The sequence below is a fragment of the Buteo buteo genome, chromosome 9 (genome assembly GCF_964188355.1).
Source record: "Buteo buteo chromosome 9, bButBut1.hap1.1, whole genome shotgun sequence".
Taxonomy (NCBI): Eukaryota; Metazoa; Chordata; class Aves; order Accipitriformes; family Accipitridae; genus Buteo; species Buteo buteo.
Genome location: NC_134179.1, coordinates 24,678,450 through 24,822,628, shown reverse-complemented (window position 1 = coordinate 24,822,628; position 144,179 = coordinate 24,678,450). Strand labels below are relative to the sequence as shown.

General features: G+C 39.3%; 2 protein-coding genes across 5 annotated transcripts; both read left to right on the top strand.

Moving 5' to 3' along the window:
- The first annotated feature begins 29,844 nt into the window (after positions 1-29,844).
- On the top strand, positions 29,845-94,621 carry HBS1L (HBS1 like translational GTPase). Of its 4 annotated transcripts, XM_075035766.1 has the most exons (18): positions 29,847-30,006; positions 33,391-33,456; positions 35,438-35,575; positions 37,872-38,066; positions 65,764-65,872; positions 75,926-76,182; positions 76,658-76,823; positions 79,024-79,141; positions 81,820-81,966; positions 82,627-82,701; positions 83,488-83,605; positions 83,794-83,862; positions 87,121-87,225; positions 89,251-89,341; positions 90,934-91,042; positions 91,662-91,762; positions 92,721-92,865; positions 93,972-94,621. In XM_075035766.1, the coding sequence occupies exons 1-18, from the start codon at positions 29,964-29,966 to the stop codon at positions 93,981-93,983; spliced, it is 2,064 nt and encodes a 687-aa protein (XP_074891867.1). In that variant the 5' UTR covers positions 29,847-29,963; the 3' UTR covers positions 93,984-94,621. The 4 variants fall into 4 exon arrangements, with proteins under 4 accessions (XP_074891870.1, XP_074891869.1, XP_074891867.1 ...); XM_075035770.1 differs by lacking the exons at positions 29,847-30,006; positions 33,391-33,456; positions 35,438-35,575; positions 37,872-38,066 and adding an exon at positions 49,883-50,014; XM_075035769.1 differs by lacking the exons at positions 65,764-65,872; positions 75,926-76,182; positions 76,658-76,823; ... (9 more) ...; positions 92,721-92,865; positions 93,972-94,621 and adding an exon at positions 38,780-41,771 and having other exon boundaries at positions 29,845-30,006.
- A 1,712-nt stretch (positions 94,622-96,333) lies between these two features.
- On the top strand, positions 96,334-108,409 carry ALDH8A1 (aldehyde dehydrogenase 8 family member A1). Its single transcript, XM_075035765.1, has 7 exons — positions 96,334-97,239; positions 101,360-101,507; positions 101,839-101,994; positions 103,428-103,577; positions 104,235-104,491; positions 105,296-105,457; positions 106,885-108,409. Exons 1-7 carry the CDS (start codon positions 97,102-97,104, stop codon positions 107,335-107,337), a joined length of 1,464 nt encoding a protein of 487 aa, XP_074891866.1. The 5' UTR covers positions 96,334-97,101; the 3' UTR covers positions 107,338-108,409.
- The last annotated feature ends 35,770 nt before the right edge of the window (positions 108,410-144,179 follow it).

The following is a 144,179-nucleotide window of genomic DNA, read 5'->3' as shown; positions in this document are numbered from 1 at the left end:
TCATTTTAGTGAGATACTGTCTTTTTTTTTTTTTCATGATTTATTAGTATAAAGGACAGAATGGGAGATGAATAATTCAATGAGATCTTGTGTTAATTTTGCAAACATACCACAAGAAAATGTATACATCAGAATATTTGCTGGCAATTCACATATACATTGCTACTTCTGCATATGCAGTGAAAACATACAGCATACACCTCTGGCACTGTAATTAGAAAATGTGAATTGTTGAAGAGCTTATTATAAATACAGAGAGAAATATTTCCTTTATTTTAATTTATTTTTAATTATTATCACTTTTCACTGGTTTTTACACCCAATAAAGTATTACAAATGAAATATTTGACTTAAGTGAACTAAACAAGCTAGAAAAAGCTTTGACAAAAAAACCCTATTAATTATTTTTTATTAATTTCCATATCTTTAGGGTTTTATTGTGATGAAAGAAGTAATTAAAGATTTTTCACCAAAGGCCTGATCCAAAGCTTGTGAAAGGTAAGAGGTGCTATCACAGTTTCATTAGAACTAATTGGCAAGGCTTCTCCTTCAGGAGGAGCAAGATTTTGAGCATGGTAACTTGCCTGAGTTTTGAAAATTCAAGCTTTACGTTTTGAGATTAAAATTCCTGTTCATGCAAGTACAGCCTGTAAAAAGTAATGAAGAGAAAGTTGGGTGGAAATCTTGAAGTACTTGTTCAATTAAATAAAAAAAAAAAATTTCATGTGAATGTTCTTTTTTTGTAATACTTTTGCAAGAAATTACCAAAATGGTCTATCGTTTCAATTTTTATATTCTATATATTGATGTACTAAATATGCAGGGCATTCTATACTTACTATTGTAGCTTTTTCTATTGTGGCATTAGCCAAAACCTCAAGGCCTAAAATAAATGTTGTGACTTAATTAAAACAAATACTCACAGCATATTTCAATTTGACCCCCCCCCCCCCAATATTTAAATTTTCCTGCTGATTTGGGATGAAGCAAAACGCTGGCGTCTCTGAGTCTCACAGGGAGTGACCATTCCAAGTTGCACGCTGGTGGCCCACTTTCTTTAGTCACGCACGTGGCTTGTCAGCCAGTCGTCTTGTCGAAGTCAGTGGGAGTGCTGCCAGCGAGTGAAAGAGGATGAGAGCTGGGAACTTTATTTTCTTTTGAATAAATGCATATCTTTCTTAGCTTTTCCTTTTACCTCATCACCTCCTTTCCTCTTAAATCTCCACAACCGTCTCTCATTTCATACTGCTGCAACCATTTCATACTTGCCAGGCCACCGCGGGCTCTGTGCAGCTTGTTACGTGCCACGTGGAGTTTTGTCTCGTGATCGAACCGTCTCCCGTTCAGGAAGAACTGTCTTATTGCAATGCCTCTCAAGGCCCTAACTCTCTGTGATCAGAATATGTTCCTGTTATGTGAATTTAAGCTGATTCTGACCAGCCAGGAGGAAGGAGAAAAGAGGAAGGGCGCCGGTGTGGTTATGGTGTTAGCCAGAGCCTCTGGGGATGAAGGTCTATTTCCCTATTCTGCCACAAATGGCTGTGGCGGCTTCAGACTAATTACTTAAAGAGCTGTACAGGTCCCTAAAATGTTACTTAGGCAGCAAAATAATGCTTTAAAAGTCGTTGTCCTGAAACCACTGCTGGTTGTGGCCTGAGCTTCATCAGGCCCCTGAGCTTCATCAGGCCCCTGAGCTTCTGTGTCTCTCTGCCTGCATCAGAAATGCTTCAGCGTGGACGTGACCGAACAGCTCAGTGCCTGGCTCGTGCCCGAGCTCGCCTGGCCAAAAAGCCTCGGCACTTCTCCACCTCCCTCCCGCCGGGGACGGGGCCTGTCTGGCAGGCTCGCCTGCTGCCAGCCCACCTGGCTGGGTCCCAGGTGAGGGGACAGCGGGTGTCCTCACCGTAGGTTGCGGTCGCACCTCCGAAGCGAACGCCCCGCTCATCCTGCCCCGCTTGCCCCACTCCGGTCTGTGCGGCAGAGCAGCCGGGGAGCGCACGGGCTGGGTGTTCTCTGGGTGGAAGCAACCTGGGAGTGCACGGCAGGAGCACTCCTGTGCTAATCGGCTTTCAGTACCTGGTGCCAGACTACAGCCACTTGCAATTAAAACCTCCTGAAACGCTCAGCGGGTGGACGTGGGGTCCTCAACATCAACCATGACCTGCAGCAAACCCACGCCTGTTGAGCTGCTCTACTTGCTAATGTGGACACAGCGTGGGAATTAAGTACAGAGGTGCTCAGCTGTGTCCCTTTTGTACGTAACCTTCAATGGCTCTGTGGCTCAGGTCCCCACCCAGGAATGAGGATGTCAGTGCTCTTCTACCCATCCTACGAGTAGTTACCAGACTGCACCCTGTGGTTCTAAGCCAGGTATTATCTCGCTTGAATAAGGATTTCATGAAAAGAAAAGAAAAATTCTCTCTTACAAAGATAAATGTTAGGCCAAATTCTGCGCTTAAATACTTGTAATAACCAAGACCTTGGCATTTTCTTCCTCTACTTAAACCTTTGTAAAAAGAGTCAGAAAACCTGTTAATCTGCCCTGATTTCCTTTACTAAAAAGGCAGGCAAATACTGTCCTGTTTTTTCCAACAAGATGGCTGGGGAAGGATGGGAGGTCAACAATCCATTTTCAGTGTCTTATGGACTTTCACATTTCCCTGTTTTTTCTTAAGTGAACTCTTCTCCATTCCTTCTTTCTCACAGGTGTATTTAAATGATGTACATTTGACCTCCTTCCTCACCTCTTGCTTGCACTCTGTCGCTGTCAGGTAGTTAGTCTAACTTCTCCAAAACTGCCTTTCTGTCTATATTGTTAAAGTCTTTTATTTTCACATCCTGACTCTCCTGGTGGTAACTTAAAAAAAATACAGCCTTTTTTTTTTATTAAGAAAATGGATGCATTTCAAGCCATGTTAATTAATCTTTGATAAAATCTTGAGGAAGACAAGACAACTGGAGTTTTAAGCCCTGTTAGCCAGCGAGGGGGAGCTAAGGGTTTTAACAGAGCTGTAAATATAAAAAAAGGTTAAGAGGTTTTGAGTTTTTAACCTTATGCAATAAGTCCTGGAGGGAGATGAAAACTGAGGTAGAAGTCTGGCATCAGAATACTTGAATGGCTGGTATCCAAGTGACACTGATTTTCCAGATTTGTTTTTAGCTCCAGAAAGTCCAAGAAAACTCAGAAAACTAGGTATACTTTCTAAATACCAGTTAAAATTATTATAGTAGGTTCCTTGGGCACTCCTTGACTAGCTGAAAAAGATTAAAGATTGTTTTTTCCTTGGTTTCAGGACTGTAGCGTAGATCATGAATGAACTGGATTAAAACCAGCCTTCACTTACTTTTTTTTCCCTTCTCCTTTTTAGAGAAGACAAGGTCTATATACCGAGTATCTAGCCAGGTGCATAGAAAAGCAATATATAGTTTCAATATGAAAATGACCACCTCTCTGCCTCAGAACTCTGTAACATATGCATTATACTACACAATCTGGCATACGTTGTGATTGCCACTTCCAGAGACATGAGAGTCATACAAGCCGACTGTGTCCTTCAGTCAATTTTGGATCAGGCCCTTGGTTGCCTTTTCTGAATTGAGCACTGGCTCACTCAAAATCCTTGAACAAGTCACTTGGGGAAAACTTTTCTAAAAAGTCCCCCACATTTTGGGTTCTTCTTTTTTTAGATAGCCTAATTTAGACACCTGCTGGTAAGTGTTTAAACCAGACAACCGTAAACAGAGGCATGCAAAGTCAGTGAATACTTTTGAGCCCTTTCACCCTTTCAGCCTTACCTCTGTATGGCTGATTAATTTCTGGTGTGATTTGGGAGGCCCAGATGAGTTACATTAGGGCTAAATTGTGAAATTTAAGTTTGTATGTATAAAATTTGTTGAGGGTTTGTTTGGTTGGTTTTTTTTCAGAAAAGATGATCAAGATCTTCAAACTGTAAGGACTAAAGGTAAGTCCTCAATCTACTTGCCTATCTGTCTATGAAATACGGCTGGCTTTGATGAGGTTTTGTATCTCTTGACAAAAGATGAAAAAGATGCGTATTTGTTAGCTTCCATAACTTCAGGCACTTCAAGTTTAAGACTGACCTGAACTGCTCCTTTCAGACTGTTATTAGCAACAAGAAGTCTTGAATTGCAACTTAGTTCAAAACTACTAAGGAAGATATGATGAGAAGAAAGCACATTTGGTAGCCACCTTTTTACTGCTAAGCTTATCTCTGTCACTGGGAATTAAAAGCAAAATCAAGAAACAAAATATTGAAAACAGAGACATCCACAAGAAAAAAAGAATGACTCATGAAAGGGATGCCCTTAGTTTCCCTATTGGTAAAAATGAATCACTTCTGTGTGTGAGAGTTAAGTGAAAAAAAGATCAACCGTAAATATTGCTTTCTTTTTCCTCCCTTTTATCCTGTTCTTGCACCTACAGGCTGTGGTTGCTATGAAAAATAAGTGACATATTCTGAAGTGAGATCCACAGAGGCCGAGTCCCCACAACACTCAGCCAGCTAACCTGGAAGTTAATCTAGGTTCCCTTATCTTGTTCAGTTGTCCAGGCTTTGGGCCAAATAGCATGAGTCTAATTTTTAAGATTCATTTGATCTGTACTCAGCTAAGATGTAGGGGTGGTGTTTTGCCCGAGCAGGCTTTTGAGTCTTTGATACGGAAACTTTGTGCTTGCCATTTTAGTTTGCTATGTTTGATGCCTGTGAATAAGCCTAGTCTTTCCTCTGTGCAGTCTGTGATAGTAAAATAAAGACATGGACAACTAAAGGTGATTTGACTCTGAAGCTAACAAGAAGTACAGGTATGATGCAGTGACTAAAGGAAATCCTGCCCCTAAGCTTGACTTCAGTGGTTGTTGGCCAATGATATAAACGCCTAAGTATGAGATACATACCAATATTTGGTAAAACAAAAGCAAACCCAACTCCATTGATTAATAGATATATTTTTTTCAATAAAAGATGCCATATAAATCAGAAATGTGTATATATATATATCTATCTATATCTTTTCTAAAAGACTGCTGTAAAACTAAAGAAGTGTGGTCTTTGGGTCAGATCCAGAGATGCATTTATCAACTTCACAATACAATCAGCCTCTTCAAAACTCCCCAGCCCAAGCAATATCATTCAACCTCTTATTTAACAGGAGGAAGAGGATGGCTCCCAAGGTTTGCAAGAGGGTTGAGAAGCAGAGTACATCTAGTATGCAATATGGATGTGACTAGAGTACTTTTGGGGGACCATAGTATCAGCACAGATAGGGAGGGCACCATCAGAAATCTCCCCAGCACAGAATAAACCAATATTTACTTTTTTTTCCTAGCTATGTGATATTGTTGTCTCTTATCCAGTCTGTGAGGCACTCCAGTTGTTGGTCTGCTGCACTGCCCAGATCGTTCCTCCTTTTGTGTTTGTGGTGTTCTGCTCCTGTGCAGCACCGTGCAGGTTTCTTCTTTGATTTTCAGCCCACTAAATTTTGACCATTCTTCCCATTTAAAAAGATTAGTGTGAGCTGTGATCCTTTTCACCAAAGTATTTGTGGCTGCCCACAAGTTTTTAAAGTATGATTTCTATTGTACTGTGCAAGTCATTACGGAAACATTAAATATAACTGGATTCAGAATACCCGTGGCAGAATTGCATCCACTTGAGATACTATCTTTGTTTGGTTGGGAATCACTGATAAGCAGATTTGAAAACATTTTTTCAGCCAACCTTATCTACCTAATGGTGACTATATCAAGACTCTGCTTCCCTCTGAGAATGCCATGTGGACAATGACAAAGCTTTACTGCAGCTGAAATATAGCCTATCTTCTGCTTCTGCTTTCTGTGCTATGTCTATTATCTATCAAAGAAATAAATTAGTTTGAAGTGAGCTGTTCTCGACACACCCTGGTTGCCTGTTTTATCACTTTATTATCTTTAAGGCACTTGACATGGATTGTTCAGTAATTTGTTCCAGGATTTTTATAGACTGATTAGTTTATGATGATCGGCATCTTCACATCTTCCTTTCTCCCTCTTCAAAAGGCTTCTGCCCTTTCTCATTTTCTGGAGCTGCCTTTGTCCTCCCCAGGTTCCCACAGGTGATCACCAATATTTGGGAAAGTATCTTGGTTAGTTCCAAATTCAGCTAATTTGGCTACTTCCAAGTTTTGCTAGTTTTGTCTAGAGTAATTTTCATCTAGCTCTGCCGGCTAGAACATAACTCACTTACCTAAATATGTTCTTTAACCTGCTTTGTTTGTGCTCTGTCTGGTACTCTTCTGTCCTTGTTAAAATATATTTTCTTCCAAGAGCCTGATTGCAATTTATCTTTCATGTTTGTCTGTGTGTGAAGCCGTGCTTGCTTTCTTCCTACACTATGCAGTGGATGTATACATTGTTTTCCTCTTCTTTCTAATACATTCCTAGCTAGGTTTTTTCCTTGCCTTCTATGCCTCATGATAATTTAAATCTGTTTTCCATCTGAAGCTTTCTGACTTTTCCCCACTTGATCATGCTTGGAAATAATGCTTATAAAATAATGTGCCTTTCAAGAGTGCTTGCTGTAGCAGTGGAAATCCTATACCTAAAGGCCAGGAAATACAAGCTTAAGTACTACTTAACTTGCAAAATGAGAATTAAAGTGAATGAGAAACAGACTGCAATCATTGTTCAAAAAGAAAGTGACCTTTTCATCACACTCAGAGCTGAAAACCAGTAGCTGTATGTTATATGGCATTATGAACTAACTCAAAGATATTATAAAATACTTAGGAAAATAATGTTAAGGTTACCATATAAAAATATATTTTTTTTTCTATAGAAGATTATATTGTAGGTTTGACATAGAAATACCATAGCTGTATCATGAGATGGGTTGTGCTGATCATGTAACTGACCTAAAATGTTTGAAAAGTATCATATGTACTTCACAAATAGCTTCTGTGAATACTTATTGTCCCTTGTACGATCGCACACCTTTCTCTCTTCTGTTTAGAAGTGCAGGCTTTTCTAAAGAGGCTGTGTTTTCTTTTAAAAGCTGCCGTGATATGCCTTTGAGCATGTTTCATTTGCTGTTTTGACTGGCTTGACTTCTCACTTCAACAATGCACCTGAATTACAAGTCTTGCATTAATTTTAATTCATCCTTTTGATAACATTAATAATAAAGAAGTCAGTCTTATCAGGGGTGAGGATCAAGGAGGATTAAGAAGCTGAAGCAAGTGGGATAGAATAGAGCATGAATCAGGTCTGCCAGATGGAAAATGAAAAGATGAAGAGAGAGGAGTAGCGGGTGGTGCATGAAATAGAGGAGGAGGATGAAATTGGGGAGCAGAGTGTTACTGTGAAACTTCAGGCTTTGTGGGAATTCACAAGCGATCACACTTGCCTTCAAACATCCTAGCCTTTTCTTAGCAGGTCTATGAGTATAGGTACTGCAGTTCTTCTATTGATTATGATAGAGAAAAGTGGTTAACATCATTACTGTACTGCATGAAATTGGGAGCAGGTCACATGTGGCTGCTATGGTGACATCATGCAATATGAGTCTGTGCTGGGGTTTGAATTGCTGAGTACTCCGGGATGCCTAGTGTAAAAAGGAGGGGAGGTTCAGACACAGGCTGCCTCATGACCTAGCTCCAAGCCCTTTCCCACCCAATCCACGGGGCAGTGGTGGAACAGCTGAAGGAAAAGATGCGTCACCTCCCACTCGTCACCACATCCTCCCCCAGGACCCCTCTGCCTGGTCTCTGGAGATACGTACTGAGCCTCTTGCCCTTGGTCACAAGCAGATTATTCTAAGTGGCCTGAAGGAGCAGGAGAATTGGCTGCAACAGATGGGTATCATACAAGCCAGGTTGAAGACTAGCTATGAATTTCTGGATGCTGTTGTGGTCACATTAACTTGAAATAGAGACTAAGTTATTAGCATGTTACTATTCATAAGGGAATTTTCAAAACACTGAAGGGCAGTTAGTGCCTAGTCCACAGTGAACGTCAATGAGGGCTAGACACCTGACTCTCAGCTGCGCCTCCCTTCTGAATCACTTACTGGTTGACAGAAAATTAAATTAGGGAAGAGGCAGACTACGGAACGTTGCAGGAGTGAGTAGCAATAAAAAGGGGGAGAACAGGAACAGCAAAACTTACCCACATCTTGGGCTTAAAGGAGTAGTACATTGACAGGGATTGGCAATCAGCAATGGGAAGTACGGGACACAAGAAAACACTTCTGCATGCATCTGTGGGTAGAAGTAATTTTTTTAAACAAAAGGGTATTTCATGTAATTGCAGGTTTCATGTGTTAAAATAAGTTGTTTCTTCATCAGAGTGTTTGCAGTGTGGCTGGTCAATCTGTAGATATGTATAGATATCCTTTGGAGTCCAAGCAGCTTTTCTCTGACTTCTAGTGTTATGTTTAAAATAGCAGGATGGCTATTACTATAACACAGTGCACTTTATCATGTGCACTACTTAAGTCTGCCAAAATAAATGGGGATGTAAAGGAAAGAGAGGGACGGTGGCTGACTTAGTAATGTTCAAACTGTCAAATTCCTTATGAACAAATTAGCTGATCCTAATCTAGTTGACATTGGGAAACCATCCAGGATTTTTTTTTTTTTTTAATATAAGATGACTTTTTATTGGAACTGAAACAACTGCTTCCTTGGCTCTGATTACATCCTTCCTCACCACAGAGTGCTTGATATGGCTAGCAGAGAGAAGTCTTGTTCCTTGTCTTATGCATCCTACCTGTACATCAATACAAAGGTTTTGGGGAAGGGGAGAAGAAAAACCTCTTCGCTGAAGGCAGTCCGGAGAGGAAAGCCTATAGTAGGCTGATGTAGATGTGAGAATGTTAAAGCATTGCTAGAAGGCTAAGCTAGAGCTGAGCCATTCCACCATACAACACCAAGCAGGATTTTGTCAGGATCTTTCTGAAATGGGGCCTTTCCTTTCCCATCTACTTGGAATAATTATGTGCTCGTATTTTGTCCTCCTTGAATCTGTTGGAATCAAACCTCTAACAACAAATGCATAGAAGATAGCTTCTCATGTAAAAGACTTCTGTTGTTGAGTTATGTGGGTGAGCTGTGCCAGTTTTCAGTCATCATGGGAAATCTCTTGGTGTGCATATGATGTGCTTAAATGTGGTGCTTAGGAGAGCTCTTCAGAAGTCTGTTCTTCAAGTTTTGTTCCAGCTCCAGCAGACTGGTCCACCAGTTCAGCTTTCTGGTTGAAGAATGAACAATTTGTTACTTTCAAATACCTTTGGGTTACAGATTAAAAGTGAGGTTTGGCTAAGTATCAGTGGTTGGTTGCTGGACCCTGGGGAACTAAAAGGCCACAACCAGAGGGAAGAGAAGGAATCTCACGTCTTCTGTTCAGAAACAAAGACAGAGAAAAAAGAAAACCCTTGAAAGGGGAAAATTAAGAGTTACAGCAACCACATATTAGAGCTAATTGCCCGGACACTTTACGAAATTTGATTTCAATGTGGGGGGAACTTAATTTGCTCTTGGCAACAGGGTAGAATGCTTAATTCAACTTAACAAAAATACGTTTTTTGAAAGAGGAAACAAGACTGACAGAATTTTGGCATGTCAACAAAAGGCAAGAATACAAAAAGAAAAGGATTAGTGAAAATGAAGATCAAGAAAGGATCAAAAATATATTGGCTAGAGTCCAGGAAACATTTGTTACATTTTATAAGCAACGCTATTCTTCCCAAGTGTGTAGAACAGAGGAACTAGCTGATCTTTACCTAAAGCGATATTGGCCACCCTGCGTGCTAATGAACAGATGTCCCCATAGGAATCAGAAAAGCGTTGATCTCCATACTGCAACTGAAATAGCATAAACTGCCAGGTCTACATGCATTAAAAACAAATGGAAAATTCAGTAAGGACTTGAACAATTATATTGATTTATAAGTAAACAATTATGCCTAATACATTAAATATGACACACTGAATTGGTTTCACATTTCGTAAAAGCTTTTCTTGTCTTCTGCTTCTATTTCTTATAACATAAGGACTTGAGCCACTCCATAAAATGACCAGACAGCAGGCTTAAGAGAAGGATAATATTTTTTTCATGGGATGCCCAAATGTATTGTGGCAAAACCAGTGCCACAGGATAGCAAGCATGCCAAAATATAGATTAATAAAAAGAGATCAGTCAAATCAGCATAGGATGGGTCCATCAGGAGGGTTCAGATTGAAAGACCTGTAAACTGCTCATTATTGATTGCTGATACATACCGGCATCACTCAGTAATTGGCCTTGTTCCTTATGTCCTCCCCTTAGCATTTTTGCTAGTGGCCAATGCAGATGTTGCATACTGAACTAGATCAGTCTTAGATCTGACCCAGAATCAATATTTGTACAGCCTACTCTTGCATTCCTATGACCTGATTGTATTTCTGCCATATTTTTCTAACAAACAACTTAGGAAAAATTTACTCTTAGCTCCAATTCCCAGTTGAGACTTGGTAACAAAATATATAAGCATTCCTTTATGAAGTCAAACAGATTAGCTCGAACCAGGCTCAGAGTGGTTTAGTTAGTAGTTAGTCTCTTTGATATTGCACTGAAATGGACTAGGATGTTCACATGGTCAGCAATGATACAAACAATAAATAACCCAAGACGAGCTTTTTTTTACCATGTGGCTGCCATCACTGATGTATGCCTTGGAGTAGAATAAAAACTCAGAGCAGAATTACTGGAAGAATTATCTGACTTTTGGTGTTTCCCATCCAAAATTTTCCTACTACCTATGTGTAATAAGATGCAGAATGAACAGACTGAAGAAATTCTTCCTGTGGTCTAAACTAGGAAGTCTATCATATATGTTATTCAAATAATTTATCTGCAAAGCAGATTAAACTTGAATGACTTTCCAAAACTATTCAAAGCTATTCCAAGACCGTATGTCAATTTTCAAAAGTGTTGCCTGCAAAATTTGCCTGGATACCTTGAGACTGCTGGGAAATTTTTTTATCATGCTTAAATTCAGATCAAGTGAGGACAGAGAATGTTTAGGACAGAAAACTGTGGGAACTGTCAAGACAACTAGTAATTATAGAGCTGAGTATTTCACTGCTAAACTCTGTCCACATGGGCACTGCTGAATGTGTCAAATTACTTTGATTTATCTACATTCAAACAACACACAACCGTCTCTTTCTGATATGGAAAAACTTTTTTTTATTTTCAGTTTATATTATGTCATTTGGAAAGGGATTCATGCTTGACTGGGAGGAACGTTCTCATACCTGACAGAACAACCACTGAGCTATTTTTACCTGAGCAATGATACTGGTGTAAGCAAGTGACTAAACATTCCTGTGTAAGTAAGGCACAAGTCACTACTGAGGCCATGTTAGTAACCAAGAGATGTAATCTGGTGGCATTCCAGTGGTCTACTAGTATGAGCTCTGTTCCCTTGGTCCAGTTCCTGGGAGATGACTGCCACCACTGGAATTACAAGTAATTTATAGCCTGAGATGGAACAGTCAAGACCCTGATGCTCTGCACTAGAAATGGCCTTCCAAGATAAGAGGAGCAAGAAATTTAATCAATCTTAACCTACTACAGCCCACTAATACAGCTGTTGAGAGGCTTAAGAAGAAGAAAACTAAATTGCAGGCTTTTGATATGAAAAGCTGCCCAAGCCATTTGTTTGGAAAAAAAAAAAAAAGTTTTTGGAAACAGCTACGAATTGTTTTAAAAAATGGCAGTGAATCATCAGAAGTCACTCGCAGTGACTCATACTGTGGTCAGAGTTTTCATATGTCAAGCAGGTATTTTTCTCAAAGAATACCTTCTGGTGTTTCTTTTTTTATTTCCAGTTATTCAGGATATTACTTTGTATTTAGTCTTCTACAGCAGTCTATACTATGAGCACATACAGTTCAGTCAGAATAGCTAATAGCACAATGTTATATTCTGTACCCCTTTCAGTTTAGCTATTACAAGCTTTGAATGGTCAAAACAAAGAGACCTGGACTCACCTTTGGACTACAGTGTTTTGAGAGAGAAATCTCTGTGTAGGTACCTAAGAAGCACTCTCTTGCTGATTGCTATAGGATGGGTTGTGTGGGCTTCTTCCCTTCCCAGGCCCCGAATGCAGCTTCTCTGACTCATGCAACCTGGACCTAATCCAATGCCCGCTGAAGCCCACTTGCATTTGACTTCACCAAGCTTTAGATCTAGATTCTCATGTAGAGTGTAGCAGCAATATTGTTCGTTGACATTACCGCCTATAAGATCGCCAGGATGACTTTAGCTCTCTGCTGGAGCAATGCTAAAACTTTTTAAGTAGAAGGATGCAGTTGTTTTCCGGACTTCCTTCTTAGCTCCTGCCTTATTAACCACCTGTGCAATGGCAGTTCTTAGAGGTTCAAGAGCAGCTAGGTGGGTGGGATTTCATTTTCCTGTAATGCATGATTTGGTGTGGTACCATGCTACTTCCTTCAGGTTATAAGCCTAAAACCACTCCACCCCATTTTCAATAACACCTGTTAATTATTCACTACAATTTTTTATTTTGACTGTACTCAGTCTCTGGGGAAGAGTCTTGCTGCTGATTTTAAAGATGATTTTCCATTTGGCTTGGTTTTTAAAATTCTTTTCTGTACTGTAGGTGACATGCTTATCTTTGGAATTTTTCATTATTTTAACTATTGGGGCAGAATTGTACCAAATAAATGTAATTTATCAATGTTATTCCTTATACCTGCAGTCACATCTGGTAGATGTAAACATATATAGTAAAATGGCCAAAGAGATTCTCTGAACATTTCTTTAGAAATTAAAATATTTAAAAAAAAAACCCAACATTTTTTAAAGTTGCTGTAGATATTTTTAAAGAAATTCATTATGGGTTAATTTTAAGGTAATGACTTCATTTTAGAGTAATTCATTGCTGGTTTGTTGATCTGGGTAGAAATATTCTTCACCAGTACAATATAGTCTTTTACATAAAGGGCCTGATCCTTTATGCAGGTTTGATTTAAAATCAGTAAGACTAAAGCTATAATGCAGTTTTGCCAGTAGTTGCCCCCACACTTCTCCCTCCTGGCATTCTTGGAGTGAAATCCAAGGGTTTCCGTAGGTGGAATAAGCATGTCTTGGGAACAGGTCCTGGGGCACCACAGCATCTCTGCTGGGTAGAGCAGCTGGGAGCACAGGCTAATCTGCAGCAGTGACCAAGCTGAGTCCCCATTGCCCTTGTTAATGCTAATCTCATTTACAGACAGTTTTGCCCTTCTGTCCCACCAAACAAGGCTTGCACAGAGTGGCACATGGCTGGACTTGAGGAAGCAGTCATTTGGACTCTCCTGGCATATTAGAATAAAGCTGTGGAGGCATGTATGAAACAGTGTGGTCTATGGATGTGTTATCTCTTTTCTGTTGTTTGACAGACTTTTGATCCCCTGCTGACTCATAAAAAAAAAGAGTTGGCAGAGAAGACATGATGGACCGTGTGCCCTGCTGATGATAGCAGTGAAAAAATAATGTCTTGGATGGAAAGTTTGTTTCAGCCTTTGTATCAGAAGATACCTTTCATTATCAGTCTTTGCTTTGAAACATATATTCTTACAATTAAGTATGTTCAGTTTTGGTCTTGTACTAATTTTGAAAGTCTTACTTTGGTAAATATATACATATACAATATATTAAAATACTTCTGGGACAGTTATTCTTTTTTAACTGGACTTGAGATTTCTGTCAGTAGTCTGGAAAAAGTTGATAATGCTAATCAAACTGAAATGAAAATCAAATTTTCTGGGTGCCTATATTACAAGTGCTGTAATTGTACATTGTATTTGTATATGCAAGTATTGTAATGTTTAGAATTGATGCATATACATATCAACATATTCCTTAGCTATTTTGTACACATATTTAATTGCATTTAAAGATGCATTTGGAGTACTTCTTCATGCATATGCTTACTGAATAGCATACTGCATGCTGAATATTTCTGATAGCAGAGAGGTTTTGTATGAATAATTAATAGGTGGTTCCATAAGCAAAGGTATTGCTGGCTTCCTACAGATTTGAATCCTTTGTCCCTCAACCATTTCCACCACAATAGCCCCTGCTCAACAATAGTTTCTTCAACACCTCCAGTGCGAAGGAGATGTTGATACTGTGGCTGACCTGGAGATATTGATGTGCTTGGTGGCCAGCCACTATGTGCAGGTTCATTGGCCAACGAGGTGAATATTTTTTGTAACTGCTGAGTTCTCCTTCCTTTTGCTCTACTTCAGTATTAATGTGGGATGGTATTCTACCTAGGAGTTGAATTCCAAGAAACACTTAGGATCATAATTATCATTGAGATACTTGCCACACTTTGAAATTTCTAGAAACTGGCCTGTGAAATCAGAAGGTGTGGGGCAGAAGACATACAAAGGAAGAGCTAGGCAGACCTTTGGACAGATAGCACAATCAAATCGTCATTTCCTTAGGAAATCAAGCTAAAAAATAAAGAGAAAATTTATGACATTTGACTTACAGTATCTACCCTAACTTTTAAATAAGTCCAGGACTGATTTTGCCCCACACCCTATGGTTGCCTTGGAACCCATGTCCTGAAAGTAAGCTTTCACTGAAAAAGCAACAACTAAAACAACAAAGTGTTGCATGGCTTTACTGTTACAAGAAAACCTTCCAAATAAAGAGCAGTAAATACAATCTTTTTTTCTACTTAGTCCTAGAGAAAGTCTGATGTAATAGTGTAGGAAAATCTTATAACCACATGAAGATATGGGCTAGAAATACATTGTTCTCGCATAGTGTTTCCTCTGGTCTAGCCAGAATGACCTATAATTCTCTTGGCTTGGGTTGCTTTTGCCTTGAAAATAATTTTTAAAAACTTTTGGTGTTTTTGTATCTCCTTGGCCTGACTTTAGCCTTTCTTTTCTTTCTTTTTTTTTTTTCTTGCTCCTAGTATTCAAGGTCTCTTAGCACCTGTTGACTGTCTCATTTCCCACACTTTGTGTCATCATGTGATAACACCAGCTGAAGGGCTTTTTCTAAAACAACAACCACAAAGGCAGACTGTGGTTTTGAGAAAGGCACATCTTGCAAAGGGTGACATCCAACACTATCGTGATGCCACCTGCATCTATGTTTGAAGTAGTCTCAAAAGTAACGTGAATCATGTCTGACTTTGTATGAGTGCCAGAGGTCCTGTGCATGACCTTGAAATGAAAATTAGCTGGCTTTAAAGAAGTTAGTTATTAGCTAGCAAAAATGAGCACATTTTAAGCACTGAAGTCAATTACATCCCATAAGGTAATTTGAGGCCCTAGCCATATCCTCACATGCCATGACCCTTACTCCTTAGCTCTTTCCCAAAAGCTACAGCCCCAAACTCTGTACCACGTTCCTATCCTACCTTGGGATCCCAGTAGCAGCTGTATCCACAGAAGGTCTTTTTGCTTGGAGCTGCCCCTCATTCAAGTACTGTGAACATCTTCTTTCCTAAGACCTCATTCCCTGCCTTCAGACATACTGAGTGAAGAAGGAAGTGACATCTCCTGCCTACCTGAGAAGAAAACTCACCACCATCATGACAGAATTATGATTGGGCAGCAACAGTCAAGAATTCCCTCCTTCCTCCCCAAACAGCCAGATAAAACTAGGATGGTATCAGGCGTCTCTCAGTGTTCAACTACCTCTGCTTAAAGGGTTGGGTCTTCTCACATCATCACTTTTTACTAGAGGGTATGAAAGCTACTGCCAAAAGGACCCCCAAAACATGAGAAATACTGACAAAACCCAAAAGGTGCTCGGATGACTAAATACAAATATCAAATATTTTCTATTATCCCCCCCACCATGAATGGGAACAATTGATGATCCCCTCTGCCCACCTGAACCTGTGAAGAAAATTCAATGCCATAAAAATTAACACTATACTCAAGTTCATACTGAAAGGTCACCTACATAGTAAATCTTGATTTCCCCCCCATCATGGTCTGGAAATAAGGTTGATTTTAAGACAGATTCAGAAGACAACTGTATAGAGCTGTGACCAGTTTGCCTCCTTCAGAATCATTCATCTTCCCATAAATGCTCAGGATTTTCAATTCTTAAAATGCTACTTTGTCATGTTATTACAGTTACCATGATCTCACAATCGTATGCACCAAAGCATACTCACACATTGTTTTCATGTGGAGTAAAACCAACCTACCATCAGTCAGGATGGACAACACCTGTCCAATTCCTCAGCACATACAGTCAGCTAGCTGTTAGCCTGCTTTTAAGGATAGCTACCACATCACATATTTACTTGGGCAACCAAACAGGAAACAAAACACGCAAGAACTGGGATGCAGGTTGAAACTGTAAGAGCACATGTCTCGGAGATCCTGAGGCCCCCAGACTGCAGTAGGGTGTACTAGATAAGTTTATTGGATACACAGTAGTCAAGACAAATAGAAGGGAAGAGTGAAGGGAGTATGTACACAGGGAGTGTTGCATAAATGACAGAGAAGTAAACTGCAGATGGAGGAACCTAAGAGAATGACTGCAAGCTTAGATAAAGGTCACTGAGCTTTTCTTATGCTTGCAAATAAAACAGGGTCAGAGGTCATACTCATGCACCCTTCTGCAGTTGCTGATACTTTTACAGTTTTACACACTTCCAAGCATAACTTTGGCCCTTGTCAACTAGCACTACTACGCTGGAAAATGTGTGGGTGTTGCTAAGTGGACAGCATGTTACATGAACCTTTCCTGTTAGGAGGTCTGGATAAAATGAATCTGTTTGGAATGGGGTGGTGGAGATTTTCACACCTAGATTCAAGCTATGTCATGTGTCTTCTCAGCCAAAGCACCGTCTCCAGTCTGTTTTACTTGGAAGTATAAATATAGCCCAAAAAAACCTGTCATAGAAAGGGAGGCAGAACAGAGTTGTCAGGGGTTTTTGGATGCAGGCCTTGACCTTTTTTTTCTGGCTTTGAAGCATTTACTCATGAGATTAGGATAAAACAATACATCTAAAAATGATGCACCAATTCAAATAAGAATTGATTCAGATAGTTTACGTAGGAAGGCAGAATGTGTGATAACATTAGTTCTTGATTTATAATCTGTAAAATGATTGGTATTCCTGGACAAGACAGAAAAGTAAGTTTGTCAGAAAGGAACAATAAACTTGCAGAGAAACTATGTATGGCTAAGTTTAATTTGCATGAAGATGATAGCTGCCTCAAGGTTAAAGGTATTTCCATTATTACTGAATGTGGGAGCTAAGTAGAAAATCAGCAGGAACCTGTGTGTGGTCATAAATGAACATGAAGTATTGTTTTCCAGCTCTCACTGGTGTTACCAGGAAAAACCTCACAGACTTCACTGCCTGTCGAATGAAGCATAATGAAGTACAATATTTCTAGTTAAACAAATCACACTTATTACTCTTGATAGATTACTCTTTGTCTTTTGCACACAGACCAGAGGTTTCATTCATCTTTTTGTAAATGTTTTCTTGCTTTTGTGGAGATCACTGTTTCATTTTGCAATTTTTTGAGGGGAGACATTTTGATTTTTCAGAATCAGGTGGGTTGTGAGAGCAGAGATGGAAATACTGAAATCATCTCATTTTTGTTTCTTAGTGGGAGGCCCACAGGGAAGAGCAAAAACAAGTTTCCTCAGCCCAGACAAGTTTAGCAAGATAGTGTGAGGTGAGGGCTGAAACATATTCTCTGATCATCTGCAGGCCATGTATTTGATGAGCATAGAGCCCTTATTGTTGATGGTGTACAAATCCCCCAGGAATTGTCACACTAAAATTGCATAACCAACCACCCGGTGCTCAGTAGAACAAATTTACACTAATGAATGGGGACACTCTTTGAGAAATATTGTTACGTGAATTCTCACGTCCATGAATCAAATAATGAAAAAAAGTTTCCTGCATATAGCTAATTTTTTTTTTGATTGACAGTGCCTTAGCTATAATCCTTTATCAGGAGGTACTGTCATAAGTCATGACTGCACCATTAAGACGATGGCCTTACAAGCTGCCTGCAGATCACCCATGCCTGTCCCCCCACACAGACAGACAGACAGACACCTGAAGGCCAGCATCTGACCCTTGCTTCTTCCCGCGATCCTGTCTGACTCTCCTGTCATTGAGTCATGGCAACCTTGTTGTTCTACTTCCAGCAACCTCGCCACTTGAAAGGCTGGATGCTGGCTTCACCTCCTGGTTTTCAGGGCTAAGTTTAGTTCATGAGAGGCTGCTGAACTACGAACAAGTGACATGGAGCTGGGGCTCTCCACAGTCGTTAAGGTTGAAGCCAGGGTCACTGACAAACAGCAGGAAATCACCAGCTGAAGGCACAAACTCCATTAATATGAGAGCTCTGCAACACTGAGGAATGTACCTGTAGCTGGTTACAGTCACAGAGGATGGATGGATAGATGGATGGATGTATGTACAACACATTCCCCAGGACTGCATGGCAGTCCAGCTTCCCTTGCCACTCATGCCTTCCCAGCCCCTGCAGAGGGTGCCTAACTCCTACCAGCAGAAAGCCTAAGAAAGAGTAATTATAAGCTAATATTTGCACACTCTGACAACTGAGATCTACATCTTGAAGCACACGCTTATTTTTCTCCACTCATCTGCTGAGCTGTGGTTATGCAAGTCTCTCTGTACTTTGTTTTTCATTAGACATTTATCCCTCAAGTTAAGAATGGAAACAGAGTAAACAACTATGTATGTGCTGCAAAGAACTGGTAGAAATTATTGATTTTTAAGTAATCATTTAATCAGTTGGCTTTTAAAAGGCAATTATTTAAAGATTTGGAATCTTTATTATTACAAACCTCCCTTTTCCTTGAAGATTCAGTCATAGGGAAAATGGGTATAGAAGAATCTATTATTCCCTCCTTCCCTGGGGCTGCAATTATAATGTTAGGCCAGATAGTACCTATTACCTGCCTGCTTCCTGTTATTTTTGGAATGATCTTAAACAGGGCAAAAGTGCTTATTCAAGCTGTGGGAAAGGAAGTTTTTATTTCACTTCTCCAAATATAAATGCTGTATTGAGCCAGTATTTTACATGACAAGCTAAGGACCAAAATCCATTGAATTTTATGTGACTCTTACAACAATGTCAAATAAATTTGGAAGAGACCCTGAAATAACAAGAATACACATCCTCTGGGGATCTGGAGGAGATGTTGAATTATCATTCTCAGCAAGTGCCATACACCATGTGGCAGTGCTTGCAAACAGCACTTTTTTCGCTTTCTTACCCTCACAAAGTATTTACTGTTCACACAGTTAAGTGTGTTAGGTCTGTATTATGCTCAGACTATAAATAATCACTTTGCTTGTAACTTGAACAGATTGTGTGTTTGAGCATTCTCATGGAATAGAACTTGTTACATCAAAGCAACACGTTCATCCATTCACCAGCTAAAACAGTGTAACTTTCTCCTCAACATTGCTGATGCAAAGAGATCACATTTAAACTACATGGAAAGTCTGTCCGTGTTTTACTTTTTGCTGCTGATGTAAAGCACTACAAGAGACAACTTTAGTTCCCAATCAGTGACAGGATAGCATAAAGACTAGCAATCTGTTTGGGTAAAACTGAAAGTAAACCTAGTTTTACAGATTTTGCCCTTACTCAAGGAAATATATGCAACCATTTTGACTTCCCTCAATTATTATGTTGCTTTCTGCATGTATACATCTTTCTCATGGCTACATTTTTGCCCTCTATTCTCATTTGTTTGATTATCCCCTGGTTAATTTTAATAGAAAAACATCCCCAAAAGATTTCAAGAGCTCATTTTGTGCCTTGGAAGCTCGGAACCAATGTGACTAATTCAGGCTTCTTTTACTTACATTGGTAAGTAATACAGTTTTCTTCTATTTCACACATAGCTTGGGATTCTCCTCAGAATGAGTACATGATGTAAAAGACAGGAAAATCAGTTCCCCTGGTTCTATACCTGAACAGAATTTTCTTTAAAAAGATATGGTAGTTGCATCCAGGTTACGAAGTGGAAGTTTTAAATCCTGCAAATTTAATGCTCAGCCACATTAAAGGTGTCTGCAGATCAAGAAATTACTCTCATTTGAACAGTATTAATTTATTTCAGAAGCCTTCAGAAACCATGTAACTCACACAAATGCAAAACTGCTGTAAGATTACAATTGGACTTTCAATACAACGACAGTCTTTTGATTGGTCATAAATATATATGTGTTTATATCCATCTTTGAGATACCAATGTTTTACTGCTATTACTGTTGTGTGCCAGTCCTGAAGAAGAACCATGAAGTACTCAGTAGGGTAAAAATACAGAAAAAATAAAGATGATCCTTTTTCCAAAGAGCTTATAACCTGAGACAAGCATTTTTTTTCTGGCTGATGAATAGTTATCTTTCAACATACAAGAAGTTTTCTTAAAAAATTCAAATCAATGGATCACAAACAATCTCTTTTTTCTCTTCTTTTTGAGAGGTGATCATTTTTCTTGATATGCACTCAAAGATAATGTGTCAAGTCTGCTTTAAAATACTGGAAAGCATCATGTCTTTATTCCAAAGTGAAGGAAGTCTCATACAAGCACACAGTATTTGCTAAGCCCCTATATTTTTGTAAACTGGCAGGCTCCCTCACCAGCCAGGGAAAAAAATCCGGTACCACACCCAAGCCTCTTTAAGGCCCTTCCCTCAGGCACAGTTTATTATCTGAAATGCAAACTTTACCAAGCAGCACCACACGAGGTTATTTCCCCTGACTAAAGCTACCCCCAAGGGCCCCTACAACCAGGAGTCAACGGATCCAGCTGAGTTTCTTGGTCCTTCGCAGGACCCACTTGATGCCTTCCCTTTTGGTCAAATGGCTCAGGACCGGCTGGTTCCAGTGCTCCTCTCCCACTTTCTGAGGCTCAAAGGGGCAGCCTTGGTTATTTGCCTCCTCTTTGCTATGTTTCACTTCTTCTTTTTTTTTTACTCAATCTCGTGTTTTCACAGATAACATCCATTGACATTTTCTCACTGCCTGAGAGCACAGATAAGAAATTTTCTATACCTATTATTATCTTTTGCTGCTCAGCTCATGGTTCCTCTAGCAGTAGTAGGGTGTCTCTCTAAAACAGTTTACTCCACTGTAACTCGATGTACAATTTTGCAGTTTTGTTATACCAAAATCCTCTCCTTTTTATGTTGTTTTGTTGGTCTAGTTAGTGTCAAATTGATTCATGAAAGTAAATACAATTATCTCTATTGACTTTCATGAGGTTTGGACCAGGCCCCAAATGAATTTCTGTAAAAAGATGACTAGAATCTTCTAGTTGGAGACTATTAGTAGAATTCTGCTGGAGCATTTATTGAGAATGAAATGTGGATTTCCACATGAGCACAGCTGAATTAAAATGAAGTAGGAATATTTTTTGTTTCTATTGCAAATAATGCTCTTACTGGTCCTGCTTGTAACATTTTCAATCATTCTAAACTTTCTTTTAACAAAGTCAAGTGACCAGTACAGAGTGCTGGCATTGCATCATAGCTGTAAATTATGATCTCAGATTTATGAAATCCAGCAAAGCACTGATGCATCAGCCAGAGTAAGGTTTCTGAATGGCAAGTAGATACTAAAATTTATTGCTATGGGATTAAATTAATTCCTGATTAAATTCCATTGAAGTAATTTCTATGTGCCTTGCCAAATAAATTATACTGACTTAATTCATCCACTCTTAATACTGCTGAGTATAAATTATTAAACACTGAATAGGAGTAATTTTGTTAACTCCTGAATATTCTACATCAACTTAAGTAATGTGGATAGACTGTGACTATGTCTATTAAATACTTCAGGCTCCAGGAATAGTTTCTGCCAAATAAAAAAAGCTGTTCCACAAACAGTGGAGGGATGAAACCCAGATTCTTCTGCACTGTATCTGTTGCCTCCCAAATACCCTTCACATCAGTAACCAGAGCTGTCTCTATATGTCTCTGACACCATCATCGGGCCATACTATGGCTAATGTGAAACTCTCTATACATGCAGAACATGTAACAGTTCTATTTTAGATGTTTTTCCCTCTGAGGCAGCACTAATTTGAGTCCCTCTCTTGTATCTTACCACTGAATTTTATGAAGATTGAAGGAATGTATGAAACCTGTTTTTCCATAAGCCTTGCTTCTGTAGAATTTTGTGAAAAACCCCACCCAGATTACTGATGTAGAAGAAAAATGAACTTAATTCTTGATTTCTATGAGTCCAGAGCAAAGAGAGACTTCATTGCTGCAGGGATCTGTTCCATTCAAAAATTATGTAGAAGTTATTGTAAGTCAGCTGTGTCAGCCTCTTCAGAGGTTGTCTGCAGGAACGATAGGTGCAAGGTACACCTGATTCAGTATGAAGTCTTGTAGGAAATTATTTTATCCATAGCAGATGGACAGAAAGAACCATTTCTTGCCATTGTGTCCATGCACGATTTCGGAAAAACGACTTTAATGCTAACTGAATTTGGCTTACACTGCAACATTGTTGTGTCTTTCAGGGAATTCACTGCATGGATACAAAGTTAAAAAATACATGGACTTCAATGCAAAGATGAAAGGTCACCACACTTCCAATCAGCAACAAAATCACATAAAGCAATTATAATTTTAAGCATATTAATCAAAATTTTACGTAGTTAACCTATCCTCAGAGATAGCTTAGAAAGTGAGAAAATACTCTTTTCAGAAAGGGTTACTTTGGAGGTAGCATAATGTTTAAATAGAACAGCTACATCAGTTAAGCTTTTGAGCCCAGTATTAAAATATTGATTCATAAGGCCTAAGCCATGTTTGTTTTTATAAATAGTGTGGGTATGAAAACTGGGGAGATGAGTAAGATATCTCCAGTTAAACTGAAAACCTGCCGTCACCCACAAGGTAGCTGCTGCAGCACCCTAAGACCAATGTTGGTTTACATAATGTACGGTATATAGACTACAGAACTTTGGACTGGTACTGTGTTTTTTTTTAATTGGTGTTTCTCCTTTACACTTTGTGGCTAATGTTTTCCTATTATCAAGGTCTTGCATATTTTCAGCACCCACCCAGCTCTGTGGTATTATATGTATTTTTTAAAGGTCTGAGTGACAAGTACATTGATATAAGTGAATCATCATTTTACAGGCATAAAATTTTATCAGATTGGTTTTCAAGTAGATTTATACATTTAAGACAGTGCATCTGCCATACAAGATTAGCTCATGGAAGATAGGGCATTTGTTCTAGTAATGAGTGATAGAATTTTATACTTTAAACATGTGAAGCAAACTAGATAGTAAATGAGCATCTTGTTAAGTAGTTCCTGGTTATCAGATAAAGTAAACAAAACTGAACTAAAACGATATTATTGTGCAAGATTAAGCCAAGTTTCCATTCCCTGCTAGCGTCACTGCTTTGTGCTCCAGGTCAACATTTGACTCTAGGATACACAAAATACAACCAGATGACAAAGCAAGAAAGGCAAACCAAAAGAACAGCTGAAGTGCATTATTTCCTGTGATTGTGGGATGAATTAGCAATATCTGCTATGGGATTCTTCTGTCTACAGTACATGAGAATTGATTGAGAGATAAAGAGGGACTTGATAATTTCATGAAGAATTACCCCTTTAAAGTGAAAAAAAATTGGGGGAAGAAAACAAAGACTTTAGTCAAAGTATAGTATAGTTGGAATGAAGCCACATTTCTTATTCATATAATGATGCTTCCTGTCACACTTAATAATACCATACATCTCTTTTCAGGCTGACATATCCCAATTTTACAGATTCAGTTCTGAGTCTCATGCAAAGGAATGTGATTCAGGAAACCTCTGCAGGTAGCAGATTTCCAAGAGAGGTGAGTATAGATGGTTTCCCTGACTCAGTGGCCATGCCATCCCTGCCATTAGGAAGCCTGTAGTTTGCCCCTTCTGCATCCCATAAAAGTAAATGCATCTCGGGCTGCCTGTAGAGTGCAGACAGCTTCACAGCCTTGCAACGTGGACGCACGGCAATGCTCCCTGCTCCCTGGTACGGAGGGCAGCAGACTGTGCACACCACCAGTCAGGCTGTACTCGAAATGAGCCTGATGAACACTGTGTAGCTAAGACTTCTTTTTCAGGATACCCCACGACTTGCCCAGACCCCATGTGTGAGCCTGCACTTCAAATAAAATGGATACATATTCACTGAGTTTGCCACAGCCTCAATTAATATATGAATATCAAATGGTAATTCTTCTGGATGTCTTCTGGAAATCTGAATTTATTCTTCTGCTGGAAGTCTTTGTTGTGTTTTCCATGTGTTAGGCAATTCCTTCCCCCTGCACCCCCCTCCCCCCGCCCCCTGCCCTCCCAGGCCCCAGCCCAGGACAGCTTTTTTTTAGCTCAGTAACCAGAAAGAGCAAAAAATAAGTCTCTGAGAGACTAGCATATGGAGTTTTCTTGACAACGTATTCAGTTTATTCTGCCCAGCATATATAGTTGGGTTTGCCAAAGACAGGTCCCCAAAATTTAAAAGTGCAGAACACAGAAAACAAATCAGAGTAATTTTAAGACAGTGCTGCCTTCCCAAAAAACCACCTACAATTATGCCTCCCACAAGCATATATGTGCAAGCATTTGTTTTTAATTTAAGGTCTGTATGAAGAGATCAGTAGTGGAATATCCTGGTCAGATTTGTGTCACAAATTACTTTATGCAGAAAAGTGAGGGATTTTTCAAACTGTATTCGCCCTGCTTTGATTTGCACCTGTGGATGCTTGTGTAATGTTTCTTAAAAGATATTTTCCAGAATCTAAGTTCTTTTTTTCTACTGAGGCAATAGAAAAAGATCCTGCTGCTGTTACTGGAAGCTTGACTGCATCCCTATGTTCTATAGATATACCTCACCACAGACGTATTGGTGAAGACAGTTCATGGTAGTAACATCCATGAAAAACTTTTTAAAGTGCTTGCTAAATTCATGTGTACAATCACATGTGACAGAATGCTGCCACTACATATATATGTGAGTCATTAAAATATGTTTTAACACAGACACATGCATCATATTCAACCGAGTCATAATGACAGCCTTCTGTTTTGTCTCTTCCTTATGTCTGTAGCTACCATTAATTTATCCTGTCAGTCACCTGTAACAGTTAAAAGTAGATTGAATCACTAATATGCAGATTTCCATACCTTGCAGAACTTTTATATAGATTTAAAATATTTACTGTGATCACGTTTAAGTTTTCTTGTCATCTATGCAAGTATCTAAACTGTTTGAATCCTGCTAAGTTTTTGGCTGTGATCATTTCTTCTGGCAATGAATTTTACAGTCTAATTCTCTCTTGAATGAAAATTGTTTAGTTTTATCCATTTAAAATTTGCCTTCTTTCAATCTCAAGGAATTTTTTCTTTTACCATGAGGGGAAAAAACAATGGCTATTTCTGAGCCATTCCCTAGTATATACTTTGGTCATGTCCCATTTTATACATCTCCATAAGACAAGCTCTTAATCCTTTTAATCTTTCTTCATGTAAGAAATTTCCCATGCCCCGATGATTCTCATCACTTATCTCACTCTGTATCAAGAATATATTTCATAGACCAACTAGAAGTGAGCACCACTCTCTGCTGTAATCATATCTTATTTTTTTATTTGCATTCAGTGGTAAAAACAATTGATCAGGGATTTTCAGTGAGTGCTTCACAGTGGCTATAGCTACTATGCTTTTGGCAACTGTGCTTGATTTGATCCCCTGCTCTCGCAGTTGTGTGGTGCAAGGTGGTTCCCCTCCTTGCAGCGACTGGACTTCCCTTTCTGGGTTGATGTTTGGGTCACTGCAGATGAGAAGCATTCTGCGAGCCAGCAGGGAGGCAGCAGGGTGATGGGGGTTTGGGATTGATCCCAAAGTGTTTTGGGAAGTATAGACCTAGCTAAAGTCACTGAAGTATTTTATTCCTTATTGTAACAGTAAGTTTACATACTTGTGAGGAACACAAATGTGGTGGACTTGGCAGCATTAGGTTTATGGTTGGACTTGATAGTCTTAAAAGTCTTTTCCAACCTGATTCTATGATTCTATGTTAAACCATCCAAATAGGCAACTTTTCCAGATCAAATTGCCATTACATTACCAGTTGCCATCAGTTGCCATCTAACTTAGCTAGATCCTGTTGAAATTATATAAGGGCTTGACTAACATAAATCACTAACTTACATGTGAAACTTGTTCTGCAGACTCATCCATTCCCAAAGAAATACTAAATACATTTAACAAGCTCATTCATACTGTGGAAAATTGGAGACACTTGCTATTTACCACATGTACAAAATGATCATTTATTAATATTCTTTGCTTTCTGACTCCTAAATCAGCTTCTGATCTAGATGGTGTCATTTTCAACAAAACCAGACATGTATTTATTGGGTGCAGTTCTTTTGATCTAGTCAGATCATTTATCAGCTGGAAAAGAGCTTAGTGACATTGATAATATCTGTATTTTAAAACTTAACAACCACACCTCATAGTGTGGTATAACATCTGGAATTATGCTGGTTTTTTCCCAGACTAGGTCTTGCTTAACTTTGGTTTAAAAGGAAACAACATTGAAGTAGACAATGTTTTTTAACTAAGAACTTCAAAACTACTAAAAAGCTGGGTAACTTCACTTTGAGAAGAAATAACATAATTCAAAAGACTTTCTGCTTAGCTAAAAGAAATTATGAAATATTTTATTAATTGATTCTTACTGTTACAAAAAAAAAATTAGTAGTGCTGGGAGTGCCCAGGAGACTGCTGAAAAAAACAGGATTACCATTAATGCTGCCACCTAGATTGAGACTGGTGGTCTTAGTTCACTTCTTAATGCATGTGCCTTAAAGTAATACATAATCTCAGCGGGCAGGCAGGAAATTAATGCTCATAGTGTTTACCAGAAGTGACCTGGTTAGTCATTCCTCAGTCAGAGCTGCTGGAGCCAGACTGACGAGGTTCTCTGATGGTGCTTTAATTGCTGCTGAAGGAATAATGTTTAGTTATAGACTGCTTCACTATCAGATGAATACCTTTCATGAACCTTGCATTCACCTACAAATAGCACTAAGTGAGGTATAACTAGGGCTTGAGGACTAAAACTTATTATTTCTTGAACACCTTTCCCTAAAATATTTACATAGGTGTCAGTTAAGGAAAGGCAAGGAATGATCACAGTGTATTTATGGCTCTTTGAAGATACTGCTGTAATATGAAGTAATTGTGCTTCTGTATGAAATTGTTCTTGTTTTTTTTTTCTCAGGTCTTCATGTGATATAACCTCCTATACTTTAAATGAAGAAAAATAGCAGCCTTCCAAGTTCAATGTTAATGCCACAGAAAGCCTACGTAGTGTATCATCTCCTACACTGGGCTTAGATCATCTTTACATTTGTACAACTATTATTTATTTTCTTCTTTTAAATACTAATTTTGAAATCTTGAAAACAATGTTACATTTGACTATCAAGCAAATGAAATGTGGGTCGTATCTGTGGAGCCCACAGTCACTGAAAATCAAGAGCAATAACATAATAAACGTGAACATAAATTTCAAATGTGAAAAAATTATTATTTGATAAGCAGCTGGTGATTTATGTAAAAAAACATGAATAGGAAGGATAAAAAACATCTTTGCAATCAGGTGATCAGGTGTGAAATGAGCAATGTCACTACTGGAAAGAAAAAAATGCTAAAATTACATAATTAAAATTTACCAGAGTTTTTAACATCTGAAACATGGGATCTAAGTAGTTGTGGAGCCTGGAAAGAGTGCCATTTCCAAAGTAAAGTTGTTGGAGGCAGACTGGCAGGATGCTGTGAGGGTTGTAGTGCTACAGTGTCTTAAGTTACTTCACTAAAGGCTCAGATATTGCATGCTGGATTCAGGTTTTGAATTTATAAGTGTGTCACCCTGGCCATGTAATATTAAATCATAATATATGATAGCAATTCCTCAGTTTTGTATCTTTGACCCATATCAAGAGATCGGGACAGATAAGGATCAAAACAACCTCTGTCAAGCCTCTGCTGTAGAGAACATTTGGGTCACTAAAGGTCAACGGGACACCAGCATTAATTAGAAATCTTTGTTTCCAATTCTATTTTAATCTTAGCACCGTATGAAAGATATTATATAGATCCTAAGTTTGCACAGCTGCATGTGCTGTTCTGTACAAATTAGTTAGAAATATGCAAATAACATAAGGAAACAATCTGCTCATTTGCATACATTTTGTATAGGAACACAAACTTTGGCTTATGTTTAACATGCCCTGCCTCCAGCAGTGACCAGGAAGGATGTGGAGTTGCAGATAGTGACAGTTTTGGCATGTGAGCCAGGATGAGACAATAGTTAGGTGGCAGTTACAAAACCAGGGTATGTGTGTTTGTAGGGATGTGTGGCTACGCAGTGGGATATCGGAGGACACCTGGGGCATGCAGGTGGCTGGATTTCTGGTGGTGTCGAGACCAGAGAAAAAGATGGTAAATAAAGTATTAAGGGTCTTGAAGATGGAGACATCTGACTTGAGAAATATTAATGGGATTGTCTACCTCGCAGCCTCCGAGCATGCAGATGAATGCAGGTATCTGGGGAGCAACTGGGCTGGGGGATGTAGAAGCAGCTGATTCTGTCAGAGCTGGAGCTCAGCAGGGAGCACTGGTAGGTAGGGCGTGTGAACTGGGATCTCTCTCTCATCTCCCTCTGCCACCAAAGCTTATGGTCTTCTCTGCTTGCCCTTCCCTCTCTGATCCAATCAGTGGAGTAGGTGTAAGGACGTTTCTTGACAACCCAATCCCTTGGCACTGCAACAGCACTCGTAGGCTGAAACGCAGTCTTAGATGGTGCCTACAGTAATGTGTCAATGAAGCCAAATCAAGACCTCCATGGAACCTAACACTTTGACATTTTGCTGCTTAACACTGCCAATAGCAATGCTAATTAATACAGTTTGCGTTTACCTACAGCCAGCTCATCTAATCCTGGCCACTCATCAGTCACTGGATCGTAATGGCTACTGGTCACCAACAAGCCAGGTCAATTTGAGCCGTTTCAGATCCAAAACTGAAAAAAACTTGTAGTTAATTTCAAAGCCTTTCAAACTCTGCTCCTGTGGTGGTACACAAATACAGAAACGGTATTTTGAGTGTGCTTAAATGAGCACACCCTTCAGTGAACTTAGGCCAACCCAGAATGCTATGTTGTCATCAATAACGTAACCCTTTTGAATAACCTTAAATACTCTTGCTTACACATGCGCACATATGCTCACAGCAGTTCATCACGTTTTAAGTTTAAGGTGTGAATAACGATACGGCAATGAGGGTTGCACGCCAAGGCCCCCAAGACCGCACCCGACTGTAGGATCACGCTCAATGGCAGCGCTCGTAGCGGGGTGGCTGGATGCCGGCACTCTCAGTGCCGGCTACAGCACTGCGAAGACGGGGATGTTTCCCTGGGGGGGGCAGGCGAGGCCTACTGGCGTTACCCCGGGCCGGGCCGAGCACGAAGCCACCGGAGGCTTCGCGCAGAGGCCTCCCGGAGCGCAGCGGCCGTCCCCTCGCAGCCTCCGAGGCGGCCGGGGGCGCAGGGCGCGGCGCGAGGCCCAGGCCTGGCGCCCAGCGGCCGCCCCAGCCCCTCGGCCAACCCCGCCGCTGACGCGGACACCGCCGGGCGCAGGGGCGGAGCGACAGCGCCCCAGGGCGCGCGGCCGGGCGAGGCGGGAGAAGTCGCGCATGCGCGATCGGGGCGGTGAGGGCGGAAGGGTGCCCGGCGCGCCTGCGCAGGGGGATTCCGCCAGGCCCCGCCGGACATTAACATGGCGCCCTAGGTCCGCCGCGCCAGCGCCACCGCGGGCGACTGAGGCGGCCGCCGCCGCCGCCATCATGTCCCGGCACAGGAACGTCCGAGGCTATAACTACGACGAAGGTAGTGGCGAGCAGGAGCCGGCGGCGGAGCTGCAGGGGCCGCCCCGGACGCCGCCCCAACCGCCGGTCCCTTCGCGCCCCCCCTTGCCCCTTCCCTTCCCCCGGCCCGCACCCCTTCCCCCGGCGGGCCTTTCCGCCCCGCGGCGGTGCGCGGCGGTGTCCGCGGGAGGGTGGCGGGGGGGGCTGTCGGGGCGGTGGGAGGGGAGAAGCAGCCCCCTCCCCTCCCCTCCCCTCCGCGGGGGTTGGACCAGGCTCCGTGCGAGGCCTCGCCCCGCTCCCCCCCCCCGCCCCGCTCCCCTCCCCGCCGTTTCCCGCCCGAGCGGCGGGTCGGGCGCACGTGGCCGCGCCGCCGCCGTCCTTCAGGGCCACGTCCCGCTGCCGGGGGCTCCCGGGAGCTTCCACCCGGGGAAAGCGCGGGCCTGGCACGCAGGCCGAGCCGTGGCCGGGTTCACCTGCGTTGCCTTAAGCTGCCGAAGTTGACGGCTTTCCAGGCGAGCGGGAGCGACTTGAAAACCGGCCTCGAGAGAATCGAACCCGCCCTTCTGTAGTCACGTAAAGCTTAGAAGGTTGTGCTCCCAGTCTGACTGTAGCAAGTCCTTGCTGGTGCTCGCCCGTAGTAATAGATAAGAGGCAACAGCTGTTCCCAGTAGAAGAAACGTAGTTCTTAAAGGTGGAGTTGAGCATCTAAGGAAGAACCTGTTTTTCAGACACCTTTCTGTCATATTTTACTTGAGCTTGCATGGAATGAGTGGGCTCTCGTGTAAGAACATGGCTTGGACCTGCAGTGCTCCAGCTTTCTTTGTGCCCTCTCCCATTTACTTAGGCAAACTGTAAATTGCACCCTTTTTTCTCAGTAGTTTTGTCTGTATTGGCCTGAGCTGTGGAAAAATAGACAGTGCAGACTTCCAGTTGATTTTGGTATGTTAAAAAACCCTTTGGTATGGCAGCAGCTATTTTTATTGCCTCGCTTTGTCAGATTATATACAAAAATTGCAAGAAATACTTATGCCTGCCTCTGGTCTTTTGCTGTTGAGTGGACAGGTGCAATACGTGTGCGTATTATAGTAGCACAGACTGGGTTTGCACTGTGATCTTGGAATTGTTGGGGAAGTCATGTAAATCCGTGTGAGCCATGGCATCTGTGTGGCCTACCTTGCAGGTTTTACTAGTGCAAATTTACCTAATAGAGGCAAAATCTTAGACTGGATTGGGGATTTTACTGCTTCGTTCTTTCATCCTCTAGAGATTTTCTTCATCACAGATTGGTTGAAGTGTTGATTTCAACTGAATCTGTCATCTGTGAAGTTGGGTGCCCAATCTGCAGAATTCATTTTGGTGTTTGTACACTCATTACAGTCTCTTTTAATGAGGTTGCTGAGGTACATAGTAATTCACTGTAGCCATGTGAGGCTTAAGTTGCTATTGCTATTTGAATCTTTGCATTACACATCAGGTTTAATTAGAAGTGTGTATATGTGTGATCTCTATACTTACACCATATACTACTCTTGTAGTCACATATGATCATTTCTGTCCCAAATGAAGTACACTTTTGTGTCTTCTTTTTTTATGTAACATAATGTGATATGTTCTTTTTATGCCACTTAGGATTCTGTAATGGTTTGTCTGGCACAATTATTTGTTTCCTTTCTAGAGTAAATATTCGCAGTATTTTTTAGCCTCCTTTCCTGGAAGGCTTCTGAGGCCTTAGATCCTGTGTCCTTTATTTGACCATACTCTATTTCCACTCTCTCCTTTTTGAGGTATTGTAATCAGAATGTGATATTCCAGCTGAGAGTATGTTGGTCATACAGCTGCTGATACTGTGGAATGCTCCTGTGGCGTGTACTCTATTCTCTGTAATTTCTGTCATTTTTAAATAATTATTTTTATGGTCAATGCAAGCTGAGCCATTTTCACTGAGATATCTTTTTCTTAGGCTAGAAGTTAAACCAGTATGGGATATACAAGTGATTCAAGTAATGCACACTGACAAGACTTACCTGGATTTCACTTACTGTTAACTGTGAATGTTAACCATTCACAGAAATCATCTTGGAGTTCTCCTTGACACTCTCCAAGTATTGGCCAAACTACAAAATGTGTTCTTACCTTGAAAAAAACGATCAGCTCTTCTCTAGACTTTTTATAGATTAATTGGTCCTAGCATGGAAGCAGGAGACAGTGTATTCTTTTCAACATGGTCAAAAAGTAGATAACAATATGCTCTTTTATTAAAGACAAACAACCAAAACAAGCCTATAATATGTTTCCTTTATCCTGTGGTACTTAATTTCCAAAGTAGCTTCCTGGCTCTTTCACTAAACTTTTCACAGACTTATGCCAGCCCTTTTAGCTACTGCTTTTGGTTGGCACTTTTTTTGAAAATTACAGTGGATTATAGAATTAAGTTTACTTTGATTTTCTTGGTCCAGGTTGAGAGATAAATGAACCTTTCATGCCCCAAATTCTGAGTCTTTTATAGATGGATACAGTGTTTGTAAGTTGGTATCAAAGTGCAGATTTTTTTTTTTAGCTGTTAGCTACTTTTTTCTCTCGCTCTTTTAAAACAACAACAAACAGCACATGTTATTTGTGAAACTGCCAAGTGTATGCAGTAATATCTGTAAAACCATTTCATTACTTTTTTCATGTATTTTGTTATTATGCAGTGAAAATTAGAAATTTTTTTTCAAGATTCACATAATACTAGGATTTGGGGGTAGGGGGGCCTAATTTACTTTCTCTTTTTGTTTCCTGATAACTGATTCCTGATACTTTTTTTTTAATAGAGACAGTATATGGTTATGTTTAAGTAACTGTATAAGATTCTTGCTTCTTGGCTGAAACAATGTTGCTATTCAAAGGTAACTGTGAACTGTGTTTTCGCTTGCTGAACTTGAGTTGAAAGGTAGATGACACTGAGGATGGACCAGAGAAGCAAGCTAAGAAGTAGATAGGTGTGGAGTAGCAATGCTGATCCTGAGTTGCTGGAGTAGAGATTGTAATTGAACTGTCTGTGGTTAACACTATTGAGAGGTCAAGCAGAAATATGAAGTTCCATGGGTAAAGATTTGTGCAACTGTAGAAAATTGGGTTTGGACTGCGAGGGCAGCCTTTCAAAGGAGATGCTGAAGGAGGAGGTGTGAAGCATGGCAGCTCTTGAAAATTTTCAGCTTTCCTAATGCATAGAGTATTAAATGTTAAAATTATATTATTGTAACTTAGAATTTCTTACCTAGGTAAATAAACAGTACTTAACTGCACTTTTGGAATACTAGAGATGCATAACTAGTTAAAACCTTGTGTAAAAACTACCCTTTCAATTATAATATTGAAGTATTTAGAAACTGTGCAGCCTAATCTTACTGTTTCTGCTTCATAGACTTTGAAGATGATGATGTGTATGGCCAATCAGTAGAAGATGATTATTGCATTTCTCCTTCAACAGGTTAGTTCAAATGATTGCATATAAGCATTGTCCATTGATTCCTACTCTGATATTTATTTCTAGAATAAAACAATATTTAAAAGCTAGTGAAACTTTTCAAAAGTGCCTAGCGGCCGTAATCCTGTTAAAGTCAGTTAGGTAATGTTAATAAGCATTGTTGTACTTTCGGAAGTCATGTTAGACAACTGGGCATATCTTCAGTTGTACAAGTGTATTATCTTGGATGGTCAGAATGTACTTGATAATGTAAAAATCTGGTTTATGGGAATGTGTTGATAGTCTTGAAACGTTTGGTATCTTTTAAAATTGTTAGTAGGATCTAGCAGGGCTTAAGAGTTGTGATTCTGCACCTGATAGTTGATGTCTTTTACACAACTTTGAGTAAATGTGGGGAAGGGAGTCTTATTGTTGGATGCAGCACTGGTCCTCACTGGCTTCTGTTCTCATGCAAGATCATATGGAGCTAATAAGTCTTCTGGCATTTGTAATGTTGCAAAGTAGGTGTAAAAATAGTGATGCTGTGTGCTCAGGTAAGATGTAATTGGAGAGGCCTAGCCCAGCTGAATTCAACCCAACTGTAGAACCATTAGGTTGTGTTCTCCAGTCAAATCTCTAGCAAGATTATCAGTTCAGGGTTTCCCCAGATTTGGTGGCAGTGCCTCTAGACCTAAGCAGGCCCTGGAAATATTATGGCTGATGTTGATGTGAAGCTGTACTGCTGCAGGTAACTAGGCTGGATCTAAATCCACTGCAACTGTGACGTAGTTTGTGACCTCTGGCCACAGGTACTTGAGTTAATTAGGTCTTTAAAAATCTGTTCCTCTGTCATCTTGTTGATTTTACATAAGCAAATTTAGGTGTGTGTTTTTATTATATGTAGTCACATGCCCTGATTTAAATTCAGATTGTCTTGCATTCAATTTCTAAGTTTAATTGCTAGAATTTTTCAGTCCTTTTCTAAGAATTAAGGTCTAAGAATTAAGATAGCCTTGTATTTTGTGATGAAAATGTGCAATGTGTTTACTTTTTAATCAAGTATAAACTGCTGCATTGCAAAACTAATTCTTGCTTGTGCACAGTAATTTTCTGAAGAATTCTTTTTACATAAGCTTCATTTATAAAATAATGCGATGTAGATTGTGTAGCAGTCTTAATATTGCTTCAGTTATGGTGATTGAATATGAAATGGTATGCATTTGGGAAATAGTTGCTAAGGCTATACTACTTCTGTGTATACATATGCTTTCAGTATGTATTTCAGAGCTGGGGAGAATATTACATAAGATAAGGAAATTTGTTTACATTTTGTACATTTCTGAGAGTATGTAATGACTGGGGCTCATGTTCAGCAAGAAGTTTTATCTATATATGCCTTAATGTGTGGCTAAATCAGAGTGGAATTAGGCATTTGTTTAAAGTTTTGTGTGAATATACATTTTAACTTATAGGCTGGATTTCTAATGAAATTCCAAGAAGAGAAGAATGTGTTCAACTTCATGAAATTGTTATCAGTAGTTTGACAGTGCCATACTGTAAAAGCAAAATATTTTCATGCTATTTTTTTTTAACTTGTAACTGAGGTGAAAAAAAAAAAATTGTGGAGTAAAGTTCTGAAGACATTAGGCCATAGATGTAATTTGGTATAGAAAACACTATTTTTCAAACCTGTAGTATATTCTTTTGTTTGAATACTGAACTTTGCAGAATTATTGCATTACATGGATACAAGGATATTGAATAGCCTGTGGTTTCACTGTGATGATGACTTATTTATATTCTAACATGAAGTGCTATATGCTCTGTACAGTCTTCAGCTAGTAGTCATTGTACAGTAGTATCCCATTCTGCGCCCTGCCCCCCCTCAAACCACTGCAACAGGTCAGCGTCCTAACTTTTTTTTTCCCCTTTAGATATGTTTTGTTTTTAAAGGAGGAAAAAAAGTTTGACTTTTTTTTAATACTTTGTTTTTTACCTAATGCAGCAGCTCAATTTATCTACTCCAGACGAGACAAACCAGCAACATTTGCTGAGCCATTAGAAGAAGAATATGGCTATGAAGGTGCAGATGCTGCTGCTGATTATTTTACATCCAATCATCAGTTGACTGAAGTTGATAGAGGTAATTATAGAAAATAAATAATTCTCAGAACAATCTTTTATGAATTAAGGACTTACTAAAACAGTCTTACATTAATGTTTGTTACTTGACTGACACTGCTCACAGTTGTATAATCTTGTAGAACAACACCCTTCACGAGCATAGCTTCAGTGGTGATTCTTCAAGTTCGTAACTACCTTTTGTATACTACTTGTAACTTGGTTGCATATATTGAAATATGTTCCTAGTTTCTTATTAGAAATAATGAGATTTGATATGAAATTCAGACATAAGAACAGCTGTACTGGCTCAGGCTGAGCATCCATGTAGCTCAAGGACTTGACTCTGCAAATGATGCTTAGGGAAGAGTATTAGAAACAGAGCATTTGTAGAATGATCTTTTGCTTGTATTGCATTCTGAATTATGGCAATTAGCAGTATTTGAGAGGTCTTCGAAGTCAAGAATTTCCTTGAAACAGTAGCCAATATCTTTAGATACCTGTATCCTCCACAATCTTTTCTTATCCTGTTTTGAATTCTTTGGTTTCCATTCAGTCCTGTAGCCATGAATTCCACATTACAAGCCGAGTTCTGAGCTGAGTGGTTGGGGAAAAAATACTTGCCTTTTGTTTTTTGTATTTTTTTTTAAACTTTCTGCCTGGTAGCTTAATTACATGCTTTGTGAAAAAGATTCACAAGTCTCTTTCCTAAGTATTAATAGTTAACTTAGTTTTTAATGATTTGGAAGTAATCAGGGTTATTTTTAAAATGTTGATAAACTCAGAATAAAGTGTGTTGGTGAATGAATAGACAATAAAACGCATGAATGAAATTTGGTATTTAAAACAAGTTGCAGAAAATTCAGAAACAATAGATAGAATAGAAACAGTCTAGATTCCATGTCAAGTAAATGGGAAGAAGCTATCCTAATGCATAGACATATGAGTAAATATGATAAATTGGGGTGTCATATGCATGTTTTTACAGCAGGAAATAATACTGTAGAGGGCAATTTGAAAGAATCAGACAGTGTGTTGCTACAGGTGATCTAAACAATATGGTACCCTGGCTTTTCAGAGTGCTTTTGACAGACTCGATCAGTTAAGAATTGGTATTGAAACAAGAAGGAAAGTAATATTCTGGACTAAAAAAAGATGGAAAAGAAACCTAGAAATAACCATTTCTACTGTGAAAACAGCAGTGGTCCCATAAGACCTGTTATGTTTGGTATAGTGTGCAGTGTTGGCCTTTAATACAAAATTACTGATTGCAGTCAATCTGTCTGCAAAGAGTTTGTCAAGATTGTCCTTGTTGAGTGTTGTATAATAAAATGGCCAGCCAGCACAATGTACAGGGCTCTACCAGTACTTGTTTTGCAGAGCAAATGTCTGGGGAACTTTGACTTGCTATTTGGATTATGGGTTGAGGGTGCTGATTTAAGTAACCTTGAGGAAGCTGGAATTCTGTGGTGTTGAATTCCCTTAGCAAAGTTCTTTAAATGTCACCATCTTTGAGGAGGTGTTCAAATAAAGAATCTGTAGTCGTCTTCCTGTTGGTCAGTTACTGTTTTCTAAAACCTGAACTGGCAGATGCTGTGATATTCAGGAGGATTTTCTTCTGTTCTCTTGTGTTTGTATGTCTAATCAGCGCACTACTTCCAATGAGTGACAGCCTGGTGAATTTTCAGTCTCTTGTGTGGCAAGTCAAGACTTAAGAAGCTTACCTTAGTCAAGGCTTATACTAGTTGCAGAAATATGCTCCAAAGAAAATTGATTTTTATCAGCCAAAAAACGTATTACAGTTTTAGGAAAGTTAAAGATTTCAGGTAGTTTCAAGCCTGGCGTGTTGATCCAGAGTTTCCTCTTGTTAAGGCCCAAGGCCCCCGAAAATGCTGTTTTACTTTGGGTATTAATTATAGCATCTGTAAACACTGAAGATGTGTTGTTCAATGGGATTCCACGTTGACTTACTAATTTACTTTGAATAATTTTAAGGTGACTATTTGTATTACTTCTCTGCAGTGAAGACAGTTAACTTTACAACATAAAATCTCAATATTGAAATACTTCTATGGACTAATAAGTAGCAGTCAGTGATATGTTCCTTATAGCAATATTTGAAATTAGTCAAATATTCTGCAGGGTTTGGAGGCAAAGTTTATCATGGCAATAAGTGAGATTGAAATTAATTTCTAAAGGTTTTATCTCTTACTGTGATATTTTTCTTCTGTTTTTGTTAGTCAGATGTGTGGTGCTAGTGGTTAGGCCGCTTAAGACATTTTTTTGTGCAGCTTGTAACAGTAATATGTCTCTTTTAGCCCGTCTTAATTCATGCCTTGATCAAATGAGAGAAGTTTTGGCAGAGTCTGTAACAGAGCAAACAATGGTGCAAGCAGTACTGGATAGTAAATTTGATGTACAGAAGGCTTTGGATCTTGTGCTTTCACAAAGCAGTAAGAAAAATGTGAAGACCAAGAATGAGAACGCTGTGATTGTAGGAAACACAACAAAAGGTATACTTCTATTTAATTGTTTACATTTAAAATGATTCATTTCTATGTACAGTTTAATTTTGGCTTTACAAGCTGTGAAGATGCCTTAGTCATTTATTAGAAAATTAAAAAAAGACCAACTTACTCTTCTATTTCTGTGTTCTCAAAACATTTAAAGGAAACAGTAGCTTTTCTTGAGCTAGAAGTCAAAATAAAACCTTAGTGTCAGCTTAAATTCAAACTGCAACCATCTGCATTTCACAGTAAATTTCTGGTTTCTAATATTTGTCTTAGCTGAATAAATACATGTCTTAAAAGTTGGACAATGTCTTTAAGTTTTATGCACTTCTATTATTTGTTTGGTGAACTGACATCTGTCATCCCTAATATCTCCCTTTTTTGGGAGCATCTATACAGTAACTTTGATTTATGCTTAAATGTTCATAATCTTTACTGGCATTCTTTGCTGATTCTTAAAGTTTCTTAGGTATTTCAGTATATACTTGTAATTTAATTGTAGAACATTGCATATCTTCAGATAACACTTAGTAATTAAATGCCTTTTCATGTTTCCGGTTTTTTTTTTTTTGTTGCTGCTGTCTACTTTAAAAAAAAAAATTGGATATTTCATTGTGACTGCACTTCCATCTGAAAATTACTGGCTATTGTAAGGTAAGGAGACTTAATTTGTTCTCTGGAAATGTGTATTAATACAGACAATTTCTCTTGTGCAGTAGAAAATGTTGCTGACAACACCAACAAACCTGGGTTTGGAAACTTGACAGCCAAAAGTGGTTCAGCTTGTTACTCTTTAATTACAAATGACAAAATGCTCCTTAATGCTGAAAAATCCAATACACCTTCATCTGAAAGGAAAGGATTGAAATCCCCCTCGTTTGTTCTGTCATCTTCTTTCAGTGATGATTTGTGTAAAGGATCATTTTGTGAACCTGTGAATAAACAGGCAGAGAATCGACTACCAGAAAGTGCTAATGCAGTAAGTTCATTTCCTGACAGTGAAGATGTTCACTGTAGCATAGGAAGTAACCCATCTGAAAATTCTTCCTTTAAGAAGTTGGAATGCAATGAAACAAAGGACTTGAAATCCTTGGTGATGGAGAATGTGGTTTGTGATTCTCTGAGTCCTGAAGACAGCATTCCTCTTGTTTCCTCAAGTCCTTCTGTTTGTAATAGTAATGCAAATTTTTACAGTCCACCATGTTTAACAAGTGCTTTAGGAAAATTGGCTCTTGCTAACGAAGTCAGTCATACTGTAAATAGGAAGAATGAACTTCTTGAAAATTATTCTTCACTTGTGCAAAGTAGAAAACAAGAAAGCCCCTCTTCAGACATGGCTGCTTTGCCAGTGTTAAGGTCTGGAAGTACATCATTGGCTGACTTACTTCAGGAGCACCAGGAAAGCAGTGCTAGCCACTGTTATTCTTTGACTGATCTTTATACCCAGTCAATAGCAAGTCTCACTGATATGAAATTGGGAACCTCACCATTATCACAACTAGTAAGTCAACCCCAAACTTTGTGTGGGATGCCAGAGCTAACAGGATCTTTGTCTTCTCTAGCCCTCTCTAAAGTTTCTCCACTAAAGGAGGTTGAGAATTTATCACTCTCAGATTTAATAGCAGAGACTATCAAAATAGGTAAAACTCAAGAACAGACAGACTTCCCCATGCTCAGTGTAACTGAATTGAGGCCCTCTAAAAGAACCAACATTGATTTAAGTGTCCTTGTAAAAAATGCAGATGTATCTGCAGAACAAAATGTGGTGAGACAGTCAAATATCTTAAGCCCTGAAACTAAACTTTTAAAAGAAAAACAAGGAAAATGTTCTGGTTCTGCCAAAACAAATAAAAAACCCAGAAGAGGGCTTATTCCTAAGAGGCAGGATTTGTCCCTTTCATGGATGAAGGCGCTGTGTGCAAGACCGTCAGCTTTTGCTTTAACCTTGTGTCTCCGTTATCCTCCAAAAGGTTATAAGCGGCGCACAATTGGTATACATAAAGCTTTCCTATACAGTAGACAAGTACAAGACGTAAAACCTAAGGAAACTGGTCCTATAATAACCATAACACCATTTGACTTCAAATCAGCTTCTCCGGATGATATTGTGAAAGCTAACCAAAAAAGGGCTTTTACAAGACAGTAGTGCAAAAAAAAAAAAAAGAAAAAAAAATTGTGTTTATAGCTTGGTATATTAAAAAAAATTCATTATATAGGACCTATTTATATTACAGAATTGAATTTTTTTATTTTTTTAACAGACATGTTACAGTTCTCACTGTTTGGTAGCAAATTTATATGTGAACTTTTAAGCTGTTGCACTGAGTATCTTTATTTTTGCCTAATTTTGACTGACAATTTAACATTTTTAACTTTTGCAAAGTCTTGAACTTTAGTATATAGATATTGTATGTACAAAATTCTATAAACACCATTAGACTTCTTGAAACATCTCTAGGTATTGAAGATGCAGTTCATTGGGAAGAACACTGAATTATTATTTTGTAAAGTAATTTAGTTGTGCTATATGGTGTACAGATTGGGGAGTGGGAACCTTAGTTCATATTACGACTGTTTTATTAAATGTTCTTAAAGTTAGATTTTCTCATAAGGTATGTTATTAAACTGCTAGTCTTGTAATTGATATTTCCAGTCAATGTCATTATTCTCTTCTATCTTTATACTGATTACTATTACAACAGAAATACCTTTAGTTTTTAAAAGCCTCACTAACCTCAGGTTTTGACAGTTTTTGCTGTGGTAGGACATGTATAGTTTTTGATAGGACCAAATTTGTAGGGGAGCAAGCAATTAAAATTGTGTGCTCCCCCTCTCTAATCAGCTGTCAAAACATGATATTCAGAATTTTAAAACAGCTACTTTGTAAGCATATACTTGTTGCATGTATTTCATGAGAAGTTTCACTAGCATTCTATGGTTTATTCTCAAGTCTTTCAGAAAAGTATTGGAATAACAGTTCTTTCAACTTTAGCATGAGAGTCTTTGCTCAATGGAAAAAAAATTGGGCAAAGCGTAAGTGCTGTTTGTGTCTGCCTCTTGTCTGTTTTGAAGAAAGCTTCCTTTAGTAATGGAAATATAGTCTCTTCTACTGTTTGCACCCATTGCTGTTACTTTGAATCTTTAGATGGAAGATCAGAATCAGGACATTCTGGATTTATTTTTTTATCTGATAATTACTAGATTGTGGTGCCCCTGTTAGTCAGATTAGTAACTGCATGTATGTTTCAATTTTCCTTTTACTACACATTACTACTTTTAATAAATTTCCAGTGTCAATGTCAGTATTTTAGATGCTGAACAGCAAGAAGTGCAATAAAGATACTGCTGCAACTAGAAAAATATGTTTGTTCATGTACTGCCATACACTTATTCATGCTAAGTTTGGCAGCTAGTATGAAACAGTAGATACAATTTTCATCTAGTTTTAATCTAATTTTTATTGAGCATATTACATCAAAAAGAAGGCAAAAACTAGGTTTATTCCTGACTTCAGGTTGCACTACAATTTTGTTTCTAAATAAAAAATAAAACATCTTCCAGTGCTCTCAGGTACAAATTCCATGTTCTGTATATTTTGTTTGTTTGTCTAGTTGATGCTATTGTCATTCAGGACTATGAGCAGTGTGACCTCTGACCTTTTGAATGAAATTAATGTTTCTTACCCTTGCTAATAAAAATTTTATATAACGACAGTGCTGCAGTGTTTATGTTCTAGTTGACATGTTAATCCAGCCATCTCTATCCTTACCTATTTTGAGTGCCTTAAAGCATTGAAGTGTAAATAATCCAATCCAGTGTACATATTATGATCTGATAAGTTCATGAGCAGGAGCATAATTGGTTTATTTCCTCAGAAGACTTCCTGTAGAAGTCTGGCTGGTACTGACTGTATACTGGTTGTTTTATTAATTAGTCTTAATAGCATATTCTGCTTTTTGGACAATATGAAATGCTTTTCAGTGATCAGTTTCTCTGTAGTTAGTCCAAATATTAACTTCCTACTGCATAAAAGGCCAAGTCTGTTTTTCCACTGAGGCAAAATGTCCTATTTGGAGAGTGTATAAGTGAAGTTCAGTTTTTCCAGAATTGTGTGTATTCTTCTAGTAGAGAAATTCTAACTTTTAAAAGTAAAATATTAGTGCAAAGTTTGGCATTGTCATACCTGGTGTGTTTTTAGGTGGTTTTGCTTTCTTATGTTCCAAGTACTCTTGAGGCCCTAATTAACGTATGTAGAGATTTCTAATACGTGCAGGTTTTTCTAAATTTTCATTGGAATAGCTTTGGTTTTCCCTCTGAATTTTTTCTCTTATTCTTGTTGAACTTCTCTTTGGTTTTGGTCTGTTTTTCCGTTCCCCTGGCTGCTCTTCTTTGCATAAAACTTCATAGCATTTTTAAAAATTTTGGAGCCTGAACTAGACATGCACCTAAATGTATGTGCTATGGATTCCATTGGAAAGTATGTACAAGTAGTAGGTGGCAATGTGTAGTACCTGGAGCTCAGTTTTGCCATAGGTTTCATGCAGATTAGAGTTCGAACAAGTGACTGCAGCCAGAGGGCACGAGCATTATATGTTTATCGCGGATCTTACTGTGGGATTGATACCTTAGTAGACAACTTTGGATCTTGTTAGGTAGCTAGATTTTCATATATAAATACTTTTTTGTTTGCATTTGTCTCAGTGTTGTTAGTGGTCTTGAAGAAGCAGTACATGCTGTTCACTGTATAAGGAATAAGGGAGGGATTTTTCTTCAGTTTGCAAACCTGAATCCTGAAGTGAGCCTTGAATTAGTACAGACCTGCAGGCTGAGCACTGCAGAAGGTGCCTAAGTGGTGGATAAACCTGTATTCCAATTAATTTTCAGCAGAGATTATTTATTTCCATGCTTGGAAAATTTAACAGTTTTGTTTTTATAAACAAAAGGTAATGTGTTACTGTATTTGCTTTTTAAATGAAACGGGTATTTTAATAATTTCCTTAATTATTCCTTAATTTCTTTACTGAGGACTGGGTTTGTGTCATAATGACAGGTTTGTCTTGGGATACTGCATGATATTATGGTATGTGGCATTTTTGTATAACAAGTCTGTGTTTGGCCTTTGCGCTGAAGTGTTTCTGCCTAATGAATGTTAGAATTCTTGTTAACTGAATCTGTCTATTTTATGCTTAACACAGTGAGCCTATTTTATTGATGTATGTATATAACTTTTTTCCCCCATTTCGCATCTAGTGTGTATCTTTGTCTAATACGGGTTAATTTTGTTATTTGTTTTGGAATTCACATATTAACATTGCAAAGTACTTGTGCCTGTGTTTGCATATGGACATAAAAAAGACAATGTTAAACTACATAGACATACTGCTTCTGGTATTCAGACTGTATACTCCTAGGATATTTTGTATTAAGTTTTTGTACATAATTTTTAAGTGGCTGCTGAATATTTTTAATACAGAATTGACTTCCAGATGTTGCTTTATGTACCTAAATAAAATGCATATTCTTAAAGGACTGACTTTATTTCTGTCAGATAAGTTAAGAAGAAACTGTAATTTAGTTGTGATTGAATGTTCTGTAATGATTGTATCTATTGTGGAAACAGGCTGCAGTTCTTGTCTAGGTTTGCATGGGCATACTTCTTTCCATGGAATATTCCTTTGGAGAAAGTAAGGCAAAAACTGGCATCTAGTAGTGTGTCTTCAGATACCATACTGAGGCTCCAGTTTGCATGTGGTTAGAAATGGGTTTGTAAATTTTTTTTTTAGATGGTTTTGATAGCATTTTTTTAAAGCTTATTTGGATTTTAAAAAGGAAAGGACATCAGTGAAATAAGAAAAGAGCAACTGTCTAAAATTAGTTCTCAAGCTCTTTGTTACAGTAGAAATTAGAACTATGACAGCTGATTTCTTAAAATCAGCATTCTTAAAAATGTCTCTAAATACCTGTTCCATTTTTCTCTTTTAGGTTTCCTTTTTCTAGATGATTTCTATCTGAACTTGTTTTGGAAAATGAGGGCAAATTGAAAGTCAAAGTATGAGAAGCGTAGGAAAATAACAACCCCCATTGGGATATCAAAAATTATTCATGTTTTGTACCCTTTGGGATGTGATTTAATGTAATTATATTTAGCTGGTTTTAAATTACAGCAGAAAACACTTTTGTTTTGAGAAAAGTATAGAATGTTAGGAGCACAAACCTTCAAATTTAAAAAACCCCATGGGATTAAAACTTCACATACCTGTTTTTTACTTTTATTCAGAAATAACTATATGAGTAATTTCTCATTGACTTGTTCAGACAATTCTCAGGATCTTAAGCTTCAGAGGCAGCAAGCTACTTGAATTTCTGGAACTGTTGCACAATAGTATTTCAAAATCTTATTTCTAAGAGACTAACTGGTACAGTGAGGTAGTCTTTGCAGTTTTGTGTTTTGCCCTATTTCCTCTAATCATGTCATTCAAATACATTTTTCAGTAATCAACAATTTCTGAAAATCTACACTTCTGCAAAAAGTTAAAAAGCAACTACTACTACTGCAAAAATGAATAGCTATATAAAAGATTTGTGTGAAGATAGGGTATAGGTTGTCTTTATGAAATGTATGTAGTTTATTACAGTACCTTTATAGAAGGGCAGTAGTTTAGGGTTATACACACAATCATTCACATCTCTTTCAAATCTAAAGTGCTCACCTTTTCAAAGTTGTCAAAACATTTTTGTATTAAATGTTGATTATGAATTGTGGTTGGAAGAAAAAAAACAAAGCAAAAATTTCATCACATTGTAATTCATGCAGTAAAAATAAACTTCCTAAAGCGCTGAAGGGGAGTGCTGCTCTGCTTTTTTTGTTTCTTTGGAAATTGAGTTGAATTTTTATGGATAACTTGCATCCTTTTTTAGTTTGTGTGAAGTGTAGACAGCTGGTAAACTCTTAAGTAGATTTTATGTTCAATTCACTGTGTACAAACTGCCATTTAAATGAGGAGGAAATGCCACTAGTCCAAATTATTTATACTTCGGTGTGTGCTAACGGTTTTGATCTTACAGGATTTTTTGTGGGGAAGTAAGAGAAACTTTTTTGGTGAAACTGGTGTATTTAGTCTGCAGTAGAAAACAATGTGATAAAACAAAAATCAAAGCCAATGGTGATTTATTTATTTATTTATTTATTGAAGCAAGCTCTTTTGTTCTTCCCAAATTGCTATCTTATTGCAGTTCAGTGGGAATGGGTCTCTATTTTAGTATTGCTGTACTATAAAATCAGTTGCTCCTTTGTACAGACTGTTTGTTGAAGTATGTATTTTTACCAAAAGTAAAAGCTAATTGCAATTTGTGATTTTAGGTGATTGTTGAGATGAATGATTCTTATGAAATGGTTCATGGGTTTCTGGTATCTATGTCATCATGGAAGTGTTCTTTAACTGGTCTGTGGACATGTTACATTGCATACTTAAAAACAATTGTCAGTGACTTCTGAGGTATGTCAGTGGTTTGTTGGTCAAATAATTGATTTGGATGCTTAGTGTTGGTAGGATTCCTTTAGAAAATAACCCATTGCCTTTCTCTACAACTTTCTAGTAATAAAATGACTAGAAGATGACTAGAACCCGTAAAATGGTTGTAGTCTGCAGAGATTAAAATGATACATTTTGAAAGAGAACTCATGAACAATTTGTTAAGAATTACAGACTTATGAAGGCTTAAGAAGTGAAAATTGTCTTTTTTTATAATGAGAATATAGAAATTTTAGAGAAGAGTTGCTTGTGAAATATTTACTCATAATCGTGTCAATACATGGAGATAATAGCTGACAAAGATGGACATTATTTTAACATTTCAGTTGGCTATTTTGAGTGTTTTTGTCCATAAAGTCAAAGAACGAAATCTTAATATAAATTTTTTTTAAACTGGTGACATGTTCTTGATATATGTAGCATTTCTCAGGAGTCCTTTGCTTCTATCTCAGCAGTGGGTATTAGTGATGTTCAGAGATTGCAATTTGAAATGCACTATTGTAATAAGTTTCCTTTCACTATCATCAAGGTAAGCAAGGGTTTTTGATGAAATTTAGCCAATATTTATGGGTTCTCTGAGAAACTTCTCTTAAAGTTCAAATTTCTAAAAAATACTTATGTAAAAATGGTACCCTCAGTCAAAAGGATCTGCATTCTCCGCATGTTTGTTTCATTTCTGCTTGCTTTTGCTGGCTAAACTACATTTCGTTTTGCTTGTGTTAGAATTGCAGAACAAATACAGATACTGGTGAGTGAGCTAGATTCTCTTCCATTTCAGGCACCATTAACGGAATTGTTAACCACTCTATGACACTAAGATTTTTGATTTTAGTGATGCATGAACAAGAAGGAGGTCAGATGTCTGTAAATGTGCAGTCCTTGCAGGAAATAAAAACTACTGTGAACTGAGCGTGTTTGTTGTAGGGTCGCAAGGAATCTAGTCTATTTTTAATGAAGTCATTCCTGTAGTTGAGCTGTCTTTGTGGGAGCGCTAGCTATTTTGTTTTATGGTAATTTCTCAGGAATAGCACCAAACCCAGGGCCTTTATAGGGCTATATGTATAAATATTTAGTAAGAAACAAGCTTCACAGTAAAGAGTCAAATTTGAAAGTAAGGCACAGGAAGTTGAAAAGCCTTACTCATGACAGGCCAGATAATCTAGGAATAGAGCACAGGTCTCAAACTTAAGTCTAATTTTCTATTTATTGGACTATACTACTTTGCTTCCAGCTGTTAATAGAGAAGCAGGTATTTCTTCACTGGCATTTTTGATTTGTGATTTTTATTAATACTGCATGTATTCACGTTTTTGACATAGCTATTAAGACAGTGTGGGCAGTTTCAAGAATACAAGCCAGAAGTAAAATTAGTAGGTACTTAGCTTGCGTTTTGTTAATGTTGTTAATCTTTCAATTTTCTAGAGTTCTTTTTTTGCCTCTCCTGTATAAATATCTTCCGTAACTTTTGCTTTACACCAGTAACAAATAAACAAAAATCCCATGAACATCTCCACAACGTGAGTTAATGTAATTGGCTTTTTCTTTTCACTTAGTTGAATGTAGCAAGGTTTGGTTTTGGTTCAGTGTGATGGGCGTTTCTCAGTCCATGGACAAATACTCATTTGTCTTCTGTCTTTTTATGCTACAGATAAACACTGTGATAGCAGTTGCTTCCTAGTGCAAAGTGTCAGAATGCAGATTATTGTGCTTTAACAGATAACTTTTATCGCTTCTGCTTTGTGGTTAATGGACAAGTGAAGTTGGGAGTCTTAAATGAAAAAACAAACTTATACTCTTGGATTTTATTTATAGGGATAGTTCCAGAGAAATCCTGGAGGAGCATACATTCTGAAGTTTAATGGTGATGTACAATATATTTTTCATTAGTTTAGGGTCCCTCAGGTTTTATTTCTATTTATCATGCTAGGCTCTAATGCTTTGATTTTGCACATTTGAAAATCCATTATTTATACCTGGGTAGCTCAGAAGAAATTTTTGTCCTCAACTTCAATTGGCTATGCTAACTTTTCAGTAACATGACAGTTCTCAAATGCCTGCTGTAGTGGTGAGAGCCCATTGCACCTGATGATACTCAAATATGGCATATATTCAGTCTGTGACAAAGAGAACGTGTTCTTTACTGAATGGAAATGTTTGAAATCTGACATGATTGATGATATAGTTATATCTTAAATCATGGAAAGTAATGAGAATTTAAGACTTCCGTGTTTTGTGTAAGAAAAATATATACACAGACTTCGAGAAGTTACTGAATCTTGACACTGAGGTACTGAGTGGGTTTTAGAAAGGAAGTGGCTTATTTCAGGGAAAAATGTGTCACCAGAAATGAAAAGCTTTTTAAAATCCTTTGAGATACCTTTTTGAGATTCTCCTCATACATGCTGTACACCTACACTGGAAAAAGTGACACTCCAGGCTTTCTCTGAGTTTTCTTTTATGGTCCTTTAACACTAGTTTGGTTTACTTTTTTTTTGGACAAAGTGTAAACCAAACCAATACAAAGTTAATCATTTTCATAGTTAGCTATATTGTGTATGAAAGTTGGGTGTTTTGCTTAGAAGCTAAGAGAGCTTAGATAAAACTCAAAATGATTGTGCCCTTTTTAGAACTTTGGTATTCCAGATGAACCAGAGATCCTAGGGGAAACAGTAGCTCCACTTGTTCCTACAGTGGCCCTCTATCTCAGTCCTTTCAGGTCATGGTAAAGATCAACCATCAGTTGTTTTTCTCTGTCTTTAGAAGGTAAAGTGAAGAATTTACTAAGTTCTCAGATGTGATTGCTGGAGTGCCAGGAAGGTATGGTTGGAGTCACTTTTTTTTTTTTAAATCCTGTTAAGTTTTAAGGATGAATGATTGCTGTAGTGCTGTTGTATATCAATTCAAACATTGAGTCCTATCTGAAGTTTGCACTTGAGTACTCAAAGCAAGGCTGTTGACAAGCCTGAGACAGTAGTACTTTGCAGTTGTAAACCAATGTGTTTAAGCTCTAGAAACTAGTAAGACATCTAAACATTAAAAGTATAGTCTTACCAAATCCCAAATTGTGGGAGCAGAAGAAACAGTTTAAAATATAAGTTACTGATGAAAAGGAGCTTGAATGCTAATAGGCAATACATGTAAGAATTCAGAAATGAAGTTAAAAGCCAGGAAGGTGTAAAAAATCCAAGCTTAAAACACAGAATTACTATGATGTCTGTTTATGGTAGGTGTGTTTCACTACAACTATTATTCTTCCTTCCCTGTAAAATTTGTGTTATCAATACCTTCTTTATCGCTGTACTGTCTTCTGGATGTGTTTCTGCAGTATCATACTGTTTTTTATTCTGTGTCATTCAATATTGTTATAAAACATACTAGTTCCATAGTCTAGTGTATTATGTCACATACGTACCAACAGAAATGCCATCCACCCACTACTTGTGTGCCTCTATTTGCACCCGAACTGGTTTGTTCTTGGGTGACAAAATATTATCTGCTTTTCATCATCTTAGCTTCTGTATTCCTTCATAAAACTGGCATTTCAGTCTTCAGAGTGGACAGTTAAAAATGCTTGAAGTACCAGGTTCCTTCCTTCTATTATACTTGTGACACTTGAAATGGCCATTAAACTTAAAAATCATGAGTCCACTGTCAGAACCCCTGGTAGAAATTCATGCTTAAAATGCCAACAGCTTGGAAAGCTAGATGACTTTAATATGGAAGATACCTGTGTCTGCAGAAGCTGTGATGCCCAATTGGCAGAGACATGGAAGAGCTTTGACTGGTTGTTGCTTCAGTTTTTCTTCCATATTTTTACTGCATATAAAAGCTCAGCCTAAATGGAAATTTTATATCTAATTAATTCCAAAATATGAGTTGAAGTTGTTTTGGGTACTCCTTGAGTCCTCATTACTACTTTTTGTGGTTTTAGAATCACATTTTCCTATTTTTAATGTTTTCCTCTTCCCTATTGCTGACCCACAAAAACAGGAAAATGACTAACTTTGCTTGTCAACTATGCAAGATGGTGAAACTGTGTATACACCAAGTGCTATGCTTAAGTTGAAAAAAGGAGGAAAAGTGTCACTTAAAGCTTTTAAGTAAACATTTTTCAAGGCAGAACTGATTTGAATTGTATGCTTCTAATGCTGTTTTTCTGATAACATGTATACAAACAAACTATTGCAAGGTTGTGGATGCTATCTGTGTGCTTGCAGGTACTACTGTAAATGTGAAGTGTCTAACTACTCTTTCACTGCATCAAGGAGGAGGAAAACATCAAGCAATGAACTTGAGTCCATGCAAGTTCCTCTCTAAAGTTACAACAGAGTGAAATGCAGTGCTTCAGACTGGCAAATGAACATTTCCTGGCACTCATCTGCATCTGATAAATCTTGCAAAGCTTATTTAAAACTACAGGTTGTATTTTACTGTATTCAGTTTTTCTTCTAAACTCAGATACGCCGTTTTTTATAAATCAGTTTGTGTCTCTGAATGATTTTGGCAATGAAGAATAGAGCCCCCAGTGCTGTGTTTCACATCACATCTGTACATAGGTTGTTATTTTCTGAATATAGGTCTCCCTTATTCAGATTATGGCAATGTTCAGTCTCCATTTTTTCCAGAATTAATTAAGCAAGTTCATCTTTGATAACTCTGGAATTCAGATATATGTTTGGCTGGTGCCAGAGGAGTTAAGAATAGGAAAACATGGAATAAAGAAAATTTCAGAGTAATAATATATATAAAAATAATGCAAGTGTAGATAAGTAATGCACATAATGTAAAACATGCTGCAATTAAAAAGGGAAAACTTAACTATATAAGTGAATACATTTCTTAGACTGAAAGGTGGGGCAATTTTTATAAACTTTTCCTAAACCTTAATGCATAACAGATTATTTTTTTTAATGTTTTTTGTGCTTCTCAAATATATGTTGCCATGTATGTCAAGTAGCTTACTTTTACCTTACTTCAATTTGGCCAGTATCTGCACTTCTCCTTGCAACGGTATCCCAGATAAATACAATTAGAGCTTAATACTACGATTTTCTGTCAGTTAGCTACTGAAAGCCCTACTGTCAGCTTAATCCTCTAATTAACATTAGATTAACTAAATCTGTAATAATATCCATGGTTACTGGTAGCATCCATAATGTGTTTCTTATGGAATGATGTCTTTCTGGTGCATAATCTGTTATAGCTAAGTGTTTGAACAAACAGTGTGGTATACAGTGGTGGTCCATGAAAATTGTAGTAATAGATGTGTGAACTTGTTTGCCTTTTTTTTTTTTTTTCCTGCTAATATGTTGTTTTTAATACTGTGGAAGTTCTGGACTGCAGATAAATTAAGTACATTTGATCAGCCTACTGCATTGATGCAGCTTGAGTTTGTTTTGCAAGTTAGATTCAGAGATCTTTAGCAGTTTCACACCTAGGTTTCAAAGATTCTTTATAAATGTGTTGCCACTAACACGTTTAAATAACAAAGAATGCTAAAGCTTTTTTTTCCCCCGTATTCTTTGTATTTTTTAATAGCCATTGCTTCCTCTGCATTTTTGTCCTTCCTCAAATGTACTCTGTATATGAACAAGGCAAGATAGCAGTGTGGCAAACTAATTTTGTTTATTTAGGAAACGAGCAGAGTGCTTACAATTAGAATTAAAGGAAGCAGCAAAAGTAGATATTGAAGCCTGTTGATATGACAGAGAAGACAAATAGAAACTTTGACAGAAACAAACTCAAAATTATGTGGCAGTAAAGTATGCCTTAGTAGTTTCAAACTGCTTTATCTAACAGCTTGCATCTCAAGCCATGCTTTGAGAATGTGGTCATCCTCTCCTTTGGATGTATTTGGCTATTATTTGTCTTCTATTAAAGACAGCTGCTGTTGAGTAGGTTTGTGTATTATCTATTGAACTTTCATCTGTGTAGCACTGAGGACAAAACTAAGATTGTAGTCTTTTTTTTTTTTCCAAATGGCAGGAGTTGCTCAAGTTTAGGAGGTACATACAGAAGAAGTCTTTTATAGCACAGGAGTATCTGGAAAGTGTACCAGCAAGAGCTGCTAGTCATGATGTAGTTAGCTATAGCAGAAAGCTGAGCTTTGAATCCGAGTAGTAAGGTAGAATAAAATGCTGGTTCTCTAGAATAATTATGACCAGTCAAGGCCTCTTCCATTAGAGAGAAGTCACGTATGGAGTAACACATCTTCATATATCCCATTATTATGGACATAGAACCAACAACTGGTAGATAAGGACGTGACCAGACTTTAAGCCCCATTTCCCTTTGTTTTTCTTCTGATGTTCTACCATAAGTGGAAAATTGAATTAAGGAGAGGAGTAAGATTCTGGTGATGATGGGAAGATGTTCTGATATAAAGCAGTATCTTAATTGAGAATTATGTTCCTGCAGTTAAATTTTTTTAAAAAGCTACTTAATATTTTGTAGTTGGAATAACGGAAAAATTGATCTAATGCCATAAAACACCACCCCTTAATCTGAAATCTTGGAATAGTTAAGGAGGGGAAAAGCCTGTACTTGATCAATATTAGCCTCTAATTTGGAGGAAAAAAACCCAAAGGAAAATCAGCACCTTGTTAATTATTTTGCTTGGTTTTGATAAGTGTATATGTTTTGCTTCATTAGTTTACATTTAGTCCTAGTACAACGAGTACTATAAAAGGTGTACGTTCAGTCAGCAAATTTCCTTTGAACAGATTGTGTGAAATGTTTAACTTTACCTAATTTACATGTGCAAAGGAGCACAATGCATTTTTAATGCCTTTTGTTTCCAACCTGTCCTTTCTTAACATTTATTCTTTCCGATACATTAAAAACAATAGAAATCTGAACACATCTAACATTTTTATCTTCAAAGTAATTGTTCAGGTGGCTTCTAAATGTATGTATTAAACTATTTAAGATTCACAGCTTTTTAAAGTAAACTCAGTTAATGTATCAATTTAACTTTTTACAAGGTTGTACATTTCCAGTAGCTGCTTAAGGTTTGGATATTAAGAGACTGGTTGGAATAGCAAAAGAATAGGATTTTCAGCTCACAGTACCTTTGAGCTATGCTGTTCTGTAAAACCCTGTAAAATATCATATCTTCTACTCTATCCTCCATCTTTTTAATACAGCTCTTTTGTAATCAGGGGCTTATCAGCTGCTAGGTGTGGAAGTTCTTCTGTAGTTTGGGCTCATCAGCTATCAGAGGTACCTTTTGCATCATTTTGTCAGGTGTATTATTGGTTCATGTGAGCAAACGTTGTGTTTTTTTCTTTAAAAAATTTATTTACAATACTTAGCTACTTATCTTAAGTAAAGGCATCCATGTGCAAAGCTACAAATACTTGCTCTGAAAAAAATTCCCATTGTCTTGGGGGCACACGGGCAGAAACTGTTCTGCTAGACTGCCTTAAAAAGTGAGAGCACCTATTACATGTAACATGCTGGCTCCCATTTCACAGCTTATTCATGTTTCTTTGGAAGCTTTTTTCCATCCAGAGTAAAAGGCGTTGCTTATTCACTGAGCTGGAGGCCTTGCATAGAATGTGACCGTTTCTGCACAGCAGGCAACCTTGTAAAATGTCAGTCTTGTGTTTTACTGGTTTCATCTTCATTGGAGCATGCCTTCCAGCATCATTATTTCCATTCTGGTGAATACTGTCAGCTTTTTCCTTGTCAATTTCCTCAATTTATTAAAATCACTCATGGTCAAGAAGCACAAGCACTAGACATTGTTCTGTGACAGTTTGGAAAATGACTGTGTCTAATTTCTCTGGTCAAAATAATATCTTTTAATGATTTTTATTTTGGGATTTATAATAGCCCAACAGTTTTCACCATATTACAGTTTGGTTTTGTTTGGTGGTTGTTTGTGGGGGGGTTTTTGGCTTTTTTTAGGCAACAACTTTTTGTTTGTGTTCTTGTATCTAATTGTAGTTTTCAATATAGAGTTGCCATACTCTTTGGTACATTGTTTTTTATAAGAATATGTATGGTTCATGTAGAAAAAGTTCTGTAACTTTGTTCATCTTTGTACCTTAGTATCTTTTTCTTCAATAGCAATTTTCTGTCTTAATGGAAGCAGACCAATGTCCTGAAGCAGTTCTTGTTGAGTTCAAGTCTCTGCTATGGTTATGGACCATAGAATTTAACTAGCATTTAAGTATTTGTACCTAAAATGCAAGATAGGTCTGCTTAGAATTTCGTGTATGAACAAATACTGAACATCCCCCAAAGAAGATGGTTGTTGAGGCTCAAGCCTAAAGCTGTTTAGTAGTCTGTAGTGAAATAAATTTTAATTCAAGATTGTAGCTCACCAAAGTGCAGAAAATGCCCAAACCCGAAACTGTCAAGAGTCTGAACATTTACTGTGGTGTGGATAATATATGTATCATCTACAGTTTCTGTTGGTTATAGTATAAGGGCTTTGTGCCTAGTTTTACCAGATCTGAGAAGTGCCCTAACTACTAGCTTGGCAATATGTCTCTATCTTTATTGATTAGGAGGTGGTGGGCATGGTGAGGATGATCAAGAAGTCAGTTTTGTCACGATGCAAAGTAAAAATGCTTGAAATATGAACTGTTGCACATAATGTGCTTCCATCTTTCCAGTCCCCTTTGGGTGGCAATCCCGTGCCACCATTCCTACTGTCTTTACCTTTAATGAAACTCTAATGCATACTGTCACTTCCTTTCACCTTCATTATAGGTAAGGCTTTCAAAATTGGAGTCTTTGGCTGACTTTTTGTAAAATATGTAAGTAGAGTATGTCTATCTTTTGTCTTTTTAAGGAAGAGACCACAGACTAAAAGGGGACATTTCTGAGGATTTACTATTTAATTACCATAACCTTGCAAGCAGAAATGCAAAAGTTAACGTCAGTCAGTGAGTCTGTCTCCCTTGTACTCATGAACAATTCCTGTGTTTTTTGTTATTAAATGCATTTGTGTTGAATTTACAGTAAGGGGGTGTGTGTGTGTATACATAGTGTTTTCAATAATTGCTGTACTGCTGGACCTTTTTGATTTTGGGTTTGTTTATTTTTTTCTTTTAAACCATACTCAGTCTGTTGAACATCTTTTGATTCTTTGAAATCATGTCTTACAAGTTCCTAAACTGCCTTTTTCAGTAGCTGTTAAATTCTTGATATGATTAGGTTTTTCTTTTGGTCCTCTGAAGCCACAAATCTTCCACTCTGAAATCTGCTGTATGCTGTGACACTGCAATCTGCACTGCCATCCCTGAAATCAAGGAGAGGCATCAAGTAGGTGTATTTTTCTTATATGGGGCTAACTTTGCAGAGAAATAAAAAAGTGAATGTGTGGACAAGTCAAAACTTGCAAATTTGACTGACTTTTAAGAAAAAAATTCATTGATTCTCCCACAGATATGTCATCTCTCTGGCCCAATCAGGGTCTAGTGTGGTTATAATTTCACCAGTGGAGTGGAAGAGTTGAGAATTCACAGAACCTAAATTAAGTAAGGTTTTAGCTTATCTTACCTTGAAGTTGTCACTGCACTAGAAGTTTGCAAAATACAATTTTCCAGAACTTATAAACGCTGAAAATACTTGCAGCTTCAACATACTTAATTGTACCGGACTAGTAAATACATTTTGTTTTTTTCTTCTGCAACTTTAAAAGGCCACCTCATTAAGCTTTTGGAGAAAGTTTGCAGAATGGTTGTGGAAGATTTGAACAGATGTAAGATGATTTTACTTTTTTATATACTACCAGTTTGCTGGTATGCTTTTCTTGTTCACTATTCTTATATTTAAACTTCTCTTTCATACTGAAGTAATTTTGGTGCATAAATAGAAGTTGTGGATCAGGAAAGCTTTATTTTGCAAAGTGCCTTGCACTCCTGCAATACAATCAACAAGAATGTACTTGCATAGGGAACGTCAACATGTAAAAGGCATGGTGGTGTTTCTGAATTACCTGGATGATGTGCAGGCAAATAGCACCATCCTCTGGCATTATAATATTAGTTAAGAATTAAACCTGAAATTGCTCTCTAGTTATTTTTGGAAATTCAATATAATTGTAATAGAATGTACATGTTGTACTTTCAGTTTTACATACTCATTTTGGGCCAGGGTTTTAACAGAAATTCTGGTAATTTGCATGGACTCTGTGTATTCTGTTCAATTCAGTGACTGGCTAAAGAGGATATCTTTTTAGGGTTATCCTGCCCATAGTGCTGACTCTGCTCTTTACATGACCATTTATGGTAGGAAGTTGCACTTCAGAAATATCAGACTGAGCTTTTTCTAAATCTCGGTGAAAGACAATTCACAGTCATTTAAGAAAAATTCGTTGAATTAGAAAACACCACCAACGACTTACGGTTGTGTATGTGTGGGAGAGTAAAGGTGCTGTTACAGAACAACTGCAAATGTCTAATAAATTATTTTTACAGCAGGTTGTAGCTTCGGTTACGGATTGAGAAGGAGCATCATTGGCATTGCTAGAGTGCAAAGCAATATACCTCCCACAAATAAGGTTTCAGTAGTTACAGGATGAGCTGTACTGAGTTATGATTATGTGAAGGACTGGATTTTAGTCCATTTAACTGTAAGTGGTAGGCATGAGAAATACCGCAGGGACATTCTTTTCAAAAACTTGACGGATGAGAAAGTCACTGTTTTTATTGTTGTGAATTCCGATTGGACCTTTACATGTTTACGTATCAGAAACATCAAAAGGAGGCAGCTGATGTTTGTGTAATCTCTAGAAGAAAACAGGCACCCCTCCCCAGTCTGCCTTTCTGTACAGCAGATCTCCGTTCTTTTACACAGGAGGCGTGCGCTTAGTGAAACTGGAAATCTTGAGAGTTTTACTCCGGTGATAGTGCCTTTCTTTCCCCTAATATATTAACTGTGAATGTAAACTAGACCAATTATCCATGTTTCTGGAAAGATGATACCAATGGTCTGCATATATAGCTGAACTATACATTCCTTTGTTGACCTGTGTTGCTTAAACATAACTTCTTAGAGACAGATGCTGATTGAAATGTCATATTAAGCATCCAGATATTGAGACATACGAGTTTAATTTGCTAAGACACTGAATGCTTCCAGTTGTAATAGAGGTCAGTAAAAAGTTTTATATAAAAATATATATTATACCATTCTCTGAGATATTAGGTTTCTGTGGGACATCAGATATTCTAAATTAAATGAACACCATTCAGTGGAATGATTGAAATAAAGAGGCACAGAGAAAAAATAGCTTTAATAGGTACCATTAATTTTGTGTTGTTTGAGTATTTGAATACACGTAACTTGACTAAGTCCTGATGGCCAGAAAAGTTCCATGGGAAGGTGTTTGTTTCTGGTAAGAAGAGCAAGAGAACACAGCACTAGCTGACTGCTGTATTCTGTATCATTTGACTTCAGTCGGGGAGGAAATGTTGGTGACAAGAGAAATGGTGAGACTCCAGAAATTTTGGCTAAGTGCCGGGCAGGAAAGAAAATGTGTTATTGCCTTGTTCTAACACATTCCAGCACATCTGCTTCAACCTGATCTAATGTCAGTGTCTGTGTCCTGATTCTCTAATTTAGTAGTGTTCCAGTTTTTTTGCTTAATTCCTGTTTGTGTCCTAAACACAACATTTCCTCATGTAATTCCAAGTTTTTCACTGCAGTTCTATTTTTTCCACTTTATCATTCCAAATCCCTCATCTAGCTATTCCCAGTTTCCTACCTATTCTCCAGTCATTGGCCATGATTATTTTCCACGTTAATTTTTTTCCACCCATAGTTTGTGTTCATTTTCAGTTCTGATACTCTTCTGCTTCCTTTGTTCATGTTTAGCTCTGCATGTAACTTGTTACTCTCCTTTACACACAGTGTTTCCCCAAGTTAGGTTGTTAACTAATGTCAATTTTTTCATGGTCACTGCAGCTCTCATTTCATCTTCTCTGCTTTATTGATTTTCATTCTTGTATTCCTTGTCTGTTTTTGATAATCTGCTTGTATTGCTGCTTGCCAATGCTCACTATACTGTTTGTTTTTTCTCTTGCTCCCAGTTTTCTTTACTTTTTATGATTATCTGAGCCAGATTCATGCCTCCAGTTTACTGATGTGGTAGGAAACTACGGAGACCACAGGAGAGGTAGGATTTGCTCTCATGACACAACCGAGTCCAGCCTGGTCATAAACAGCCACAGCAGCTACATATTGAATGCTGATGATGCATTTTGGGGATTTAGTTATTAAAACTTAAGCCATAAGAGCATGTGCAAACTGTTTTCTATGGCCTAATTGAGTGGATTTTCAGAAGGTGAAAAGATCATTTGAAGGATTTAATTTATGCAAGTAATATTTTCTTCAGGTGCCTTTGAAAATAAACCGTTTTGTCTGATCTTTTATCTTCCAGTTTCCTTGTTCTTCCTGTCTGGAAGGAAAAAAAAAAAAGTCAGTCCCAGGCAGGTACCTCACTTGAACAAACTAATTTTCGACTAAAGAGTTCAAGTTGCTGAAAGTGGCAAGCATTGAAAATAAAGCCTGAGCTATGAGAAGTGCCAGCTAACTGTAACAGGCGAGGCTGCCAGCCCTTCTGGTTGTGCCTACTGCCTATCCAGTTGTTGCACCTGCATGTAGTGAAGCAAGCTGTTTCTGGAACTTCAGTCTTGGGGTAGCAAGTTGTGCTGTTTCTGTGTTGTGGGCCACAGACAACTGGCCCATCTTGGAGATACTCTGGAATATCACTCAACAGTCTCCTGTATCCCTCCTTCCTCCTGCTGTATCAAACCTTAAAAACGAAACAAAAAATATTTGTAGTCAGGTGCAAGTACACTTTTTTCCCAGCATTTTTCAGTGAAAATGCCTACTCCCAGTTTATGAAAAAAAAAAAAAATCATATTCACCATCTAAAACTTTGTAGAGAAGGTAATAGTTATAACAACAAGACGAAGTTACCTGGAAAACCCCTGACTGTGGTTTCTATTAGGAAATAACCTTTCTTTTAAAAAGAAAAAGTTCAGTGTTCTTGTTTGGAGAATTGTTTTCAGTAGTATCTTTAGAATGGCTGTGTCTCAGCACTGCGGGGTGACTTAGCAAGTTGCCTTTTCTGTTACTTGGGACTGCTGCATTATTTTCATAAGTGCTGTGGATGATCGGTAGCATCCATTTGTATATTGCGGTTCATAGTAGTATAATGGCATGCGTTTTCCTAAAAATGTGTATTTTGAACTCTATAATTTAAATACTAAAGTAACATTTTATTTTGAGTTTTTTTCACATGTGACATTTTTATTAGAGCTAGGTGGTGTTTCTTTGCTATGAGAGGTGCTCCTTGGAGGGCTGCTGATGTTTCTAGGATCATAGAAGAGTGGGAGACTTTTCTAAATAATTTAATTTTTCCTTTCCCAGTTATCCTGTATTGCTTTCTATATTTGCATAAGAAAGGATTTCTGTATGTTGAACTCCTCACACGTGCAGCAGACTTTGTCACTGGTCTGTTACATCCAAAGAAATTTAAATGATGGGCTATAGGGATGAGTGCACGGCAAATTATATGCAGGCAGAATGTTTTAAGGGTTAGCAAACTGTGTAAATTTAGGACGTCTGGGCTGTTGTAAGTTCAGTAGTTGTGTTATGTACTGGTAGGACGTGGTTGAGAGTCCTGGCCTTCTGATATTCCCAGCACTGTGATTTGTTGATGATACTAATACCCAGTACCACTGCCACTGAAGATCCAGTATGCTCTGTGGCAAGCTTAACTAAAATGTGCTGCAAGTTGCTGCTGTGTCCCACAGCATTTTGTAGAATTTATGAGTGTCAAATAATTAAGTTGAATTATTAAAAAAAATAAAATTCAATAGTGTATCTCTAACAACAAATTTTTATATTCCCTTCTGTTATTGTTTTTCCTATGTGCTGTGAAATTTGAAGGGAGAAAAATACAATTCTACTGTTTTCAAGGCAAGTTAAAAGTTTTAATTAAAGGCTAGAAACTCACAAGGTTTATGGCATAAATAGAAGGATATATGGTTTGAAATTTGTCAGCTGGGGTTTGTTATAGTCAAAATGTTCAAATAGCTGATTACAATGATGGATATATTAGATGTTAATATAAACCTGCATATGTGTGGGCAAACAGGTGATACATGCTTCTGAGCATGAAATTGTATGTAATCAGGCTGGCATCTGTGCATCTGTTTGTCTCGTGTAGTCCATATTTGGAATATTTTCACAATTATAGGGCCTTAAAATTAGTTTAAAATCATAGCACAGCATATAGGAAGGGAAGTATTATCTTGATAGAGGCCTCAGTTATTAAATCTTCTTTTCAGACAGGTTCTGTCTTGTCTGTGCTTCTGTTGTTACTAATACACTCAATAGTTGCACTGCCAGTAATGTATGCAAAAAATACATTGCTTTTTTTAATCAGTGAGTCACGAAACATACTTAGAACAAGCTCATGACATGGTGCACAAAACCAGCACAAAAAGAGTGCACTCTCTTTTTTTCTTTTATGCAATTGGTGGCTATTGCTGTATAATCAGTAGATAAAGGTGTAAGTGGCTTGCTTGTGGTTATATAGAAAGTCTGCAGCAGAGTAAGGGATGCAAACCGTATCTTCTAGATCAGAAGGCATGGTGTTACATGTATATTTTTCCATGGCAGTGCTGGTTTAGACAGTGCTAGGAGGACCTGCTCAAGTAAATTAATTCTGTTATTAACTGTCAATAGTATCTAGGCTCCCCAGCCCCATTCAAAATTGAAATAGCATGCAGCTGCCTTTTTTAAGTGCTCATACCACTTTTGAAAATAGAAGAATCAATATAAACCAAGTAAAAACTTCAAAAGCATGTAAATGCCTTAAAGTTTTAAAGAAAAAGAAACTGCAGTTGGCCACAGTTAATTAACACATCATTCCCTTGGAGGTGCATTCCTTTGCCTGTGCTGGTACACCGCTAGCAGTTGTTTTGTGTGTAGACATGGATTTATTTAAATGGGATTGCTATCTGAAAAAGCATGGACTCAAGACATGCCTAACGTGTTGACGTTCTTCCTTTCTTGTTTTTCAAGCTGAATTCAGGCATATTAAAAATCTGGTTCATCTTATCAGAAGCAGGCTTCTTTGTGCAATGGTGTACTTGAGCTTAAAGTTTCAGTGTCATTATACAGTTTGATGAGGGGAAGACAAATTGGGAGGAGAAGCCACTATGTATAGAAATCAAAAACAGTGGCATTTTGTTTCTATTGTTAAAAAGGTATGGCCATCTGAATGAAGCCAGTGTGGATTTAAATACCCACTGCTAATGTGCATTTCTTCAATATGCCAATATCCCTGCTTCACTTGGTATCAACAAGCCTTTCTTGAGGCGGTGGTTGTTTAACAAACTCCTGTTGTTTTTATGCGCCTCTAAACTACCTGGGAACAGAGTAGACTGACAATCAACTCTTCCAAGAACTGAAACATAACTTCCATACCTGCAACAGAATTAGAGAAAAGACCAATTTTTATCTTCTTGTCACTTTCAATGTAAGTATATAAACGAACTAAAACTGAAAAAAGAACTTCTTAAGCCTGTTATGTATGATAAAGAAGCCAATATAATCTCTTGATTTGTTTTTTTGAATCTTTTACAGGTACTCCTTACAACCATTTTTACAAAGGAAATCCAAAATCTAGGGAGTTATTACAGTAAGGGAAGATGATTGACTGTGTCCATACACTTTTGCTATTCCAGCTTGAACACCCAGAGAGAGTGTTTTCATTTTTAAAGACTGTCCCTATGTTTTACTTGCTTCCTGCATATATATGTGTCTGTGTCCTGTGTATCAGTCTGCAAATAACTTTATTGTGCCATCAGATTTTGGGGTTGTACTTTTAATAATTTTGAAGTTATAGCAGGTGTCATTAGTAATACTTTTTGACTAAATCAAAAGGCCTTTAAGTCAGAAGACCAACTGGCAGTCACAGGAAGGGTAAAAGCAAAGAGAAGAATAATGAAGGGAAGAGAGCTTTGATTGTCAAGTTGTCACACACTGCCATAGTTGTACTGGAGTACCGTCAGTGCAAGTCTGTCCCTTTTGGTATTAGGCTCATCCTAATTTAATACTGAGACAAGGTGCATCAGTGCATGTTCTGTTTTGTAATAGTGTTTGACTTGTAGCTACAGTATGCTTTAGTGTAGGTACTCTGTCAGAGCGGTCTAAATACCAAATACCTGTCTGAAAACTGCTTAAAATAGGCTAGAAGTTTGGGGTTTTAAACATTCTGAATTGTGAGAACTATTATGCTGACAAGCTTTTACATTTTTATAATTGATGAATGTATGCTTTGTTTTCATGGAAGGAAAATTTCTTTAATTTTCCTAGTATTAAGTTAGTGAAATGCCAGAATTTTTATGGAGTGTCCTGTTCAGTAAAATCTCTTGCTCTGCAATTTGACACCATTGGCCAATCAGTGAATTTACTTGCATGTAATCCACTCTTATTTTTACTTTCTGCAATGCTAGAGTAGTGAAATATAGCAAGGAGCTGTTGGGGCTTCTTCAGGAGTTTTGAAAGATATGTCTGTCTTTTGTTTTTATTTTATGTATACTCTTCATTTAGGAAACGTATTGTCATTGAATTACTTAGGTATGTGTTTAAGAATGTCCAAATGGCAGTAAGCATGAAGAACTTTATGAAGCTTTTCTTGGCAAAAATTTATATATTCTTTATATCCTTTCCCTTAAGAGGTTGGTTTTCTTCACAGCTGCTCTTGTCCTAATCAGATTGGGATTACTGCAGCTACATTTTTCCAGGTTTGTAGTGCACTTCAGTTTCCATAGGATACTCTGCTTGTTGATTAAGAAGTGTTTTAAGAATCATATCAGCATTGTGCATTGACTTCCTTTTAGTTCCAAGGTGCAGTTTAAGGATTTGCATACGATCTGTTAAGTGCTGAATAGCTTTTGCTTTGCCTGACAAAGCAGATAAGAATTTATCATGTGGCTTTTTTCAGTGCCCTGTGGATTAGATAGTGAAGTATACTCCTTTCCTGGCCTTGTGTCATTTGTAATGAAGCCCATAATTATTAATCTTTAATGGTGCCTGCAGTGCACAACGCGCTTCTTGAATGTTGAAGTCAGAAAATTATATTTGACACTTCTGTCAGTAGTGTTACTAATAATCTTGTGTTGTTTTTGCATCTATTTGAATGTCACCATTCTAGGATTATCTTCTATGGTTTGGTTTGTCTTTACATGATCCTGGTCTGCTTCCTTGTTGTGTCTATACTGAAGTATTGGAGCTTTATAAAAATAAATAATTAAAGAAGAAACCCTGCTGTCGATGGACAATTACTTTTCTTTTTCTTGCTCTTTGTAATTTTATTTTTGTACCTGTTGTGGTGTAACTCCAACCAGTAACTAAGCACCACACAGCCACTTGCTCGTTCCCTTCCCCCTCTCCCCCCAGTGGGATGGGGAAAGAATTGGGGGGAAAAAACCCAGTAAAACTCATGGGTTGAGATAAAGACAGTTTACTAGGACAGAAAGGAAAAAAAATAATAATAATGGTAATAAAATGACAATAATAATAATAAAAAAAATTGGCATATACAGAACAAGTGATGATGCACAATGCAATTGCTCACCACTTGCCAACCGATGCCCAGTTAGTTCCTAAGCAGTGATCCCCCAGGCCAACTCCCTCCACTTTATGTACTGGGCATGACAGCACATGGTATGGAATACCCCTTTGGCCAGTTTGGGTCAGGTGCCCTGGCTGTGTCCTGTGCCAGCTTCTTGTGCCCCTCCAGCCTTCTTGCTGGCTGGGCATGAGAAGCTGAAAAATCCTTGACTTAGTCTAACCATGACTTAGCAACAACTGAAAACATCAGTGTGTTATCAACATTCTTCTGGCACTGAATCCAAAACATAACACTATAGCAGCTACTAGGAAGAAAATTAACTCTATCCCAGCCAAAACCAGGACAGTATCTTCTTTCAACTTTCGGTGTTTCCTAATCTCTAGTTTTAAATTTCTGTGTTTTCTGAGTCAAATAGCTGATTCATTGAATGTATTTTGTCTCCTTGCACATTTAACTTTGAATCAGTGTCAAACATCCCAACAGTATTTGTACAGAGTGAAGCTTAATTTCTGAATTGATTAGAGAAGATGTATTTTGTAAAACCTTTGACTTGGTTTTGGATCATAAGTAGCAAATATTGCTAAAAGATTGCAAGTTATTTTCAAGTTATATGATATGAATTGTTATCTTGGTGTCTTTCAACTAACCTCATTTCAATTTCATTGTGTTTTTTGTAATTTTTAGTTCCTAGCAGCCAGATTTCAAACATGGTATTTTCTGAGAAATAACTGTAATTCAGCTTTCAAATGACATGTAAAGCATTCATGTTTAACTGGCAGTTGAAAATGATGGCTGCTTGAAAATTGTTAGAATTGAAGTGGGAAAAAACATACCAAGTTGGCAACAAAAGTAATGTAATTTTTACTGTAACTGAAGTGATTACTTATTAAAAAAATGCTGTAGGTGATCTATGTAGGAGCTTGAAGATGAAACAAAATATTTGTGCTTAACTAGTAGTCCTTGTCCAGTGATCTGAGAATTTCATATTCTGAATCTTCACTATCTGTTTGTCAGTTACATAATTTATGATTATTGTAAACCATGATTTGTGCTGTTGCCTTTATTTCTCTTACTCTTTTGCCTTATTTACAGTGTACTTGGTGTGCAACTATTAATAATACACACACAGACTATTTCTTCCAGAGATGTTCAGGTGGCATATAAATAAAATATCAGCAGATAAGACAAATGAGGGAGATGAAGACCAAGTCATCAGTTAAATAAGAATGTCTCAATCTGTAGTGTGATTGTTTAGAAAAAGTTGCACAACAGCTTTTTTGGTATGCTGTCTATTATAGACACGTCTGTGGTATTCTGTTTCCTTGCCTGAAATCTTCAGCAGCATTGACCACAACTTTATATATAACCTGTAAAGCAATATGATTCTGTGGTTTTAAAGGTGTAGCTGTCATACTTTAGAACGCAGGAGTTAACCTAAGTGAGTAGGACCAAGTGACTCCAACAGTTCATCTTACAGTAGTAATCTAAAATACTTAAAAGATTAACTTGTTATTCAAAATAAGTTTTCACTTGGCTCTGACTATCCGAATTGAACTGTTACTGGAGGAGTAGCATCATTTTTCTATTTTTGAAATACAGCTGTAGGTGAAAATTGTTTAAAACTTGCAGCTTAATTCTGAATTCATGTTATTGTTTTGCTTTCCTGTGTGTAAAATGTCCTTCATAACACAAGGTACAGCTGCTGTCACTCAAGCTGTAAAGCTGGAAGTCTCTTTCCTTGAAGGGAGAAGGGATCCTGACATATTAAAGAGGGATTTGTGGAAAGAAAAGAGCTAGTTTACTTCTTTTATTTAAACTCCTCCTCATCAGTGTAAATTTTTTTTTTACAGCTTCACAAGAAACTAATAGCACTGCTATTAGTTGTGAAACTGTAGTTTCACAAAATTAAGAATGAACCTTACTGTAATTGTGAAGTTATGGTAAAAATGGATACCTTGAAAGTAATTAAGTTACTCAATACTGGTAATTATTTCTAAATAACCTTTAAATTAGCTAGCTTTTGGGTATTGCTTGGCTTCTTCAGTGTAATTCAGTACGAGACGACTCTGTTTCCAGGTTTCAGGGAAGGCCTGGTAGCCCACACGTAGCTTGTGCTGCTGCTAGCAGTACCTGAGGTAGACATATTTTTTTTACCTTACAATAGCCTTGTGGCTCAACAATGTTAAGGCAAAAGAAAAACTTGAAATAAGTATTAACCTAATCAGCTAGTGAGCAGCTGCAAAGCATTTCTTCATCCTCGTATTGCATGAAATGCTGCTGGCATCCTGCAGAACTGCTGTGAGTAAAGGTTTTGAATGGTGTAGGTGTCATGTCAATGCTTGGAGATAAAGATGACATTTTCACACTAAATATAACTGTTTGTAGATTATTTTGAATAAATATGTAATATATGCAAGAAAGACACTGAAGTGTGAGAATGCATCATCACAGACTGGTACCTTTGGGTTGAAGAGAAGTAATGTAACTTGTTAAACTTTATATTTAACACCTTTTAGTCACAACCTTAAGTTCAAACTTACTTTTTGTCTATTACTAGGAAAAACAAGGGATTCCCAGTCAGCCAGAATGGAATCCGAAATTGTGCCAAATATTACCAAAATGACAGTGTCTGGAAAGAAACAATCTATGGGATTTGAAGTTCCATGGTAAGCCAAGCCCTTGTACATCAAGGTACATCAGCAGCTCTTCTTTCAGACTGATGCACCTGTAGCAAGTTTTCTTCTTCTTTTTTTCTATTTTTTACAGCAGTTTTAGTGTCACTCTCCAGAACTAACCATCTCAGCTTCTTGTTTGACTCAGAATTACTTTCAGAAGATGGTACCTCACGTTTTGAGTTTAACAAATCCTTTCACTATGAATAGTGCAGAGAGGTATCAGCTAGTCAGATTATTTAAACATCCGCTTCATAGAATACTGAACTTTCTTGGGGTTCGTTTATTTTAAATTTAGTTCTCTAAGTGGAATTATGAAATCAATAAATCTTAACTGTAATTGCTTGTTCTTCAAAGGAAGTAATACATTTAAGAATAATTTATGGGGAAAACAATCACTTATGGTTAAACTTCGCCTTCCTCTGCAGCTTGTACTAACTTAAACAGGTGTCCAGGGTACAACTGTTGCAGAGAAGAAATCAGTCCTCCTTATGCTTTAGCTAAATTGGAGTGGTTGAGCAGTAGTTCTAATTTTATCCTGACTTGGAACTGTTGGGGGGTTGTCTTGTGAGAGCATGAAAACAGACATCTGGATTAGTCTGCCTACAACAGTAGCCAGCAGTGAATAAATATATAAGGACAGGGAATACGTGTTGGGAATACAGTCTGTGAAATGTCATTATGTCTAGCATTCTGTGGCTCCCCATCATTTATTTTTTTTAAATTAGGCTGTTTCTATTAAGAATGGTTAATGGATTTTTCTTACCTGAATGTGATTATGCTCTTTTTGAACCCAATCTTACGATAGCCACCTAATCTGTGGCAAGAAATTCATGGTTCATCCTCAGGAAAAAAATTCACAAGGGTAAGCAGTGCCAACATCCCTACTTCATCCTGCAGTGTTTGCAGTTCTGATCTGGAGAGTGTTTTGGGGAGTGAGAGGGCAGCATGGTCTTTATTTTACAGTATCTTGTGCATGTTTGATAACTGAGTGGAAAGCAAGCAGTTGCATCTACTTAGTCTGCTAAGCACATTTAATACAAGGTGTGAAGCTGATGTTATTATACCCTTTACACTGCTAAATGCCATTGCTAAGAGGCACCACTTTCATTCAGCTATTTAGATGCAATAAGTGCCAAATGAAAAATTTCTGGGCCTTTCAAAATCCTCTTTCTGTGCTGAGATTTGCAATATATAAAAGGGAACATAACTTCTGCCTCCCAGCCGTGGCTCTCCTAAGAGTGACTCTGGGTGTGACAACTGGACTTGATCACAAAATTCCTGTCAACGTCATGGCACCTTCATCTTTGGTGTTTCTACTACAGTTCTTACAAGTTGGAGTTTTTTGTGGGGGCTTTTGTGGATTAAATTAATTTGGATAGAAGTTTATAAAAAGAAAGGAATCTTAAGTGAGTGAAAAGATCTGCCAGCTAGTCCTGGATAGTAGTGATTGAATTTTTTAGCTGTAATAATGACTATTTAAATTGTTTGTTTATAAAAAAGAGCAAATACAGAATTTTGTATCTGATACTTACTTAGCAACTGCCACACCTTGTGTATGTATGCCTGCTCCATAGGGAAGGAGGAGATGATAAGAACGCTTCCTCATCTGTAGACTGGAGTAATTCCTGGATAGACTAGTGATGACTCAGTCTGTGAGGAAAGATGGTTGGCTCTAACATGGTTCTCAGCAACTCTGCCTCTCTTCAGCGACCCTGAAATAGTTTGTATCATGCTTGCTTCCAGTTTAGTGACATACTGTTTTTTGTGACAGAAAAAATTAAGCCTTCAGGACCTGCTGGTAATCCCTTTAGATAAATCCTCAATATTGTGAAGACATTTTTTAATTCACCTCACTTACTTAGTGGTACCGCTGAAATACTAATTGAGAACAAGCCTCTTCTGCTGTAGAAATTGGAGGCACGTTAGGAACTTAGCTCTAAGTGGGAGAACTAAGTAAGAAGTGGAGCAATTTGTAAAAGAGCATGACATTTGGAGCACAGCTAATCAATGAAGATGGAAGAACGCACAATTTTAAATCGTAAAGTTATCTGCACGTCTAAAGACCCCTGCTTCAAGGAGTCTGTGATGGCCTCCTTTCTTCTTTTGTCCTACGGGCCACTGTGGAGGCAGTGCCAAGGCACTAGGACCTTGACATGAAGAATGGGGGAGGAGGCCTTGACCATATTTGCATCATATTTTTCCTTCTTTGCTGTAGGACAGTGCCATTTGCTCTCCTGTTTCTTTTCCTAACAGTTGGAGCTTGACCAGCTCCTTTCCACAGACTCTGTGTAAAGTCTGTGCTAAATATATTGTGGTTAGCTGAAGCGCTAGCTTGTCTCGCAACTTTGTAATGACTTTGTATGCATCCATTTCTAAACTTGAAAAACAAAGCAAAATGTGAACCCCTACCTCAACTCCGTGAGTATCAGAGGTTGGGTTTTTTCTTCTGCAGTTATCTTCTGGGTTATTGACAGCATAAGTTTGAGTTGTCAGGGAACAGAATGAATCTGTTTATTAACACCTAAGAAAGGATCATTCGTTCTTTTGATTCTCTTCAGACCCTTTTTATGTTATTGTTGCATTGATAAACGTACTGCAGATGGTTTATAATAACATGGATTTCTAAGTACATAGTTTATGTCACTGACCAAAAGCACAGTGTTATAAATTATTCATAGCAGTTTGGATTCTAAACTACCTGTTACTATGCTGCATAGTCTCACCCCCAAATATTTGTATGGTTTTGATGCAGACACCATTATAAGGTGACTGTATAGTATGTATGAACTAGTTTTTGTTGTCACCTTTTATGGGATCTTAAAGGTAATTCATGGACCATGTTTTTAAAACAGGGGCCTAGCGTTAGCAAAAATAACCATTCTTTGACTAGCTGTTCAGTCTTTATGATTCAGTCTTGTTATGAGGTATGACCTCATAATAATAAATGAATCTTATTTAAAATGAATGGATTATTAGAAGTCATTAATTGCTTTGAGCATTGATTGCCTTTGTTGCTGGGTGTTCTTAGTGGGATTGTCTACAGAAAATGGAGTTTGCTTACTTTTGACAAACTGTTTTTCTGATGCTCTAGCAAAACTTACTTACCAGGCTTTTTCTTCCTGTTAAGTAATGAAGGAAGCCAGAAGAAGTTATGAGCAAAAAAGGGTGATTATTTTAACCAGCCTGACCAATATTGTGTAATTAATAATTCTGAAAGGGGAAATAAATGTAGACATTCCTGTAATGACTGTAAGTACTCCGAAAGAGTCGGTTGTATAAAAATAATTCACTAAGTGTCCAGACTAGAAGATTGAAAATAATGTTTAAAAGCTGAATTATGCAGAGTTCATCTTCAGCAGATAAGCTTTCAGGTTCTTCTTTGAATGCATGGTAGTGTGAACTTTTCAACAGTTGTGTGAGATTGAGTGTCTTCTAACATGTCTTACAACAACATATGTTGTATTTCTTAATTTTCCCCAGAAAACAGTGATGTAACCGTAACATTTTACTCGGTTTACTCTTGTAGTTCTTGTTGGCAAGATAACATAGAAAGTTTCTGGTATGGCAGTTTTAATTTTGACTAAATGTTGGTCCTTGCCAGGCTTTTGTATGTCTGCTGTTTTCCTCAAAAAAAAACCAAAAAACAAAAAACAAAAAAACAAACTGTGGTAAGCTCTTTTGACATTTGTGCCTCAATTGCTGGCGGTTAAGCTTTCTTGAGTACATGACCTCAGTACACATGCAAGGTGCGTAATGGTTCTGTCCTTTGAAAGAAGTCAAGAGTTGCTTAATGGCTCCATGTTAGCAGCTAGCGGTGATGTGGCAGACAGGCACAGATGTCAGCAAACTGAGAATCTTGGTAGTTCCATCAAGTTCTCATACAAAGACACAAGCAATTGGTTAGGAGTGCACTTCCTCCAAATATAAATTTTTCTTGATATGGTGGCTCAACATAACTCAGGCCAAGTTGGAACTTTGCTACCGAAGATGCTTGCTAATGCAATTGACTTGTTTATACCCTCAACTGCCTACACTAGCAACATACTTGGTACTAGTATGCTATCCTATATGCTCTGTCTTCTGACAGAAATTTTCAATTCAATAATATTGAAAAATCTCTGTGGAAAAGGCTTACTCAAAAGCATTTTAAATGTCATTCATTTTTTCATTGACTGTTAGAGATGAAGCTCCTTAGTGTTCTTCTGAGCTGTTATCAAGCTTTCAATAAACTACTCATCTGGTTGTCATGAGAAATAACTAACTGTCAGGGTCTTATTGCTGCGTGTCTCTTCATGTACTTCCGTGAGACTAGAGTTGTACATTTCATCTGCCCATCTTCCTGTTTAGGTACCCACCAATAATCTCCCTCTCCCTTTCCCTAACATTGGTCAGCAAAAAGTTGAGTTATCTCATTAGAGATGCTTTGTAGGTAGATCATACACTCTATCCATTCTGATGTTTTTCCTCTGAAATGGCAACTCTTGCTTTATCATGGCACAGGTTGTTTTCAGGTTTCCAAAACATGGTAATATCTGAAACCTGTAGAACTCTAAATGGAGCAGTGTACTGACTGTTCAAATATTGCACCCTTGGAAAAGTCTCAAGGCCTAATGTTATGATGGCTGAAGTCACGTTTCACTTGTTAATTCACTTGCATCTAGAGCATTTTCTTTGCACCACCCAGAATAAAAATTATTTGGCAGCCTTAAGCAGTGGTAGTCACAATAAAAGCTAGTTAGAATTGAGAAAGTAGTTATTTTATCTGGCAATAACCATGATTCTCTCAGGTGATGTAATTAGTTTGAATTCTGCTGCTCAGCATCCATCTTCTTTTTTGGAATCCTTACTGATATAGACTTTGGCCTGCAAGAAGATCTGAGCATCTAGGATTAGAAAAGAAATCATTACATAGCTAAACAAAATAGAATTTAGAAGCTTACAAATAACTTGTCTTTCAAAATACATTTTTGTCTTTTAAATAGGCTTGGTGTGACAGTCTGTATGTATTTTGGAAAGCTATAGAAAAACAAGAGAGTTATGTTTTTGGGTCACATTACTTACAGCTTCATCTAAATATCTTCCTTTTAAATTTTTTTCATTTTTGAAAACTTGAGTTGGGAAGAAATCCAGACATTCAAAAGGGGAGAAGACTATTGCCAACTGCAAAGGCTGCTTTGATATGGCTTCTTATGCAAATACTTCTCTTCAGAACTGCAAATATGAGAATTTCAAGGAAGAAAACTTGATACCAATGTAAAATACCATATTTGCATTACAGTGTGACCTTTGCATATTGGCACTAGTCGTAGTACTTCAGTGTGAAAGTGCTAGATGTTATGCTGAGATTGAACTGAAGTTTATCTGAAAAAAAGGGAAAAAGATAAAAGTGTGTCTTAATCTTGATGAAGATGTCTAATGCAAATTAATTGTAAATATACGAGGCTCTCAATACATGATTCAGGCAAAAATGATCTGGTGTACTTTGTCATTCAGATGATTTTAAATATGTTATTAAAATATGTAGAAAGCTTTGTCCCTGCAATTCTTTGCATAATTGCCTTCTATCAACTTGATTGTTTTCAGCCAATTTTTATGAATTAAAATGTCCATGAAGAGGCATTGGAGAAAATAGTTGTTGTGCCACTCCAAAGTAGATTTTCAGCTTGAACTTAATATACTATTTAAGGAATTTTGAAAAACAGAGCCTTCTGTTCAGCCTTATAGAAATGTACTTATCTCTTGCAGTAAAAGAAACCACAAATAACTGTAGTGACTGTTTTTCTATGGAATAGTTCATGTCTGATCACGTTTCTCCATAGCTACATCTAAAGCAATGATGATCCACTAATTTTTGGAATTTAGGGAATCAAGTGTATCTTCTTATAATGGGTATTCAGCTTGTCAAGATACGATGTTATATACTGGAGCTTGTCTAAGGCTACACTTGGTGATACAGTACAGCTGGTTTCATAGAATCATAGGATGGTTTGTGTTGGAAGGGACCTTAAAGATCATCTGGTTCCAATCCCCCTGCCATGGGCAGGGACACGTACCACTAGACCTGGTTGCTCAAAGCCCCATCCAACCTGGCCTTGAACACTTCCAGGGATGGGGCATCCACAGCCTCTCTGGGCAACCTGTTCCAGTGCCTCACCACCTTCATAGTGAAAAATTTCTTCCTTACAGCTAATCTAAATCTACCCTCTTTCAGTTTAAAGCCATTACCCCTTGTCCTATCACTACATGCCCTTGTAAAAAGTCCCTCCCCAGCTTTCTTGTAGGCCCCCTTTAGGTACTGGAAGGCTGCTATAAGGTCTCCCTGGTGCCTTCTCTTCTCCAGGCTGAACAACCCCAACTGTCTCAGCCTGTCTTCATAGGAGAGGTGCTCTGACCCTCTGTTCGTCTTTGTGGCCTTCCTCTGGACTCGCTCCAACAGGTCCATGTCCTTTTTACATTGGGGGCCCACAGCTGGATGCAGTACTCTGGGTGGGGTCTCATGAGAGTGGAGTAGAGGGGCAGAATCACCTCCCTCAACCTGCTGGTCACGCTTCTTTTGATGCAGCCCAGAACGTGACTGGCTTTCTGGGCTGCAAGCATACGTTGCTGGGTCATGTTGAGCTTCTCATCAACCAACACCCCCAAGTCCTCCTCCTTAGGGCTGCTCTCAATCCACTCATCGCGCAGCCTGTATTTGTGCTTGGGATTGCCCTGACCCATGTGTAGGACCTTGCACTTGGCCTTGTTCAACTTCATGAGGTTTGCATGGGCCCACCTCTCAAGCCTGTCAAGGTCCCTCTGGATGGTATCCCATCCCTCTAGCGTGTTGACCGCACCACACAGCTTGGTGTCATTGGCAAACTTGCTGAGGGTGCACTCAATCCCACTGTCCATGTTGCCAACAAAGATGTTAAACAGTGCCGGTCCCGGTACCAGCCCCTAAGGTATGCCACTCATCACTGGTCTCCACTTGGACATTGAGCCATTGACCACAACTCTTTGAGTGTGACCATCCAGCCAATTCCTTATCCACCAAGTGGTCTATCTGTCAAATCCATGTCCCTCCAATTTAGAGACAAGGATGTCATGCAGGACAGTGTCAAATGCTTTGCACAAGTCCAGGTAGATGATATCTGTTGCTCTTCCCTTATCTACCAATGCTGTAACCCCATCATAAAAGGCCATGAAATTTGTCAGGCACGATTTGCCCTTAGTGAAGCCATGTTGGCTGTCACCTCCTTATTTTCCATGTGCCCTAGCATAGTTTCCAGGAATATCTGCTCCATGATCTTGCTGGGCACAGAGGTGAGACTGGCTGGCCTTTAGTTCCCCAGGTCTTCCTTTTTTCCCCATTTTAAAAATGGGAGTTATGTTTCCCCTTTTCCAGTCAGTGGGAACTTCCCTGGACTGCCACAACTTCTCAGATACAGCTAGTGGCTTAGCCACTTCATCTGCCAGTTTCCTCAGGACCTGCAGATGCATCTCATCAGGTGCCATGGACTTGTGCACCTTCAGGTTCCTTAGATGGTCTCAAAACTGGTCTTCTGTGGTCTTCTGTGGTAGGCGGTTCTTCATTCTCCCAGTTCCTGCCTTTGCCTTCTGCAACTCAGGTGGTGTGGCTGGAGCACTTGCAGGTAAAGACTGAGGCAAAACAGTCACTGAGTACCTCAGCCTTCTCCACATCCTGGGTAACCAGGTCTCCCGTTTCCTTCTGAAGGCCCACATTTTGCCTAGTCTTCCTTTTATGACCAACATATCTGTAGAAGCTTTTCTTGTTGCCCTTCATGTCCCTGGCCAGATTTAATTCTATCAGGGCTTTGGCTTTCCTAACCTGATCCCTGTCTGCTTGGACAATTTCTCTGTATTCCTCCCAGGCTACCTGTCCTTGCTTCCACCCTCTGTAGGCTTCCTTTCTGAGTTTGTCCAGGAGCTCCTTGTTCATCCATGCAGGCTTTCTGGTGTTTTTGCCTGACTTCCTCTTTGTTGAGGTGCATTGCTCCTGGGTTTGTAGGAGGTGATCCTTGAATATTAACCAGCTTTCTTGGACCCCTCTTCCCTTCAGGGCTGTATCCCATGGTAGTCTACCAAGCAGATCCCTGAGGAGGCCAAAGTCTGCTCTCCTGAAGTCCAGGGTAGCAAGCTTGCTTGTTTGTAGTGTCAAATTTAAAATGTCACGATTGTGTGACCTAAGGCAGTAGTTTGGTATATAAACTTGTCCTTCTCCTTCAAGTGGTTTAGAGTATTTTGATAGAAGTTCTTGTGAATAGGCTTTATATAGAATTGTCTATCCATTATGCAGAAGCACAGGTACCATCTGTGCCCGTGCAACTAGCATGGCTGGCATAAGCCCAGTTCTTTGCTTAGCTGATTTGAGAAACATGTGCTTGTGTATCCAGCCTTGATGCAAGACCCTGGCCTTGTGGAACTGTAGCCAAAAAAACCGAGTGCTCGCATTTCTGCTTCGGGGTTTCACAATCAAGAGAAAGATGTCACTTTGGGCCTTATGAAAAAGGTGCCAAAATCAATCAGTCCGCTGCGGTACTGATTACATAGGTGGGTTCTGAAACTGAGGGGAAAAAGGGACACCTATAAAATGTCCCACGTTGCTTAGTGCTGTAATGAGGGGCTATTTTTGTGTTCATTCTGAACATTTCTTAGGTTTAATACTTTAGATCATAACTCTTGACCTGCTTTGTTCAGTAGGCTAACATGCTTGGACTATATTGTTTCCTGAGATATATGTAATAGAAAGGGACTAATACACTGCAAATACTCCTACACAGACAGAAAATGAGAAGTAATGTCAAATAAAAGCAAAGGTGTCACGATGCAGGGTTCTGAAGTACCAAAATAAATAGGGCTTGTTTATAAAAGGTGAAAAGTGGTATGTAAACAGAAAGTAGGGAGTGAAAAATTCATACTGGGTGTTTAGAGTTTTGAGTCTGAGAGCCTGTGTGAATCCGTTCCTAGAAGGCAGCCTGCAGCACAGTGGTACTGCATTGGAAAGGATTTCCAGTTTTCCAGGGGAAGAAGACTCTTCTCCTTGGATAAAGTTTTAAATACAGTATTTTGTAGGTATTTTCAACATACTCTAGTGGTCAGTGGTTTGTATATTGAAGTTTGCTGTATATAATGTAGTCACACCTGTATTAACTGTTTCTGTTCCTGTCTTGCTTCTTATGTTAATGCCTCACCATGGAGCTCTGGCAAGCAGGAAGAAAGCTTTGCTCTCTTGAAGATGTCACTTAGCATTTGTTTTTAGTGGCCATCTTTGCCATAACAGGTGAAGAATCATATTGTATATTTTCAGAATGCTTGTGTAAATTAGGAAAATATCCTCATTTACAAATGAGAGAGAAAAAGAGTGAGAGAGCATAGGAGAATAATATATTTAAGATTATTTACTATTAGGATTAGTATGGTGATCTGTGGGAGAACAGGGAGTTAGAGAAGGGGAGTTGGGAATCCAAATCTCCTTACTCCTAGATGCCTTGTTTTATGCATAGAACAATGGCTCTATATGAGCTATATGTATTATGGCTCTATATAAGCATTGCACCTTAAATTGCAGCTCAGATAAGCTTAGTATCTACTCTTTATGCTGTGTTGCTCTTCTCACAATAGAACATCACCACGTTCAGCTGCAGTACTTGTAGTGTATGCAGAAGCTGTTTTAGGATCGATGCTTCAAAGTTGATTTGGGCTCTTACTTCAGAGACAACCAGCTCTCTATAGTTGTTCTGCACAACTGTCCTTTCACTCCCTGTTAAAAGAAGTGACTGTGGGAAGCTTTTGTTTATCTGTTTCATGTATTTTACAAGATTATTTCTTATCTTGCTTTTGTACACAGTGCTTTTCAGACAAGATGTTCGGAGCTGGTATCTGCACAGTTTGTATCCAGCTGCTTATCGCTTCCACCTTAATGGTCTTAACGCTTACTCTTTGTCTGGGACTTACATGATAGTGAAGGGAAAATTCAATTTCTCTCCTGTATTTCTATGGCTTCTTTGTTATTTGCATTCTTTGTGTTTTCTTTTTTTTCCCTAGTGTGATTGCTGAAGAAAACGGCCATGCTAACACATCTCAGAAAGGGCTGTTAACTGAAGATGCCAGTGTAGCTTCTGGGACAATTGAGGCAGTCTCAAAATCTACTCTTTCACCCCAAGTAGGGCAGGTTTCAGAAGAGCAGAATATGGTGCCTACTCCAGTAAAAAAGTCAAGCAAGACAAAACCACAAATAGATGTGAAAGCGGAGTTGGAGAAGAGACAAGGAGGAAAGCAACTGCTTAATTTGGTGGTAATAGGTAATGCTGTTAAATTACATTTTTGACAGACTAAAACCTGTGTTGATTGAATCTGGGAGTGATACAGAAGCAAAACTGTCCTCTACAGGGAAAGGAAATCTCATACTGTTTTCAGTCACATCTGCTTGACCATTATTCTTTGGAGGGAGTACATTCAGATGTCCTTGACTAGGACAGTAAGGTTGACTTAGCTTGTTTTTGACAGTATAGTAAAATGTACTTGGGTTTGGTTTCATTCTTGCAGTGTGTTCTTTTTGAGTATGAATTTGGAGGTGCTATATGGCTGTTGTGCTAACTGACTGTTTCAATAAACTGCCTCTCTGTAGCTCTTACCTTACAGGATTGTGAAATTCTATGGATTGCATAAGCATTATTAGTGCATGTGATTTTCCTATTTTGTAGTATTTTTCTTCTTGTACTATATTTAAAATGCATAAATTAATAAAATTGATATAGTATTTCTTTCCCTCCATAGGACATGTTGATGCAGGTAAAAGTACTTTAATGGGTCATCTGCTCTACCTTTTGGGAAATGTGAACAAAAGAACTATGCACAAATACGAACAGGAATCTAAGAAGGCTGGCAAAGCTTCGTTTGCCTATGCATGGGTCTTGGATGAAACTGGTGAAGAAAGAGAAAGGTAGAAATATCTTTTAATGGAATTATCTTTTTTCCTGAAAGAACAGCATTCGTTAGGAAATACCAGTCTACGAATAATGCTTTGGTAGAAATACTCTAAAGATATTTACTCAGTACGTATTAGCAAATAGTTTTCTTTGTCTATATGAGTCCATGTTATCAAAAGAAAAAAATAGTATCCTTGTTTGGTTATAAGATGTGAACAAGAAGTTGAGTATTTCTTCACATATTTCTGTGCTGTGGAGTGCACTGTAGGACTACAATGTGAAATGCTTCTAGTAGCTGAGTTAGTTCATTTAAAGCTGCCTTACTGGTTTATTGCTGCTAATTTTCTCTCAGTTTGGTTATCATTGTATGGGAAAATTCTAGGTTAAATTTTTCTATGAAAGGGTGTCAGAATTATAAACTAATAACTGAAATGTCAGTTCATCACATGTGACTTACATTACATTGAATATAAAATCTATAAATTGAACTAATAAATTATATTTGTATTCTTTATGATCTGCCTTTATTAACTTGAAAGACAAAATTTAAAATTAAATTTTCTCATATTGAAAATGTATGTAACGGGGAAGCAGTGAAGCTAATTTAAAAAAAGTCTGTAAGAGCTTTTAAGAACACTATGTGGGGAACTAAAGACATGATATTCTGTTCACAAAATAATAAAAAAAGGCATTTTCTTATGTGTTTATATTTTTACAATCACTTGTCACCCTTGATTCATAGCAAGTAAACTCTTCTGGTTGGAAAGATAACTGTCACAATGTAAACTGATGCTGAAGAACATGGAGTAAGGCAGTCCCTATCGATTGTGTAACTGTGGTGGTGTTTTTAAAGGCGGACACACTTTTGCAGCATCCCCGTATATAGCTAAACTTTTGCCTATGTGAGTCCTTTTGTTTACGAAGTGTGCATACAAACCTGAGTGAGGGTCTGTGTGTTGAGGGGGTGCAGGTACAGGGAAGGGGGGAACAATCCCAAAGCAACCAAACACAGATTTTAAAAGTAGCCTTACATCAGTTAAGACGGCTGATATTGTAGTGGTAGTGTTGTTGTGACATTATAGTCTAAGGATGTGAAGAGGAAAAGCTGATGGGGGAAAGGTCTTTTTCTTAATCCCTGTAGAGGTAGCTGGGTGTAAAATGGACAAACTTTGAAGATCAAATCATTTCGCAGATCTGGAATAGAATAATTAAACTAAGCAACCCTCGATAGGATGTAATTAACATGTGAAACCGAAAATAGAGAGTATTTATTGCCTGCAAAGAGTAAAATGTTAACAGAAAGAAAAGTTTGTAGAATAATTGTCATGAGCCTTAAAAGTGATATCCCTTGGTCTATGATTTTCTTTTAGTGTCCAACAGTTGTGCATTTAGGTACAAGACTTCTCAGAAGATAAACTGTAATTATTAAGGGAAAAGTTTTCTGAATTGGTATTTTTGATTGATTCTGTTTTCTCATTACTTTGAGTTTTGTATTTTTAAAGAAAAGCTTTCTGGAACCATCTGTAAATGTGTGTGTGGGTATATTGTTGTTGTCTTTTTGTCATTGGAAGTAGCGTATTTTAAGTCTCTGTTTTAATGTGAGAAGTTTTGTCCCTTGAAAGTGCCTGCCTGTCTTCATTGTCTATAAAGGGAGATGCAGATGACTAACCGAGATACAGACATGTGCATGACAGGTGTTTGCATTTGATCAGATGAATTCTATCCTATGTGCTGTGCAGAACATGTGGTCGTTAGTGAGATGTAGAACTGAGTCAAAGTACTGCGATGCCTCCTTGATAATCAGTAGTTCTGCATATGGATCTTTGCAAATGTGTAACTGTATTCCTATAGTCTCATATCTACTATTTTTTTATTATTGGCCATGTTTCTGGTACTCTATGATGCCTTTTTCTGAAGAGCTAAGTATTAAAAGTAGAATTAGTGATGATTTAAATATGCAGTACAGTCTATGGGTGCATGGAGTTAGTACTCTGAATTCTGGCTGTGTGTTTCTTTGCAACTAGAGTTACTGAAAGGCAGCTCTAGAGGTCTTTCCCAGCAAGCAGGTTTCTTTCAGATTTTTTTTGTGCAGGCTAAATCAAATGAAAGCTATGAAGTCTATAATTTTATGGTTGTGTTTTTAATAGCATACTTTATATTGATGAAGCTTTCAAAGCAGTTTTAATGGTGCATTGCATGTATGCTTTGTTTAAGGGGAGTGACAATGGATGTGGGTATGACCAAATTCGAGACAAAGACTAAAATAATCACACTGATGGATGCTCCAGGCCACAAAGACTTCATTCCAAATATGATCACAGGAGCTGCACAGGTAGAGATGGTCTAAAAGTCTTTTTCCAATAGCATTATTATTTATAACTTTTTCTTAAATTGGTTTTCTTTTAAAATCTAAGATGAAATGGAATCATCAATGATGCTAAGATAACTTTGAGGTTTTCATGAGTTTTCTAAACTTAAAAAAAGAATGTGTTTGTTTAATTTTAAAGGCAGTTGCTTTTTTTTGGGGCATTAACTTTTTGGAGGAGGGTTTTATTAAGTAAGTAATTTGAATACTAAGTTGCAGTTTGATAAAATCAGAGTTGAGCTTTGAAAGCTATTCAGATATGGCATATGTCTACTCAACAAGAAGTTCTGTGAAAGTGGTCTTGTAGGTAAAGATTTTAAGTGGTTTTGAGCTTAAAAAAGATTTGGAGAGGTCAAACAAAAGGTATTCTTCTATTTAACAATGTGTTTTATGTGGGATGAGAAAACATAACATAACAAAGTTTATGCAGAATGCATCTGTGTTGTCAATAGGATGTGCAGAGACTATGTGCCACTTGCTTTAGGAACAGTAGGTAAAGTCAAAAGTATTGGGCACTAGCCATTGAATTCAGTATGGCACTTACCATTCTCATATAGATTAGTTATTTAATTTATGGCAATAATAAATCAGAGGGGAGGAAGAATAATGTGGTTACATGACATAAAATGTGTGAAATTTCTTCCACTTAGAGGCACCCTTTTTAAAATAGTAGAACTGATTCTCCAAAGTAGAGGTGTAATCAAAGATTTTATTTTTTTTCCCTGAAGCTAAGCTACTTTGTAGAGGTTTTTGCTTTGCAGATGTCATTACAGTCTGAGATGTGAGTTTTAGCTTAAGGCCTTAGTAAGGGTGGGTACTGTTAGTATGATTTGCAGATAGAGAACTATACTGTAGGAAGACTCGTTTGCCCCAGATTCTGCTCTAGCTCTGAAGCAAAGCCTGGGTAGGAATTCAGACCTTGTGACCCAGGGGGTAGGCTGCAGAATAGTCAGAAGTTTGCAAATTATGGTGTAGAGCTTGTAGTCATCTATATTGTGGAGCATATGTTGTTAGAAGTTCAGGGGTTTTAAAATTAGAAATGGATCTTTAGTTTCAGAACAGTGGAAAATGTCAATTCAGCCATGCCATTTTCTTTACAGCTTTAAGTTACTTTGTCTTTTGGGGGAAAAGTAATACAGGTAGAAGTGCTAAGAGAGGACTTGCAGATCCACCAGCAGTTGTATAAGTTCAGCGGAAGATGGGGCTGGCCAGATAAGACTTGGTATGTCTATGTTCCCTCAGCTCTCAGAATGGTGAGGGACTGGTCTATTCTGAAGCCTGTTAAGGAATCATTGAAACTTTGCAAGTTTCTGTTGCCTATTAGAGTAGGCTCAGTGCTGAAGCAATGGATGGAAGAAAGCAAACATGGAAATAGCTCTGATACCTTTTTATTGTGGAGAATTCTGTTAGGAGGTGAATCCCCAGCTGCTGTTATGCAAAATGCAAATCAGCCTTATCAGGGCCAGGATCTGTCCTTTGATACATATGGTTAATTCACGTAAGTCCCGAGGTACAGTATTAATAATTTAGAAAATACAGGATGTCCCTTTTTTTGAGGGAGAAGTTCACCACAGTGCACTTCTGAGGCTGAGAGCTGTGGGGAAATTCATCCCTCATCCTTTTCCCGTTCTCACACTTGAACTGTCTCTGTATGAGCTGTGGGGATTTCATGCCTAGAACAAGGCAAGGGGAATTCAGAGCTAGGACAACGTGCTGTCTCTGTTCCTTCTTCTGGCATCCTGAAACATAAGCATGTAAGGAAAGGGAGAAAGTACTACCTTTTCTCCTCTCTCTTTCCATTATGTCCAAATCATCAGTCCTATGAATTTGTCTTACACCTGCCTCTTGACAGCAGTACCTTTATTGTTCACGTCTGCTGCCATTGCTTGGTACATGGTGGTGGTCTAACTGGCTGTTAGTTACCAAAGCAGGAAAAATAGAAGCAATATTAGCAGCATTTAAGGCTAACAGCAAACTCTTGTGTTTTTCCCCTGTGCTTACATGCTGACTTTTGTGCAGGGCTGTAGACTGCATGATACGTGTTTGCTCTTAATGCTGTGACAGAGTTTGCCTAGATGATAAAATAGGCTACTTCGTCTTTTCCATCTTGTGATTTTGGCATGCTCCAGTGTGTTGAGTGGACTGTGAAGCATTCACATCCAACATGCAGTTGACTGGTTGTCCCAGTTGTATAGTGTTGTAATTTATCTGTAATTTTTGCAGCTTCTCACTATGAAGGTGTCGAGAGTGAGGCAGGGAGAACTGGACGTTGTGTTCATACCATTCTTAAGTTTCTGGAGCATGGACTGCTCTTGTTTAGTTGAGGTCTGTGCAGCACATCCATAGTGGGTAGTTTGAAGAGGACAGGTTCCCAAAACCAAGAGTTGGCTTGTGTTTGACAGAAAATGGTGGTTTATGACATGAAATGACATAATGCCGTAATATCTCACCAAAGTGGGCTATGACACGGATAGGACTGAGCAGTATCAATTACATTTGAGGCACATCAGGATGCTTCCTGTGTAAAGTACATTTTGTGTGAAATGTTGCTAATTGACTTATTTACCCAGATTATTTCCACCTCTTAACCACTTTTGATTATGGTTTGTTGTTTTTTTTGTTTTGTTTTGTTTTTTTAAATCTAGGCTGATGTGGCTATTTTGGTTGTGGATGCTAGCAGAGGAGAGTTTGAAGCAGGGTTTGAGACAGGTGGACAAACTCGAGAACATGGATTATTAGTGCGCTCTCTTGGAGTGACACAGCTAGCTGTTGCAGTCAATAAAATGGACCAGGTACATGATTAATTTTTTCATTTAGTTGACAGGCTTCCATCTGGGATTGTGGACCCAATATTGTGAAACTAATATAAAGTATTGTTTCTTTCTTTGATTCTCAGCTCTGTCTCTTGTGTTTAGACTTTACAATACTTTTCTTTTTATTTATGGGTATATTTTCAAAGCACACAGATAGTTTTGGTGCTAAAATGAGTAGCGGTCCTTCTTGTACTTGTGAAAATCTCACATAAGCAGTTAACTCAGTGGCATCTGCAAGGACATCTTGGTGGTCGTTCAGGTCAAGACCCCAAGAGCTTTATTTAAACCTATAAAGTATGTTAAATATTACTAGTTGGGTTTCAGATTATTACTGTGTTTATATTCTTGCTGAATCTGAATTTTGTGTAAACTATAAAAAAAAAAGGTGCTATTCAAGGACAAATCAAACTAAAGGGGCTTGCAAATTAAGTGGTGTGTTGTTTGCTGTCAGTAATTGTTAATGTATATGCTCTTATGTATTCAACTATGAATCCACGTGGAAATCTCATTTATAAAGTCATTGGGTGCTGTGTGTGGAGAACACCTACTGGTACTACAGAGTTGATGACATGCGGCAGTATGTTTGAGACATGGTTAAAAACCTACAGTTTTATTATTATAATCTGTTTTCTATTTTAGGTCGATTGGCAACAGGAAAGATTTCAGGAAATTACAAAGAAGCTCAGCCAATTTCTTAAACAAGCTGGCTTTAAGGTAATGTAAATTTCTGAGGTCTTTGTTGCTTTGTTCAGGCATTTAGGTAGGGTAAGCTTTTCTTAGTGTCAGGTTATTTTGTGTCACTTTCCTGCTACTACTGTGTGCACATAGTATAGCAGATGCCTTTTCCTTCTGGTAGGGTGTACATTGAGCCCTGGATAAGGTTAGTCAGTTCTTTAATACTCTTTCTGTCATCATATTTGTTTAGGTCTGTTGAATCTTTGGGGCACTCACCTCACTTGTAGTTTCTTGGGATTGTTGTCTACAAAGCAGAACAGACCGCGGTTCATCTATCTTACTGTTCAGGATTATATGAATGCCAGTAGAGAGTTTTATACCACAGCAGGTGTCAGTGTGGATTATGAACGCAGAAGAACACTCTCCATTTGCCATTGTTGACTGTTCTCACATTTCCTCAGTTCCAACTATCCATTTGGCTGTGGCCTTCCTGAAATCCCTATGCATAAATCAGTAATTCAAACTGAAGTTTTTCCTGTCAGATACGTAGTTGGAGTTTGTTACCTGAACTCAGTTTCTAGTTGTTAATTTTGTTATCATCATCTTGAAATATCTCGAAATCTTTTTGGAGCACTGTGATAAGGCAAGAGGTAAACGGAAGGGAAGTGGGTCCATCAGGTAATCTGCTTTCTCCAGGGGAAATAATGAATGTGCCAACTGTTCTTTTATAGCTTAGATACATGATGTTGAAAAATGCACCTCTTGCTTCTGCTAGAAGATCCTGTTGTTAATGTATGCTTAACTTCTGTTTGTTTTCTTAATTAGGAGTCGGATGTGGCTTACATCCCAACAAGTGGCCTTGGTGGTGAAAACCTGGTCACAAGGGGTCAGTCAAGTGACCTCACACAGTGGTATAAAGGAAACTGTTTGTTAGAGCAAATTGGTGAGTGCAATTTTCCTCATTTAAAAACTAATATATCTTAGTCCTGTGTATGTCAAAACTTTTATTTTGGGGGAAGTGTGGGACAAAGTTTTTGGAATGCAGTATAGTTGATTTATCCCTAAGTGAGAAGTTGTTGAGGTAGTTATTGAATACAGAAGTTCTAAAAGGCCTTATCAATTTATTTGCAGATTCTTTCAAGCCACCACAGAGATCAGTGGATAAACCATTTCGGTTGTGTGTTGCTGATGTTTTTAAAGGTTGGTTGTTTCTATAATATTTTCATGATTATTTAACCGATATTTAACACAAGTGTTGAAAAATGGTCTAAAAATGAGACTTAAAGTAGGAGCTTTATGTGTATCAGTAGTCTTGAACAGGAATAGTAAGTTTTCAAGAACTGTTCTTTGTCAAATTTTAGATAGTACCGCTGAAGGAGAAACACTGGAAAAGAAATTGAGGAAGAAAATCTGTGTGACCAGCTAATTGGCTGTGTAATGAGTTGATGGTTCTGTGGGACAGAATTTGGGAGTTTCTCTTTCCCAAACTGGTTTCTTGTTGCCTAAATGAGTGTTTCTCAAACTTTTTGAGTGTGACTTTTTGGGCTCTTTTACCTTCCACTCCTAGATTTGTAAAAAGTTTGACTTGTTCCTTTTATGTTCATTATTGTAGCTGTAAATAATGATAAATTCCTTCATTTTCATATAAAAATTTGGAGGGGTGAGGTGGAAGAAAAGGGTGGTCGTGGTGGTGAGACTGTTACAACCAGCCAAGGATTTAATGAAAGGCAGCTAGCTATTCCCTAGCACTAGTAGAGATATGGATAGCAAGTAACTATAACCAGTTCTTATTTCCATTGTCTGGAGAAAGACTGCCTTGAGCCCTTAAGGTTTTAGTGGTAAACTTGATATTTTTTTCAGTTAAATGCATTTACATTTACAGGTAATTTAGAAGAAATAAGGTTTGTAACACTTATCCTGTTTGAAATGTTCCATAGGTCCCTTGAGAAATGTTGCAAGCTAAATGACAGAATGATTGAAATGTTGTAAATATTTGTAATCAAATATTATTATTGAAGTTCATATTTTAAAAGAAATTTTACTTTATATATAGGGTGTTTATAGGGGAAGTACAAACAAACCAAAATACTGATTGTAATAGGAAAAATCGGTTTTGTGCAATTTTCATGTCAGTCCTTGAGAAAACACTAGATGCTGTACATGCCCTGGGTTAGCTGACCTAAGGTACTGAAGCCATAATGTTAAATATCGAAACCTTGCATGAGAACTTACCCTAGTGTGTTACCACTAGTTTCGTCATCTAGGCTGTCACTGTATTTTTTTTATTTTTTTTTAATTTCATGAGCTGTGGGAAAGAGTTTTAGGATTATTGATTGAGATCTTTCAAAATATTATCACAATTTTTGTGTTGCAATAACCACTTTGGTGTTGACCTAACTTTCACAAAATGAGCAATTTTGTCTAAATCTATTCTGTGGAAAAGTCTGATTTTTTGCTAAGGTATGCAAAAAAATAATGGCTCTGGAAGGGACTCAATTTACATATACAGCATTTATCACTAAATGTGGCGGTTTAGGTGTTTTTTAGGCTATTTTTTTCTTAACCTTGTGATCTCAAAACTTAATTAACTTGGATGCCACCAGAGGAAGTAGCTGCAGCTATGGGTACATGAAGCAACAGTTGTTCTCAGCTCTATTCCAGTGCCTCTGCATGCTCAGGAGGAGCTGTCCATAGAAGTGTGTAAAAAGTGAGAGTGCTGAGTGTGCCCTTGCGTAGTTTGGAAAACCCCTTTCTTTATTTAAGGTTACTTACACATATGATTCATCTACCTCAGCCTGATTTTGGCTGTTGTCCTCCATAGCCCTCCTAATATTTTTTCCAGGCAAACTATCTCGTGATCCAAGAGGTCCCTGTAAATTCCTTCATGGCTGCATCAATCACCACTTACCATGTTATAATGCTGCCTAGGGTATGACTTGACCTGACTTTAGAAAAGCCTTGTCCAGCAGCCAAATCCTGAGGACAAAGAACATGTCCTGGGAGAACCTGAGTACCATGATACACAGAAATCAGGCTATTTTTTATGCCCTGATTCTGTCCCCCACTATCCATTTTGTACTTGCATTGATTTCCAGGGAAGCTGAAGGAACTTGACATTTTGCAGGAAGCAATCGGCATGGGAGAGGGTGAAGCTTCAAACACCACACTGGTTTACCAAGCCAGAGCTGGTGATGATGTGAAAAAAAAGAGAAATGGTTCTTGATTGTGCTTGGGAGTGGTTGGGAACCTGAAACCAGTTCACATTTCTCGTTGCCTGCAAGTGCTTGCAGAGCCAGCTTCAGGTTCTTTTGTGGGCCATATTGAGGTGGTGTTTGTGCCATGACTTGGGGATTCTTTTTCTAGCAAGTATCTGCTTCTCCAGTTTTCTGTTCTTTTGACATCTGATGTCATCTGTTAATTGATTGCATTCATCTTATTTGCTGGAATGAATAGAGGAAAATTAGCTTGCAGACATACTGGTAATATTCTTCCAGCTAGATAGATGGAAGCATTCTTCAATAATGGTGATGAACACAAAAGAGCAAGTTGATAGTATGTGACCTCAAGGTTTGAGGTCAGCTTGCTCTTTTGAATTCAGCTTTAGATTAAAAGCTTAATGTGACACACAAAATACTCAGATGCTTGCTTATCACTGAATTCTAATGTTCAGCAAAAGGTGTATTTGTTGTTTGTATGGTTACTGAAAATGTCATTGTAGACTCACTTCTGAGGATTGTTTATAAACACACCTGCAAATGCACGCTAAGGATATGAGGCATTTTTTAAGGTGTAAGTGCATAAATGTGCATGTGTAGCACATCTATTGAAAATAACTGACATATCATTCAAATAATGAATTCAAATAAGGACATTGAAGAAGAAAAACTTTGCAGATCTTTTATTCAGAAACGCTTACATCATCCAAAATTACAATAGCTCCTCATATTAAATAGCACTGAATCAATCTTTGACTTTCCAGGAGTAAAAGAAATACGCAGACAGAGCACATAGACTGAGCATGACTCAGTTAAACAGTGAATGGTATAGGAATTTGTACCTGTATGCAAGAGAATTTTTATGAGAGGTCTGTGATATGTTTTTTTTTAATCTGTAATTGTAGTGAGACAGTGCTGAATTAAAGAAAATTGTTAGAAATTAAGGGACTTAATCTAATATTGAAAAACTAAAAAATATTTCTTCATATACCTACATTAGCTTAAAGAAGGATATTTCTCCCTTAGTTCTGAAAAACATAAGATCTAGAGGTTTTGAATTTAATGTTTCATTTTCATTATGATGCACAGCTGGCTAACTTGCAAGTACTGAACTCTACTGGGAGGGGGGGGACCTGTCTTCATTATATTAAAAACTTATCTATACATTGCTGAAGGGCTAACTTGTGATGGGAAATTGACCTTACTATGAAGTTTTTTGAAATTATTGCTGTGTTTATTACAGACCAAGGATCAGGATTTTGTGTGACTGGTAAAATAGAAGCAGGCTATATTCAAGTTGGAGAACGACTCCTGGCAATGCCTCCCAATGAAACTTGCACTGCAAAAGGTACGGTCTTCAGAAGTGTGTTTACTTTCAGGTCAATACTGGGCTAGAAGCAGTTACTGAAATGGTAACAGACTGTCAAACTGATACTAACTGTCAAACATAAAATGTGAAAGCATAAAACGAATTTCTTTAGATGTGACTGTGTCTGTATAAATATGTCTATGAAGAGTATGTGAAATCTTGCATTTTTTTAAATCTTTTTTTACCATATCAGATATTCCAAATGTTACAGCCTCGTGACTTTTGACATTGCTTTATGAAGAACCTGTAAAAACATCTGAGTTCCAGCAATGTTTATAAAAATATGCAGTACAGGAATCATTAATATTCAGCTTTGCTGTGGAGTGTTATTGCTGTTAGGAAGTGTGAGGATGTTGGACAACCTTTAGAAATTAACCTTTGAATTAGATGTGAAAAAGCTTGAGAATTAAGTCTCTGCTGTTTGATGTTCATGAGATTGTCACCGATCCTTTCATAATATACAAACTTTCAGGAAATAATTGTCCTGAGCAACTACAAAAGAGAAGAAAATTGGATTTAAATTTCAATACATTTGATTTCTGAGAAGAGGAATAGTTAAGACATTAAATGTTTACCTGTTTCCTGATTAAGCTTGCTGGTTTTGTACTTCAGAGTTGTTTTTGTTTCATATGCAAACAGAAAGATAAAATTATGATTTTCCTACATTGACCAATGAATAAAAAATTAAGACCTCAAAATAAATGAAGAGGTTTCTGTATCTAACTATTTAGCCTGAATTCAGCAATGTGCTGGTTCGACTGTCCTGTTTCATTCCAGAACCAGCTCATTGAGTGCTAATTTGGGAAGCTCTTCAGTGTGCCTGTTTATACGGTTGCATGCACATTGTTCACATGCACAGGAATGTTACAATAACGTGGATGAATATGGTTATCAGACCACTGTAGTCACTCCTCTGTTTTGGGAGTGGAGGAAGTAGTATGGAAAAAGATGTATTTTGTCTGATTATCCCCAATGGTACAATTCTATGATTTTTCTTTGGTACTGCCTTTCATATGGCTGAAAAGCAGGTGAAGGTTGGGGGTATTAGTTCATTAAGTGTGTATTATTTATATTTAATGTAAAGAAGAGATAACTTAATTTGTCATACAGTACTTACTAAACGTAGTGTGCACATTAGAATTCCAGTTTTTCATTTCAAAAGGCTGAGATTCACTTATTCTGTGAGAATGACATGTACATGTGAAATAATTATCAACACTGCTTAAAAAAACAGTACTTAACATGCTTGTAGTTGAATGATGCTTTCTGGCATGTTTTTGAGAAGTAGTTTTGGGAACAGATTTTCAAATCAATAAATACAATCTGTAGCAAAATAGGACTAGATCCTATAAATGTGTGCAGTATTTATAGATGAGTGAGGGTTTTTTCTTTCATCATTGGTGTCTACCAGAAACCTCAGAATGTTAAGTCAGGAGCAATTATTTTTGTCCTCACCCACGAGCCGGGTTATCTTTTAAAGCAATTAAAATGCACCAAAATCAGAATAAAATTACTTTTAAAGATGCTTTCTAATAGATGCGATGTCATGAACGAAAGGCAGCAGTTACGCTTTTTTATGAAAGAGTCAGCAAACCCACTTAAGGTAAATGAAAGTTGACATAGTACCATTAAAGTATATGAAGGATGCGGTCTAGGGTGTGCGTGTGCCTCAAAGGATGGGTGGGGCAGATACGGAGATATTAGTACTACGGCATTTTCAGGACTGCGTCATCTGCACTCTGTGACAAGTGCCAGGTCCCCTCCTCTGGCTTAAATAAAGCCATGTTACTGTGCAGGGTGGGGTGAGAGAATAGTGTGTCCTCACCAAGGGGGAAAAAAAGCTTCCTCGGGCTTCTCAGTTAAAAAGCTTTTACTCTCAACCCATTCATACTGAAAATTGATGAGTAATGGTTGATGAAGCACAAATGGCCCAAACAGAGCTGTTTGTTTGTAGCTCGGAACCTAGGTACTTCACTGTGAGGTTCTGTTTTTACTCATTTCCAGGAATCACACTGCACGATGAACCAGTTGATTGGGCTGCAGCAGGAGATCACGTTAGTCTCACTTTGACCGGCATGGATATCATCAAAATCAAGTGAGCAAAACTGGGTTTCAGTCTAAGTAACGGTTTGTTTTTAATGAAAAGCTTTATAACTATTACACTTAACAATCAGCGGTTTACTTGAAGAATGATGTGGCTACCAGGATATTTAAAACCGAAGTGATGCATATCACCTGGCTTGCATGTACAAACGTTGGAAACATCTGCTACATGTACAACGGCAACCTCAGAAGAATACTGTTAGTTTTCATACTTTGCCCTAGTGCTGACACTGGTAACCTTCAAAGCCTTTTCCTTACGACTTGTCCTTGGATATTTTAATTGCTGAATTAAATAAATCCCTCTTGCTAAATAAAACAAAAGATTTTTGAAGAGCTTATTGAATCATAAAGAATTCTAACAAAACACATCCAAACAACTGCCATTGCATACCAATAAGTAAATCTGGACAAGTGGAATTGATGGAAACTTCATTCAACACATTTAACTGCTTGTAACGTCTGTTTTGGTAAATGTTTGCTGACCCTTTTTTGGAGGGTCCAATACATTCAGTGAGACACAGCAAATCTTTGTGTCTCTTTCAGTCTATAGGTTTCATGCTAAGCATTAGCCTCAAGCTTTTAGGTGTTGGTTGTTGTTCGGGCTAGAAAATTGGATCTGTAATTTGTTCAGCTTTTTTACATTCCAGTTGGACTTCAGACAGCAAACTTTCAAGCTACTGTTTGAAAAACTCCTTGCACTGGTAGTTTTGCAAACTTACACTCTGCTTTTAAGGGAAAAGTACAGGCTTGTCTGTATTGCCATTTCATAATGGGATGTGATTCTCTGTGGTAAATGGGGGATGAAAAAGTCTTGTTCTACTTGTTGAATGAAGGCTTGAGTCAATTCGTTACCTTGATGTCATTCATCTTCTGGAGATATGTTAGACTTGTCAAGAAAAGGTATAAAGTTTGAAGTCCTCTTGATACTGGTGAAATTTGATTACATCTGATAGAAACATTTAATCATGCTGTTTGTTCTCTTCAGTCATATTTTTGAGTGGGATTAATTTTCTTTTCATTTTAGATGGCTAAAACTAGCCACTGTGAGAAAGCTGTGTCTAGTCTACCTTATTGACTTGTAAAAAGCAGCAGCTTTCTTGTGACTCCATGTAGGGTTTTTTGGAAATGAGTTCTGCTGAGAGCTTAAGTTTTGAGAGTCCTGATGATGATATTCCTTTATCCACAAAATAGTTGAGTTACAGGCAGCAACACTGCAATTTTGGGCACCCTGCAGTATTTTATGCTATTGATCTGAAACAATTAATCTCTGAATGAAAGTCTAATTCTTCAAAGTACCTATGCACAGGAAGCAGTGGCATTTTCAGAAACTGATTAGCAATGGACGTAGTTGTTCGCTGAACTAGACAGACCTCTTCATGCATACCCACAAAATACTGTAGACATCATCTAGGAATTAATTTCATTACAAGCTTTAATACAGTGTTCCTGATTTCTTTTTTTTCCTACAGGTTATATTAAAGTGGTGGTGTCTTTGCTTTGCTTGTCTTAAATATTTATATTTTTCTAGTGCAGTGATTAACATTTGTATGTCAAGATATCAGTTTCTTTTGCTCTCTCTTGTAGTGTTGGCTCTGTATTTTGTGATCCCAAGGAACCCATTAAAGTTTGCACTCGTTTCAGAGCTCGGGTTCTCATCTTCAATATGGACGTTCCAATCACTAAAGGATTTCCTGTAAGTCTCTGTGAAAGTTCTGTGTTCTTTACAGGTTGTTCAGGGCTTTTACTCTCCGTGTTTGACCCCCCCGAATATGAGAGGCATTTAGCATCCAGAAGTGGTTCTGTCTCTCCAGAGGAAACAGATTCTTCTGTAATTTGAAGAGGATGTAAGGGGCTATTGTGGGTGCTTATGCATATTCTTACTGGCTTTTAATACATAGCTGAGCCATTTCAGAGAACATGAGTTCCACCACAGTCAGGCTAGGCTGTCCTTTAGAAAGCTCACGCCTTGCAGGAGTATAATGATGCACTTAGTTGTAAGATACCTTTTAGAATAAATAAAATATCAGTTTATGCTACAGAACTGCACTGAAGAGGCAAAAGCAAAACACTTAAAAATGAAAAAATGTATTTATGATGAATTAATACATGACCTTTGTGTCATATCTGTAGAGATCACAAAGTTTAGTAACTAGGAACATTTACCAAATGTGAGGCAGAGATTCCTGTGAGAGAAGTTTTGTTAGCATTTGTTTAAAAAAAATCAGTCTTAAATGAAGTTGTGTTTTTGAGTATTAACACCTAGGATTTCTGATTATTGTAGAATGTTTAATAACTGAAAAAAATATTTTTAGGTTCTTTTACACTATCAAACCGTCAGTGAACCTGCTACTATTAGAAGGCTGTTGAGTGTCCTGCACAAAAGCACTGGTGAAGTGACAAAGAAAAAACCTAAGTAAGTGTTTTGAATAGTTAATAATTACTCAAGAAATCGCTGACTTTTGATTAATATACAGTATATCAAGCAGGTTCTATTATGCAATATTGTGTTTGTAAGAATATGCTTTCATTGTTTTAGTTGGTTTCATGTGTAGATTTCAGAGTACATTACAAAGTGAAAAACCTCCTGCCCACTTGATAAATGTGGAGCACCTGAGAAGTAAAATGACTTGCATAAGGTCGCTTGCAGTATTGGGAGTGAATTCTAGATCACCAGCCCTGCACGTCAAGGATTTTTTTTTTTTTTTAATTTTTTTTTTTTTTAATTTTTTTTTTTTTTCATTATCTTTCTCTCTTCTTCCTGTAATAGCATAGGATCCTTGGTATAATCCTGGAGATGGGCTATTGTCTAAAATAAACTCAACTAGACAGTGGGTCAGAGAAAAAGAGATTTAGGGAGTCTTCCCATACGAGTTAAATTGTGGGAACATCCCTCTAGTTATTTAAATCTGTATTTGGGTAGAAATGCTATTTGATACATATGACATTATCAGAATAATCCTTTTCCAGAAATTGCATGGCTGAAACTGTTGCTGAAAGGTAATGGGAAGAAAAATCATGACTTCTACAGAGCAATGAATTGGCTCTTTAGTTGTTGGGTTTGAAACAAGACTTGATTTCTACTAGACATGAAAAAACTGGTATTAATGAGATAATTAACTTCAAAACAATTTGCTAAATGTTGTGGTGGGTGCCCTTCTCTAGAAGTTTTTAAAGAAAACTCAGATGCCTTTTTAAAAGGTATGCTGCAGGCAAATGAGTTTTCAGTCTGGTGGCTTGGGTTATACTTGACATCAAGCTTGGTCATTATACTTTTGGCTTTTTAAGTTGATTTTTTCCATTTATTCACCATTCTTTTTTTCATTTATGCATGCATATATTTATAATACAGTTTTCTGGTTATTTACCTGCAGGTTCTTGACTAAGGGACAGAATGCTGAAATAGAACTACAAACTCAAAGACCTGTTGCTTTAGAGTTGTATAAAGATTTTAAAGAACTTGGGAGGTTTATGTTACGCTACAGTGGTTCCACTATTGCTGCAGGAGTTGTCACAGAGGTATGGCATTTTTGTAACGAACTTTCTATACTGTAAAGGAATGGTGTTAACTTTCACATAGCATTTAGTTTTTATGGTTAGGACCCGTTTTACACCCTTTGGCCTAAAAAGTGAATTTTTTCTGCTGAAACAGAGACAGCGCTTCAGCAAGATGTGAGGAAAACATGCTACAGGTTCTGTTCAATTTATTAGGAGCAAAAATTACTCTCTTCAGAATTTTTGAATATTGTGCATTTTTTCCCCTCTCTTGAGTTAAAAAATAACCCTCCACTATTTTAACATACATCAGTCTTTCTGAAATCTAATTGCCTGTATAAATATACTGGAAGTAGTTTGTAAATAGGAAGTGTTGGCCATTTTTACTGTGGCTAGTTTGGGTCCCAGATCTTTTTCTGTTAGCGTTAAAGACCATTGTACATTTGATTCTTACTGATGCCTATAGACATTTTCTGATCCTGTGTAAGTGAGAGGAAGCAAAGGCTGTGGGCTAAATAGAAATGTTTTGCCTTCTATTAGGAGCAAAAAATATGAGTGTCCCTCTATCTGTCACTTTAAAAAATCTTGCTATGATTCGTGGATTAGAATTTAAGTTCTAATTCTAGGGCTGAGGGAGGGAAATTTAGTCACATTAACCAAGTTCTGGTACTGAGACTTAAAGCTGAGTCATTTAATGTCAAAACATGGAACTAGAGCGTGAGAATTTGTGGCTTCTCCCTGTGTGTGTAGGAATGATGTGCTAGGTCTGTCAGAGGCTCTGGGCCTTATGGAGCTTTAATGCTCTTTACAATCTATCTGGTCTTAAATAGTATCCAGAGCTAGGGCTTTAATCTTGCACCTGTTTTTCATTAAATTTAACTTGAAGTGAATGGGGCCCTATTTAGATCTGTGATGCCCAATGTTTGTAGAATTGGGGACTAAATAACTCTTTGATTGTTATTTGGGAATTACTATTTTAGTACTTGTGATCTTGTTCCAGAGAATTTCAGAGCAAAAGGAGTTATTTTTTCCACAGCTAATTATGTCACGTTGAAAAAAACTGTGATTGTTTTACACTGAGTACTTCATTTTTCACCACAGGGGTTTTTTCCATTTGCTTATATTTTTAGATTAAAGAATGATAGTGATCATTCTTCCACCGTCCAACCAAAATGCAGTCAGGTATCCAGACTTCCGTTTAAGAATCCAGTTACTTCAGTTGAAGAAACAAGTGCAATTAATCGGGAAGATTATGATGACAAAAGTTAAATCATGCGAGACATCTGGGGAGCTGTTCATCACTCTCTCCTGCTGCAGAACAAGATGCCAACTGACAAGGAACTGCTAATATTGCACTTCTCGATCTCAAGAATCTCATGTGGAGTTTAGCCCTTAAAGAGTTTGGTGGAAAAACCTTAGAAAGTTGAATTAGAGAAAAAGATGATGAATCATCATGAAACAAACTCCTTACTTCCAGACATAAATTGTTTACATATTTTCTTTGATTTGCTTTTCTGCTGCACATTAATTCAGTAAAGTAACTTTATTGGTCTAATATATTTTTAGGTTTGAGTTGAATGCATATTCAGGGAAAAAAAGAACTATTTACTTTGGTTTCAAGAGAATGGCATGTAGTATTATCCCAGGATTGTTTTCCCTGTCCCAAAATTTATTTAAAAAAAAAAAGTTTTCTTTTGCTGTGTAGTGGAAGCTGTGCCAACATTGGCTAATTTTATTTTTTAAACTCTAAGAATAATAAAATAACTTTGTCTGAGCATAATTTTGTCTCCTTCATCGTTTGTTATTTAAACACTTCTAAATTGTGTTAAATCATTCTTTACTTTCCGTAACTCAGAAGTTTCAGAGTAAACTTGTGAGTTAAAATGCGAAACTGGCATGCAACTTGTCTTTCTGTGGAAATAATTTCAGTTTTTGTCATGTTACTCAGTGCAGCTACTGTGCATACACATCTCTTTCATCCAGACTTGGTGCTCTTTTGAACAAAAGCTGGCAGTTTAATCTTGGGATATATGCTAAAGCCAGACTGTTTTGCTTACTCAAGCCTGTAACTCCTTCCCACTTTTCAGGAATAGGGCAGGCGGAAGGTCCCAACTGAAGAGAGGGTCCTTCTGCCGCCTCCAGCATAAGCTCAGGACAGACACACTTTACTACAATTTGGAAGATGCTTTTTCAATAGGAAGTGTGAGAGGACCTCACGTATTTCAGGACCTGTACATGAGTGCGGGGTGGAGACAACTCTGACCATAGTTAGTAGTGTGGGGAAGGAACTAAAGTACTCGCTCCAGAGCATTGAGCATCAGTCACTGGGGTTAACTGAAGTAAAGCTGTGCTCTGTGTAGTGAAGAACACAAAAAGCCTATGATCGTTATTTAGTGCAAAGTCATGTACGGTCCATATCTACTCTTCCCACGTGCTTTTTTTGGTAGGTAACTTTTTTTGCACTTACATGCTTTAGCCACAATTCAGCAGATACCTGCAGCTGACCACATAAATAATTTGTACTGTTGACTGCATGCGCATTTGTAGAGGTACCAGCAATGCTTTATGTGGAAATGACTTTTGTAAAAATCCTACGAATCTGAAATATCTGAAAACTGTTATTGCTAAAACTGAAGCTTATGAATTATCACTATTTGTTATGACTTTTTATAGTCCAGAAATCACATTTAAATATTTACCAGTTTCAACATGCCAGACCTGAAGGTTTCAGTGCACTTGTTGGGATTCCAGAGATTCATAATGCCAAGCTCCTGCATTGAACCTGTTCCACTTGAACTTGCCTTCAAACCTTGAAAATGTTTGGGTTGCTTTTAAGTCAGGGGACAGCTGAAGTGCTACAGGCAGAAGAATGTGTCTTCAGTTTTAAAACTTCAGTAAATTCCTTGCTGTTTGTGGACAAGGAAGTGTGATACGGGATGAACCTCTGATAACCCTTCTCACACGTGGTTGCATTAAATTTTGAGACTCTGTATTCTGTCACTACAGAAAAGCTACTGCATGCTTTCCCAGTTTGTAGCTTGGGAGAGCCAGAGGTATTACCTAATCCAGTTTCAACATGACTGCACTACCTTTCGGCGCTGACTTGAACTGTGCCCAGAGGCGCCAGTTGGTTAATATATAAATGATCTGTTGTTGTGCAAGAAAAACATACCACTTCTATTTGATCCAACTATGTTTGCATATTGATCCACAAGAAATTTGATGGCTTGGCAGTGGTCTAGGGTGCAAAAACTTTCTAAACTGCTGATTGAGATATTCACAATCTCCTGGTGACAGCATACTGCTCTCCAATATGGATGTAGTGTTTTGAATATTTCTGGAGTGCAAGGAGGTGGCATGCAATCTTAGAGCAATTTGATAATCTAAGCATTCTCTCTTGGAGAAAAATGCCTTTTGCACAGCTCTTGCCAGGCAGTTTGGGTTCTTGGGAAGTGAAAGAAAAACCTAATTGTATGTAACAGGCTTCTCTATAGTAAGATGGCTTCCACTGGAATATCTATGGAAGGGAAAGCATGAAAGCTTATGTCTTGCTTCTTTTTTAAAAAACGGATTTCTGACCACATACAACAGAGTGTACTGGGTAGGATTGTGCTTCTCAACTGTTTTGAATTGAAGGGCCATTCAGCTGCTTGTATAGTTTGATGCTTGGAGATATTGGTGGAAAAAGAGAGTTTCTTATGTTTAAAATCTTTTCCTTTTGCAGAAACATTGTTTTTGGGGTTACGAGGAAAAGCGTTGATGATGACAAAGCAGTGAGTGTGAGCTGCAGACATGGTAGTCCAAGTGTCTTTTCTCTGTGTCTGCTGATGGTAAGGAGCAGGTCCCTGGCTAAATGTTTGGGTCTTGAATTATTTTGTATAGTTGTTGCAAAATGCCTTCAGACTGTAGCTTGAAAAACTGGTATAGGGAGAAGTTTCCCTGTCAAATCATTCTTTCCTCCCCTTCCTCAGTACTTTATTTCCTATAGACAGAGAGGAGCTGTTTTCTAACAACTGATCCTGCCTCCCTGTTTCAATTCCTAGAAAAGAACCAAGTGTCACAGAAATACTAATTTTTTTTCTCCCCTTTCCTCTTTTCTGCTGTTGCTGCCAGGGTTCATTCCCACTTGAGAGCGAGTGGTGCAGGGAAGACAGGGAGAGAGGGGGAGGAGTTCAGACTCGCTGTGCAAATACATACAGACCTACTAATCTAAATTGGTGCCTCATAGAAGAAAATCACAGATGAAGCAAGTGGCTAACAATGGCTCATTCAAAGGCTCTCTTAGTGCTGGAAAACTTTATAGGAGGCAAATTTGTTCCTTGTTCCTCCTACATAGACTCCTATAATCCATCCACCGGAGATGTTTATTGCAGGGTGCCAGACAGTGGCAAAGAAGAGGTGAGTGCTAACCAAATGTATAAAGAAGTGAAAACGGTAAATGCACATAACACTAAGATTTTGAGTGGGAGAGGCTGAAGGTGAGAGAACAGAAAAACAATGAAGACATTAATGCTTAAATGAATAAGTTCTTTGTTGTATTGTAGCGCTGTGTAATCTACTGCCGTGGCAGCGAATACTGTTATTTTTTTACATTTTGCTATTAGAAAGTTACAGGCTGGATCCTAGGCTGGTGTAAATCAACAAAGCTTCAGTAACTTCAGTGGAGCTCCTTCAGCTCACTTGGGAGATGTCTTGTACATAAGTTAACAATAATGCTCAGACTGGCTCTAAGTATAAACAATCTGTAAGAGGGAAAAGGGTTTATTGATCTCTTTTGTAAATAAACTTAGAGGCACTATATACAACTAAATTTCTCCTTTAGTGTCTTGATGATTTGCAGTTGTCATTTAAAAGGATTTTTGGCTTGCTTACTCTTCCCTGAAGATGGTAAAAAGCTTCCAGACCTTGTTTTGGTATTAGCAGTTAGATATTAAGAGGAGAGGATGAAGTGGTTGCAATGAATTTATGTTTCCTTATAACGTAGCCTGTCCTCTGCATCAATGTAATGTTTCCTAGTCCTGTTCTTTCTAGTGGGATGAACGTTTCCTGGTACCTTATAAATGTTCAGATATGGATAGGCAATGTGACATTCATCTGGGGAGCTGCAGTTTCATTGATGCTGCTTTATAAGGGACCTACATGTGTGCATCCAACATAGTGTTTCAGATTTACTGAAGAGAAAAATGACTGGAAAAGCTTGGATAATGCAAAGGGCTTGGTAAATATTGACAAGTACTGTACGGTATTTTCAAAACATTTTTTAAAAGAAACTGCTACTGTGTGTGGCTCTTCCCTTCACTTGTATTTCAGTCCCACTGATGTCTTTTCTCTTTGCTTCTCTCAGCAGAAACCTTTGCACTGTAATTTCAACTGGGTAAATATTTGCTGGATGCTGATGACCAAGGGTTAAAGAGTAACAGTTTGGGTTTGCTAGAATACATCTGTGTAAGTTCATTCCAACCCTAATTATGCCTGGAAAGACTTCTCTTTGATGTGCAGGTGCAAATCTTCCTGTTCATTTATTTGCAAAATCATTAAGACAAGGGAGATGTGAGAATGCCAGAACAGCCTAACAAAAGTAGGCTGCTGGCCATTCTGGAGATATAGTTCGAGTATTCTAAAGAGCAATGGGTTTTCTCGTTCAGCTTCTGAGTTAGTGGTTGTGCATAGCAGTGGGAACCCAGTTTAAACACCTGTGAAGTTGGCAAATGCTTTACTTCTGCCTTCAGACAACTACACAAGAAGGTTGGGCTCTGCAGAGTTGAATCCGCTGGTGACTGATGGAATATGCTGCAGGGGAAAATGCAATCACGAAGTACTTAGAGGGTATCTAGAGATATCAAAATAAGTATCTAGACCCAGGTCCAACAAAGAACTTGAGATGCTGGTTTCTAGCAAGGCTCAATGTCTGGCTGGATTTTTTCTTGGTTAATTTTAGTGAAAGGTTAGAAGGCAGAATGGAGGCAGACAGCAAATCTGTTGCTGACCCTGGAATTTAACACCAGGTCAGCTGCAGTGGCAGTTTGAGCCAGTTTCTGCTAAAAACACTGAATATTTTTTTTCAGGTGTTAATTTGTCCCCCCAGCTAGTTGTCTTAAATTCCAAGTAGCAGCACCAAAGCAAGCTGAACAGATGCCCTGTATCTCCAAAAGACAGGCTGGTAAGAGCTAATTAGTCCTGGAAATACCTGCTTAAAAAAATCTCTCTTCAAAGAACATTGCTGCTGCGCATCATCCCCTGGGAAAGTTAATATCATGTCCTGAGGGCAGTTTTGGGTATTTTGATACCAACCTTTTACGATACGTCTGGATCGTGTGTTCTTTCTCTGTGCCTGTCTTGTGCAGAAGAAGAAAGCAGAAGGAAGTGTTTCAGACACACGAGTTCATAGTTGAATTCTTATGTGTGTTTTCTTTGTGGCTCAGCTTTCTTTGCTGCTTATTGCTAGTCAAACTAAGTAACTGTTTAACCTTTGTACGCTTTCTTACTTCTGTACAAATCTCTCTCCTTTTTTTCCTCTTGCCTTTTTTTAGATCAATCTACTGCCACTTCATTCCTTCCTTTGCTGATTTTCTCTTTTGCTGCCTGTGAAAATGCGACATTTCCTTCTAAACCCACTGGAGGGTTAAAAATGCAGATAGCCTTAATTTCACACCAGCCCTCCCTCTCTTGAAGCACACAGCACCTTGTGGAAAGCACTGCAGAGGAGAGGACAGATGAGAAGCAGCACCACAATGGCACCTAATGACAGGAGGGTGGAAGAACAAGTTAATTAGTAAGGGTGGTATGGTTTCACAGAGGGTAAGCCTTCTCAGGGTAGCATGCCATCCACACCTGACTCACTCAAGAGGCTGCAGTTCCCCTTTCCCAGGCCTCCTTTGGCCCTACTCCAGCTGTTTGGTGGCCGACAGCCTGCTGCTGTCGGCATCTGAGCAGTAGGTTGTCACACTACAGTCGAAAGTCTGAGCTTGGCCAGTGATCCATGTGACCTTGCGTGACTTGGTTTATTCCCACCCTGGCCTCTGTACCAGTATCACTCCCACCCTCAAACTCTGGTCCTTATTTTTAGGGAGACTATAAATTTTGATCTGCATGGGGGGGGGAAGGATTTCCACCCGCTTGAACTTTTGTGCCCTCGTTAGTAAAACATCATTGGAGTGCCTGTAAAATATTTTGTGATCGTTTTTATAAAACCCATCACAATCTGAAGGAACAGATCTGGAACTCGGTTTTGTGGAATTGATGGGAAGGAGTCTTCAGTGACTGCATGGGAACCAGCAATGTGGCAACATTAGGAGAGGTCAGAATTATCTGATTAATCTTACATCAGCATCCTCCTAGTTATTGACTTGGGCAGATTTCCAAAAGCTGAAGAAATTTGTGAGCAAAAATGTTGGGAAACTAAGACAGCTTTGGCTAAACGCCCACCTTGATGCGTATGTTAGACATTGGAAGCAATTAAGAAGTGATACATAGGAAGCAAAAATTCGGAAATAGGGCAGAAAATTAAAATTTGGAAGGATGTTGGTAAACTTCTTTAGACTGCTAAACAACATTGAGAAGGAACTGCTTATAAATCAATAGATGCAGGTAACTTTCATTTAAGAGCCCAGAGGAAATGACTGATGGAAGAGAGCATGTTTTGAGGAATCTTAATCCTTTGAAGCCTACTCTGCTTCAGAAAAGTGCTGGTATTCTGCCACTGTTCAGAAAGGTCAGGCTGAAGGACTGTGCAGTAGTTATGCACATCTCAGGCAAAATACTGGCAAGACTGGTATGCACCTATATGAAATGTGTATAATGATCTTTCATATCTGTAGACTTCGTTAGGTACCTTATGAGAGAACTGACTAAACCCCCAGAGTTTTAGAAAGGAGCTAATTTTTTTTTTTTAATCTGAGGGTGTTAATGAGTTCCTAGCCATGATCAGGTAAGATTAAAAATTTTCTCTGAGTGTCTATTCTGTAAATGGATTCTTAGTCCTTGCTTGAACCAGCTGGGGGAAAGGGGAGGGGAAATTGAAGGCTAGCAGGGTGTACAGTCTGTTCCTTCCCCAACCCCTTACTTTCATCATTTCCTGGTGTGGCTGAAGTCCCGTGTTGCAAGGACTGTGGACATTTAGACTGAGGCTGCATGTGCTCTGCAAATTTGCTTGTACTTTCCCCCATGAGAAACAAGATTCTGCATGAGTTGGGCCAGTGGCACTTGCTGGCGCCAGTTGACTGGTCTGGCATTTCCTCCAGGCCTGGAGGATTGCCCACTAGTTGTGGAATGTAGAGAAAAGCAAGAGTTAAAGTGGAATAGAGTATGAAGAAAAGAAACTACCTTGAGTTATGAGATGGTGTCTTGAGAACACGAAAATGGAGAAGCTGTCAATAGTCACAACTCTTCAGAAGTGAAGTCTTCCCAATGATGTGATCTGTATTATTTGCCTCTCAAATATGAGTTAGTCTGCTGATTGTTTGATATTCTTTCTAAGGCCTTCCATTAATATTCACCATCCTTCTTTTGCTTTTTTTAGGTGGAAGCTGCTGTCAAATCTGCCAAAGCTGCCTTCCCAATTTGGTCCTCAAAAAGTCCATTGGAAAGATCTCAGATCCTGAACAAATTGGCAGACCTGATTGAACATGACCTGGAAGCATTTGCACAAGCAGAGTCAAAGGATCAGGGTAAAAACTGGAACTGTTCATCTCAAATATAGAGTGTCTTGCTGAATATTGGAACCTTGATGTGTTTGAACTTTGCACAAGTTGCTGATTTTTGATTCCTGTGGCATTATTGCTTTTCAGAATTGCTGACTTTGACTTTGGTTGTTAGATATTTGGAATGCAATACTACAGGGGAGCTGTTGTTATTGATTATGGTTGCACTGTGCCGTGGATTACCTGGGTGCAGGACAAAACACATTTCCCCAAAAACATGCAAATCAGCTTTCAGAGCAGAGTTTAAAGCACTGTTTCTGCCCATGATAACACAGCAGTATGCTTGTTTTTGTTTCAGGAAAAACTATTACATTTGCTAGAACAGTGGACATCCCTCGGGCTGCGTACAACTTCCGATTCTTTGCCTCTTCCATCCTTCATCACACAACAGAGTGCACCGAGATGGCAACCATGGGCTGCATGCACTACACCTCGAGGGCACCTGTGGGAGTTGGTATGATGCTCCTGAAATGCTGAAAAGCTTGGCAGAGTGTCTGCCTCAGTAGTGGCTCAACAAAGAAAGAAGATTTTTCAAAAGCATTTGTCGTCTCTGGATCATGTGCTAAACATGACTAGTCTGCTTAAGCATGAGCAACTTTATGTAAAATCAGTTATGCTACTTTATGTAAAATCAGTTATGCTACTTCATGGTAAAAAGAATGCTTATATGCCTTAAAAAGCCTCTGTTTTAACCTGGTAGCTCTCACCCTCAAAACCTCTTGTGTTTCGTACGTGCATGTCTGTGTGGGTAAATAAGTATTACTGCTGTGGGTCAGGGAGGCGTTTGGAACCATGCAGCAGCTACTCCTGCAGCTCCAGGGAGAGCTGGATCCTCCTCGCCTTTGGAGAAGCAGTAGTGGCTTGGAACTTCTGCTTGCAATGCAGTGACATTTCAGCCTGTGACTGGAATGCACACGGGTGGCTAAAGTGCTTTTAGCTGGGCAATTGCTGAACTCAGCCACTAGATGCTGCTGGTGCTTCAGAAATAAAGTGGCTGTGCTGACTTGAGGAGTAATGGAGTCGTGATGATTCCATTATTGGGTGTTTTATCTCAATATGTATGAATGTTCCACATTCACACTTGAATTATTTAAAAAATAAAATTGGCTAACCTAGAGGACCTATTTAAAAGTTTTTGTGAGCAGTGGAGAACATAAGTATTGCTGGTAAAATCACTCTCATAAGGAAAAGGCACTCCTTGCATCTGCTCCATCAAACAGTGAGAAATCCTGTGACTTCTGTGAGCAGTCATAGCTAACAATTACAGATTGTTTTTCACTATTTCCTCTAAATATGTAAGGTGAAAGTATTCCTAAAGGTAATTACTGGAAAAATTCTGGTCTTTCAGCAATTCATGGAAGCATCAGTTCTTACACTGATAAATTTCGCACTCATAAGTTAGGCTAAAATGTATCAGGAAAATATGCACTGTATGTTATGCACGCTCTTTTTTGTATTAAAATTGAGGGGAAAAAAAAGTTCTAAAGAGCAAAAGAAAGCAAGAGTGAGCTGAGCTAACACACATTAATTTGCTGTTGGCTAACACAGCATGTTACCACAGACCAGTTGATGTACATAGTTTTTATGGCCCACCTTGTGTCAGTGTTCCTAGAAAACACTGAAAAGCTGCTGTGAATATAAGCTTCTGCCCTGCAGAAGCAGCAAAACTTATTCAGAGAGTTCAGCTGATCACCTTTAGGATCATTTGTGCAAATCTTTTAAAATCATCTGCCTCTGAGAAATGTTTCTAGCTGTAAATTTGTTGTACAATTGTCTGGAAATAAAAGCCATAGCCAAATTCCCTTCAAAAATCTGAATTGGTGTATAACTGTTTGAGATTGTCTCCCAGCAGACTGAACTCCTGTCTTTTGTGGGTTTGCTTTGTAGCTGGTTTAATCAGTCCCTGGAATTTGCCACTATATTTGTTGACCTGGAAAATAGCTCCTGCTATCGCATGTGGAAATACTGTGGTTGCCAAGCCAAGTGAGATGACATCTGTCACAGCTTGGATGATGTGCAAACTCTTGGAGAAAGCAGGTAAGTCCCGTAGTATGCTAAGGAGGGAGAATGGGATGGGAATGCTTGCCTGTGCACCATATTTTCTGTTGCAGAAATCAGAAGGTTCTCAAAGAATTTGGGAAAGACTGTTTGCTGTAGCTGAGTGTTGCACTGGAGAACAAAAAGCTCTCCCTGTCCTCATAATATCCCATCTCCCCATGCCAGCTATTGCCCATTTTTTTTTCCACTATTTCCTCATGAAAATTCTTCCTGTGCCTCCTTTCCCTCTCCTGCACTCCATTTAGAGGTGATGTAAGTCTGTGGTGCCAGCAGAGGAACCATGAGGGCATAAGAGAGTGAGAATCAGCTCTCGGTTGCTGTGTCCTGGCTGTATTTGGTGCACTATTAAGAAAAACTGGGAGGACAACTGCTTTTTCCCTGAATGACTGAACACTGAGTCTCTGATGATGGGTGTCAGGCAAGCTTGACTGATCAGTGGAATTGGTTTTATCTCTTAACCTGTGACCCCCAGAGTTATTAAACATCATGCATTTCAGCTAGTACTTAAGTTAAGGGTTGGTCTCTGTCATGCTAGAGCTACTGGTAATTTTCTAACTTCAGAGACAAAACACAGTGAAGTGAAACTGGCAGAGCAAGGGAAAGGGTACGATGACTGCGTGCCTTTCTTCCCATCAGGAGTACCCCACGGGGTGGTGAACATCGTGTTTGGAACAGGCACCAAGGCCGGAGAAGCCCTCATCTGCCATCCTGACGTGCCTCTGATCTCCTTCACGGGAAGCACGCTGACAGCCCAGCGGATCATGGAGAAAAGCGCTCCGCACTGCAAACGGCTTTCGCTGGAACTGGGAGGCAAAAACCCCGCAATCATCTTCGATGATGCCGACTTGACGCAGTGCATCCCCACGACCCTGAGGTCCAGCTTTGCCAACCAGGTGCCTCCCACCTCTGTAGCATACAAACCCTGTGATGTGTCTGCGAGTCTGTGTGTGCACGTGCATGTACCTTTGGATGCAAATCCTAAATTGTCAAGGTCTGTTTCAAGATTCTCTGTTGTAGGCAAACTGTAAATAGAAAAATACGAAAAAAATTTCATCATTCCACAAGCAGGGAAACAAAATTATAAAGGATTCGTCCTAGTACTCTCCATCAGAAAATAACAAGGTGCCATTATCCCTTTCAAAATAGTTATATTGCTTATCCTTCCAGAAAGCAGCTGTTTTAAATCCAACCCTGCAAGTAAGTGGGAAGCTTGCTGATTTTCTGGAATTAAATTAGGAGACTCGCCCCAAAATTCTATCAATGTTCCTCTTCCCTCATCACCACCCTTAGGAGAGATCACCAAAGCCATGAAGCTGTATCAGGGCAAATGTTCAGAAAAATAGCTTGGTATCAGAAAGGGATTATCAGGAAATGAAGACAGAGATGATTCAGAATTGGAAATCACTTTTCCTATGAAAAATGTTGGAGAAGACAACATGCAATTAATGAAAAATCAAATTTATTTGCATTAGTAAGTGACTGTGCCATCCTGTTATTGCTGTTTTGTCTTTTTCTTTTCTTTTCCTTTTTAATCTGGGAAAAATCCTACTTTGTAGTGTTGGTGAATGTAGTTTGCACTCCTGAGGATGCAGGGATGCAAGCCTCGTTCTGGGATGTGACTCTTATTAATGCTCATCAATAGTACAACGTAATCTGAACTAATACTGTTGTTTTTCTTGTTTGTTTCTTTTTGGTAGGGTGAGATCTGTCTCTGCACCTCCAGGATCTTTGTTCAGAGGGGCATATACAGTGAGTTTTTGAAGAGGTTTGTGGCAGAAGCTAAGAAGTGGAAGGTTGGGAACCCCTCAGATCCTACAGTCGACGTGGGAGCACTAATAAGTAAAGAGCATCTAGAAAAGGTGATGTTATGTGGAGTTTACATGGTCTCGTCTCATCTCATCTTTTAGAGGGCTATGAAAGGTGATTTCAGAGGTGTATGGAAAGGACCATGTCCTCTCCAAGATTAGCTCTGAGGGATGATGATTCAAAGCCATTATTATGAGGTATCTTTTTGTTAAGGTTTCTGTGGCCTGGGAGCACGTGATTACTCCAGAAAAATCAACTCCATGGGGTAAATAACTTCAAATGACAAATAATATTTTTTTCCCATTTGAAGTGAAATAATTCAAATCGTGTAAATCTAAATCCTGAATTTATCCTAAGCAATCCTAGAGTTCAGCAATATTTTCATGGATTTTTAATATTGCATTTGCTGAGATCACTTATTTGCCTAATAAGGCAAGGTTAACAAGGTAAAAGTTTTATTTTTATATCACTCTTTGACAAATTCTGGGGAGTACAAGACCGGTTTGCTAGGACTGCTTGCAGTAATTTGAATTGGATATATGCAGAGGGAAGCTGAGATGGTGCACAGTTAAACATAGTCTGCTTTAGTGGCTTATATGAAATGAATTTTTGTGGTGTCAGAGTTCAGGAGAGCAGATGCTCACGTCCCAAAACTATCTGACACAATCAGCATAAGCAAGAAGCAGACTGAGAGAGAAAGCCAAACCTTTGTCGTGCTCCCTGACGCCTCAGCAGTTTCCCCAGGCCTGTTCAGAAGTAGAGCGGCAGAAGCACCCACTTCCCAAGGTCTGAGGTCTGTGGCACCACAGAGGACTTCTCAGTCTAACCTACCAAGGTGGTTAAAAGAAGAAAAAGAGAAAGAAGGCCTGGTGGTATCTCTGTGGTGTTTCTACAGGGAGAGAAACCAGGCAATGATTTCAGAACAGCAGAAGTAGACCTATAGCATGTCCTATGTGTTCAAGGTAGCATATGATAGCAGCAGCCATGGAAACAGCTTTAATTATTTATTGATGAGATTTTCTGCAGCATTCATGGCTTTGTCATCCTAGTGGCATGTAAACATTTAACAAGCCTGCCTGTGAGGTAGGAAAATATTACTGATCCCTTCGAGTAAATAAGTGAACCGTGGCATGGAATATGTGGCAAACTGCCCAAGGTCCTGGAAGAAGACAAGGGAGGCTCTGGAACCACTTGTGTTTTCACCAGGGGCCCTACCCTTTTGAGAATACTTAGTGAGAAGGGCCACTGGTGTTGCCTGGAGAGAGAAAGATTGTTTTACAGCAAGAAATACCCAGCCTTACTTTTACAGAAACATAACAACAAAAGCTAGGGAATGACCTCTGTTGTTGGGAGGGAAGTAAAGGCAGTGTGATCCAGTTGGAGATATTCGGGGGCTCCTGTTGATGTGCCCAGACCAGAGAGGTTGGACCCTCAGGATTTGGTGTCCTTTAGCAGTGACGTTTTCCTGCTGCTTCCCCAGGTAAGGAGCTATGTGAAGAAAGCCCAAGCTGAAGGAGCCAGAGTCCTCTGCGGAGAGGGAGTGGATTCCTTGGCTCTCCCAACTGGCAACCAGAAAGGCTATTTCATGTTGCCCACAGTTATTGCCGAAGTCAAGGACGAATCTTGTTGCATGCAAGAAGAGATCTTTGGTCCTGTGACATGTGTGGTAGCATTTGATACAGAAGAAGAAGTGATCGAAAGAGCCAACAGTGTGAAATACGGCCTGGCAGCCACTGTGTGGTCCAGCAATGTGGGACGCGTTCATCGGGTGGCACAAAGGCTACAGGCTGGATTGGTGTGGACCAACTGCTGGCTTGTTAGAGATCTGAACTTGCCGTTTGGTGGGATGAAAGCCTCAGGCATAGGAAGAGAGGGAGCAAAGGATTCCTACGAGTTCTTCACTGAAGTCAAAACTATCACAATAAAGCACTGACATATGTCAACAGAAGTATTTTAGGGTAAAATAAATGACAGTAATTTGTCTTACTGTAAATGGCTTTCTGGAACACAGGCTGCTGTTGTGGCTGTCTTTTTCTTGAACTTTGGTCAAGTAATATCAATGCAGCTGAAAATAGTCATCCCAAATGCTAATGTTGAGTTCAGCCTTTCATGTTAAATGAGAAGATCAGTGTGGACTCCACAACCATCCCAGCCCAAGCCACATGACTTGCTTATCTTATGGATCCTAAAGCTTTTTGAGTATTCCCATCTCAAAAAATCTGTCCCTCCAAGGCAGATTGTGGAAAGGATGATGTATGACCGTACCTGTGGTTGGTGAATTACCTTGAGGGACAAAGTGGCAAGCACGTTTTCAGGCTTATACTATAATAGGAATCAGCCTGTTTCCACTACAAGCAGTATGTTCCACGTACCAATCTGTATTGCACTTCACTGATATCAGACAAGGACTAGTGCTACAGCACACTAAATGCCTAAAGTGGTACCTTTAATCTATTAAGTGGTATTAAATCATACGGTTATGAAATTCTCATGATACACAGAGACAATAAACATTTTAGTTGTAACCTGTTTTACGGTATGCAGCTGAATCATCCTAACACTTGTTCTCTAACTATTTTGAAATTACAGCCTTTTGTCACTTCTAGGCCTCAGTGATGGTGTTTTTCACATGCCTGCACAAAGATTTGGCTACATCACAGACAGTGTCATTCTTCTAATAAAGACTGGAAGTGACTCCTAAGAGAACTAACTGTTGGAAATCCTTGTCACCAAAAATCCTTGTCACCAAAATGTAATACCACTGGCAACTCTCCCTCATTCATTTACAGAGCTTTTTTTTTTTTTTTTTTTTTTATTTGGGTATCTCACAAACTTGTTCACATTCCACAAAAAGAGAAATAAAGTTGGATACACATTTCTTCCCCTCTGAGATGGCTATGTTGCTACTGAATTTTTTACAGCAGTCCTTCATGATTTGTTTTTCAAGCTTTGAGCTGAATTCCACAGTAAACAAAGCTGCACGGAATTTCATGAATGCCTGTATTCTGAGAAGAGCTAATGAGTCATTGGGATATTTTTCAGGGCTGTTGGGAGAAAAAAGCACCTCTAAAATACAAAAAAACTGATGGAAAAATTATTACTGATGAGATGTGAAAGAATGGAGTAGCAAATTGCTCCTCTGCACACTGAAAAGAAAACACACAGATTTGGGGTTGATAGAAAATGCAATTTTATTTTTTGTACAGTTTATGACATTTTTAGAGGTGTGCAGCTATCATATGCAGGGCTGTAATATCTTGTAAAACTGGTGTAGAGAGTCTAGAGGAGTCTCTAGGCCTTGAATACTAATCCATACCTTTATTTTGATATTTCTGATTAAGACAGGTTTTTGGCGTAGTGTGCCTTTCAAGAGCATATTTTCCAAAGAGGATTTATTTTTTCTTTCCAGAGTTTGGCCAAGCTAGTGCTGGGACTTGCACTTTTCTTAGTAAAAATAAAAATGCCATCAGGGTGTTTTAAATTATGGCTGCAGAAAGGCAGTCTTTTCTCTCTAAGTGCTTTTTGGTGAGAGGAGTCGCTGGAATAAATAGTGATGGTGGTGGTGTCCTTGTCTTGTGTGAATCATGCCAGGGACTACTCTAGAGGTCTTAAGAGTAGGGGGATGGATCCCACCTCCCCCCTTCCAGATGTCACTTCAGAGTGAGTCGCTAACCAGGAGCATTTGATATCTGTGTCCTGAGTTGGCTACGAAGCTGATTTTCTCTTTCAGAAAACTTACTGAAAATAACTTGCTCCCCAGAGCTAAGGCCCGAGTGTGTGATGAACCTTGAAATCTCTGGATCCAACGTGGTTGCAGGGCAGACCTACCAGGCAGGCTGGGAACGTGGTCATCTGATGGATTTGCAACAAGTAACCCCAACTGGAGATAAGTTAAGGAAATACATAAAAATGATAGGCTCAGTGAATGGATGTATTCTGAAGCAGCACATTTTATTTTAAAACTCTGCCTAGGTCTATTGGTGACCATGTGGTGGCAGCAGAACACCTGCTTTGTTTTATTTATCCCCCACTCGTTTTGCTGGGAAGGGAATGAACAGCTACCTCAGTGCAGGTTTTATTCTGCCAACTATTTTATTTATTTTTTTTTCAAATCCTGTTTGGAAGAGCAAAAGAATCCGAAAGGTGTGAAACGCTTCATTAGTTCGGGGGGCAGGCATTTTCAGCAAAAGCAGATGGGATGTTATACAGTTAGTAGATTTGGATGGGTTCTTTCCCCCACCTGGATCTTGTCTAGGTTCAGTTTCAATGAGCTGAATTTTCTTTCAGGTGTTGATTTTCGCTTGCTGTTAGATGTGATGGGAGATTTCTGTATGTATTTCATGTACAGGAGATAAAGGCCTGTGCGTCACCTATGTGTTTCTGGTCCAAGATATCTGAGGTGTTTTGTAGAGAGGTGAAGTAGTAGGTGGGGAGGGGACAGAGCCCTGCAGGACCCCCAGGTGAGGGGTATGGAGATGACGGCTCCGTGTCCAGCATGGCTCTGAGGCTTTCTCAGAGGTGAACTCCTGGGGTGCCCCATTCAGTCACCCCTGTGTCCAGCACCTCAGAGAGGTAAGAGAGGTCCGCTGGTGCTAATGGTGATGCTTACTTTTGGGCAGGAGGGACAGCCCATGTGAAGATACAAAATACTGTCCCTCTCTGCATTTCCCACCTGTAATGGAGTCTTTCCTTCTCTAGTTAAGGTGCAGTTGAAGTGCCTTGCTCATTCTGCTATTTCTTGCCCTTTTAGATGAGTACAGATTCATGTATGTATGTATACACATGGGTAGCTAGGTGGGTGTTACCTGGTGGGGAGTTTCTTTTCCTGCCTGTACTAATGGGTAACTCTTGCATTTCACACACCCTCCTCCAGCCTCGCTAGCCCACCGGAGAGCTGCTGGTGCTCGTGGCTGTGAAGTGGGTGACATGAGAGAGGCTACCTGCTTGTACCACGGGCTGTCGGTGGGGACGCTGAATTCTCCTACATCCCAAATGCTATGAACTTTCCCATATTTTCTTTACTCAGACTGACTTCTAGTATAGTGAGGTGTGTGGATAGGTGTCTCCCATCTTACAGATGAAGTAGTCCAAGAACTTCTTCCTGCAGATGATGAAGGTGTCTGTTGCAGCTGCTTTGTTTCTGGACTTTCTGTTCTTGGTCCCAGTGTGCAGCAAAGAGGATATCCTGGAGGATGAGGCAGGCTGATCCAAGGCATCAGGCTGATGGCTTTCATGGAGCTCTCCGGCCTACGCGACCTGGAATTTTCCAACCTGGCAGCAAAGCGTTTTTTTTTTGTAGACTGCCCTGGCTTGTGCGTGAAATCATGTGGCCGTTGTGAGGATTTGTTTAATTACTGTTACGTAAAGCCCGAAGAGTTGCTCCATCTGTTAATTCTTACGGATGGAGTGAGTACAGTTCTGTTTAACACCAGAAGATTATCTCACTGGTGTGAGATGATTACTTTACATGGGTAGGTAGTAATATACTTGCCATACTTTACAGCTCTCAATTATCATAGTGTTATTTTTGTTCTATTTCAGGTCTTTTCTTAGCATGTTTATATCTGTATCCAGCTATTGTATAATGCTTGAAAGCATCTTTGCTTAGGGAGATTCTGGGCGTACTTCAGAGAGGGGACACATCAGTTCTAATGTTTATATTCAAATCAAGCTACATCCCTGTTCCCACAGTGTTTGTAACTTAGGCAAAACAAGAAGTATTTGTAAAACTCCCAGGGATGAAAACAGACTTGACTTTTTGGGTCAAAGAAAGTTTCATGCCGAATTTAACTTAAATGTGCAGAACTAGAATGTAAGCTAGGCTAGTTTTAGAACCTTAGCTTTGAATTTCCAAGCTTCAGAAAGCTATACCTTAAGATTCAGCTTCACAGGTAGAGGCTGATCTCTTATCCCTAAGATCTTCCTCTTACAACAACAAACAATAACAACAAGAACAACAAAAGAAGAAGAAGAAAAAGGGTGGTGCGATCCTGAGGGAACTGTGAGGACTTTCCTGTCAGGCTTGTCCTCAGGGTTGAGGTATAAGTTTTTGCTCAGTCTAGAGGGATGTTTGCTCAACACCTGTCTCAGCTCTAGAAGGGATGCCATCTGAAGTGTCCAAGTACTTGACTTCAAGCTTCTTATTAAGCCTATGGATTTTCTGTGCTGTGCGAGAGTGAAAAATGAAAATTGAATGAAATTTTCCTAGCCTGGAGGAAGACTTGGGTCCCACTCTCCACCCTGGTTAGTAAAGTGTGCTGTAGAAAGCTAAATGTAATGAATAGAGGAGACCTAGAACAGTTGCAGGAAATCCTGGTGACTGGGCCATTTTCTTCATTGAATTCTAGTCCCCTCCTTTCCGAGCTTTTGTTTTTGCACCTGGAGGGTGATGCTTGTACTTAGGGGGCCTCAATGCACTGGCTTTGTTGTTCTAGAATATATAAAATCCCTATTTGTAACACTTGTATTCTAGGTGAAGAGTGGTGTATAACGAGGAAAAGTGGGAAGTCCTGCAGTTTTATAACTGCGTAAACTGGAAGCATTTTAATGCTGCTGAAAGCTAGTTATGCATCCAGAAACTGTATGTGTATGATGCTGCCCTCTGAAAAGAAGCAGTTGAAGAGGATTTGGGGATCGTGAGGGAAAGCACATTCAGCATGAGGATACCAGCTCAGCCAAACGAGCCCAACAAAGTAGAACTCAGCATGAGCTATGCTACATCATTGCAATTAATAGGGGAGCCAGTGTGATCCTGAAGACAAGCAGAAGTGTGCTGAAACTGCAAATAATCTTTACCTTCGTATGTAGTTTTACTGTTGTGTTGTGCATCTATTTCTGATCTCTTTTAAAGGATGTGGAGGGAGGAAAATTATTCCCAATTTTGAAAAAAGTCCTTCTGGTATGGGACTTAGACCTTGGACCATGTGTTGCGAGTTCCTTTGGCTTCAGAAACTTGCTTTACTAAGACAACTGGTGTGTGTGCGTTCAGATGCAGGGAAGCAATTACAGGGGTCAGTGATGAGTGCTGAGGGGCAGATGCATACTACTGGGCTGGTATTTCAAGGAGCAAGTTTTGTCTTCTAAAACACAGGAGGTGGTGGAGCACACCTGACAGATATCCCCTCTGTTGAGTGATGAGTTAACCATGGCACAACCTGGCTTATGGTGTTTCCCTCTGGCACCAGGTGTCCTTAATCATCTCCTAGAAAATGCAAATGCTCCTGCAGAAGGGAGCACAAGTGTCCTGTGAATGGGGTATGGCCGGAGGTTTCAGGCATGCCCTTTATGGAAAGGGGGAGATGCGGAGTCGTGACATGCCAGGTGGATCAGGCCAAGGTGTCTCACCTGGCTGCGACCACTCAGTCTTTGTCCTGGGCTTCGAGAAGATGTGCTGGACCTCGCAGCTTGGCTCAGGTGAGGGCAGGGATGCCTGGTCCAAGGAGCCTGCTGGGACGTGAGTAGGTGAAAGACACATGCTAAACCGTAGTCAAGCCTGAGGCATAAGTACTGGGGTAACCTCACTGTAGGCATGTGTGGCCTTTGTGCAGTTATGTGTAAGATGAAATAAGAACATTTCCCTGTGCATGAGAGGTGTTGTGGGCTGCTCAGATACAATAGTGATGGGGCCTCTCTAAATCCCCAAAAGAGCAAAAGGCTTCTTTCAGAGTAATGCTAATGAGAGCTATCTCCTGGCTTCAGAGAAATGGAAGTAATTATAGGTCATTTATTGTGGAGAAGTAAGGATGCACAGTCATTCGCAGGGTGCTAAACTTGTCCAATTAACTCTGAGCTCCTGAAATAATAAAGAAAAGATTATGCTATCATTTTAGCAATTGAATTTTCTCCTCCTTTGGGAACAGTGCCTATTAAAGCGAGGGTTTACCCTCGGTTACAGAGAGATTTCTTGTTTTTCTTCAAGTTTGGCTGACCCAATACAAAAGTCAGGCAAAAGTCACATTTTCTATAGCTGTAAAATAACATTTTCAAGGGTTGATTTAAAAAAAAAAAAGTAAATAAAAGGAACATTTCCTAATCTTGCCTTAATTTTTAAAAATTTGTTTACACTTAATTTGGCTTGAGTGAATTAACTGTGTTTACCTGCTGAAAATGCAAACTTTTGTCCTCAGGAGGAATGCCAAAGAGTTTGTTGGTGGAAATAGAATGGGATTCTGTTTGGGATTCTTGTGCTAAAATATCCATGTTTTCACATGAGTACTTGTTAGCTGAAAATAGGTAAATTCAGTCCTGCTTAATGGCTGTATTTCATTTACCCTTTTCCAAGAAGACACTGGAGCCAGTTTTCCATGTAGAGGACATTAGAAGTTTGATTAGGAAATTACCTCCTTCCTGTGCTGTTTTGCTCCCAGATCTGCACTAAGCTTTTTGAGGATGGAAATGATACTTTTGTAGCCTACAATTATATTCCTACAGTTAATAATTTTTTTTTTCAGAGCTATCAGTTTTGCCTCTTCAAATGCACCATGTGGAGGGTTTTTTTGATCATCAAATGTGTCTCTGGACTTTGTGGGTTTGACTCATATGGGACAGGGGTGAAAAGCAGCATCCTGCAACAGCCACGTGCACAAGAGTTTGTTGGAGATTTGAGGAGAAATTTGCTGTTACAGTGCTGTGAGATTCTTCTAGATCAGTTGGCCCCTGCTAGGAGCTTCAGGCTGCTTCCTCTGTTGGTGATATGTTTTGAAACCTTTGCTTTGTGTTTAAAAAATATGTGTATGTGTGTATGTGCAAAACTATTCAGATATATAGTTTCCATAGTGTGGTGCTCCAGTAAGAAGGGCAAGCTGAGCTATTGTTCCATGTGCTTCCAAAGAAAATCTTACTCTGATCTGAGACCTTACCTTCCTGCTCAGTTTCTTTCCATAAGCAGCCTAAAAGAAAAACAGTTTTTCAGATTCCTGAGCTCTTTATAGTACAACCTGCTCTGTATTTGTAGTGCTTAACACCATAGACTCATCTAAATAATAAAGTTCCCTTATTTTAAGAACAAGGGTCCAAGGGAGGTCACATTCTTCTCAGCTGATCCAAATCAATGTCTACTTTTCGTCATCAGCTGATGGTTTGGTCCTGGTTTTGCTGTCATCCTGCTTAGGACTCGCTTTTCCTTTCCTCCCAGGGTCTGATCCATACCACTTTTTCCCAGTGGGGTTAGAACATTGTTTACCAAAGCACCTTGCGCTTCTTTGCCTGAGAGATGTGGCTTTTTGCCACTGGGGGAGGAAAGTCATTCCTTCAGTCATTCTTCCTGAGGTTTGGCTAGGTTATTGCAGTTTATGGAATGTGGATGTGAAGACAATAATGTTCTTTCCAAGGACAAAATTCAGCAAGAGGTGCGTTTCTGTCTGATCTTTAAATATGCTTCATCTTTCTTTCCTTCCTCCCTCATTAATATTTGGAAATGAACTTTCATGCACTCAAATTTACTACTTGTTTTGCTCCTAAATAACATTTCTCACTAGTGTTAGTCAGTGATATGAATTATTTAATGTGCTTCAGAAACAGCATTTTTAGCTGGGCTGCTATGTACATGGATGGACACAACAAAGATCACTTTTTGAGGAAGCTGTCAAATCTCCTGTATTTTAAACATCAAAACTGTAAGCCCTGAATGTTGAAGAAAATGTCATAGTGTTCTAGAAATATTTACTCTAATGTCCCTTTTGAGTCGCCTGTCAAAAATAGGTAGTGAAATCACATCTCTGACTGAGATACAGCTTGGAAATACCAGTTTCTAAACAATCCCTGAGGCTCCAAGTAAAACTTTGATGAATAATCCTATGATTGGACAATTTTTCTGGCATACATTTTCTGTGCAACATCAATCTGCTTTTTATGTTTATATACCAGAAAAGATGGATTCTGGTTATCTGTTCTTAGCACTTCATTCAGAGGTCTTCCCATCTTCAAAGCAGTATATGAACTTTAGCTAATTAAACCTCTTCGCACATCTTACATCTGAAAGTGTGAAGCATTTTTCATTTTGCTGCTGAGGCAATTTATGGACAGAATGTACTCTAATACCTGCAAGATATTTTCTTCAAAGGGAGTAGAGGGTGTTTTTTAGCTCGTGCAGTTGTATCCTGCAGGGCTTGAATAACCTTGCCAGAGAATAAAGTCACTTTGGAGGGGAGTGGCAGAAGGTTCCTGCCTGAAATTTTCTTGCTTTTCCTTTCTTTGGTTGTAATGTGGTTTATGTCGTCTCCAAGCATCCTGGAAAACGCTCACTGCTGGAACTCAAGGAAGAAGGTGTCGGCTGGTGTGTAGTCTGGCTGCTGGGTATCTGGTAGGGATAAGTTGGAGCAGAGCTGAGGTAAAAAAAGTAAGAATGAAATCTTAGAAAAGTAGGAATGAAAGATGGGAGGTCAGACTGCATTAATTCAGGGAGTCTGTTTGGGCAGTTCTTATTTTACTGTAGGTGACACTTGTAAAGCCATTTATATACCTCTAAATCATAAAGAAACCTTAAAGTAACAGCAGATGGTGTTTATACCACACAGGAATTCATAGATGTAAAGAAGCCAGAATATAAGTGAGAACTAGACTCAGGTGAAGCTCAGAAAAGAAAAAAAAGGAAAAAAGGTTTTACAGGTGTTGTTGGCTTTTGCCTTCGAGAACACTCAAATCATGTACACAAAGAAAAAGTAACTGCTGACTCTCGTCTATGCCTGGGATGGGAAAATCACAAATCTACAGCAATATACTGAGCAATACTAAATTTTATATGGATTTCACTGCCATGAAGTAGTGTAGGAGCTTAACTTATTTTGGTTTAAGGAAGCAGCCATTAAGGGCTGGACTTGCACTACATGGAGCTGCCATGGGATGCTGTCAGATTTTGACAGCTCTTGAAAGAGCTCTGTTCCTTGAAGCTATGTCGGATCACTTTTGTGACTAATTCACAGCATTATTTCTCCTTCCATGTGCAGACTACTTAGCTATTCTCTGAGTTAAATTTAAGAAATGTGATCACTCAAAGCAATGATCATGCATGGATGAAGCCCTGCATGGTCAGAGCAGCAGGAGCATTAGGCATGTCAAATCAGGGTTGTGCTGTCTTATCTAAACTGGAAGTTGCCCAGGGTTTCACAAACCTTATGTGAAACCTGTTTTCTTTTTCTATGTGGCCCTGAACAATTTGCCATGCTTTTCACAGCTACAGGTCTAATTTCTGAGCCTGCAGATCCCCACGCAAAACACTTGACATCTCAAACAGCAGGAATGGGAGTTTTTCTGTTTCTGTGTAGGGGAGACTGGTCCATACTTTGTTAACGGAAAAATGTGAATGAGGAAAGTGGTCTCTGGTTCTAGGGAGGACTTCGAATGCAGCATTTTGTTCTTCCAACATAAATGGATGTCCCTCTACCACCAGTGGCAGCCCTGCTCTGGACGGGGGAGCGTGGTTGTGGAGCTCAGAGCAGCCCTGCGGAGCTGGGAGGACTCGGCCCATTCTCGTCACTTTGCTTTGGGTCATCGCAGTAGGAAGCTTGGCCGAGCACAGTCTAAATCTGCAGCTCCAGCTCTTAACTTTCCACTTAGAACTACAATTCTCCACTGGAGTGGGATGGGGGCAAAGGTAAAGAGACAGTCATTAGACTGTGTGACTAAGGTATTGTTTAAAGGTGACCGTATATCCCAGATCAGCAGCTGTCTCATTTTCCCCCCTTTCCCTCCCCAAGCCCCCCAGAAGGTTAATACAGTTCACGTTCTGAGACAGTGGTCATGCAGAGCGGCACTGCACCCTTTCCTCAGGATGTGTCCCGTGCAGTCTAATCTCTATAAAGACCACATCCTGAACTGAGAGGTGAGGGTCACGTTGCCACACACGGAAGAGAGAAACCTTTCCCTACGCTTCTTGTAAATGTCAAGACTAAGTGACGAGCCCTGTGAAAAGGTGAGGGGAATCTCCCCACCCTATCCACGAACCTTTTGGCACCACATTGTGTGGCATGAAACACGCTCTGCTTGGGGTGATAAAAAGGCGTGCTGCTATTTCTGCCTCTTGGCACCGCCGGCTCCCTGCTGCAGGTTCACCGCGATAAACGGGCTGCGAGCTGCTCCTGCAGAGCGGCCACGGCGGCGGCTGCGCTTTGTCCCTTGGTGGCAAGGCAGAGCGGGCCGTGCGGGAATGAGGGGTGGCTCCGGTTGGGAACAACTATTCGTGACACATCCCCACCTATTCTGGAGTGGAGAAGAAATATGGGCAGGGTCACGCACTCTTTCCTCAACAAACACCCTCATTACCTTCAAATTACAGTTTCCAAAGGGGCATTGCTCTTGCTCTGTGTAATTTAAAATGATGGCTCTGTGCTATTTTTAGGGTGGTGCTTTCTTTCTGCTGTAAAATGTTTGCATTGCAGTTATTCAGACTTGTTTCCTTCACCACCCCTAATTCTGAGGAAACCGTAAGGAAGTTATGAAGAAATCCTGGTAGAAAATTAACAGCCCAAGAGAGGTAAATTTCTCCTCCACAAATGGAGGCAGATCAGGCACTACCTTCTGCAGTAGGGCCTCAGCTCTGCCCTGCTAGGACTGAAAAGAAGAAACTCATTCTCTGTGTGCACAGAAACTGCCGGCAAAGGTGCTGGCAGCCGTGTTATTGCCGGGGGTGGATCGAACTCATTCATTTTGTGCTGCTCGTCAAAAAAGCATTGGGCAGCACCAGCTTTTGAGCTACAGCACTAATTTGTTTCAGGACTGAACCAACAGCCCAGCTAACAAAAGGCCCTGCAGTTTATGACTGGCTCTGATGTATCTGGGAAAGTGTAACACAAATGTTGTCACTGCGAGGAGAAGCGGGTGTGTGTACACGCTCATGCACACCCTCCCGCTCCGTCCTGCACAGGATTGCACTAGGGTCTTTGTAGTCTCCCTTCTGTTAATGAATCTGTTTTAGCCCCTGAAGTGGCAGCGTATCTTTTGCTTGACATGGTGGTTAACCACTGAGGGGTGTATATAAACACACGTACTCTTCCTTAAATCCCATTATCTGGCAATTCTCCACAGTAGCCTGGACCTTATTTCATGCTGCTTTTGCACCTATTAGAGGTCAGAGAGAGCAATTGAGCATGTAAATAAACTCCCCAAATTTTTTCCACCCCACTGAGGAGCTCCCTGAGAGCACAAGCCTACCATACGAGCACTCTTTTCTAGCAAGCCAGCTGGAAAGCAGTAAATACCCCAGTTCCTTTCCTATAAACCCATCGTATTTCTTACTATTCTATCCTTGTACACCTGCAGTCACTTTTGGGGTGATAGGGGTTTGATCCACAGGTGGTACATTTGGGCAGAGCTTCATTGGTTTGCACTGGTTACCAGTTTGACCCTGTTCCTTGGGGTAGTTCAGAAAGGATTCTACTGGGACAAAAATACACCGCAGTCTGTTTTAATGCCCTTGCACAGTCACTTGTGTCTGCGAGCACTTGTGAAGCTGATTATACTTACAGAGCCAGATTCACCAAAGACTTTAGACAGACAAGGCAAGGCTTTTAGCCTTATTTAGACAACGACTTCTCACGTTGCAATTTCCCAAGCCCCTGCTTAGCCACCACCTAAACCTGCCATCCTCTGCATTTAGCATCAAAATGTTCCAGGTTTCTCAATCCTTTCACGTGTGTGTCTAGAAGCATCACTGCTTCTGCCTTGTGCCAACCTCACTCCAACCTCACTAGCAGCTAGGTGGGAGGGAGCATGAAAGTCCTTGATAAAGCTCTATTTTTCATAGATTTCCTAAAAGTAAATTGTGACAGAGCGGGAGAGTTAGGTACACAAAATTCTTGTTTTCTTGCTTCCAGAATAGCCTGTCCAGTTTATCTAATGGAGCATAAAAGCAGTTTTTAATAGAAATGCCTGCAGTCGTTGGAGTAGGAACCCAGACTGGCTCTTCCCTGGAGCTGAGAAGTCACGTTCACATTCTCTGGCCTATTTATCCATCCCCAGCACAATGGATTTTGTTTTGCATCTAAAAATTTGTAGTTACTATGCCTAGATTGTATGGGGCTGTGGGTTTTCATGTGGCTTCTTGAATGTTTTTGGAAGGTTAAAGCTGATGGGAGAAAAATGGTGTCATTATTGAGGGAAAGGAAGGTCACACTTTTCCTATCACTGTAGCTGATTGCCTGCTCTCTCCTTCCTCTGCCCTGCCCAGACTATGAATAGGGAGTTCGGAGGTGTTTCCTGCAGGCCAGCTGCAGTATCGTTGCTGGAAAGTCTCAGTTACAAGTGAAGAACAGAGCTGGATCAAAAGTGATGAGTTACTGGTGACTGATCTCAGCTGATGGGGGAAAAAATGACTCCTCGGTGAACTGGGCTAGTTCCCCAAAAAAGAATCCATCACTTTGGAAAAGAGATTAATGGAGTACATCCAGCAGCTCTGCTGGCTGGTGGACAGCAGTTTGCACTGCAGCCACCGGATGAGGCGTTTCGTTGTGTCATCGTGTGATTATTTATATCTTCCGTTGACTAGCACATTTGTTTCCCCAAAGCAGAGTGGGTGTATGATTTGCTATTTTTTATTCTTTATTAAGTTCTAAATATAAACCAGCCCTGAAGGGTGTGTAGAGCTGTAGTGCTGATTGATTTGGATGGGATGGGAGGAGGCTGAGGAACTCCCCCTGCCTGCAGAGGTCTTCTCTCCTTCTCAGCATTCACAGACTTCTGAGCCAAGCGATTAATTTTCATTTCTGCTTGGTTGCTGTTTATTTGAGGAACAGTTTGACTTAGTCTGCAGAATTAAGACTGTTTTATATCTCTTCTCTCAAGCACCACAAAGAATTTTACCAATAAAATAATTTGCAGTGTTTTGTGTGTGCGTGATTTTTGCTAAAGCAAGCATATATTCTGATAGTTATAAGCCTCTGTGGCAATATATGGCAAAGAGGACTAAGTTTATGGGGTGTTTTAGTAGTGTTGAACTGCAAAGCGAAATCTTCATGAACCAAATCTGGTGATAGCTATAGAAAACTTATCTGACTGATAATTTATATTAGGAGAGGAAAGTTCTCTCAGTTCTTTCCCCCCTTCTTTTGATAAGTTTTTTTTCAGTTTTGTATGAAGTTGTATTTCAGTCTTGTCTCATTTAAGTTTTAGAAGTACAAAATGATTGGTTACATATTTATAAATGTAATGTTTATATAAATTAAAAAGAGAATGGATGAAAGAGTTCTGCTACTTTTGCAAAAGCTGATTAATGTAAAAACAAAAAGGACCATCAAGTTCACATACTGGTTCCCATATAACCATTTAAAAGTGTGGAAGGTGTATGGGAGGAGGGCCTCCCTAGTTCTGAGCAGGAGACCCAGGGTTTGTAACAAACGTTCTCCTGAGGCTTTCCTACGTGCCTGTCAAAGATGGTTTTCCAGCAAGTAATTCTCTAGCATTCCTCTGGACAAGGAGGAGATACTGGTTTCTACCTCAGAGCCTACTGATCTTTATCACAGGGGTCTATGTCCAGTGTTAAAGACAGTGAAAGACTTTAAAAATGTTTTAAAACCATAAATAAGAATTTAAAAGAAGTAATTACCTGAAGCTCACCAACTTCTTGAAACAGGTATTAGTTCTGATATTCAAAACCTTTGTTCTCAGCTTTTTACCATGATGTTATTCCTGTCTGCTTTACCTTTGCCTCTGCAAGTTTGAAATACCTAACAGCAAAAGGACAAAGCATTGAAAAGCTAGCAGGAAAGTTGCTCCTGTGAGGGACGCTTGTCCCTAAGGTTTTAGATTGGTATTAGACCGGCTCCAGATGTGATATACTTTGAAACATCAAATCTTTGGAAATTTGCCTGAAATTGATGTGAACCCATGCCTGTCAAAATGTTCAGGCACCTCTAGTGGCAGATTATAATTCTATTATGTTCTTTTTTTCAGCTTCTGCTGGCTATGCTGACACTTAAACTAGTGTCTTTTAAGTGGAAGGGTATATGATATTTACAGTTGTGTAAGTCCTGACTCTAACATTATGAATTGGACCATAGACCTCAGGCTTTACAAAACACAGTTTGGCTGAAGTAAGGCAAGCTCGGTTACTGTGTGTGAAGCAGCATAGTGGTATGAAAGAAGTATGTGGGAAAAGCAATAAATGTTTTTTCAGCTGAAAACAGGAAAAATCTAGGTGATATGATTGATTTTCTGAGAAACTATTTTTGACAAGTCCAAAAACAGGTAGCAGAGCCAAAAGAACTTTACACCCATGTGTTCCCATTTCACAGCCAGCTTAGGCAGAGTTAAAGTGGCTTTTTGGATCCACTGTGAGGTAGCACTTACAAACACTGTTCAGTCTTTTTACTTATTTATTGTCTTTTATTAACAAGTGACTGTTCTTTTATATGAAAACTGTCAGCATAAATACAGATTCCTTTACGAATATGCTATGGAAAGTACCTACCATTTTTTTTTTGGCTATACTCTTGGAGACTTAGTGTATGCCTCTTGCTATCGGAGATGTATTTGAACTGAATTTCAAGGATGTTGTCTGTGCTTTACTTCTGAAGCAAAGCATCAGAGCATGCTGAATCCCCAAGACACCCTTGGGACCTCACTGTTTCTGTTGACATTGTCTTTTGTAGCAGCCTGTATTCAGATTGCATATAAATCCTGTATGCCTTTGTGGCAGGTGATAGCAAGACACTGGGTCCTTGAATATCCTAGAGTGATGTTAAGGAAAGACATCTGACATTTTTCTACCAGCCATGGCCACTGAAAGGGCAGAGGGGTTAGCTGGAAACTGCAAAAGCCCAACCGTGCTTCAGCTGAGTCATGGGGACACTGTTGGGAGCTCAGTTTTCCTCCTAAAATTCCCAAAAGGTAGTTCAGGACCAGCCTTGGGAGCATCTCCCCAAAGCAGGCAATTTAGGTCTGAGGTTTTTCAGCACAGAAAATAGTTTCAGAAATTTGTACAAACTTGTGAGTGACCTTCAGGCCAAATAGTAACTTCTCCCTTCCTGTTCTGTCTTCACTGATATTTTTATTTATTCTTTCCCACGTATCTATTTTTCTTCTGCCTAGTTGGGGATTTTCCTCTGCTTTCAGTGGACAAGCTGATACTATATTTGTTCTTTGTTCTATAAGGTTCTGATAGAAATTGAATGCATATTGTGCACACACAATAAAACTATAGACTTACGATCATGGATTGGATATCTCTTCCTATACCTGCTTTGATCATGATTAGCATTTGCATAATAGAATCTAGGTGTTAATTTTTGAAGAGGTGAATGAAAATATTTCCTTATCAAGGAAAAGGTCGTTTACTTGTAGATTAAATATCTATTCTATAGTGTCATCTTTGGGCTGTTGTAGAGGGAGTCAATGCCTTGTTTATTCTGCAATACTAAGCAGTCTTTCAGAGCATGCTATACAATCGTCTTCGTGCTGCTTATCAGAGCTAATAAAGACTCATTGCGGACTGTTGAGCCAACAGGAGGGACATTAGCTGCTAGTAGAACAATTTAATTCTGAAGGTTTGACTCTTCATTTAATAATCAAAACACACTGCCTTTCACCGTAAGTGCTATGCTACTGATTGTTGCTATAGCAGCTGTATTGTATTGGGAAAAAAAAATCTGTACACTGAGTTAACCACAGATTTATTTTTAAACAAAATTCTGACTGACCACACAGGGCAACTTGCATGCTTAAATTTAAGTATATGCTTAAATACCTTATTAGAGTCGAGCAACTCTCAGAGATATTATTATGCCTGAAGACAAAATCTTAAATTTAGCTGAGCGGAGCTGCCTCTTTAATAGTCTGTTGTGGCAATAAACAATGGAAACCATAATCTGGCATTCAAAGTTAATAACCTGAAGTTAATGCTTGCTTATTTCAGAATTATATTATATTTAGAAACAGTGGAAAATAAGGAGCTTTTCTAGAACACAAATATAGGACACAATTGCCAAATAATATCAGAAATAGCGAAGTTATTGCACTATTGCAGCAAGAACATTACTGTAGTGTTCAGTGGAAGTTGTCCTTGCTTGGTACCCTCTCAGCTATGGACATGTGAATAGCTTCACCCATGATAGTCAAGATGTCCTGAGTCAAAGACATTGACATTTGAAAGTGATGAAACTATGTCCCAGATACCCTCGGTGAATTAGCGACCATTGCCTCACACTTCCAAATACCTGTTTCCTAGTATGCGGGCTACTCATGTGGCGAAATGTTTTAAGGTGATGCGTTCATGCCTTGAGCCTGGGCTTTTGGTATCCATAGCTTCAGGTGTGTGTCACTTTGTCTTGGCTTTGTCTTCATGCTGAGCCTGATAAACTTTCCTTTATTAGCTCCTGGCATATGAGTGCTGTCTTCCTGCTTAGTTTACTCACATTCAACATTTATCTTCAGAAGTGGGTTAAACAGGAAAATGCTCTTGTTAGTCCTAGAATAAGAGTGTCCATGAGTGGAGAGTTAAATATAATCACTACTACATGTGATGGTCTGTGGCATTCATGCAGTTAGGCAGACTGTGCATCCCCTTTACCCCTGAACAGACCTGATTTCTACCCAGCAGTAGGTGATATTAGTCTGGTCCTTGTTAATAAGTAAATTACCTTAAAACCAATGTTGTACTCACTACCTTGCCCTTCACGCTAAATAGAAGGGACATTTAAATGCTCTTGTATGCAATAGAAAGCAAAGGGGCAGCCCAGCTTTTTGGGAGGTGGTGGTGTCATGGTTTAACCTCAGCCGGTAACTAAGCACCACTCAGCTGCTCACTCACTTCCCCACCCAGTGGGGTGGGGGAGAGAATCGGAAAACATGTAAAACTCATGGGTTGAGATAAAGACAGTTTACTAGGACAGAAAGGAAAAAAAATAATAATAATGGTAATAAAATGACAATAATAATAATAAAAAAAATTGGCATATACAGAACAAGTGATGATGCACAATGCAATTGCTCACCACTTGCCAACCGATGCCCAGTTAGTTCCTAAGCAGTGATCCCCCAGGCCAACTCCCTCCACTTTATGTACTGGGCATGACGTCCCATGGTATGGAATACCCCTTTGGCCAGTTTGGGTCAGGTGCCCTGGCTGTGTCCTGTGCCACCTTCTTGTGCCCCTCCAGCCTTCTTGCTGGCTGGGCATGAGAAGCTGAAAAATCCTTGACTTAGTCTAACCATGACTTAGCAACAACTGAAAACATCGGTGTGTTATCAACATTCTTCTCATACTGAACCCAAAACATAACACTATAGCAGCTACTAGGGAAGAAAATTAACTCTATCCCAGCCAAAACCAGGACAGATGGGTAAGGGATTTCCGCTGGGACAGGATGCAGATGCAGAAGTAAAGGTACCTGTTGGAGGGTGCTGGTTGTGTCGGTAGGAATCAGGCATCCTGGAGACAAAGTGAGAAAGTCAGTGTGATCTGATCCCATTCCCAATGAGCCTGCTGGAAGACTTGTTAAGTGATCTCAGCAAGGGCAGTCACGCTGGCTGACAGTGTGTATCTTGGAAGAAAAAACAGGTCTTCCAGCCATTTTCTGAATTCCATCAAAAGTCCAGTAAATGGAAATTAATTTCTAAAATGGTTGTTGGAATATCTGCTATGATCTAATTTAATAACTTGGGAATATGCAAATCACCCTACAAATCTTAATGAACTAATCATGCAGCAGATGTCTGGGGTGAGAAAAATATGATCTCTGTGTTACAGACAGAGGAAAGTGGGGCACCGAGAAGATCAAAGATTTCTCTAGGCCCTTTGGTTCCGTTTTTTAATTAATACTTACCATGTACAAAATTAGCCAGTTAAAAGAAAGTTGTGTGAAACTGTTAGCTACAGAAGTCAGAGAAATTGGTTTATTAAGTGGAGTTTATATAAAGAATGTACTGATCTCCAAACCTTCCATCAGTGGGTTTCAAACATGGTGCAGGGGCATCAAATCAGCTTATTTTTCTTCTGGTTAATATTTTTTTTCACCCTACTCAGGTGCCAGGGTAATGAGGTGACAATATCGTTATTGCTATAAAACGCAGAATAGAACGGAACAAAGAAACTAGTGTGGGTACAAAAAAATCTTGAAATTGCTTTGTGTTACGTTAAAATCAATTAGCTTAATCATCCTGAATCCCATCTTTTGGGGCTTTACAGCAGCATAATTCCACCAGCCTTAGCTTACTACCTCCTGATTTACACTAGTGTGTGTGAAATCAGGCTGTACTTGTAATTTGATTCTGTGTTTGCAGTTGGAAGGAAGCTCTTTTTTTCTAGGCTAGAATTTTAATATCAGAGACTCATGGAGCAATAGGGCTTGAAGAACCTCATGAACATGTCTAGGCTTTTCTTCTGCTTCAGGCCAGAGTAATTATACCTGTATGTTTATTAAGTTTGTCCTTAAAGACCTCTGATGGTAGAGAGTCCACAGCCTCTCAGGCACCTTATTCCAATATCGCTACCTATACTGCTAAAATGCTTTTTGCCAGCATCCAACCTGAATTCTCCTAACTGCAAATGAAGGTCTTTACATCTTCCTCCCATCCATGATGGCAGGAAGATCTTATTACTTCTCTTTTCAGTAGCTTTTTATATAGAGCCAGAGGATTTTACCCCATGCAAGTCATCCTTGTATGTCATGCTTTCTGGATCTCTCTTGTTGTTCGCTGCTTTCCACTGCATTTCTTCACAGACTTCATGAAGGTGACACCCAATCCTGGCTATGGTATCCAGGTGGGAGCTTGCCAGGACAGAATAGGGCAAAGGACTACTTCCTGTATCTCATCTAATTTGAGAATTACGTGTTAGAGCTGAACAAAGATCAGTGTTGAACTACTAAAGCCCTCAGGATCTTCTCCTCTACCATTTGAGAAGCCCTTTCCCCTTCTTTTCAATAGACCTTCTCAGACTCCATATGATCATGATGTTATTATGGTCTAATTTGCAAACTATAGTTTTCAGGGAAGTATTTCCAGTTGAAGGAAAAAAATGTTAGCAATGGGAAAAGGTAAATTCTGCATCAGTAAGGAAAAGCTAGCTCAATCACAAATGTGCACAAGTTCCTATTTGGTTCTGCATCAGGAATTTGATTTCTGCTGGGATGTATCGCTATTTCATACTGAAAGAATATGGGAAAAACCAGTTACTGGTAATCCTTTGACAAATATGTTCCTTCCTCACCAGCACTCTTTTTACAATGATGAGAGAGAAACTCTCTGGGAAACTCTCCTCCCCAGTATTGGGTTAATCCTGAAGTCCTCACACAGACAGAAAAAAAAAATGCATCAACCCTGCTGGAATATTTTCCTCAGATCCAGGCTTTGAGGTCCTAAGGAGTCCTTCCTCCTTCCTTTACTTTGGTGCTGTATTAGCAACTCCTAGTAACGCTTGAGTCCCGTACGTTGACTTTCAACATGAAACATGGCTATTGAGGTGATAATGAACGGTACTACTTGTGTTCTCGAATATTCTTAACTGTTTTGAAAGGCAATATATTGTTCAGTGTTCAGTATTTTAGTGCTCGCCCATTAATTTTTACCTCCAAACATAAAATTAATTTTTTTGTGCGAATCATGAAATTGTTGATACAATGGTCCTCTAAACATGAATTTTCAGTTTGTGTTCGGTAGTCAGGAAATTTCTGTTATCCATTTTTAGGTTTATAATTCTATTAGACAAGCTATGATAGAGGCAGCACTATTTGAAACAGTGCGTTGAGCACAACTGAGCAAAAATAAAGCAAACAATCCTGTGCTGATCTTGATTGCCTCCAACCATGTTGCAGCCTCTGATTCCTGAGGAATGGCAGTGTGTCCCTTCACATGCAGGTTGCATGCTGAGCACATCTTTGTCATGGGATGCAGTGACTGGCAGAACCAGTTCTCCTCAACATCTTCTGTTACTTACAGCTGGAAACCTGTAAGGAAGGTCTAGTTTGCTATTTCTTGAGTTCCAGGTAGGTATGGACACCCTGGTTAAAGGTACATAATTCACCTTAAGCTATTATTTTATATATATTAGATATATATAGTATATCAGGTTATCTATATATTATACATATGAGGTAAATTCTCTGGATTTGTGAGTGGAAGGAACTATTCACTTGCCATGGGAGGCACAGCTGTCTGCCAGCCTTCAAAATGGCTTAGGACCTTGATGTCCTGATTGCTATTTGGTTATTTTATTCCCTTGGGTGACTGGCTTTTAATTTTGGTCCTTATTTTCCCCATCTGCAAAATAAGACAATATTATTAACTTCCTCCATCTCGAAGTGCCCTCTAGTGCCTTGCTCTGGTCCATCATAGGTGCCTTGGGCTTTCTCTGTGGGATATGGGGAACAGGGGAAGAAGACAGGCAGTGGAAATGGAAGGGAATGATATTAACTTCTGGGTCATACCTCAGGGTAAGGACTGGACGTGGCCAGGGAGTGCATTTGGATGTGGGAGCCTGTCCCTCACATGCCCGGTGAAACACAGGGTCACCACGATCCATGGCAGACAGCGAGCTATATTTGGCACTCCTAAATCCCAGGCTGGTTGGCTAGTCTTCCTCTCACTCATCTTCCTCTCGGTAATAAAGAAGATGAAGCATAGATTTGCTGGTGAGGGAAAGGTAGCAGTCCCATATCAGCACCTGTTAACACAGTGGACACGCGTGGTGGTCACGTGCCAAAGTTGAGACCATGCCACTGCCCCCCAGTCCCCACCAGTATGTGCAGCCGGCAGTGGTCTCCTGGCCTGGGGCAGCTACACAGCAATACAAAGGGATGCGTTTCTTCAGGCCAGATGGAAGCAGAAACAGAAATATGTGGGATTTCCCGGCACCCAGCCCGGCGCTTAGCTCGTGGGAATGTGTGGCTTCTGGAAGGCACCCACACCAACACCTGAACCTCTGTTCACAAGGATGGGGATAAATCAGCTTTTGAGTAACTGCCAGCATCCAGAGATCACTGTATGCTTGTGAAATCTTCTCTGTTGAGAAATTTGGGGTTTACTTTTCTTTAAAAAAAAAAAAGGTTCCTTCCCATTTTATTAGTTTTATACAACTGTGAAATAAATCTTTTGGATTTAGCTATATTTAGCTATGTGTAGGTGAGACAGGTAAGCTCCAGCATTGCAAAGCTCATGGTAAAAGTCAGAACAGCTGGCAATATTTTATATTTTTCTCCAGGACTTTGGAATCATGCAGTAATGTCTTAGTCACTGTTTTTATTAAAATTTAAAAAAAAAAAAAAAAGAATGAGCAAACCTATTCTCATGACTGGTCAGAGAAAACTTGAAAATATGAACAAATTCAGCACCAAGGGACCAGGAGTCTAGAAATCAGAGTAAGAGCTTGGACACCACTCACTGAAAAAGTTTGCATTTTCAACCTCAGCTGACAGCCTGAGGGGCAGAGGGTGGGAGGTGGGAAAAAGGGTCGTCTGAACTGCTTTGGGGTGGCCATGCTGCTTGTGACACCGAGCTGCAGCTTTTCTTCAGGCTTGCTCAGGCACCAGCTTGTAACAGCGTTGACGTGTCGCTGCCTCCTGGGAGCTGTTATTTAGCGCAGCAGCAGCTAATTAAACCCTGGGAAGCAAAGTGCTGGTTAAGTGAACCTCAGCTACATCTGCCGAGGCCGTGCTGCCTTTCACAGGGGCCTTGGGGACCCCCGAAACCAGAGCATCGCTACGTGCTGGCTTGCCTGGAGCCAGGGAGCCGATGGGAAGACCCGCTGCCCGCCGGCCTGCCTGGGACCGGGCACCAAGGTGGTACCTGGGGTCCCCGTTGTTGTCCCCATCCCCACAGAGGGTGGTGGAGGTGGAGGTGGCTTTCAACCCAAACCCCCCCAGCAGCTATGGGTGGCGAAAGGGAAGCCTGTTCACACCCGCATCCCGTTATGGGAACAGGCTGCCTGCCAGACTCCCTCCCCTACCCTGAGGTGTAATTTAGGGGTTTTGAAACCTGGAGATGTAATTTAGTGGGTTTTGCTTTTTTTTTTCCTTGACGGAAGGAATCACTAGATGGCACTGCATCACCGCAGGACGAGCCACCTCCCTCTGTCTCGAGGACGGATGAAAGACATTGCCTACCTCCCTATTTTCAGCTGTCTGTTTTCAATCTTTACCGGGGGGGAGGAGAAGGAAAAAAAAGAAAAAAGCTGGGTCTGTGTTAATAAAATGTGCTTTAGCACAGTTTCCCTCTCTAGCTTCAGGAGTGCTAGCCCTGAATCATTTGCTCGTGGGACCTTCTGCTTAAAATAATACACTTTATATGACTTGATTTTTGTACTTTGTTCTTTTAGCCCGTTTCTCTCTCCCTGCTACCACCAATGCAACAGACTCAGAAGGCTCAGTGGGAAAAAAGTGGGATTGGATGTTTAATTTAAGACTAAACTCCGCCAAATGTGGATGATGTTTGGGAATGCTGGTCCCCAGTTAGGCTTCTAAGTTCTTAAAACGATTGAAAATAGTAATAAATGGATGTGCTTAGCTACATGCACATAAATGGCTAATCGAGAGCCATCCACTGACACATGAGTATACATAGCCTTGTTCACTGAGTGATAGTTTCAATAAATTATTGCTATTATATGCTGCAAAGATCCTTAATCAGAAGTTTGACCAAAATTATCTTCAGCCACCAAGCTTGCAAAATTGGGCTGTTTCATGATACAGAGCTGGTTGCAATAGTTTAACATTTCTATACCTAGTTGGAATCCATAAATTCAGTTTGGCAGAAAAAGAGAATCAACTGATGAAAGAAACATTAAAATGCATAAAAAGTTTACTTTGGTCTGAAGCCCAAATGAAAAGGTTTTGGTCATTTCCTATCGGCTCAATGAACCTTAATATACTAGTGTTTCTTTCTTCAAGAAACCTTGCCAAGTAGTAACACTTGGAAGGAGTGGATGTTTGAGCTCTTTGCAATCTCAGAGAATTAGTCTTACCATTGTGCTGTTTTCATTAGTAGCTGCTGTAGCTGCAGCACAATTACAGAGGGCAGAAATCTCATTGTTGAGAGGGAGACCAACCTATTTACAGAATTTGCGAGAAATTGCACTGCACACGAAAATGTGATTCTTGGCTTAATGCTGCTTTAATCCATTTTTGTGTTGCAAGACCATTAAGATGAAAAGTATTAAAAGTGAAAGTCTTAAAAGGAAAGGTGCCACAGCTGTGCCTGATTTCCTCTCTTTTCTTATTAAGGCAGTTGGTTAAGCTAGAGCTGCAGCCTGCTGATAATGAAGGATGATAGACTAGCTTTGTCAAATAATTCATGTTTGCTAGCAGTCACTGGCCACAGAATTTCATAATTATTTTATTGTGTTTCCCCTTTAAATTCACAAACAGATATTTATTTCGGTGAGATATCATTGCAGCTGGGAGATGTGATACTTCTGTATGCTTCAGTCTCTCCATGGCAACTGTAAATGGGTCAAGCACCAGTGCAGCCTGGCACACAGCAACTATGGGAAGGCAGCTGCAGGAGTCTGCCCATGCAGTACCATATGTTATCCTCACCTGGAGCTCCATGGATGATGCTTCCTAGGACAGTACTGAGTGTTGCAGCCAAGAGATATCATAGAAAAGTTTTTTGGTGGTGTCCTGGTTTCAGCTGGGATAGAGTCAATTTTCTTCCTAGGAGCTGGTATGGCGTTGCATTTTGGATTTAGTATGAGAACAATGTTGGTAACACACTGATGTTTTTAGTTGTTGCTAAGTAGTTCTTATCCTAAGTTAAGGATTTTTCAGTTTCCTGTGCTCTGTACAAGAAGCTGGGAGGGAGCAAGGCCAGGACAGCTGACCTGAACTAGCCAAAGGGATATTCCATACCATAGAACGTCATGCTCAGTATATAAACCAGGGGAGTTGGCCAGGAGTGGTGGATTGCTGCTTGGGGACTGGCTGAGCATCAGTCAGCAGGTGGTGAGCAATTGCATTGTGCATCATTTGTCTTTCTTGGGTTTTATTTTGCTCTCTTTTTGTTATCTTCCTTTTTGTTACTATTATTATTATATTTTATTTTTTATTTCAATTATTAAACTGTTCTTATCTCAACTCAGAATTTTTCCTTGTTTTCGATTCTCCTCCCCATCCCACCAGAGGGTGATGGGGGAGGAGTGAGCGAGCAGCTGTGTGGTGCTAGTTGCTGGCTGGGGTTAAACCATGACAGGTGGTCACTAAACTTTGAGCATCCCCTGGTTCTGCTATAGGTTCTGTTAGAGGCTATGTGTTCAGACATCTGATGCTGCACAGACCCATGCTTCAGGTCCCTGTGATTATTGCAGGTACATTATGGTGCTTTCCCATACTAGCCATTCCCATTCAAGCCATGTTCCAGACTCACGACGAAGAGAGCCTGGGCTAAGGCAGTCTGAGGGAAGTGCTTGGGAGAAAGAGAGGGTGGTGGTGAGACTGTCATGTTGTATGCAAGAGAGGAAGGAGAGCTACAGGTACAATGAATGCAGGCTCTGCTCAGTTGCAAAGTAAACTAATTTTCAGCACATTGGGATACAGGGAGAACTCACTGAGGATAGAGACATGCAGAGAAGCAGCAGCAAGGAAGGGTGTCCTGGTACCTTGGTGCAGGAGTACCTTGGTATTAGGCAGCCCCATTTGGATCCCACATTATATGGCTTGCGAGGCTACTTACCTTCCATGTGGATAAGCAATTACATGGTCTGAAGTTAACATGATTCAGCGCTGCAACTGAAATGGACAAGATGAAACAAGAGTCGGAAATGACCCGACTTCACAATATTGCGAGAGTTAATTCTAGACTGACTGTTGAGGGAGAAAACCCAGACATGTTTAGCCATAAAATTATAGTAGTGCTAGGCAGAAGAAATGGAGGCATGCATTAGGGTTTTGTAATAGGGACATTGAGGGCTGTTCCCAAGACCAAAATGCAATTTACATTTCTGAACATCTGCCTGTGGAAACTGGGGTGGGGAACTCTAAACCTAATCTCTGGTGCCTGTAAGTCTTGTTACAGGATCTTTTCATTCCCACAGCAGTCTTGATCATTCAGTGGTGGGAATCTTTCTTCTCTGCTGATCTGTGACCTGATGCATTTTATCTTCTGAATAGTATCTATTGTGCAATAGGATCATAAAATGCAAATAAATTCTTCTGAACAACCATTTCAATTGATGGAGTAAGAAGCAGCCTTGTCATGATGCTGTCTGGTAGTACTGGTGTCTGCTAGGGAAACTGATGTCCAGTCAGTAGTCCACATTATTGAATCTTGGTCAGGTATACAACTGCTAGGAGGAAGAGACACTGATTATCACTTTATTGAGGTACAAGTGAGTTTCTATTCACCACTGGGGAAAAAACCCCAAACCAATGGCAATCACAGACCTGATGGAGCTATTAACACACAACCTCCACCTGGAGAAATAATGTTTTTGTCTCTGTGGCCATTTTTACATAAGTAAGTAATTCTGTGCAAAAGGAGCAGATCAGCAGACTGGGGCAGATGGATCACCATCTAATATCTCAAAATTGTTAATGGTTTGGGTATTCAACTCTGGACTAGATTTAATCTGGTCCCCTGATATCCCCGTCTCACACGTGATTTGAGGCTGTCTGAAGGTCAAGTCACTGATTTAGCCACTTATTGTCTCCATTATGGACTGGGGTGTGTTTGGTGCATAGGTGGATGGACGAGAGGTTTTGGATGAATTTCCTCCTCAGAGAATCTAGTTTGAATGTGCTAAAACCACTGTGAAAACCCGACTGGCAGGTAGTAAAATGGGACAGTCAGAGTTTCACTTCAACGCTGAACCAGAAGGGCAGTATGGGCACAACCTGGTGAACACAGCAAGAGTGGGTTGTTGGGGTCAAACGCTTCTGGTGTCTAAGTGGAGACTGTTTTGTTCTCAAGTCATTAAAAACTCAGCAGGGAACTAGTTCCTTTGTCTGCAATATTGTCTAAATGATCACTTAGCTCACCATGGCAGTTAATCTTTTTTTCTTTCTAAAATACATGTCATGACACAATTGTTAGATCATTTGCCCTCAGGATGTTCTTCACACTGTTTTTCTAACCTGTTAGTACAAAACCCCTTCTCTTTTGAGTCTCTAAACACATAGGTGAACTTATCTGAGTCATACATGCTCTCTTGTTCTTCATCATCGTGCAGTGATTAGAGTTATTCTTTAATTTAAGGACAGCTAATGACCGTTATTTCAAATGCTTACATTCCCCTCGGGTGCAGAACCCAAGATACATGGAAGCTGATTTTGGAGGGTGTGGAGCAGTAGCAAAGCTATTCAAATCCCTGGGGCGGTACTGCTTTAGCCCTCTGAATATTACTGACTACTCTAAATTGAGCATCTTTATTTTTTAAATATTTAGATCTACAAATGAAGAAATGTCTCTTGATTTTATTCAGCAAATCTCATGATCACACACTCTGTGGCTGCCTGAGTTTAATTAAATTAACTTGTGTCATTGTTAGTGGTGGAAAAGGAGAAAAAAAATGAACAGCTGGTAAAGAGATCAACATTAGTATTTTCAGTTCAGAGTGGTCACCCTAGCCCAAGAGCTTCTCAGGTCACTCCCTCTCCACATTCACAGCTATATATAGTTGAGAGTTGCCTTGAGATAGCAATTACTTCACTGCTTCCTCTTAACTAGCATGGCCTCTCCCAGTGTAGGACCAAACAACCTGGAACATGGTGACTTTTATCCTTTGTATACTTAGTCTTGCCTCCAGTGTAATTCAGAGCATCTCAGAGGTGGCCCCTGCGCTGTAGTCCAGGGCAGTATGTGAAGTAGAGACCTGACACAGACCACCATGTTGTAATTGTTTCCACAGACTGCTTAGCCTTCGTCTTAAGCCTAGCTAAATTTTTTCTCCCTAATTTCTGCTGAGTTATTTGAATTTTCCAGGACACCACTGGTCTGTTGGTTAGATATCTTCTGTTTTCCAGATTCAATTTATTCAAAGCCCTTTGTTCTTTGGCAACACAATTCATTAGTTTAATTTTTTTTTTCCTAGCCTCTATTTTGCTAGGCTAAAATAAACTTAAGTTCTTATTGTCTCCTTCCATGAAGAAGGTTTTTCATTCACCTGATTAATTTAGTGCCCTCCCCCCCTGAAATCCCTTTTGACACAGAGTGGATTTTCTTGAACATAGGCTGCTGGAATTGTATACAGCACTGTAGTGTCTTGTGCAGTGGCAATAATATTAGTACATCTCTAGCTTTTGGGGGGCAAATATCTTTATTTATGCTACTCAGGACTTCCTGGTTTTGGCATAGGTTTTATGGTTACCCTGAGGGTAAATGAAACATATAGGTCTTTTATCAGTTGTTTCCAAACGTTGCTTCCCCACTGTGATAGCAAGACTGTGATTATTTTATTAGTTTTTACATATTTGTTCTATTACTTACCCAATTTCTCTCTCTCCAATCTTCAAGAGCTTTCAGTCTCTCTCTGATGATATTCTGGTCATTCCCCCTATCATCAGTGATCTGCTGGTTTGTCAGCAGTGCTTCCGAGCTTTGTCAGCTGTGAATTTTATTACACCATTCCTATTTCTTGGTATCAAGATCAGTGATAAAAATAGTAAGGAAAGATTTGTTCAAAGACCATGGGCTGAGTTTGTAACTTTCCTCTGACTTAGCACATCTCATCTGTGCTGTCTATTGGCACATGCATGTTCCTTATCAATGTAGTAATTCTCCTCTTCTCCAGTTGAACCACTAGTCTCCTGTTCAGTACTTTATCAAATGCTTTGCTAAATTAGATCCAATGCGCTTCCACAGAATTAGAGAGTTTCTGAGGTGGGAAGGCACCTCTGAAGATTGTCTAGTCCAACGCCCTGCTCAGAGCAGGGTGCTCAGGGACTTGTCCTGTTTGGTTTTGAGTATCTCCAAGGAGGGAGACTCCACAAGCTCTCCGGGCAACATCTTCCAGTCTTCAAACACCCCTGTGAAAAAAAACAACCAAAAAAGCTTCTTATGTTTAAACGGGATTTCCTGTGTTTCAGTTTGTGCCCTTTGCCTCTTGTCCTGTCTCTGGGCAGCACTGAAAGGACCCTGGCTCCTTCTTATTTACTTTCCCCATCAAGTATTCATACACACTGATATGATCCCCCTGAGCCTTCTCTTCTCCAGGCTGAACAGTCCCAGCTCTTCCAGGCTCTCCTCGTATGAAGAACACTCCAGTCCCTTAATTATCATTGTGGTCCTCCACTGGACTTGCTCCAGTATGGCCATGTCTCGTACTGGGGAGCCCAGTGCTGGACCCAGCACTCCAGGTGTGTCTCACCAGAGCTGAGCGGAGGGGAAGCATCACCTCCCTCAGCCTCCTGGTGACACTTCCTAAGGCAAGTTTGCTGCAAGGGCACACTGCTGGCTCATGATCGACATACCATCACCCCTCTGTGTGCCCTTTCCTCTCTTTTTTCTTTTCTGCCAAGCTGCTTGCCAGCCAGCCAGTCCCCAGCCTGTGCTGGCACCTGGGCTTGTTCCTCCCCAGGTGCAGGGCTTTGCATTTCTTTCTTGGCCCATTTCTCCAGCCTGTTGATGTCCCTCTGAATGATAGCACGACTGGCATATCAGCCGCTCTTCCCAGTTTGGTGTCATCAGCAAACTTGCTAGGAGTGCACTCAGTCCCATCACCCAGGTCATTAATGAAGATGTTAAACAGTGTTGGCCCTGGGATGGAACCCTGCAGTGCACCCCCAGTGAACAGCCTCCAACTAGACTTTGTACTGCTTATTGCCACCCTTAATTACAATAACTTTTTTAGATAGTCAGAGAAAAGCGATCAGGTTAGTCTAGTTCGATGTGTGCTTGCCAAATGCACGTTGCACTTCATCCAGGTTTAGTTTCCCCTCTCCATCTTTAAGAGGTTTCCAACTGGAAACAGATTCTGGGACCTGTACCTTGATAAGACAAATGTGGTGAGGTTCACAGGTGTGTTAGAGGAAGAAATCTGTACTTGTGGGTAGAAGGGAACTCTAGGATGCTACTGTTGCATCAGATCTGTGGCATATGACTCAGCTGATAATCTGTAGGGCCTTTCTGGTAATTTTGTTTTGGCCAGTATTATCAGCAATAAAATTTCAAATAAAAACATTTTCTCAGCCTGCAGCTTAGCCTGTTAATCCTTACCTTTTGGAACTGGGATTGCTTCCGAGAAGAAGAGTGTAGTTTTCATTTAGAAGGAATCTGCAGTGTAGAATATATATATATATAGTTGGAGTGCAAGAGGATACAAAACCTTCCTCTAGCTTTTCTACACTTATTTTCATTCCACATAAAAGGCTTTGCAATAGATATCAAACAAACATAATATTGCTTGTCTGCTTGGGGAAATTTAACATAAAAGCATCTGTAAGAAAGAAATTACATAAAAATGAGATGACAGAAGTAATGGAGATTTAGATGAGGAGAAATCAGTTCTCATTATGAGGTAATAAGATTGCTATCTGGCTGTGTATTAGAATAGAGTTCATCAATGAGATTTCTGTTGGTGAAGCTAAATAATGGAATGAACATAATTTTTCTTGCCTTTGGAGCTAGTAATTTCTATCCTTAGTGAGTGTATTGCTTATGTGTTTCCAAACGTTATGAGTATCACAAATAATACACGTACAGAATTCAGCAAAGCAAGCATGATTGATGTGAATATAAAGAAAATCAAAGTCCCTTCAGTTTAATGAATCATATATTGACCAAAAAAGAAAGCAGATGATCAGGACAACTGAGGATCAGAAAAGCAAATCTTCAGCAATAGTTTGTGGCAGCTATATATCTTGACGTGCAGGAGTTACCAGCTAAATAGATTGGACATACTGCAGTACAGTCTTAAATATGATTCTCTGGCAGTGTTGTGAACTGTATTGGAAAAAGCTAACTATGGGGACACAGTCACTGATCCTGCAGATGCTTATGGATGAGTTTTACTTCAAGCATTGATTCCTACTGAAGTCAGGGCTAAGAGCTGCCTGCTTAACTAGGCCAAAATACATCTAAGTATTTGTGGGATGGGGGGCCAGCTTTTCTTCAGTATTTGTTTGAGGATAACAAACCCTCATATTGTCCATTAGTGGTCAATGGGAAAAAAAAAAAAAATGATGACTGCTGTTTGCTGGCATCATTTCCATTATACACCTCTGTTGTTCTTTTAATTTCCTTTTTACTGCAAATGACAGCTCTGCATTTATAGACCTGGAAGCTACCCCACGGTACTCTCTTGGCAGTCCAGTCTCAATGTAAAAGCATCATGTCAGTAAACAACATACCTGAGAGGGAACATGGGATAGATACCCTGTTCTTGGAGCTGCTCTGGCTCCCACTGTTCCCATGGGTGCACTTTAGGGTGTTGGTTCTGACACTATATGGGTTGGGAGTGGAGCCACATTTCCAAAGCTGAGCCCTTCTCTTGATCCCTCTTCCTACAAAAGAAAAGAGAGGGGAGAACGGGCAGGGAGTTGTCTGCCATAATCCCTTTGTTCTGAAATTCACTTTCTACTCTGCTTGACCCAGGCTGAACTTGATGGAAATGGGGTTTCCAGGCTTGGTTGTTGGGAACCACTACTCACGGCAGCAGCAGCTGCTAGCTTTCAGGGCAGGTTGCACGTCTCTGCTTGCTTCCCAAACCAGGACTCCACTCCCACCCATCTTCCCTTCCCAAACTTAAGCTCCTTGCTTCCTTCTACACACTCTTAAGCAACATTTCACTCCCTGGCTCCTCTTTCCTCGCCTTCCTTTCCTATCTGCCAAAATAAGGACTCTAATCCTACTCCTCTTCCTTCGTAATTGCTCTTCTCCTTTCACCTCAGGGCTAAACATGATCTAGCCTTTCTTCCATCCTAATCCAATGCTCTCTACCTCATTCTGCCAAGTTCCTGCTGTTTGCATTGGAATTACAGGCATGGTTGTGTTGGGTGTTAATTGTACCAACTCCTGATTGCCCTCTGGGAACTATGAGGGAATTATCCAGCAGCTCCTGTGGAAACCTCCATGCAGTCATTGTCAATAATTGCTGCTGCCACCTGCCCCACACGTTCACCTGGAAGAATTTTCCATACCCCTCATGGCATGCAGACCATGGATTGGGAACCTTAGATCTTGACATCTGTTATGTGGGACTGCCAAGAAAACTGAAGGACTGGGGTTTTAGGTGTGACAGGTATATGTTGTGGAGTGTCTGCATATGCTCAGAAAGAATATACACTTGGCTAGAGGGAAGGGAAGGAGGGTTTGTACATAAGCTGCAGGAATGTGAACTGGGCATCCATGGTATTTTAGTTTTGTCACATAATTTCCAACATTATATCTGTTTTATCAATGAAGCACTAACTTCCACTTAAAACTAACTGCCTGGAGCACAAAAGAACTTGTCACTAAAGCCAATTTAATCTTTTACAGGTGTATGAATCAGTAGCTTGAAGTTATCACTTTCTGTCAGCATCAACCTTTACAATAGCTACTCTCCAATTTTCACAATACAGGGGATTTTTTCCTTTCTGAAATATTTGAAGAATGGTTTCTAAAAGATACCAAGTATCTGGCTTCTAATTTCGGTGGCAATTTCACATCTAACTAACTTCAACTGGTTTGAGAAAGTCAACCCCATTGAATTAAAAAAACCCCAAGAATAAAGTGTCTAGATGTTCAGTATAGTCTCATCCACATTTGAAAAACTAAACATGCTTTGTTTTTAGGTTATGCTTAGAATGGGTCAATTAAACAACCAGTGGACATTTAAATAAGCAGTTAATTGATTGTGAGATCCCTATTGATTCTCTTATGTTAGTATGCTCCTTACAGCCATTGCCTATGCCCACATGCAAAGCTTACTGCTCATGTGCTTCCAGTGCTCAGGAGGCACACTTCTCTGATCAGTCACTCTTTTATAGAGAAAGCAGTGTGTGTCATGCAGAATACTGACTGAAACCTGTGGCCTGTTGTGGCATAAGATTTAATGCAAAAGCTTTCAGACGCACTAGTAAAGCATGCCCAAATAGCAGGGAAACATGATTTTTCAGATCAATCTTTGTAAAAGCTCCATCAGTATGTGTTCACAGAACTATTCATAAAGAGGACAAGTCTGTGCCTTGAATGCTTATTTATAGCCATATTTTAGAGGTAAGCAGCATCAGTTTAAACAGCTTTGAAAGAAAGAAATTTTGGGAGAGACTCTTTAAGGGTTCAAGCTGGGTGATCCAGGCACCTGGGGTCATGTACAAGGCATTGAACTGGGAGCAAGTTACTTGAAACTCACCTCTTCTCTGTGCCATTGTCCTCCCTAAAGATGGGAGAGACATCTCTTCCTGCTCTTGGCTTTCCTTTTTTATCTTCATTAGCTTTGCCTATTTACACTGTAGCATCTTGGGACAGAGAGGTTCAGATCTAATCCATCAGTATTACCAAAGGTCTCAGGTGACTTTCAGAGGGGCAGGTCTTCTTTTCATCAGCTGTATCTTTCTAGACTGAATATAAAGGGAATCTAACTTGGGTGACAGTCAATAACAGTCAATATTCAAATCTGCTTGAACTGGATAGTTGGTTGCTATGTGTGGACTACACCACAGCTGGACTCTCCAAGGACATCTGTAACGTAAAGTGATCACTATGCCTAGAAGTGTCACTGTTTTACCTCCTAGGATATATGCTGGTTTTACTTTATTTTAGATATTACTGCTGATTAAAGGTCTTAGACAATATAAATATATTTATTCAAAAGCCATCTGGATGCAGTCTCGGGCAACTGGCTCTAGATGACCCTTCTTGAGCAGGGCTTTTGGACAAGATAACCTCCAGAGTTCCCATCAAACTTCAACCATCCTGGTGAATAAAACAGGAAATTAGAGAAGAGCATGCAGAAGGGGAAAAGAAAACCTGTAATAGCATGGTAGGATAGATAGATGCACTTGCTGCTTGCTCATGAAGATCTTTGCTTCAATGTGAATGCAAAAACCTTTGGGGTTTGTGCAGACTGAGCTGTGATTTAGCTCTGTGAAATGTGGTGAAGTGGCAATGGGGCTGAACGCAGTCCATTTTGCCTTAGGGTGCAAAAGACGTGGGCAGCAGCTTGGGCCTTTAGTAATTGAGTATATTGGTCCAGAAGTGGAATCCCTCCCTCCTTCTCTGCCATACACTTGCCCTTTATTTATGCTCTTTGTGAGCATGACACTGAAACACAGACAACATTATCTTACTCTAGCAATACATGCCTTAATAGTAGCTGTAGGTGAAAACAGCGCTTTTTGCAATTTTTAATCTCTATTTTAGTCTACTATAAAAATCGATGGTACTTAACCACCATATGGGACTATTTCCAATCCTTTGGTTTAACCTAACCAGTTAATTTCCTTACTCAATTTTTATGCCTTCCAAATTATTTAATGCTTATAGCCACCTCCCATTTTAGAAGTTGTTTGGCCAAGCTAAACACATTTAATGATTTTAATCTTTCTACAGAAATCAGACTCTCATACTGTATGCTCTGTGGTTATATCAGTTGGAAGAGGTGAAGGAAGCTAATGTCATGGATTAACATTCCCACCCCATATGTACATGCTCACCTTGTTGCCAGATGGTTCAGAGAAGAGATTTTGAATATATTCCTGGATAAAAGAGTCCTGGTTGGCCAGGACAGGAACGCTTCTTATCTCCTTTCAAAAATCTCTATCGCCCAGCAGTGAGGATAGTCCAGGAGCTGGAACACAAGAATTTATGAGCAAATTCAGGAATGCCTGAATTTATGTCCCTGCTTCACCTTCAGCCACCTTTTTCCTATTACTGTCAGCAAACAGCTCAGGGCCAGACCCTCAGAGGTGCTTGCACTCAGGTTTTCTCCTCAGCACTGCAAGACCTGACTCCTTCATGGCCACTCCAAGCACTGAATTGAATGTGCATGTGTCCTATGCTGTGTGCAGGGAGAAGCAGGCACCTGCGGAGAGGCAACCATGAGCAAAATGCTCAGGAAAGTTTTAGGCACCAGCTTAATGGGCCTCATCAGAGGTGGATACTTACTTTACAGGATTCCCATCTGTCGACACTTTTTCCTGAAGTGGGTTAATTGCTCAAACGCACAGGTGCAGTATTGAACCATGTGCATGAGCAACTGCTGAGATGCACTGAAAATGTGCAAGATGACTAAGAGAGGAATGCAGTTCTTTGCTTAATTAGGAGCAAAGACTCAAGGTCTTCCTCATCCTGGGCAGGTACTGCAGCCATGGATAATGTCTCCCTGCCCCTTTGCTGGGAGGATATCACTCTGCCCTTGGACTTGTCGCTGCTCAGGACTTAGCTCTGGTGTAGTTGCCGGGAACTGCCATGGCAAGAATTGTGCCTTAGGAGCATCCCCAGAAACCCAAAGCCTCAGCAGTTTGGTGAAAGCTTGAGTGAGTGCCAGTGATACCTGGGGCCCATACAGGGTTAGGTGGCTGCTGAGCAGCAATCCCCAGCCTTTCCCTGTTGCCTGTGCTGGGGGGCTCGGGTGCACAACTTGGCAAAGGGCGCGAGCAGGCGAGGGACTGGCTTCCCTGCATCACCCGGCAGATGGGGATAACAGTGCTTTGCTGTCTCTCAGGGGTGCTGTAAGGATAAATAGATTAAAAGATTGTGTGGTGCTTGGAGGGGTGCGGTGAGGGCTTTAGAAGAAGTTAAGATCAAGAAACTGGCAGCAGTACAACAAAAGGTGTCCTCCAGTTTAAGAACTGCAATATTAATGCTATCTTGAAAATAGCACCTACCTCTTTCTAATGGAAATTATCAAAATAATTTTTATTTTGCATCTTTTGGAAAGGAAGCCTTTCTGTCTAGCTAAACCACTTTTTTATTTATTTTATTTTTAATAGTGACCTTGTGTTCAAATGCTGGGATTTTAAAAATTTAATTTCCCTCTTTTCTGAGGGAGGGGCAGGGAGGACAACACAAAGAGAAGTCAGAATTGGCCAGGTTTTGAAAAAAATTCCAATGTGGGTTTTTTTCACACTGATATTCCTTTATAATATGAGAAATTCATGAGAAGTGTTCATTGTTTATTTGATGCCACATGACAAATCAGTAGGAGTCAGCTTAAGAGCTTTGGTTTGTGTCTTTCAGCTTCACATCTTAACAACTGATGTGAGGAGAACTGCGACAATCCTCAAGACTTACCAAGAGGCTTGTGGTCACTCTGTTCTATATAGTGATGCTGTTATTAAGCAAATGATTTTTATTGTCTCATAGTTGTATGTGTAGTAAAGTGTAGTAACAGATAAAATCCTTTCTTGATTCCAGAATGGTAACTTTTATTTCCTGTTCTTCTCTTTCAGTTTTATATCAACACCTGAGAATGGGAGTTAAAGTAGTAGTAATAATAACAACAACAACAACAATAATAATAACAGTGCAAAGTGTGTAGTTGGGTAAATTTGCCAACTTTTGATTAAGTTCAAAATCTGGATTTCTCTTTTTCCCTGGTGTAATCTAAAAGCAATTAAGAATGCTGAAGCCCTCCCTGTTTTTCCCTTTGTGACATTTATTTTTTCTAATTCTCAGGGCCTCAAAGACTTGTATTTGTCCTCTGTCACTTATTAGCATGTGTGGGATTGGAATCTGTGGGATTTCTCTGTTTAAAACCACAATGTTTTCTGCTCCAAAGATGTCAAGCTCATGAAAGTGTTGATTTATTTTAATGGCATACATTGAAGTAGATGAATGATGAACATTACTCCTTTCTTTTCATATTAATGATCAATTACATGGATGTCATTTATGTGCCGTACATTTGCTCTGTTTCATTTGTGGTGCCCAAGCATAGTACAGCTTTCATTTACTGGCTCTCTGCTGGTAGGGCACTAGGTAGTGTACTTTTCATGGCACAAGTCAAATTCAATTTAACTTGTTCTTTTTAACCCTGAGGGGATGTCTTCAAACACTTCTAATTCTCATTCCGGTCCTTTCAACAGCATGTCTAACAAACAGATCTCGTTTGCCTTAAGAGTGCATAACATGACTGTGCGGTTTTATTTTGCCCAGCATATTGCCCATTGCATTTTAATTTTCATCTAGAGAAGCAGAAATTGTCTCCTCAGATATTTGCAACAAAGATTACACTGGCGTAAGGCAAAATGAGAAGCTTGCTCATTTTTTGTCCTGTGCTGTCTTGGGAGGTAACTTGCTCTGAAGTAGAAAGCTTCTTCTTTATACGTTTTGTAATGTCTCTGCTATTTTTAGCAACACAAGTTGTTCTTAAAACTAAAATGCAGACCTGAAAAAGTGAAATGTAATGTAAAATAAGTTGAGCTGATCATCTGGGCTACCTTTGTATAGGACTGTATGAGGAAAATGGACAGAGAAGGGAAAAAATTATAGAGAACTGGTAGCTGAGGCTCTCCCTTAGGCTCCAAAATCAATGGCAAGGGGCCTGAAAGCTTGAGACCTGGTGGGTGAGTTAGTGCTGGTTATGGTAAAATGCCCCAGAAGCTGAGATGCTTGAATCGTTGATACCTTTAGATGCCCCAAAGGAAAAGTGGCAGGACAAATTCCGGACAAACTCCTGTCTTTCAGTACAATTTGGCCAAAACTTCTTGGTTTTGACCAGTCAATAGTTTCCAATAAAAATCTGTTTCATTGGGAAATTCCCCAGCAAGTGTAATAAGATCCATATTGAATTGTTGACATGATTAACATATGAATGAGTAATAGCTCATTGCTCAAGTGGATAAAAGTACTGAAAACATCTAGAAAAGGCTACATTGAACTCTGCCATTCATTTGATGTACAGCCTGAAGAATGCCAATGTTGTTATTAAAGACTTGCTGACTCCATCGAACGCAGTTCTGTTGAATGATTCTGCCCAAATGTCTTCACAGTCCTTCC

Coding starts and splice junctions, on each gene's coding strand:
- HBS1L (XM_075035766.1), top strand. CDS start 29,964: ATGTCCCGGCACAGGAACGTCCGAGGCTATAACTACGACGAAG. Junction 30,007..33,390: donor AGGCTATAACTACGACGAAG/GTAGTGGCGAGC, acceptor TCTGCTTCATAG/ACTTTGAAGATGATGATGTG. Junction 35,576..37,871: donor GTTGACTGAAGTTGATAGAG/GTAATTATAGAA, acceptor TGTCTCTTTTAG/CCCGTCTTAATTCATGCCTT.
- ALDH8A1 (XM_075035765.1), top strand. CDS start 97,102: ATGGCTCATTCAAAGGCTCTCTTAGTGCTGGAAAACTTTATAGGAGGC. Junction 97,240..101,359: donor CAGACAGTGGCAAAGAAGAG/GTGAGTGCTAAC, acceptor TGCTTTTTTTAG/GTGGAAGCTGCTGTCAAATC. Junction 104,492..105,295: donor GGTCCAGCTTTGCCAACCAG/GTGCCTCCCACC, acceptor TCTTTTTGGTAG/GGTGAGATCTGTCTCTGCAC.